Below are 144179 nucleotides of genomic sequence, written 5' to 3'. Positions count from 1 at the left end.
AGTAAGCATTACATCTGAATGTCTTCCAGCTGTTAGTCCGTTGCTGGGGCCTATCAGACATCAACAAGATGGTGTCTTGCTGCAACCACCAGCTTCTGAGATATTACTCCCGCACTAGGGAACTGTTAGCTCTCTTGGTAGATGCACTGGCTGTTCCATGGACCTTTCAACTGATTTATGTCCCTTCCAATTTCCATGATTCCTTGGGTCCTTCGCAAGTTCAAGCTGCAAAGAGGCACTCTGATCCTAGAGGCTCCAGATTTCCCCCGGAGGGTGTGGTATGTAGATCTTCTGGGCCTCTTCATAGACTCTCTACTGCGCCTTCCACTGCAGCTGGACATTCTTTCTTAGAGGCCCTGCTTCCATCCAGATCTATCGCATCTCACTTTGACGGGGTGGCTCTTGAGATGTCCATCTTAAGAGCGACAAGGATTCTCCAGGAGAGTTGCTAGGACCATACTGAAAGCACGGAAACCGCCTTCAGCTCGTATCTATCATCGTGTTTGGTGTACCAATTTTTCGTGGTGTTCAACTAGGGGTATTAAGCTTAGGTCTTTCCGCCTTTCCCGTATCCTTTCTTTTTTGCAGACAGGTCTGAATTTGCGCCTTCGGCTCTCACCCTTGAAGGTCCAGGTTTTGGCCTTGTCTGTCCTTCTTGAGGTGCGCACTTTTTCGAGGGAGTCCTCCATGTACAGCCACTGTTTGTTGCTCCTGTGGCTCCCTGGGATCTTTCATTAGTTCTCTGAGCTCTCCGGTCGACACCATTTGAGCTGTTGCGGTCAGTCGACTTGCGTTGGATCACGTGGAAAACGTTTTTTTTTATTAGCCATCTCGTCAGCTCGGAGAGGAGACATGTCTTACCTGTTGAGTCTTTTTTCGACTCCATAGGGGACCCAGGGCGCTCACCCTGATGCACTTGTTTGCCGAGGGGGTGCTTCCTTGGTGACTGGTCTGGCTGTACTTCCATGATATGTGTGGTTCTGTATGTATGTATGCCGGCCTTCCTCCTTCTCCTCTGCCTTGCTCCTGCCGTGGTCTTGCAAACTAAACTGAGGTTTAGTTTGTAAAACCACAGTGTTGAAGGACTATGGAATCGAAGGGAGACTTCACAGGTAAGACATAAGTCTCCTTATTGCATACTCCATTATTTACCTAGCTGAGCCCCAGTTATCTTTGTTAAATATAAATTACTATCTTCCCATTGCTACTACTCCAACATCCCTCATACTGGCCTATGGGCCAAATGTAATAGCCCAGGATTCATGGGTGCCGGGAAGGGGGCACCACTGTGGAGGGGCTGCCTCCAGAGGATCAGGGGCTATGCTTTATAGCAATAGGCTGCATGACCCCTGCACTGCACAGAGGAGGTGGTGTAATGTGCTGTCTTTAACCACTTGCCTGGCATGGTCGTATCAGATACAACCATGCCAGGCTGGGCATTACCTGACATGGTTGTATCTGATACGACCAGTCAGAAACGCCCACTAGGCAGCTGAGGGAAGCTAATCTTTCTGCAGCCGTCTATATCAGAGGGACTTCCTGGTCCCTTTACACCCGTGGCTCCCCCTCTAGTGTGTCCTGATCACTGCTGGCCACAGTGATCGGGCACCTGGCATCACCCCCCTCCCAGCATGGCTGACATCCATAGTAGCAGCAGGCGCAGCTCCTGTAGCTGCGGCTCCTGCTGAGTCCCGATCACTGTGGCCACCAGTGATTGGGATGCTGGCATCACCCCCCGCGGCTGCCGGGCAGCCAATACCTCAATTACTGTAAGCAGCAGCCGCGGCTCCTGGAAGCTAGTCGCGGCTCCTGCTGTGTCTCGATGTGTCAGGAGACTCCAGCCGGCGACATCCCCCTCTCCACGTGGCTGCAAGGGCAGCCATCACCTCCATAGAAAGCAGCAGCCGCGACTACTGGAAGCCGCTGTGACCACACGCCAGCACCTCACCTCCCCCATTCGGCTACTCTCTCACATGCAGCTATCTCCTCCTGGCCAGGGGCAACCCCACCTCCTCATTCCTTCCGGCCAGGAGCAGCTCCACCTCTTCTGCCTGATCACTGCTGGGCACAGTGTTCGGGCAGTAAAGACACTATACGTGTGTGTGTATGTATGAAAAAAAATATATATATGTGTGTGTGTGTGTGTAATATACATACACACACGGGATGGCCACTGACCATCGATATTTTGCAAACTATCGAAACTATCGATGGTCTAAAAATTATGGTTTTGCCCTGCTGACAGGCACCGATGCTACACATCGATGGCAGCCCCCAACCGACGTTAAGGCAACATTGGTGGCTGCATTCTCAAATAATCAATTACCTTTTTTATCGATGGTTTCACCATTGACCATCGATGGTACACCTATCAATAGCTACCGTTACAGTATACCTTAAAAATTGCATTTTTTATGGTATACTGTGTTAACCAAAACGATTTTATTAATTTATTATTAATTTTTTAAGTTTTAAACACGATGTTCTTGACCTAATTCAATCATAAAATAAACAACAATTTCTGAGCGGTTTTTGGAAAAATAATTTGCCAGTTAAGTGGTTAAGATATAGAAGACAGCACATTGCACCCCCTCCGTGTAGTACAGTGTAGTGGCCAATCAGCCTATTGCTTTAACTCCCACCCCCTTACCGTCAGTGGCTGCTGCTCCAGACCCTGCCTCCTGCTGCTCCAGCGCCAATCTGCGAAGCAACAGTCAAGTTTGAGGGAGGTGGCAGGGGCATCCAAAATTAAATTATATAGCGCCCTTCCCAACCAAAAATAGTTCCGATGCCCCTTGGGGCATTGATGTGATTCTGGTAAACTTTAATGCAAAACTAATTGTCCCAACAAATCTAAAGCTAGTTGCAATCTAACCAGTGCCCCCAAGCGTGGGCTTCTACGTTTGGGCTAATATGTACATTTAATATTATCCATATTATATAGAGAGCGATTATAATAGACCCAGCATCACCTCAGTCTCTGACACCTGCTGTTTTCCTCTCTCCACTGTGCCGCGTATTTGTCGTGACACATCCATTGTGTATCAGTCTGGAACCCCTCCTTCCTGTCACATTGTCTATACAATGATCAGCCATAACATTAGAACCACCTGCCTAATATTGTGTAGCTCCCCCTCTTGCTACCATAACAGCTCTGACCCAACAAAGAATGGATTTTTGCAAGACCTCTGAAGTTGTTCTGTGGTATTTGGCACCGAGACGTTGGCAGCAGATCCTTTAAGTCCTGTAAGTCGTGAGGTTGTTCCTCGATGGCTTGGACTTGTTTTTCCAGCACATCCCTGAGATGCTCGAATGGATTAAGAGCTGGAGAATTTGGAAGACTAATCAACTTTGTCATGTTTCTAAAACCATTCCGGAACAATTTTTGCATTGTGACAGGGCGTATTATCCTGCTGAAACAGGCCACCGCCATCGGGTAATACCGTTGCCATGAAAGGGTTTACTTGTTACAATGTAAAGGTAGGTGGTACATGTCAAAGTAACATCCACCTAAATGCCAGGACCCAAGGTTTTCCAGCAGAACATTGCCCAGAACATCACACTGCCTACACTGGCTTGCCTTCTTCCCATATGTAAACTATGCACATGATGTAAATAGAATATGTGATAAATCAGCCCAGACCACCGTCTTCCATTGATCCATTGGCCATTTCTGCTGTTCACGTATCCATTGTAGGTGCTTTCGACGGTGGATAGGGGACAACATTAGCACTCTGACCAGTCTGAGGTTACGCAGCAAGCTGCAATGCACAGTGTATTCTGACACCTTTCTGTCATACCCAGCATTAACTTTTTGAGCAATTTGTGCTACAGTAGCTCTTCTGTGGGATAGGAAGATACAGGCTAGCCTTCGCTCCCCACGTGCATCAATGAGCCCTGGGCACCCATGGACCTTGTCGTCACTTTACTGCTTGTTCTTCCTTAGACCCAGGACAGGATTATAGGGAGGGCGACAGGGGCGGTCATCCCGGGGCCCCCACACAGTGTCCCCGACCCCAATTTTTTTTCTTTCTTTAATCTGAGCTGTCTGCTGCTGCCTGTGATTAAGCCCCACCCCTAATATTGGCTCAGCCAACTTCTGCTAGCTAGTATACCTTTCCCTGCCTCTGAAGCAGTAAGTAATGTATACTATGTCTGTGTGTGTGTCTAGAAATATATATATATAATCACAAAATATGCAAATGCCATGCGCTATCACTTTAAGCCGTCTGCGGGGCCTGACTGACGCAAAACGCACACACCCTCGGCGTTCTACAGCTGGCGTGGAGCTCCGTTGGTAACCGAGTGCGGCATGTGAGCGGGCTTACAGCACAGTGTGGGGACTGAGGAGACTCGTGGTCGAGACAGAGTTTGCCATTGTGGTGCAGTATTATCATATGGTATCCAGCCCACAGAGTTTTATGATCTGGTACGAGTACTACAATTTCGTTACTGGGAGCTATATGTTTTACTCCATGTAAATAAATTGATTCATGCACTATAGAGCCCCCCTTTTTCTCTTTTATACATATATATATATATATATATATATATATATATAGGCCCCCACACGTTTGTTGCCCAGGGGCCCTCACAGACCTTCAATCGGCCCTGCATGGACCACTTTTGTTAGCTACTAACCACTGCATACCAGGAACACCCCACAAGACCTGCTGTTTTGGAGATGCTCTGACCAGTTATCTATCCATCACAATTTGGCTCTTGTCAAAGTCATTCAGATCCTTATGCTTACCCATTTATCCTGCTTCCAACACATAAACTTCAAGCACTTATTGTCCACTTGCTGTCTGATATACCCCACCCCTTGACAGGTGCCATTGTAATGAGATAATAAATGTTATTCACTTTGCCTGGCAGTGGTATTAATGTTATGCTGCCTCTGGGAGGTAATGTGAGTTCAGCTCAGAGTAGAGGCAGGAGATTCATTTGTGTGAACCCAATCTAATGGTGCGTACACATGGCACGATCAGTCAGCGTTAACAATATCGCTGACTGATCTCCCTGCACCTTCCCGGTGTGCTGGATGATGGATAGCGATCATCCAGCACACCACCAATGACTGTTCAGCGACCTCCCTATGTAAGTGCATGCACGGCCGATGGACGATATCGTTATTGTCCATACGTGCCTGCGCATCGCTGGTTGTTTGAGGGTTGGAAGGCACCAAAAAATGAACTATATTGTGCATTTTTATCATACCATGTGTACGCACCATAAGCAGTAAAGTGTTGACCGGAGAAGCAGAAATCTTCAAAGGGAATTCACCGAACTGGACATGTACAATGATGAAAGTGGGAGACCAAACTGCACTGAGTTGTTCAAACAACTTAAGATGCCAATCAAGATTGACCTGGCCAATGGAATATGTCCCATAAGTAAGACAAAAATTATTGAGATTAAGTTTAAGTTTGGCGAAAGTACCATTAAAAAGAGGAGTGTCGGGGTCTGTACCAGCCTGTCCCCCACCGCAAAACAGACATTGTGTAAATCGTCACACAAATGAAGCCTGCTTAACAAGAGGAGCAATGAGAGGGGGAGGGGGGTTTGCACAATCATAAAAATAAAATTATTATATAGATACACAGATTAAGTTGAATATGCGGTCATGTTCAATATTGGCAGAGTTTGAGGGCAAAAGCTACTATTCATGGGTGACCAAGGTTCACTCCTGCATAAGAGGATATGGAAGGAGTGGAGGTTCAGAGACGAGGTGTCTTTTGAGGTGAAAGTAAGAAGACATTACAGACCAATTTAGCGTGGAGATGGACCTCCGAAGTGGGATGACCATGGAGTCCAGGTTTTGAGAAAATTGTCGGAATTATTAAGTATATTATTAATGTGCTCCATTTTCTAAACGTCTATATACTACTGATTATGGCAGAATGTTGAGGGTCCAGAGTGATTTTTCCTGTGAAATGCAATAAGGCACTCAGAGCCTAGTATGTGCCAGGTGACTTTTTGGGTGGATTGCTTGTGCCCCGGACAGGTAATCTCATAAGGAAGCACAGACGGTGTAATGGTTAGCATTACTGCCTCACAGCAATGAGGTCATGGGTTCAATTCCCACCATGGCCCTAACTGTGTGGAGTTTGTATATTCTCCCTGTGCTTGCGTGGGTTTCCTCCGGGTACTCTGGTTTCCTCCCACACTCCAAAAATATACTGGTCAGCTAATTGGTTCTCCACAAAAATTAACCCTAGTGTGTGTGAGCATGTGGTAGGGAATATAGAGTGTAAGCTCAACTGGGGCAGGGACTGATGTGAATGGCCAAATATTCTCTCTGTAAAGCACTGCGGAATATGTGTGCACTATATAAATAACTGGTAATAATAATAATAAGGAAGTGACAGCAAGTCAGGGATTGAAGCTTTAGGAATTCTGCAAATTAGATTATGTATTGCTGACACACAGGTTTTATCTTTGGACAATTCCACCACACATTGGACAGAGTGCCCTCCTGCCCTCAATGCAAAGTTTGAAGTTTCAGGGAACAGTACTTATAATCTTCCTGGAACAAGGTCTTCAAATATTTTATTTTATCCTAACATTTATAAGGGGAAATGCAGGCTTCAATTAGATTCCGGCGTGGCCGTCCCTGTGTTTTTTTTTGTTTTTGTTTTTGTTTTTTAAAGCTGCAATATTTTAAAAGTCAACCCCTGGTTGTTGTTGTTTTTTATATCTCTAATTGAGGCCCACTAATCTATGTTCATGGGCTGTTATAAGGCAATAGGCAGATGAAATGAAACATTTTGAAGGTGATCTGCTGAAGCTCTAAATGTGTCCGGCCAAACCGACCAATCGTGGTATTATAGCAAGGGTGGTGTTATAAATTGGGTGACGTAACGTAATGAAGTTAATACACACATTTTAATATCCAAATAACATATTGCGGTTTTATGCTCCGAAACCTGTGGTTTTCCCAGATCACTTTGTGACCCTGATCTGAACCAGCAGGTAGAAAGCTCATTTCTCCCGTCTCTGTTTTCTGCTGATTGAAAAGATCTTGGGCAGTGCCATCCTCATCAGCTGAAATACAGTGCCACTAATTACATATGACTTTAAGGCTGCAGTTGTATTCGCTGCTGATAGAGCTCTGATGCAAATCTTGTGTAAAAGGATTGAAAGCCGCTTCTTAGAGATTGCTCGTCACATTTAATAAGGATTACTTGCTTTTCATCCAAGGCTCACCAGATGTCCACATGTCCCACATAATAGATTAATGTGAGACCTCAGTTATAGTTTAAAAAAGAATGATGATGTTTGTTATTGTTTTTCTCCTTAAAATGATCTACTAGTGGAGGGCAGATTTAAATGACCGCTTGCTTCAATTATTTTTCTCTATACATAGTGACACAAATAAAGCATACTTGCCGACATTCAGCTCCCTCCTTCTGGGAGAGAGCTGAATGTCTGCGTGCAGCGGGGGGCGTGGCTGGGTATTTAAGAAGCATTGGGGGCGGAGCCGCACAATTGCTTCATCCTGGCCCCGCCCCCTCTTCACAATGCCGAAAATATTGGCATTGCGAAGCAGGGGGCGGGGCCCCGATGACTCGATTCAGCGCGAATCGCGTCACAGCCCCCCCCACCCTGCTGTGGGAGTTTCTATGAGGTAGAAGGGGGGCAGGCGGCAGCCGGGAGGCTTGCCTGTCTTTCCCGGGGGTCAGGAGTGGCACCCGATATTCGGGAGGCTCCCGCCCAAACCGGGAGGGTAGGCAAGCCTGAAATAAAGCTATATGTAATGCTACAGTAGGAGAAAGCCACACTGTTTGGAATATAATATTCTCCTTTAAGAAAAATACAGTAATGCTGATTTGCTAACATTCAATGTAGGTCCAAATTTACATACAGCATAGCAACAAATCAGCAAACCACTTTCCATCAATCTAGTGTGAAGGCTCATACACTCTGGACGATATTGGTGAAAGATTTCCCTTGAACTCTCTGTAGTGCAGGACAAATGATATTGGGTGTACACACTGATACATATCTTTCAGTGACGTCATCCTGCCACATCTCTGAACAGACTATTCTTGACGATATCGTCAGATTGGCCTGCATGTACGGACGACAAAAGACATCGTTAATGACCCACAGGAGTGCGCATCGTTGGTCGTTCACTGCATACACACTGCACGATATATTGTTGAATGATATCGTTATCGTCCATATCGTTCATAAAAATTGTCTAGTGTGTATGCGGCTTGAGTAAGATAATGTTATCAAATCTCTGGATGTTTAGTGCAAGTTGGTATTAAATGAGATTGTGTGGAGATGAGTGTTTTAACATTTACTGTAATTTCTCCAATTCCCACTGTCTCCCCTCATGTCACCAGTACCACACCAATCGTAGATGCACAGAACGACAGCCTTTAATATTGGTGGCCAATAATGCTGATGCCTTACAATAACCACTTGCACTGTTCTTACCAGCAGCTGTAACATTGGCGTATTTATAATGGGTGCAGGGTGCGCGGTGCACTTAATGCCACGCCTCACATCCTGCACCCATATAATTATTATACGTGCCTCTCCTGAGTCCTGCGTCGGCTGGTGCTGCAGACTGAAATCACCAAGGAAAAGGTGCAGCGGCCATATTTTCTTCAGGAACATAGCATGGGCACCATGTTCCCGAGACCTGGGCATATGCAGTAGACTCTGGCACACAGCCAGAGTCTACTGCACTGGCGGAGTTGAGGGGGCCGCATGGAGGTCAGTTTATGATGCTAATAAAAGAGGCTGGCCAGCATGTAAGCAGACTGTAGCTAGATGGATTAGAAACACAATTTAGCAAGCATATGGAGTTCCAGCTAAGATTTTGTCACTTTCTACTTGCTTGGTTGGGACTTCGTGGACAGCGCAGCTTAATCTTCCGCAGAGCCATTATGTAGAGCATACATTCAGCAAATGTTATAGATTTCATGAGTTTACATCCAGGGCAGTGGTCAAAGTGGAAATTTTGAAGTAGGGGTATGGAAATATCAGTAGAGCTTTACTTAGGCAGACCCAAATCTTGAGCCAAATATAATAAATAAATATATACCCCCGCCTCAAAATAATGACACAGTGGCCTGGGCCGAATACCCAGGGTCATTTACCAGGGGCATAGGCTCTCTGCCCACCTAACAAGCACCATAGGCCTGACTGCACCCACGGGCCTAGTGCCTGACAACAGAGCCGTAACTAGACATTTTGGTACCCTGTGCCACAAATCACTTTGGTGGCCCCCCTGTCGTAAACCGGGACAGTGCATGCCGCAGGCGCGTGGGCCAACAAAGGGGTGTGGTCTCGTAGGGAAAGGGCATGGCCACACTATAGTACACCCAATTCACATTATTGTGCCGCTCTCAGGCTGTGCTCAGCTATGTGCTCTTTCTGTATTTGTTACATGTCTCAGAATGTGATGGGTAGCCCCGGTAGTGTATAGAGGCCTAGGGGGAATATGGGCCCAGTGTAGCCACATTATGCCCCAGAAAATATGCAACGGCAGCTACCAGGCCCATAGGTGGATTGGGTGTGAAAACCAGCCCGGGAAATTTCTTTGAGCAGCCCTAAAGAGTGGTGCAGTTTGTTGAGGGGCAGGGTTCGGTGACATGGCAGGATGCTCACTAAAGAGCTTTCTAAAAAAATATATACAGTATATAATATATAGTGTCCAGAAAGAAGTGCACTCACCAGTCTTGTAAGGATCGAAACGTCGATGGCTGACTGTGTTTGATCTTATTGCATTAAAAGAAGACTTTATTCACTTCAAGACTGGTGAGTGCACTTCTTTCTGGACACTATATTAATCCCTAGACAATAGGGCATTGATGTGGCAACCCAGCTAACTGAATATAATGGAGTGAGTGTGGACACTAGTGACTGTGTGTGTGTGTGTATATGTGTATATATATATATATATATATATATATATATTATTAGAAATATTACATATTTGTACAAGTTAATATATAAATACCTGTTTCTGGTGACTCCTCTGTTTTCACCACTTGCTGCTGGCCCTGTGTCGCGGCTGCTGACTGGGGTGTGTCACTGTCCCCTCCCCTCACAGAAGCAGCACTCACACCTCCCCTCACAGCAGCACCAACCTCTCCTCACAGCAGCACTCACTGCACCTCACACCATACCTCCTCTCCCCTCACAGCAGCAATCACCTCTCCTCACAACAGCACTCATCTCTCTTCACACCTCACCTTCCCTCACAACAGCACTCACCTCTTCTCACATCTCACTTCCCTCCCCTTACAGCAGCACACCTCCCCTCACACCTCAACTCTCCTCACAGCAGACTCTCCTCTCCTCACACCTCACCACTCCTCTCGTCTCCCTTCCCCTCAGAGTCCACTCCCCAACGGCATTTTGAACTTGGCGCCGGCCGCCACTGATTGGCTGCTGGTTTGAGCCGTCATTGGCTTGTGGCCGGCTTCAAATTTAAACAGATGCCCCCAGCTGGTTGTTGACCGGCGCTGGGACAGTGAGAGTCTCAGCGCCAGCCTCCGAAGTGAAGTGACGGTATGACATACAGGCACACTTCGAGCACTGATCCAGGGATGCTCATTTTGGAATCTATTGCATTCACCCAAAGCTGAGCAACCCCTCACCTAGGGGCAGCTTTGGAAAATCCCCATGGTCACCAGTGTCCCCCAGATGCACGAAGGAGAAAGTAGGCTTTTGGTACATCCATTATGTTGTTTGTGGGTGAGAATGGTGTGACTTCTGTCCTTATTCTTGTTCAACCTATCCTTGGGGCGTTTAAGTTAAAACTGAGGAGGGGTTGGAGGGGAGGAGTTTTATGCTACAAAAAGTTGCCAGCTCCTACACCCTCAATATACCCCATGGTCAGCAGTGTCCCCCAGGTGGACTCGGAGAAAGAAATTTAATGGTAGGTACCAGAAATCTTATTTTTGTTCAGATAAACCAATTCAAGATCAAATCAGTGTATCGTACCATGTCTTTCAATCTCAAATTTGATTTTAGCTGTGTACTCTTAGTAAATCAGAATCTGTGGTTCTAGCATGCACTCCTAAAATCTTGTGAATAGCTTTAGGGTGCCACCTTAAATTACTAACATTTTACTTTGATTAATTTGATTTATTTTGAAATCTGTCTTTGTTACACTTCTAGGTTTTCGAAATTTCTCAAGTCGTGCACAGATCTCTCTTTGTAGCGGGTAAGTTGCTGTTATCTGAATCAAATACGGATTGACCAATTCATTAATTCTTATTGAGCTGAATTCCGGTAATTTTTCTACTCTGCATTTTTCCTGCTGAATCTTTGAATTACTGGAGGTGTATGTTTTGCCCTAACTCACATTTTATTATGTAACTGTTTATTTAATAGTGTCTCATAATATGGCTGCATTCATTTGCAGCTAACTGGTTTTTCATTAGCATTTCATGACATGTCTGTATTTATTAGGATTCCAGAAACATTTTAGCATCACAGCAAATGTGTATGATCTGACAGAAGATCTGTACATCTGTGGTATGATAGATTAAATTTTTTTATTTGTGAAAGATAAACCAGTTTCGTGGGAGTTTTAACATTTTGTACATTTTTGTAAAAGGGTAGGGTGTGGGAAACTTCAGCAAAAGTTGAATCGTAGTGGACAAATGGGTGGCTCTGCAAAGCACGTTATTTAATTTAACATTTTGAGCATAAAGATTTAAATTAATAATCCATGAACAGAAATTATGTTGTAAACTATATTTTTTGTGAATATTTATTGCTTTCTTATAGTGAACTGTTTTTTGTCACGACCCTGTCTAGTTGTCACCTTTTTGCCTTGAGACTTACCCCTGTCAGCTTCCCCATGGATCTGTGTGTGTAATTTGCCTGGAGAATTTGCTCTGATTATTGCACCTGGCCTCTCCTCTGTCTGTGAGCACTGCTAGCCCTGATTGGAATCACAGGTGTGGTTCTGATTCTCAGAGCTGCAGAGATAAATACATCCTCTGCATGTTGTGCCTTCCACCACTCAGAATGCTACTACCAGACCACCTGTCCGTATCCACCAATTGCTGCCAGACCCATGGTATATATATCCTCTCCTGATAGCATTCTGGGCCTGAACATCTCGTCTTCCCGTGGTGTATGGTTCATGCATTCAAGTCTGTCCCTGTAACCTGCTACAGCAATCCCTGGCGCTATCCAGAAAACCTGTTTCAGCTGTACCTGGCAATCCAGTAAATCTGCTGGCAGCAACCCCCGGTGCTTCCAGAAAACCTGTTACAGCCAAGCCTGGCAATCCAGTAAGCCTGCTGACAGCAACCTCTGGTGCATCCCGAAAACCTGCTACAGTAATACCTGGCATCCAGACGTCCTGTTACAGAATACCTGGCCTGTGCTCTGCTGCTAGTCCTACTCCTGGTTGGTCCCTGGCACTCTGTAAACCTGCATCGTGTTACCCTGCCTTGCTTCCTGCTGTGGATCAACTCCTGCCCCTGTTACCTACCTATTCCCTCCCTGAGCCTGCAAATTCCCAAACCTACCCATTCCTTCCTGAAACCTGTTATTTCCAATTATCCTGTCCAGCCTGCAAATTCCCAAACCTACCCATTCCTTCCTGAAACCTGTTATTTCCAATTATCCTGTCCAGCCTGCAAATTCCCAAACCTACCCATTCCTTCCTGAAACCTGTTATTTCCAATTATCCTGTCCAGCCTGCACCTGAGTTCTAGCCTTTGTCATAGTAATTCCAGATTACCCTGTTTAGCCCTCATCTCAGCATTACCTGACTTCCCTTCAGCCATTGTCACATTCCAGTCCTGAGTCAAGTTCCAAGCTCATCAGTTCAGTCCACGTTGTTCCAGTCCAGAGTCAAGTTCTTAGTTCATCAGTTCAATTCAACAAGTCTTCCTGCCGGTCCCAGTCCGGTCCCTCCAGTTCCTGTCATTTATCATCAAAGGCAGTTTTCACTGCTACCCAAGTCTTGTAAATAGAGCTATTTACATTCTCTGTGATTCCAGTCATGCCGGCCTCCGTTGAAACCCGATCATCACCTGAGACAGGTAACTCGCAGACACCAATCATGACAGAATGTTCAGGCCCAACGATGGTGGCGGATCAAGCACCTATTAAGGGACTAGATGCTTTCCGTAACCTGGTCACCCGCTTGGTTTCACAGGAGGCCGTACAGCATCAAGTGCTACAGCTTTTGAAAATCCTGAATAACCGGCTAGATGTTACCCAAACCTTACCTGAACCCCTAACTACCTTCCATCGACTGCTGGAACAGCTTCAGGCTCTACTCAGCAAAATTTTTCAGATCATTCCTGAATTTCTTAGAGCTGCCTCTGTCTCGACTTAAACCTCTGCCTTGGAATCCCTAAGAAACAAGGATTCTTCTGAACCAAGTAATGTCAGACATCGAAGTTACCCACGCCCCAAGCTCTCTGTGGCCGAACGCCAGCGGCGCAAAGATTTACAGCTCTGTCTCTATTGTGGGAGTTCTGACCACTTCATTAAAGACTGTTTCCTTTGCAACTCCAGCAGTGCTTCCAAGTGTCAACGTCTCAGTGCCCGTTCCGGCTCCAGCCCGGATTCTGCCCGTTCCGGCACCAGCCCGGATTCTGCCCGTTCCGGCTCCAGCCCGGATTCTGCCCGTTCCGGTCCCAGCCCGGATTCTGCCCGTTCCGGTCCCAGCCCGGATTCTGCCCGTTCCGGTCCCAGCCCGGATTCTGCCCGTTCCGGTCCCAGCCCGGATTCTGCCCGTTCCGGTCCCAGCCCGGATTCTGCTTGTCCCAGTAGGGGACTCCAGTCAGCAGCCCCAGGAGGGGTCTCAAGTCTCGTACCCCAGGAGGGGGTCTCAAGTCTCGTACCCCAGGAGGGGGTCTCAAGTCTCGTGCCCCAGGAAGGGGTTTCAAATCTCGCATCCCGTTCCGGTCCCAGCCCGGATTCTGCCCGTTCCGGTCCCAGCCCGGATTCTGCTTGTCCCAGTAGGGGACTCCAGTCAGCAGCCCCAGGAGGGGTCTCAAGTCTCGTACCCCAGGAGGGGGTCTCAAGTCTCGTGCCCCAGGAAGGGGTTTCAAATCTCGCATCCCGGTCCCAGCCCGGATTCCGTCCGTTCCGGTCCCAGCCCGGATTCTGCTTGTCCCAGCAGGGGACTCCAGTCAGCAGCCCCAGGAGGGGTCTCCAGTCTCGCGCCCCAGGAGGGGGTCTCCAGTCTCGCGCCCCAGGAGGGGGTCTCCAGTCTCGCGCCCCAGGAGGGGGTCTCCAGTCTCGCGCCCCAGGAGGGGGTCTCAAGTCTCGCGCCCCAGGAGGGGGTCTCAAGTCTCGCGCCCCAGGAGGGGGTCTCAAGTCTCGCGCCCCAGGAGGGGGTCTCAAGTCTCGCGCCCCAGGAGGGGGTCTCAAGTCTCGCGCCCCAGGAGGGGGTCTCAAGTCTCGCGCCCCAGGAGGGGGTCTCAAGTCTCGAGACAGGTAACTCGCAGACACCAATCATGATATTTTTTGTTTTCAATGATTTTTGGCATTTTGTTGAGTATATGATTATAGGTACCCATCACAAAGCACAGATTTGTGGAAAGCATTTTTAGGACAAGGGAAGCGGAAAAGCAGAAACAGTAGAATATCCTTTAAGTTCCTACAGGGAATTTGTAGTTCAGTACAGTCTTATATATAATTTTTTTATCTATATGTTCTTTTTTTATTTATGTTTGTGCAATGAGACTCTGCATCTTTTTATTTATTGGTAAAAAGGGGGAAATGGGGGTTCAGTGCCGAAAGAGGTGAACAGAGCCTTAGAGTAATAGGGCTGATGGGGAAAAAAGAGAAATAGAACCAGTCCCTTACCATTTAGGAGAGCTTTCTTATAATTGGGACAGTTATTCCTAAGAAAAAAAAGATTTTTGGGGGACCCGTAATTTTAGTGGACCGATCAATTATGGCGAGCTGTGCACAAAATAGGGATAAGCAATCTTGAATTTATAATAATTTTATTGATATTAACAAAACAACATGTATAAATATATATACCAACAAGGAACTGATTAATCTCAAAGCAAAATACTAGTCGCTCACAAGTATAACAACTAATACAGTCCCAAGAAAAAAAAAAATATGCTGGATACTTGGGTAAAAAGAAGCAGTCCAAAAAGCAGTGACCATTTGCAAAAACACAAAAACTGGAAAACCTGGTACTGTTACAGGCTCCACGCTGTTGTATCCTCAAGAGCGCTACAGATTCTATGCATGCTAATGTCAATCTTAGATAGTCTCCTAAGCATCTGTCTATAGTGGCAAGCTGTATCTTAGTTTTATTGGGTCTGTAATTATTACAGTACCAGGTTTTCAGGTCTTAACAATACCAATGATCGCTATATCTTGGAATAGAATCTCAAGTATCATACAATAATAACTGAATCTTCATTTAAAGATACACTGACCATTTGCAAAAACACAAAAATTGGAAAACCTGGTACTGTTACAAACCAGCCAAATGTGATACTGTGTTATAACTGTATATACTTAAGATATATGCCGTAATCACACAATTGGTAATAACTGATAAATATGAAGTTCTAGTCTAAGTTGATGTCACCATATTAGATGTTCAAGACGTTATGTTTTGAAACTTCCTTGTATCTTTTTTGATATCTGTTGAATAGCATGTGGAATCACTAAAAGATGTCATTTGTTCATGCAGAATAAATCTGATGTTATCAGAAGTTTAAATTACTATCTGCCAGATAAAGATTTATGGTTGATATTACTGCATTCATTATATGATACATGCATATAGGCACATTCATATCATCATTACTCTGAACCTGCATGTCGCTTACATTATTGGTATTGGCTTAATACTAAAATTGTCTTTTTGCATGTGCTATATGTATTGCATGTCTATGGGTAGAGCAATACCTGACGCTATTATGCTATCAGACTAAGGCTATTGATTTGTCATCCAGGTTTTTTGGCTATACGTTTCTGGTTACCTGTGAAAATTAAGTTATTATATACATTTTATTATCTAACCGTATGTGCCTTTATCAATATTGTGCTAGCACCTGCATTTGAGCAGAGTTGTTAGTTAATTAATATTTTCGCCCAATTACCAAGGACTATTTCTCTGAGATATGTTCCCATTATCAATATATGATTATATTACTGTCCATTTGAGAAAGACAATATATAAAGGTCTTTTTCCTTGTTTTTTCTTCATGTTTTTTCCTTATGTGTGTTTTCTACGTGTTTACATCAATACATTTTTTAATGCATATCTAATAAATAACTATTTTAAATTCAAACTAAACTAAAAGAGGTTTTTCCTTTTTTGTTTTTCTCACTTGTCAAAACCTACCCTTATAATCTCTTCTTCTCACCCAGCTCCAGTTTCTGTGGGTCAAAGTTCTAAACAAGGCCCTCAACTGCCCAAGCCCTACCAAGAAGTTTGTGATGTTTTTTGTGAACAAGCCGCTGATAAACTACCTCCTCACCGGCCGTGGGATTGTGCCATTGAAATGATGCCTGGAAAGGTTCTACCACGTGGTCGTGTCTATCTACTCTCAGTCCCAGAAACTGCGGCCATGTCTGATTATAGCAGAGAAAACTTGGCCAAAGGGTTCATTCGGCATCTACGTTTCCCGTTGGAGCGGGTTTTTTCTTTGTGGAAAAAAACGACTTAGGCCTTTTATCGACTACCGTGGATTAAATGAGATCACTGTGAAGAATCTATATACTCTTCCTTTCATTTCTGAACTCTTCGATAAGGTGCTTTGTGCCACCATCTTTACCAAACAAGATCTTCGAGGGGCCTACAACCTGATTTAGATAAAGGAAGGCGACGAATGGAAGACTGCATTCAATACTCGCGACGACCACTCTGAGTATTTAGTGATGCCTTTTGGCCTTAGCAACGCCCCAGCAGTCTTTCAGGGTTATGTGAATGAGATTTTTTGGGATAATCTTTACCACTGTAATGGTCTATCTGGACGATATTTTTATACTTTCAAGGGAAATCCAGTCTTACCATCTCCCGTCTTCGAGCCCATCACTTTTTTGGAAAGATTTCTAAGTGTATCTTTGAAAAGCCTTCTGTGCCATTTCTTGGTCATATAATTTCATATAATCCTTACAGATGGATCCAGAAAAGGTGAATGCCATTCAGGATTGGCCGCAATCTAATTCTTTGAAAGCTGTTAAACGGTTCCTCAGTTTTTCAAACTACTATCGAAGGTTTATCCACAACTTCACCACCATAGTGGCCCTCATTACAGCACTCACAGAGAAAGGGGCTAATCCTTCTCGTTGGTCGCCATCCGCTGTAGCCGCCTTCCAGACTCTAACAGGCTTTCTCTTCTGCTCCTATCCTGTGAATAAACCCTTTACAGTTGAAGTAGATGCCTCCTCACTTGGCGTGGGAGCCATGTTATCTCAAATAGCCAAGGATGAATGGAATCATCCCTGCGGATATTTCTCCCGCAAGTTTTCTCATGCGGAAAGAAAGTACGCTATTGGTGACCAGGAATTATTGGCCATGAAACTTGCACTCGAGGAATGGAGACATCTTTTGGAAGGAGCCAAGTTCCCGGTGACTATTTTTACAGATCACAAAAATCTGCTATATTTAAAGACGGCTCAACATCTTAATCCCAGGCAGGTCTGCTGGGCTCTCTTCTTCTCCAGGTTTAATTTCAAGGTCCTATTTCATCCAGGAGTACAGAATAGGAAAGCTAACGTGCTCTCTTTTTGCCTATGGAAGAAGAGGAAAATCAACATATAAAAACATTCTATTCTCAGTCTTCTAATGTTTGCACACCCTCAAGTTAGTTCTGTTCCTCCTCCTCCTTGCAAAGTTTTTGTGACTCCCAATCTTCAGAAAAAATTACTTACTTGGTCCCATGCCTCTCTATTTGCAGGTCATTCTGGCATTCTTAAAACCTCTAAACTACTTCAACGTTCCTACTGGTGGCCGACCATGAAAGAGGATGCCAGTAATTTTATTGTCTCCTGTGCAAAGTGCGCTCAGCACAAATTCCTTTCTTCCAAGGGTCATAATGCGATTTGGGTAGTGGTGGACCGATTTTCTAAAATGGCTCACTTCATACTTCCTGGTAGGTCTCCCTTTGGCACCACAATTAGCCAAAGTCTGTCTTTGTGAAATATTTTGTCTGTATGGCCTACCTAAAGAAATCGTGTTGCTTTACAATTTGTAGCAAGATTCGGCCAAATCTTGTTTTCTTCCTGTGAGATAAAACTGAAGTTTTTCTCAGCCTATCATCTACAGACTAATGGGACACAGAAAGAAAGAATGAATCAAGAACTGGAGACTTTCATCAGACCATTTGTATCTTCTCAAGATGATTGGTTTGATCTGCTGCCGTGGGTAGAATTTGCTCATAATTATAGTTACACACATTCACAAATTCTACTGCTTTCTTCGCTGTTTTTGGAAAGCATCCTCATGTCCAAGCTTTACCTTCCCAGCTGAGGGTATCTAATAAGTTTCATATTTCCTTGCTTCGACCTTTAGTTCTCAATCAATTCCATCACACTCCACCTACAACTCCACTGGTTCGTTCTTCGCGTGGGATTTAGTTTGAGGTGGAATGCATTCTTGATTCCAGACAGAATTTGGGTCATCTTCAGTATTTGATTGACTGGAAGGGCTACAGCTCAGAAGAATGAGCGTGGATAAAAGCCTCTGATGTTCATGCTCCGCAGCTTATTCGTGCTTTTCACAAAACATTTCCTACTAGGCCTTCAAGGTGTTCGGAGTCCACCCTAAAAGGAGGGAGTACTGTCAGGATTCAGCCTGGCATCGGCCGTTACTCACCACGGCATCCGCTTCCCCTGACTAGCTGCGCGGTCAGAAGCCAGGTGCGGTGGCGGGTGACACGCTGAGTATTATCCCCGGGGCCCTATTGACTTCCACGCAATCCTCCATATTGGAGATCGCGGTGGTGGTCCTGGGCGCAGCCATATTGTCTATCTCACCTGACCAGACACTCCACTAATGGTAGCCTGGTCACCTCTCAGCTGACTCTCTCCTCCAATTGATAGCTACCTAAGGGTATAAAGCAGGACTCCAGGAAACAGGAAGTTGCCTGAACAACTTCTCTTCTCCAGTAGCTGCTAGCTTCGGATCGCTGTTCCAGGCTCCACGCTATTGTATCCTCAAGTCTCTGTGATATTCTCCATTGATATTCAGCATCGGTCACTACCAATATTCTTCACGAATATTCAACATCGGTCACTACCTATACTCTCCAGTGGATTTCTACATGTGTCACTACTGTTATTCTTCAGTGTTATTCTACATGGGTGATTACCGATATTCTCCATTGATAATCTCCAGCCCATCAATTGTCTTTCTTATCTCCCAGTCAGTTGCTAATTCCTGGGTCCCTGATCAGAGGGCCACAACCTGCTCATTGGTTGCAGCTAAACCCATATCCCAATTAGAGGGTCACTGCTGAAAACCACCAATGAGTTATACTCCGCGCCTCTGGTCAGGTCTTGTCAACACCCAGAATTAGCTGATGAGGAAGTCGTATGTACTTCCTCCTTGTCTACTACTGCCTACCAACCTAGTCATCCTGACTCCCAGTCCTCTAACTGGAAACCTCAAGGGAAAAAAAGGGAGGGCTGGGCTGCACATCCTATAATAAGAGGTGCTACCATGTTGAGACCCGTAATTCTAATGCAGAGAAAAGGGTGGATGCAGATGCACACTCTTAGCACTAAGAATACTAAATAACAAAATAGTTTATTATATATATCAATTAACATGGTTTTCTATTGAGGTTCTTAATACATGTTTGGCCAAAGATATTTGCCCACCTACCATGTCACGGTGACCTCATCAGGTGGGTCCCTAACATCCCTAATACTGAAACATTATATAAATTTATCTAGGACTTGCCTATAATAGTGCCCATTACACATGTGTATTGCAATTCACAGGACCCATACTAATTATAATCACCTGGGGCAGGTAGGAGGAGTGCTAGCCCAGGGGAAGGGGTCTCACCTTCAAGTGTACCTGAAATACACACATACATAGGAATAAAAAGGTGGGGCTGGGCTGCAGGTTTTCAAGGGCCAAGTCGTGACAGTTTCTTTTAATTGACTGTTATTCCTCTCTCTTCAGTAGGCGTTCATAATGTTCAATCTGCGGCAAGGTATCAGTCTCGTTGTATATATAATTTAAAAAAAATACAAGGTGAAGTTTACTCAATGGGAGTAGGAGCGGCAATTATCTTAGCGTAGCAAATCTGGAAAAATTCGCCTTGTGCCTTATTTAAAAATTTAAATAAAATCTTTCTGCAGAGAACATTTATGCCATTAGAGATGAGGAAATATAACTGCCATCTAATTTTCATTAGTAGAGTGGAAGCATCTTTTAGAATAGACAATTTTTTCTGTCCATGTTTATATGGCAGTCAAGAATCTGGTATACCTCCAAGCGGTACAACATTTCTAACCACAACAAACACGCTGAATACTTTTCTTGAATCTTCTGGTTTGTTGACTTTTTTTCATCGTAGGTTCAGAAAAAATGAAAGAGGAAAATATTTCTTGTTCATTTCACAATAACAACTCTCAGGAAGAACTTACCCACATTGTTGACGCATCCGGTCTTTTTAAACCCATTCAGGTTATTCACTAGTGGCTAAGCAACAGGTTGTTTAATTCCTTGTCTTCAAGCTTTAATTACAAGCTGACATTCTGATCTGATCTGAATTTTTCTTAACTCAGATGATTTGCTCATGTTCCCCCCGTAACTTATTAAAGTTCCTCAATCTATTCCTACTGCCCTGGCCTTGGACTATATATTTACCATGATTTCTGCCTCATTACGCTCTATAATCCTGCCTACTGAGAATGGGCCTGGGAGCTACAACCTATGAAAAACGTTGTATGTATAAATGTAAAGTCACAGTGTTAGAGCTAGATAATGGAAGGAGCATGGTCTCCCAACAGCACAACTGAAGTGATGTGCACATCCCTTCTAACTGATATGGGATGATTTTGGTCTCAAACTTTATATAAAAGATGTTGTTGTTTTTTTAATTTGTACATGGATATTTTTGTTACTTTGGGCAAAAAAATAGGTATGGTTCTTCGCAGGCTTGCATACCCTCCCGATTTGGCCGGGAGCCTCCCGATTTTCGGGTTCCGCTCCCGGCCCCCCGGAAAGACAGGCAAGCCTCCCGAAAGCCGGCATCCCTCCCTACCCCCCGCAGAGTTAATATCAAAAACCCCGCAGCGGGGGGGCCCGGTGACGCGATTCGCACTGAATTGCGTCATCGTGGCCCCGCCCCCTGCTTCACAATGCCGAAAATAACGGCATTGTGAAGAGGGGTGAGGCCACGATGACACAATCACGCGGCTCCGCCCCCAAATGTGATGTCATGGCCGGGCACGCCCCCCCGCTGTTAGCCGACAATGGTCAGCTCCCTCCCGGAAGGAGGGAACTGATTGTCGGCAAGTATGGTTCTTCGTACTGATATTTCAAAATACAAAGCATGAGAAACAAAACTAAAAATAATTGTTATTTCACAGAGCAACTGTTTTTATATTAGCCACCTCTGGGTTTTTTTTTTTCAAATGTACATGATAGGCACTTTATTGCTGTTCCCCAAATTCATAGCATATACCTGCAAACCCCATATATATTCCATAAAATTGTGAAGTAAGTATCAACACAAATACAGCTGATAGTTGTATGGTCTGGACAAGTGACCAGGACAGTACAAACCACTGTTTTTCCAGCCATTTTGATGCAAAGGATCTGATTGTCATTTTACTTTGAGACTATAAACCTCTTCATCTGTGCTTGTCTTGCACCACTTAACTGCTGCTTTCCCTTACCAGGTCTGGTCATATACTGAGCCCCTGGTACAGTCCCACCATGATAGGGTATCCAGCGAGGGTGTTAACTCTTCACCTCACAGAGAGGCTGTTGAGATTTGCCCAGCACCCACTCTGCTCAGGAGCAAGCACAGTGAGGAGCTCCTGAACATGCGTGTCGCCATCTTTGAAAATGTCCGCGTAGCCGGCAGTGGAATTATGTTTAGTAGACTCTGGTCACATGAGCAAAGCTAACCAACATCAGGAAGCTGTTTGTTACTGTAGGTGGGCTATATAAACACCTCTGTTCTTTTGTTGCAGTGCCAGATCTTCATCTCTTCTATTTGGGTGCAGATCCTTGGCTCCCTAGATTTTCCTTAGATTAGTCTGTTCCTGCAGTCTCATGCAAATTCAGACCTGCGGACTCCTGTCAGTGAAATCCATCTAATTTTGAGGCAATTCTTAGTGGAAACTGGTGGTTGGGGAGTGCATTAGACTGCACGCCTCTGAGGTAGTAATGACAAACCTAGGTAGGCCATCTCAGGACCTACTACCTTCTGGTGCTTCATGATAGTGAGATCTGGCTTACATGTATCCGACAGGAAACCAGACTATGAAATTTGATCCTGTGCAATTATTGTGGGGAGGTTGTAAAATAGAAACTCAGACACAAATAATGCACTTTCTGCAATATTTATCTTCATGTATGGATGCCCTCCAAGTTACTTTGACAAACTAGACTATATCACCTTCCATAGTTGCACTTGTTGCTTCTGGGTTGGGTATGAGATCCGGGCGGTCGGGATGCTGCTGGTAAGAATACCGACAGCGGCATCCCGACACCTATAAGGACAGAAGGCAAATCTAACCCTTACCCTACCTCTCCCTCCCCGGGGGCCTAAGCCTATCTCCCCCCCTAGTGCCTAAACCTCATCTTACCCTCCCCGCACCCTAAACCTCACCTCCCCCTCCCCGCACCCTAAACCTACCACTCCCTCCCCAGTGCCTAAACCTAACATCTCCCCCTAGTGCCTAAACTAACATCTCCCTCCCTGCACCCTAAACCTAACCTGTCCCCCTAGTGCCTAACACTATCCCTCTACATAATGCCTAACCTTGCACCCTAGCCCTCCCCCTAAACACCCGATAATTAAATTTGGGATGCTGGCGGTCGGGATTCTGGTGCAGATATTTAGCCCATCAGCATCCTGAACGCTGGGATGCTGACTACATCTGTTGCTTCTATGGCTTAGCTGGCAACCTCTAATCAATTCTGTTAGGAAATTTCCCTGTTGATAGGACAAAGGTGGCTTCACCTCTTTGGTAAAGAACCGATCCCATTTTACAGGATTATACCAACCTTTTAGTTACATTCCATACAATATTTGATGAGACAGGCCATGCTTCCTCTTCTGCTACTTACACACTCACAGTCTCCAGCAGGGTTCCCAGACTTTGTCATCTATTTTCATACTCTGTCATCGGAACTACAATGGAATTATGATGCACTTGTCGCTGTCTTTTGGCAGGCCATGTCTGTCAGGATGAAGGATGAATTGGCTACCTATGAGTTGGTCAACACCGTCAACGAACTGAGGGCCTGATTCAGAGCCGCTCGTAAGCGGCCACTCGCTCGCTCCGAGTGATGTTCGCACATCTGCGCATGCGTATGGGTCGTAATGCGCATGCGCCAACCAGTCATTGCGGTCGGAAATTGTGCACTCGCAAAACAGCGAGGGCCTGCTAATTTGAGTGACAGAATGAGGCATTTGTGGGTGGTAACAGGGGAAGGTGCTTGAAAACGGAGTGGAGATCCGAACGCAGGTGTGCCAAACGGTCAAAACGGGTGTGTAATGGGTGTGCATAATTAACAAAGCAGCGTCATCGACCACGTCACTTGGTTGTCTTTTAGCCTGAACTGCTCGCAGTGATTGCGGGAAGTAAAACCTACCACAAGCACTGCGAGCAGTTCAGACGCCTTTCGATGTACTCGATTAATCTAATAAATAGCGGAGATGACGTATGATGCGAATGGCCAGGGGGCATCTTTACAAAATAGCGAGCGTATGTTTTGTTCGCTCGCTCAGACATAGAGGCGTCAACAGACCGCAAAGAGCGAGCGCTCAATTTAAATAGCCGGCCCCTTTTCTGACCGACCATTCACAAATAGCGTCAGGCTCTGAATCGGGCCCTGATTTCCTTGTGTAATAAGGTGGATCTATGACTTCGAGAGAGGGTGCAGGAAAGTAGTAGAGTAGACAGACCTATAGTTAGACTTGCTCCCCACTTTCAGGCCTCACTCCGATTACCGAGGAGTCTGTGCAGCAGGGTTGCTCCCACTGGACTCCTGAGGAATAAGAATGAGAGATGCTTTTATTGTGTGGGTTCTGATCATCTACGAGTATGTTGTCCTAAATGCTCATGAAATGTCCGGTTCTAATTGGCATAGGAGAGGCCAAACTAGGAACAAATGCTCACTCTCCTATCTGGCCTAAATTTCAAAACTGCTCCATCCTGGTCACCGTAGAGTACCCCGCTAGTTCTGTTTTACTTCCCACACTGCTGGATTCTGGCACTGCTGGCAATTTAATTTCTGACATGCTAGTGTCCAAGCTGGCTAATCCTACCACAATTGCTACATCAGCCATCTTTCTGATGGCCATTGATGGTAGCAAGATTCAAGAATGCACCACTTGATTACATACTCTGTCCATGTAGCTGAGGATTGGAATTTTACATACAGAACAGATCTTTTTTGGTAATTACAATTGCCTAAAGTCATCTTATATTAGGCTTATTTGATTGCATTCTACTTAGTTGGACTTGCTTACTCCATAAATCCTCTTGTGGGGCCCTTGTTGTTTTAAGCAATCCTTATGGAGGTGCTTCCATTATGGACAACATCTTCAGATTCTCTAAATAAAGTCTGACATTCCATCTCTGTATCAAGAATTTTTGCAAGCCACAGGATGAAGTTATACCTCCTCACCACATCTGGGATTGTCCCATAGATTGGGCTCCTGGTAGGACACCTCCCAGTGAGCGGGTCTATGCGCTTTCTCTTCCAGGCAGATTACATTAAGGAGACTTTACAAAGTGGCTTCATACATCCTTCCCCCACTCCCACTGGTGCCAGTTTCCTCTTTGTAAGAAGGATGGGTGACTTTGCCCCTATATCAATTACAGAGGTTAGAACGCAACCATCCTAAAGAACTTTTAACTTCTTCTTCTCTCATTACTGTTATTTGATCAGATTAAAGAAGCTTCCATCATGAAAGAAGACCTAAGCGGGGCATACAATTTCTTCTGGATATGTAATGGTGATGAATGGAAGACTGCTTTTAACACACGCAACGGCCATTACAAATATCTAGTCATAATTTTAGTCTTTGTAATGTCACAGCTGTGTTCCAAAAACTTGTGAACAAGATTTTCAGAGATTTGTTATACATCTCCATAGTCTATTTTGATGACATGACATTCTCATCTTTTCAATGTAAGAAATCTTTGGAATGCTACAAGTCGATAAAATGCACTTGCCAATTCCTAACATAGAAAAATGTGTCAGAGTTTGGCTTTCCCCACCTAATATACATCTAGCTGCTTCTATGAAATTTGCTCTTCATTATATAGGTCCGTTCAGCATCCTGCAAGTTATCAATCCTGTCCCTTACAAGCCCCAATTGCCACCTTCCCTATGGATTTCCATATTTCTCTATTTAAATCATTCCTTTTAAATTGATTCTCCACCCCAAATAGAGTTTCTTACAAAATCCAGACTCATCATGAAGAAGAGTTTGAAATCAAGCAAAGCCTTGACTTGAGCATCTCTAGAAGGAAGATTAATTAGTTCTTGGGTCGGCTCTGCTAATGTCCATGATCCTGTTTTGGTCAAGAAGTTTAATTGTCAGTTTCCCAAAAGACCTTGTAAAGGGTGTCCAGAGGTCACCTTTAAGAGGGGAAGTACTATCACGTGCTGCTGGATCGCAGCTCTTCCTTGCTAAGTCTGGTAGAGCACTGGGTCCCTGGAGCAGTGTCGCCATTGCTAGGGTGTCCAACAGGGGGAAGTTAGCTGTTTGCCTCTCGCACAGCCTGCAGTGATTCATCCAACAATAGCTCTGCTCAAAATCAGAGCACAGAGAGGGCAGCTGAAGATTCCGATTGCCATCTTGGGAGATGACCATGCAGCTTGCAGTGGAATTTCAGGATTTATGCTACCCATAATCACCACTTAGAGGTAACTCATTGCTGTTACCATGGAGATTTCCAAAAACAACTTGGAAATCTCTATTACTGGGTAATTCAAGTCTAATGTATGCATAAAAACATTGTGATATGTAAAGTAGCGCTTTGTTTTTAAGAATGTCCCCCTTTCTCGAAAACGAGCAGTTATTAAGTTGGTATACCCACTTACCAAGCATCTGCCCAATGTGCCGGGCTTGACAGCTCAACTGGGTGGGTATTTAAATCACCGCTGGGTCCCTGCAGCATGTCTACGGGCGAATTGACGGGTCACCCGTACACATCAGTAGATGACCGATGTATCTTTCAGATATATAGCGCCCATCTGCTGTGCTGCACGGCAGATTGAATATGTCTGTGAACTACGTCGTTCACAGACATATCAGCTGTACACACCCGGCGATGCACTATAGATATCGCACATTCAGTGGAACGGCCGATATATCTATCAGTGTGTACCTAGCTTAATGTAACTACTGTATTTGGATTAAGTGAACAATTGCTATTGTTTGTCTTTTGTCGCCATGTTTACTTGACAGTGTCATTAACCCTGATTAGGAAAAGCAATGCTTCTAAAATCTGTTTTTCCTTTTGTTTGTTTTTGAGTTTGGATGAGGGATGTGTTCCCCTCTCTCATTACTCACACACAGAGACACTTCCTCATTCTCATGTGTGCTGCGCACAGTATAGAGGCTGTCCCAAGTCCCATCTGTCTAGTGTTTCACTCTGATTTCTGTTTAACCCTGGGCTACAATAAAACTAGTGGAGTGGGTCCCACCCAGAAAGGAGCCTATTGAGCTTCTGAGAAAGGCAAAACTAAAAAGGAGGAAAAAAAAAACACCTTTCTGCAAAGTGGAATCCATTCTCAGCAAGGTCCTGTGCGAGCCGGCTGCTTTCCTTATCTGCGGTGTGGACTTGGCTGTTAAAAAAGAAACTTTGCAGGCCATAGAGGTGGAACTTAAGCTGATAACTTTTTACTGGTGTACGCTGGAATTAGAGGAGAATCAGGATCTTGGGAAGCTGTGATATTTCTAGTCCACTGGAGACATAACAGCTGCAGTACAGAACTCACCCCCCTGGGCAGGCCCAAGGTAAGACGCTTACTTGTGTGGATAATTACTGAATTCCATTGAAAGGGAAGGCTCTAAGATTCCATGCTTGTTAATGGGAAAATAGAAAAATGATGTGCAGGTGCTATGAAGATAATTATATGGTGTGACCAATATAAACTATTTTGGATTCTATATATAATATCCACCTTCCTTCAAGCTGCCAAGACTTTGATGACCAGTGTTCTTCATGGTTTTGTGGCTCGTTCTAGTGGTTAGAGACCATTTTGAGTATAAGCAGGGGTTTTTGGGGTGGCACTCAGGGGTACCTTTTTTTGTCTGCTCATTAATTCTTCTAACTAGTTTCAGAAACAGGAATAAATCGGTGAAATAATTTCAAAAATGAATAATATAAGTTTCTGAACACTTATCCAGAGTGTCGAATATTGTATCAACTTGTAACTTTAGCTGAGTACCGGTAGCTATTTTTTTACAGAAGAAAAGGACAGAGTATAACAACATAATATAGTGGAGGTCACCAGCGCTCTGACCTATGGGGTGGTAATAAAGGCTACATAGAAAGTCATACACAGCAGTGCTCTTTAATAATAAGTGAATCACTATGATCTGTAACTATACATTTAAAAAAATTAAATCCTTTAAACACATAACATTTCTGACCTAGAAAGTTTCTTGGCTTCTGAAGTAACTTTAATTTTATCCTAGAGCCCTGCCAGTAGCTAGTCGATAGCTAGTCACATCTGTTCTGTTGTGATTTAATAATGGTTTATATAAATCTTTTGCCCAATACTTGTTTAAAAACTATGATGTTTATGGTCTATTACATTTTTTTTCTTTTTTTGTAAAGTACAGAAATAGCTGGAAAAACTACTTACTGCATTGAATAATGTGATGTGCAACATTTGTACATCTGTGTGCAAATTACTCTGAATCTGTATACAAAGTGCTACGATGTAGCGACCGTAGATTTTCCTCCAGCAAGTACCGTTGTGCTTCATCTGCGAATTTGTATAAGTTTAAAACTAATTCCTGTGCTGTTAATATCGCAGCCCAGCGTCACGTTGAAGGGTTTTAAAACTAGGGAGTAAAAAGCGCAAGCCCATATAAAAAAGGGTAATCTAGAGATAAAAAGCAGAAAATAGAAGTTGGTAGGTAGAGGGATCTCCCAAACTCCCAGAAGGTACAAATCTAATGGTATATTACTAAGATCACTAAAAGGGTAAAGTAAAAAGTGCAGGTTATTATTTATGTATTTATTTATTTATAAACCACAATAAATATTTCTAAAAAAAAAACAAAAAAAAAAAACCGTATTGGCAAAATAAAAATAATCGGTGCGTTTAGCTCTTTTCTGGTTGTGACTAGTAAGGAGTCTCTGTGGATGTATTGAAGGCTCCTAATTGGCCAGTGTTGGCAACTGTTACTGGGTAGTACAGCAGCAGAGATACAACAGTCTTTTGTTTGGTGTATCCACAGAAATGTGAGTACACAGTTTTTGGAGGGGCCCTCCTAGTTTTTCTTGGTTTTAGCAGGCAAGATTCAGTGCTTCCTGGAGGTTCCAACATTGTCGCAGGGCAGCTAAGGCTCTTTTGGTTTTCTTATCAATGGGAGACAGTCTGCAGCTTTTTCTGGTCTCTGCGTCTTAGGTTCTGCAATTTAGGCACTGCGGCATTGCCATCTTGCTTCGTGGGTACGTGTGCGGCTAGGAATAGCTGTAAATAGTCCTTCTCACACGGGCTCCCAATAGTGGACAGCAGCCGATGGAAATATCTATCTCTAACTGTGGGCCTGATTCAGAGCCGCTCGTAAGCGGCCGCTCGTTCGTTCCGAGCGATGTTTGCCCAACTGCGCATGCGTACGGATCGTAATACGCATGCGCGAACCAGTCAGTACAGCCGAAAATCGTTTGTTCGCTAAATAGCGAATGTCTGCTTTTTTGAGTGACAGGAGGAGGTGTATGTGGGTGGTAACAGGGGAAGGTGCTTGAAAATGGGGAGTGGAGATCAGAACGCAGGCGTGCTTAAAGGTCAAAACGGGCGTTTTATGGGTGTGCATAATTAATACAGCAGCGTCATTGACCACATCACGGGGTTATTTTATAGTCAGAACTGCTCGCATGATTGCGGTAGGAAACACCAACCACAAAAATAGCGAGCAGCTCATACGCTGGTCGATGTACTCGATTAATCTAATAAATAGCGGACATGACGTAGGATGCTAGCGGCCAGGAGGCGTAGTTTCCAAAAAAACGACCGCAAGTTTTGTTCGCTCGTTCAGACATAGAGGCGTGAACAGACCGCAAAGAGCGAACGGTTCATTTGAATAGCCACCCTTATTTTCAGAACGAACGACCGCAAATAGCGTCCGGCTCTGAATCAGGCCCTGTGTCTTCTATCAGTCAAGGACACGCTGCACTCCGTAATTCTGTGTGCGGCTGTGGACAGTGACACTGAACTAGGTGGGTCTGTGTGCTGTCTGATGTCCCTTGTTCCACTAACCTCTCCAACATGTTTTGCCTGGATAACCAGGCTTCCCCAGGGATTGTGAATCCAACCACACACAGAACTAATGAGTGCAGTGTGTTCTTTGCTGTACCAGCACTGTTTTCTTGTGGTTTTCTTTTTGTATTTTTTAAATCAAAATAAAGTTGTTGTTGTTTTGTTACTAGTACTGTTTTTATGACTATTTATTGTGGTTTAAAAATTAATACCATTAATTTCTACCTAATTGGAGTGATATTTCTGTTATCACCTGCACTTATTACACCTTTTTTACTTTACCTTTTCTGTGCTGGTAGTAATACACCATTACACTTTGAGTGTTGTTTACTGTGTTTGCAATGACAATAAGACACAAAATTTGAAGAAAAAGTTGCTACGCTAGCCCACTTGGCACGGCTTATCTTGCGCCGTATGGTGTATTGAGGCTAGGTGTATGAGGATACATCTGTATACTGTATATTATAGAGGATATATACAGTGGTGCATGTGCAGGCTTCTGGTGTTACAAAGAAAGGACTCGTTAGCTTTTTTTTTTGCGCAAAATGACTAGTGAGTTCTCCGATTTCTTGACGTTATTGGACTTCGTTAAACAACACATCTAGGCAATTAATACCTCTGAGTGTTGGCTAAGTTTGGGGGAGGAAGGGGGGTTATGTATGCGTAGCTGTTTAATTGAAATAGGCATTTCAGAAGTAAAGGACAATAATGGCTTTAAAAGAGAATAGTCTGGCAACCTTGGATGCTTCCTTAATTAAACCTATAGATAACTTAGGGCCTGATGCAGCAAGGAATGCAGTTGCTAATAAGAACGAAATCGGCTGATTGTTGCGTACTGCATATGCGATCGGGACTGAGATCGCAATGGCTATGCAGACCCATCGCAGAGTGATTGACAGGAAGTGCCGTTTGTGGGTTGTGACTGGGGGTGGTCGGCCAAATGCAGGCGCGCCAGCGCATTTGAATGCTGTTGTAGGGGCTTGCATACATTTATCCACTGTGATGCCTTACGCAGCCTAAGGTCTGATAGCGTGCATGGAAGTTAACAAATTCTGAGGGAGGTCAGGGCTTATGCAAGTGTGCGTGAGGCTGCGATGGTACTCAATTGTATCGATGTTTTCGCAGTCCTGCTAAACATTACTGATGTTTGTAATGCAGTGGTTCTCAAACTCGGCCCTCAGGACCCCGCATAGGCAGTTGCGTAACTAGGGTATTTGGAGCCCAGGGCTAGTTAAAAAAGTAACCCCCCCACTCCAAGTAGGTGTGCATTCTGAAAATGTGGCCATGGTCACATGCCACACAGGGCATGGCCACTGGAGAATGGAGGCGTGGCAACATGACACACCACTGTTTCTTGTCACTCTGGGAACATTCTTTTCCATTCCATATGCATCTTAATGCCCCAAGTAGTAGTGCCCCTCTTGCAATGCCCACTGTAGTAGTGCCCCTTATGCTTTGTCCCCAGTAGCAGTGCCCCTTATGCGGTGCCCCCTGTAGGAGTGCCCCTACACAGTGCCCCTGTAGTGCCCCTTATACAGTGCCCACAGTAATACACGCTTATACAGTCCCCCTTATGCAGTGCCTCCAGTAGTGCCACTTAAACAGTGCCCCCAGTAGTACCACTTACAGTGCCCCCAGTAATGCCCCTTATACAGTGCTGCTAGTAGTGGTCCCCCTATGCAGTGCCCTCAGTAGTGCCCCCCCTATGCAGTGCCCCCAGCAATGGTCCCTATATGCAGTGCCCCTTATACAGTGCCCCAATAGTAGTTCCCACCCCCCCTTATGCAGTGGAGTGGTCCCCCCTATTCAGTGCTCCTAGTAGTGCCCCTTATACATTGCTCCAAGTAGTGGTCGCCCCTATTCAGTGCCCCTTATACAGTGCCTCCAGTAGTAGCCCTCCCTATGCAGTGCCCCCAGTAGTGGTCCTCCCTATGTAGTGCCCCCAGTAGTGGTCCCCCCTATGCAGTGCCCCTTATATAGTGGCCCCAGTAGTAGTCCTCCCTATGCAGTGTCCCCAGTTCTGCCTATGCCATGCCCCTAGTAGTAGTCCACCCTATGCAGTGCCCCCAGTAGTGGTCCCCCCTATGTAGTGCTCCCAGTAGTAGTCCCCCCTATGCAATGCCCCTTATATAGAGGCCCCAGTAGTAGTCCTCCCTATGCAGTGTCCCCAGTTCTGCATATGCCGTACCCCTAGTAGTAGTCCCCCCTATGCAGTGCCCCTAGTAGTCCCCCTATGCATTGCCCCTTATATTGTGCCCGCAGCAGTGCCCCTTATATAGAGCCCCAGTCCCCCTATGCAGTGCCCCTAGTGGTCCCCTCAATGCAGTGCTCCCAGTAGTGAACCTTATATTGTGCCACCAGTAGTAAGCCACTATACGGTGCTCCAAGTATAGTGCCCCTTATATAGTTCCCCCGGTAGTAGTCCCCCAATGCAATGCCCCTTATATAGTGCCCCTAGTAGTAGTCCTCCCTATGCAGTGCCCCTTATAATGCCCCCAGTAGTAGTCCCCCCTAGGCTGTGCCCCCAGTAGTGGTCATTAAAAACGGGGGAGTGGAAGTGGAAACGCAGGCGTGCTTGAGCATCTCAACGGCGTTTTAGAGGTGTGCATAATTAGAAGACAGCATCATAGTACACGTCACCTGGCTTGTTTTTACACTGAAGTGCTCGCAGTGCTTGTGGTAGGGGTATGGTCAACCTCAAGCACTGCGATAGCATCCGATGTACCGATGCTTGCATACACTTCCTGGACCTGACGTGCACAAGTGGGCATCTTAAAACAGGCTGGTGGGTGTCTACATACACTATGTGATCGCTCTCTAAGAAATACTGGGCGTGCTAATGCATTGCTGCGCGATAGCACTGCCTACGCAATTTGCATACACAGTGTGTGAGCGATCGCATCTAGCGAGCGGCTCTGAATCATGCCCTGTGTTCAACACTGCTTTGGCGCCTATATGTATGTGTTATTGACTTTGTACTAAAAGCAGAAATATATAGGTTGTACTTTTTATTTTTTTCTTCAAACTACCAGCATAGGTGACCATGTCCTATTAAAAGTACTTTTTTTGACTGATTCAACTGGGATTCTAGACTCTAGAATCCCAGTTGAATCAGTCAACAAAAGTACTTTGAAATAATTTACAGTGGCGATTGTTCTGATTATGGGGTATATTTACTAAAGTGAGAGTTTTTAAAATGGAGATGTTGCCCATAGCAACCAATCAGATTCTAGCGATTATCTTCTACAAGGTGCTAGTTAAATGTTAAGTAGAATCTTGTTGCTATGGGCAACATCTCTATTTAAAAAAACTCTAACTTTAGTAAATATACCCCTATTTCTAGATGACATAATGAATAAGGGCATTTGTGTTTGATTTAGGGATTTTTAATTATTACATCATATTTTATTTCTTAGCTATAATAAAGAGTTTTCAAGACCATATTCTGTAAGAATTTGCATTACACGTGCAAATAAGGGGCCTGATTCAGAGCCGCTCGCGAGCACACAGCACTCGCAAGAGGCTCGATATTTCCCCACTGTGCATTCGCCGCCTCTGGCATGCGCGAGCCCCGTTCAGCGACTGAAGCTCAATTGCTATGGGGCTCGTTACAGGACGGGGTGGCTGTCGATGGTGAGTGACAGCTCATCCCGTTTTGTAGGCGGTTAGGGGGGTGGCTGCACAAACACAGGTGTTGCCTTAGGAACGCCTGGCGTTTGTGGGCGGCCCTACTGACAACACCACTGATGTCAGTAGTGGACTTCCTGCTCTATTAGAGAAGGAAGTCCACTCTGCCTTGTGGTAGCCGAGACCGTCGCAAGGCCAATTGTCGCGACTGCCTCCTGTCCGCTCTAACAAACTGTGGGAGGTCTCCCAAAGCTTTGCGAGCAGCCAGAGGAAAAAAAATAAATACGCCCACAGACCCTGCGAGCTGCCTGCGGCAGCGAGCGGCTTTGACTCAGGCCCAATATGTTTAAGTTCATGATCTGACTCTTTAATAACAGAGCTGGCAGCAAGATGTCCTATAAGTTAATTTGCCATTTGTAGTGTCTGGAACCATCTAAAACCCCTGAACTTGAGAGCATGCATTGCAGTATTCATTTACTTGATGTTCTGTAGATGAAAAGCAATAGTTGATTTGTTTTCCCCTTGTCTACATATTAATGTGTTAAAGTGTCTTGATATGTTATAGGGTACATGAGTCATTTATATGCTGATATATGCTGATAGCTGCCTGTAAATTAGATGATTAGAATTGTATTGTAAAGGAATGATATCATCACCTACTATAAATTGGAATTAGTGAGATAATTTCCATTCAGTAGGAACATTGTTGTATAATATACTTCTGAGTAATGAGAATGGTATGTATCTCTCAGCTTGGAACTTCATGTAAAGTGTACAAGAACTTGAACCTTTTGCGACTTGTAATATGTTTATATAAAGTACAACTATTAATTTTTCTGCAAACATTATTGATGGGTGTGCAGCAGGTGTGAGGAGTGGATATGCTCCTACAATTGCAGGGTATATGCAATAGGTAATGACTATATTTAAGGTCAAACATCTTATCCATGAATCCATCTAATTAGAACAGCAGGTGATAATTATCCCAAGTTCAACAGGAAATTGTGCAGTGTAAGGTAAAGGCCCCCATACACCTACCGACGGATCGCCGAATCCTGCGATGGGATGGGAAATGCCGTCCGGCGGCCATCGATGTTTTGCAATCCATCTGAGGATCGGTGAAATTCCACATGTTAAATGTTACCGATTTGTAAATCACAATCATATTTTGATTGTGATCGGCAAATCTGTGAAATCCAACATGGTGGATCTCATCGATCCTCCGACCAGGCATCTGGGAATCGCAACATCGTGGCGATCCACCACTAGTGTATGAGCCCCTTAAGGCAGCTGGTTACACAAGCCAAGGCAGACATACAATTAAGCTGGCCATACACCTAGAGCAGTGGTTCCCAAACTTTTTTGAATCACGGCACCCTAGAGTAACAGTATTGTTTTCACGGCACCCCTAAGCCAAAAGTTTGTTGTTGAGAAATTCAGAAAAAAATGTAGTGAAGTAGTAAAGAGAAGTAAATTGTGCTTATCTGTCATCCTTAGGTTCATTTATGTGGTAGGGGAGATGTTTGCGCTTCTGTTTGTCCACATACTTACATTATATTGACCATAAATAATTGATTTGGTGTTGGACCACCAACCTGATGCACCCCTGCAAGTGTCCCAAGGCTCCCCAGGGTACCACGGCGCACAGTTTGGGAACCACTGATCTAGAGTAATCTTTCCAACCAGCCATTTAGTTGACTGGAACAAAAATCTAATAAAGTATGGAAGCGATCAACAAATGTATTTACGTTTGTTCTGGTTTGTATATTTTTTTGTTGCCCTTTCTTCCAATTACAATATTTCTCTTGAACAATTCTTATATTCTACTGATGAGGCCTTCGCTTTTCCAGTTCATACTATCCTGGAAGTCTCTGAGTATTTATATCATGAGTAAACAAACTCGGATCCATTGTGTATATAAGACTGTGTATTATTTCAGCTGCAGCTCCTCTAATATCTATTTAATGGGATATTTGAGTTAAAGAATCAACATTTAAGAGTACAATAATGGCATAGAAACATCTTCTAAAAAAAAAAAAAAAAAAATAGTTAAAAACGTTCATAAATCTATATGTAAATGTTCCCATAAGTGTACTTGTTGTATTCCCCTTTGGTGTGCTGCTTAGTGCCAGATATTGTGCTGTCTGATGTTTCAGTCACATGAGTGCCCTTCCGTGGGATTACAGGAAGTCTGCCATGCACAGGAAAAGTATTTTCCACTAATTTGTAAACCATGACATGATCTGAAGCAATGTGCACACTGCATATACTACAGAGCTCTATTTTACAATTGCTGAAGCTGCACTCCCCATGATGGGAAACATAAATAAATGGTAAACACATGCTTACTAATTCTCAGTGTATTTGATCTTATGTAATGACTATGTAATATTTGCCAGAGGCTAAAATATTAACCTACACCAGTCTAGCAGCCCAAACCTTAAAGCGAATAATAATAATAAACCTTTGTCGTATTTTGGAACAGGTTTAACTTTGGAGGATCCACCCAATACTGAATTTTTACTTTTATTTAGAACGCTAGTTTCACTTGCACATTCTCAAAGATAATAAGTAAAAATAAGAAATCCAGTTTAACAGGGTATAGCTATCATTGGTGGAGGGGCGTGTGGGGGTAATCTCGTGTAGAAAGAAGAACAAGCGACTGTGTTCAGTTGCTGGTACATTTACAGAATTTCAACAATAACTGTTTGTATAGATGGACAGGTGGATTTAAAAAGAGGTTTTGCTGTGTCTCAAAATGGTCAGCCTGTGTACCCCAATCACAATGAAAATAGGTGAGGGCTAATATGAAGGATACTAGTAATGGGTTTGAGCCTGTATACCACCTATACTTTCTTAATAAGAACAGAGGTGTTGTAGGGTGAGTGAGGGTTTTTCCAATGGGCTGCCATCAGACACCCTGCTGCTTTGAGAATACGCTTAATGAGTTTCCAAATTAATTTAGTGGTATCGGGTATAGGCCATGGGAGGCGATGACAGGAGAGACTAGAGGGGAGACAGACCTGGGTAAATAAAATTAGAATTTCTTATTGCCACATATTGCAGCAGTTTGAGTAAATTATTTTGTGGGCCTATTTCCCAAAACCCCTTTTTGGGACAGCGATATATACAGGAGCATGTCCTGGCAAAGAGGTTTGCAGTAAAGTGATAGCTGTCACTATCACGGGTGGTGATCAGAAATCAAAAGGTTGACAGTGTATAGATTGACACCAAATGGTTGACATGGATGTAAGTCGACAGACACAAAAGGTCGACATGTGAATAGTCAACACAAAAATCTTCACCCTAACAATCCCCTTAATGTCTAACCCTAATCATCCTTCCTAGTGCCTAACCCTAACCTTCCCTCCTAGTGGCTAACCCTAACCCTCCGGTATGTGTCTAACCTTCCCTCCTAGTGCCTAACCCTCCGGTATGTGTCTAACCTTCCCTCCTAGTGCCTAACCCTAACCCTCCGTTATGTGTCTAACTGTCCCTCCTAGTGGCTAACCCAAACGCTCCGGTATGTGTCTAACCATCCATCCTAGTGCCTGACCTTAACTGTCCCTCCTAGTGCCTAACCCTATAAAACAATAACAAGTCGACCATTTTTGTATTAATTTTTAGTACTTGTCGACTTTTTGTACCTGTCGACCTACATCCATGTCAAACTTTGGTACCCGTTGACCTTTTGTCCATGTCGGCCTATTGACTGTCGAACCATCTGGTGTCGACCTATTGCTTGTTGTCCTTTTTATTGTCTAGCTTTCAGATCTGCTCTGTTAGGCTTTTTTTTTTTTTAATCCCTAATCCTTAAACCACGCAGAAATAGCTGATTCCACATGGTTGCAACATTAATAAATAGACCTCTAGAAGGACCTAACTAATCATTATTAAATTGTGGAATGTTGCGGGGGAAAATGTCCAGGTACAAATCTTCGACATCTGGAAATAAAGGCTAGTGACTATTGTGCATGAGATAGAAATCCATTTCTACCGAACACGACCCCGCACTAGAAATGACGTCATGAAGTAAAGTCCGCTTCATATATGCTAGCCAAGTTCTGTCATTCAGGTTTGTGGAGATGAGCGTTCATTCCCCATAAAGCCAACAATCAAAATGTAAAACAAAATGAAAATAAAAAATATATTTATCCTTTTTTCATATAAATATGTTTTTGTTTATTTTTATCTCCCCATGGTAAAAACCAATTATCCAGAAAATTTCATTTTGTAATAGGGCCAGGCATCAAACAACAATACATTTTAAGTGTTTTCCTTTTTATTTACCTTTTTTTTTTTTCAGGAGAAATGTCGTGTTAAATTAAAGAAAAAAAAATACTTATTTATTACAGTTTCTAAAATAAACTTTTATTTATTATTTGGTATATTTTGACTGTTGCCCAATGCAGTTTGTCATATGATTGTGTTTTTGTTTTCATTTGAACAAATTGGGTAAAAGCTTGTCAAACAAATCTTGCTCTGGGTCACATCAACAAAATATTATTTGCATTTGCCGGTTCATGTTTATGGACAGTGAACTGTATTTGAGCATAGGTCCAATGATCCAAGCTTGGACTCTATTCGACTCGGAACCCCAAAGTTCGGGTGTGTTCGTTTAACAAAGAGTCACTATGAATATAAAGAAAGTGGTGCTCCAGAGGGTGGGGCTGCTGCACAGTTCAAAATTCAAATAGGGGCGTCCCACCAACTGCCAGTGAGTCCCAGTCAGCGATGTTTGGCTTTGTTTGAAGTGACTCCCCTATTTGAATTTTGAACTGCGCTGCAGCCCCACCCTCTGGAGCACCACTGCCAACTTTCTTTATATTCATAATGACTCTTTGTTAAACGAACACACCCGAACTTTGGGGTTCCGAGTCGAATAGAGTCCAAGCTTGGATCATTTTTGGAGTTCAGAGTAGAACTGAGTCTCGCTCTGGGTCTGCTGTAAATTTTGGGCTGCATGTAAACGGGTCCAAATTACATGATTTTAGTTGTTTTCATCGATTTTAAAGAAATCCAAAACCGAAAAGAACCAAAACAGTTGAGGGTGGTTTTGCCAAAACCAAATACCATAACATTTTGAGGGTGGTTTTACCAATACACGGGGATCTGCCCACATATCTACTAACAAATGATGCTTCAGACTTTGGTATACATATTCTGTTCACAATTTATGGCCAACTTCTACAGAAGATGTTTATTAGCAGGATGCTTAAACGTTGCTCTACAGCTGGTTTGTACGGTCTATGAGCCGGGGTTGAACGTCTAATGGAGCGTACACACGGTCAGATTTGTCAGACTTGTCAGATTTGTCAGATGAACGATTGAACGATTAAACGATCTGAACGATTTGAACGATTTGACCAAAGTTTTGAACGATTTGAACGATTTGAACGATTGAACGATTTTTGACTGCATTAAAATGAATGGAATCGTCCAAGTCTGACTGCAAACCCATCAGATGTCAGATATCGTTATCTGACAAACGGGAACGCGCATCGTTGATCGTCCATCGTTCAGGCATGTCAGATATGAACGATTTTCCTTCAGATATGAACGACTGAACGATTTTTAAATCGTTATCGTCCATATCTGAAGAAAAAATCTGATCGTGTGTATGCACCATAAGACTTTTTTTTTTTTTTTAATTTCTGTGTCCCACACCTACCTAGACTATCATCTATAGACTTTCTTGCACGTCATCGTGAGACTTTAGAAGTCTGCTCGCAAGCAAATAGTTTATAACATTAGTGCCTGTTCATGTAAACGTTTGGACAATGATGTGCTAAGGAATGTTAACTGAATTCTCCTCAAGTTTATCTCAAAGTACTGTAGTGCATAGTATGTAATATGCCAGAACATGCCCTTATGATATATACCAGATGAGATGCCCCCTGTTTGTTCGGGTACGTTGTGTTCTATATAACTCCTACATGGTATTGCCCTTAGACCTGGGGCCGACACTAATACTAGATGTCACTCATTCAGTGTTTTGAATGCCACCACAGTGCCTGTGCCCCCCACACATAGAGCCAGGTGCTGACATGAAGTAGAAGCAGCTTCTTACATGTGTAGCTGTCAGCTGCTGCTCCTCCATGCCAGTGTTACTCTGGAGTGTTGCACCTGGCTAGGAGGATGCACCACACTTCTTGTCCCAGGAGTAGAGTATGATGCTCCTACCCTCTTACAGTAACTGCACTGCTAAGGTAGACATAGCATGGGGGAGTGCAATGCGTTTGGGTGGGCTGCCACTTCTAACATGATAGGTGGGGGCTACTTAGGGTGCCTCGAAGGCTAGTGCCAGGACTGTCCACCAAGAACTCTATTTTTAGTTTTACATTATATTATCCTTTTAAGGATTTGTTCCTACAAATGTTTGCCCTTGACAATGTCACCGTTTTGCAATAATACCAACTGTGCAGGACAACTGTTGTTCTGAATAGAAGATGTAATTCATGATCTATTATCATTATCTGGCCTTATGTTTAATATTTATAATATTAGGTATTTAAAATCCATACAATTCATTGACATCATTTTCATTGAACATGTTATGCGCCTTTGCCATATAGGAAATGCTTTTATGCACTTGTAGTAATTTGTCCCTAAAAATTATATTTATATTCCTGTACTTCAAACTGAACTTGTGCAATTCCAGCTAACCTGACGCTAAACACTACAGGTGTACACCATGGAAGGAATTAATATGGCACCTATGGAGGCTTGGCCAATGGACACTAGTGCAATTACAGGTTTTAATGGAGAATAATAAAAGTTTTCATTGGCATCTACAACTCCATTTTGAAGGAACAACGAACTGTCTGCCTTTTCGAAAATCAATTAACTACAAGGAGACATACAATGGACTGTGACATTTGGAAACAATTTTGGAAATGAAAACAAGGATTGTTCCATGGGAAAGAGACTTTTTATTTCTCTGAAACAAAACACAACTAAATGGCAGGAGTGTTTATATGAATGAATCAGCTCAGACAGTTCTGCTTTTAATTAGTTGGATTTATTTTGGGAAGACCAGTACAAAGAAAACATTTTATTGATGGTCATGACATAGTAAACTGTATTTTTGAGTGAATATCATTAGAAAAAAACAGGCTTAGAACAGCAATAATATATAACAAATGGTCCCAAACACTATAAATTCCGGTTGACCCCTCTGGAGGTCCCCACTCTGATTTTCGGGGCATACGCAGGTTCAGAACACAAAGGACAATTCTGTCAATGATAAGTTATAAATGTATTGTTACATCATCAAGTAAAAAGTGGCAGGGTTATAGGTGGTCTTGCTCCGGGTGCAATTGCTCCATTGATATCACCATTTTGGTATGCAAATTCATGCTCTAATAAAATGGGTACATTGTGCAAATATAGGCACAAATGGCAGCAGCACTCTAGTGGGTGCTGCCTGACGCTACCATGCTCCAGTTGGGTTGGGTCTGGAAATTCCAGACTGCGTCTCTCCCCCTCTGAGGCCTCTGCTCTGGATATGTGAGTCCATGTGGAACCTTTTTGATGTTGAATATTTAAACTCGCTACATTGTATTACTATTGACTTTTGTATACTTCAGCTACTACTGTATATTATGTTTGGAGATAGTATGAATACCCCTAAATTGCTAGAGAGAAATAATCGCTATCCAGACAATAACTGTGGTTCCAAAGCACAAAAATTCTTATTGCATTCAAAAAGTAGGGTACACTCTTTGATCTAGCACAATTAGCGCGAAGACAATTAAATACAGAAAATAAGATACAGCCCAATACATACACGTGCGCATTGTCCCAGCATACAGTCATCAGTCCAGAAGCCTATGGCCATCCAAGGAGAATGGCTGTACGTTGGGATCAGCAAGCAGGCTATATACTTTACAGATCACAGATAACAACAATGTAGACAGACAAACATAATTCCATTAGTTCTTGGTCTTTGTAGTATGCTGTAGTTCATAGTACAGTTCATATGGTTGTCACTAGGGGTATGTCCCAATTCTCCAACAATGTCTTGAGATTACATTGTCTTTCTCGAACTGGTTTAAGACACTGCATACAGAGTATACATTCTAACCAATAATTTCCTATGATCCATAACCATCGAACGCAAGATGCTATTCCCTCGCTGATAGACTCGAATATCTGGAAATAAACAAGGTGTCAGTATAGTACCAAGCATGCCATGTCTACCATGTTATATACCTTAAATATCATATATACACACTTTATACCATAATGATTGTCTAACAAAACCTTTTCTTAATGATAGGGAACCTTTTTCTATATGTGCTTGCATAAGTAATAGTGAGATATTTACAGGAATTCAGCAGTGTGTGTTGTGTGTCTGAATGCAGCGCAAACGCTGTGGTGTGTGCATGTGTCGTGTATCATGCAAACGTGCTGTATGTATTTTATTCATTAATGTGTGTCTGAATATGTGTCATGGATCTATATATATATGTGTGTGTGTGTGTGTGTATGTATATGTATATATATATATATATATCTATATATATCTTTATCCAATAACTGTTTTTTATATTCTAGCCGTCTGAAGATAATTACAAAAGGTCATATAAAATGAAGTTTGCCCTGCTCACAGGTGGCGCAAGCCTTGGCAAGAAGTCTGATAATTTTAACAAAGGCTTTCCTATGCTTATTTAGAATACAATTGTTAGTTCTTCTTGACCACATCAGCATTGGACACAAGGCAAATAATTGCTAACAATATTCAAACTTCTGACAATTGTTTCTAACGCTACATTCAGAACACTTCAATTGTGCATATCCGTGTCTGTGTTACATTTCAATTGCCACAGACATACTGTATCTGTATGCAGAGTTTCTCAATTTATGTGCAAAACACTCACAGTATCTTTGTGTATTTTTAATTACTTTTCTCAAACATACTCCTGCTTCTCATACACTTGGCTAAACCTTGAATGATAGATAGATATAGATATATATATATATATATATATATATATATATATATATACGCATTTGTGTGCATCGGCTTGCTTCCAGTGCAGAGTAGCATCCGATTTTACTCTTTATCAGCCCATAAACGACTAGATCGTCAAATAATAATTAGAAATGATCATAACTAATTATTTGACTTCGACAATAGCTACAGATAATATAACAATTTACTGGTACTGTGCTTGTTCCTAAAGGATTAAGCTTATTGAATGGTATATATTACTGCCATTTATGTGGATTTGGGACTTTTGTGTGTTCCATATTGACCATTTCAACAGGTGCATATACTGTAAATAACAGGAATTATTACAACTGCTATCTTAGGTCACTATGCTATTTTTATCTTGTTCAGTCATAGGTGTTTGACAGGAATTTAGCAATAAGTGTTATTGTATATTTTTGATAAATTAATAGTTTTTGACTGATATTATTACTAGTATTGATATGTACCCAACCTCCTGATGTTTTTTTAATGGCCCGATATATAATATACTTTGTGTGTGTATATGTGTGTATGTGTAATATACACTGTATATATACATACATACATTAATTAGCTGAAGTACCTGGCGTTGCCTGGGTTTAAATCTTTCATTTTTTAAGTTTTATTATGTCATGTTGTCCAAATCCATCCAGTGGAAGGCCCAAAACAGGCTTCCTGGGTAAAATTTTTGCTTGGTGCGCTCCGCCGTGAGGTCCCCAACCACTCTATTAGGCAACCAAGACCAATTGCCAACCCTCTGTGAAGTTTTCATCCTAATCCATCTAGTGGAAGGCCCAGAACAGGCTCCCCGGGTCAAAGTTCTGCCCAGCATACACCAACGGGAGGTCCAACCAGGACCTTAACCTCCTAGTATGTCTAATGGGATCCAATGTTACCACTGAAGTTTTAGTCCTAATTCATCCAGTAGAAGGCTCAGAACAGGTTTGAAATGGTTTGGATCATTATCAGGCAGTAAAGAAAAAGGGGTTGTAGAGCACTGTATAATATGCACTATAAAATCTTAAATATTAAAAATCTTAAATTCCTCTTGTTATTCCATCTTGAGGAAATTGAGGAGCATTCTAAATATGCCACAACCCTCTCCCAGGGTCTGGAATCTCTCATCAAGTGAAGAGAGGCCTGCATCCACAATAATGGGAGGTTTGAAGTGAAAGGCCCAGAACAGGGTCCCAGGTTCAAAGTTCTGTCCAGCATACACCAGGACCCTAACCCCACTAAAACCTGTCCAGGATCCAACTGGACCACCTCGCGTTGGTTTCATCCCAATCGGTGCAGGAGTGTTCGAATGCATAACCGGACAAACAAACAGACCAATTAATTTTATATATTCTATATATTTGCAATATTGCAGTGCATATTATGCAGGTTATACAGTGCTCTACAGCCCTTTTTCTTTACTGCCTGATAATGATCCAAAGCATTTCATTCAGATTATTATTAGGTGTTGCAGTCCTCTTCAAGCCACACAACCTGCAATGCAGGGACAGCCCTCCCCAATTTGATGCCCTAGGTAAGATTTTAGCTGGTGTCATGCTTTGACCTTCGTCTAATGCAGAAAATTCAAGAGTTCCATAATTGTCTTGTTTTTTGGGGGGGAAAATGTGGGAACTTTTGCATTTCCACTGGAAGTTCCCTGCCAGCAAAATCTGGCTGCACGACATGGGTTAAAGCAGTGCTCAAAGTTTGGTTTCTCTAGCCGATCTTTTTTTCTTTTTTTGCCATTTTGGGGAAATTGAGGAGCATTCCAAATATGCTATGAACTTCTCCCAGGGTCTGGAATCTCTCAATAAGTGAAGAGAGGGCAGCATCCACTGGTACTAGTGGTTTTCATTTTCTTTAGTGCATCACCAATTGGCTCATCTGGAGCCTCATATCCAAAGTGCAGTTTTAGTGGTCTTCTACTGTTCTCAGTACTGCCTCCACGATTATCTACTCTCGCACCTCTTTTGCAGTTAACTGTGCAATGAAAAATCTGCTGTTTCTATAGCAAGTGAGGGTATCTCTGGCTTTCTTCAGTAAGTGGACAGTCACCTCTAGGTGCAGAGAGGCTGAATGCATCAGATTTCACATGATGAATGTTGTAGAGGATGTTCTACCTTACTACTGTGCCAAATGGAAAGCGATCGGATCCAATCTCCTCGGCCAAAGATTGGCTTCAACTTTAACCACATGGTCTGCAGTAGTTTCCCTTACCTTGAGAAGAGCCTCACTGACTTGCCCAGCCTGGTATCTTACTGTCTCAATCAGTGGCGGAACTCCCGGAGACAATGGAGTCATTTGCCGCCGGGTGTCAGCCCTGAAGGGGGCACCTGGCTCCATTGTCCCCGGGAGCTGCATGGAGAAGGAGCGCCGCTGATCGGCGCTCCACCTCCATTGGCGTAACTACGGAGGGTGCAAGGGGTGCGGTAGCCGGAGGACGGAGCTCCCTCCGTCTTCCGGGTCCCGCAGTGTACTATGGGAGTGACGTCATAACGTCACTCCCATAGTGCCGAGGAGCGGACACCGGGGACGGAGCTCAGGAGTGAGCTCCGTCTTCCGGGTCCCGCAGTGCACTATGGGAGTGATGTAATGACATCACTCCCATAGTGCCGAGGAGCAGACACCAGGGATGGACAGCAGCAGCACTGGAGCGGGGATAAAGGTAAGTGTTTTTTTGTTTTTTGTGTATGTGTGTGCGCGCGCGGTGGGGGCCATCACTACTGGGGGCAACTTCAGGGGCTCACTACTGGGGGCAACTTCAGGGGCTCACTACTGGGGGCAACTTCAGGGGCTCACTACTGGGGGCAACTACAGGGGCTCACTACTGGGGGCAACTACAGGGGCTCACTACTGGGGGCAACTACAGGGGCCTACTACTGGGGGCAACTACAGGGGCTCACTACTGGGGGTAACTACAGGGGCCTCACTACTGGGGGTAACTACAGGGGACTCACTACTGGGGGCAACTACAGGGTGCTCACTACTGGGGGCAACTACAGGGGCAACTACAGGGTGCTCACTACTGGGGGCAACTACAGGATCCTCACTACTGGGGGGGGTAACTACAGGGGCCTCACCCCCCCGGGTAACTACAGGGGCCTCACTACTGGGGGTAACTACAGGGGCCTCACTACTGGGGGCAACTACAGGGGCCCACTACTGGGGGTAACTACAGGGGCCTCACTACTGGGGGTAACTACAGGGGACTCACTACTGGGGGCAACCACAGGGGAAACTACAGGATGCTCACTACTGGGGGCAACTACAGGGGCCTCACTACTGGAGGTAACTACAGGGGCCTCACTACTGGGGGTAACTACAGGGGCCTCACTACTGGGGGCAACTACAGGGGGCTCACTACTGGGGCAACTACAGGGTGCTCACTACTGGGGGCAACTACAGGGTGCTCACTACTGGGGGCAACTACCGGGGGCTCACTACTGGGGGCAACTACAAGGGGCCTCACTACTGGGGGCAACTACCGGGGGCTCACTACTGGATGTACTGCATAAGGGGACCATTACTGGGGAGCACTACATAGGCGGACCACTACTGGGGGCATTATATAAAAGGAACTGCATAAGGGGGGCGGCGGCAGCTGGGGCTGGCATAGGTGCTGGGGGGTGGTACATTTTAGTTTGGGGGGGGGCACCAACATTTATCTTGCCTCCGGGCACCTGGGATGAAGTTACGCCACTGGTCTCAATGCAATTCTGCTTTTCCGCCTTGCTGCTGACCATGATTTCAAAGTGGTTTTGATGTGTCTCAGGAGGATAGCCCATCTATGGGTGGTGGCTGAGAAGAGTGAGTATAATTTTAATCAATATCTAAAGTAGTCAATGGCATCTGGTGAGGTATTAGCAGCAGCCTAGCCTGAACATCTTTCTTTTTCTTTCCCTTCATGTTGGCACAGTTGTCATAGGACTGCTCTTTGTTCTGTTGGATCCACTGCCATCTTAATTTGTGGTGTATCTTCCAGTGACACAATTCTGACAATGACAGAGAGTAGTTCCCTATGACTCAGATGAGGGGTGCAATCTAAAGTGATGGAGAAATAGTTGGATGTTTTGATATCTTTCATCATTGTTTCCAGTATTTTTGCACTGACTGAGTCTATCAGTTCATTTTGGTTTCTTTTGCCCAGATAATGTGTGTGATTTGCAACTCCACTTTCTGAAGACAGAAACAGGAGCACTTGATGGTGAATGGCTGCACTGTGTTGAGAAGGAGACAGGAGCACTTGATGGTGAATGGCTTTACTGGGTTGAGAAGGAGACAGGAGCACTTGATGGTGAATGGCTGTACTGTGTTGAGAAGGAGACTGGAGCACTTGATGGTGAACAGAGACAATTCATTGAATCACATTTCTCCATCTGACTCTGGAATCTATGGCTGCAACTGTGCGTCTGGGAACACAGCCACATTCATGGATACACCCGCAACACTCCAATAACACGCCAATGAGATGGACATTCATTTCGAGCCAACTCCCAGGAACGCCCATCACATTTCTGATACCATCTGTCCTGATTGCTGCAGCATCCTCATGCATACACTTTGTTTCACACATGCACCGTCAGGGTGTTAACTATGGCCCTCATTCAGAGCCGGATGCTCTGAGCAGAGCGCTCGCTCTGAATGAGGGCCGTCCTCCATAAAAATGGAGCGTCCTCCTGGACGCTCGTATAGCTGTGGGTCACCACCCACAGCCTATACGAGCGTGCAGGTTGATGGTCGCGATGGTCTTGACCATCGCGACCATCGCCACTGCGAGCCGGAGCCTGCGGTTGAGTTTCTCAACCGCAAGGCCCGGAGTGATTTTGGCTCTATCAGAGCCAAAATCACTCCCACTGACATCACTAGTGATGTCAGTGGGCCGGCTTCTGACAGTAGGCGTTCCCTTGGGAACGCCCCCGTCTGGGAGGCATGCCCCCGGCACGCCCACCAAAGGGGGCGTGCTGTCAATCAACATCGACAGCACGCCCCCTTTGATCAGACACAACGAGCGAAGGAAAATCCTTCGCTCGTCGTGTCTCGCGCATGCGCACCATCGACCCACTTGCGAGCGGACAGCCGCTCGCGAGTGGGTCTGAATCAGGCCCTATGTTTGCACTTGCGCAGTTGCTAAATATCGCTCAACTATGTGGACATCGGCAATGTTATGCCGCTCAGAATCATGCCCTAACTGTGGGCTAAAATAGCGAAATCAGCCTGTACCCCAGAAAAGTGGGGACAATCATTGGATAACAGTATAAAAGGATATTCATATATTCTCCTACTATTTTATTCAGCTCTATAAAGTGAAGTAGTGAAAAGTTTTACATTCTTAAACCATGATGTTTTTATACGGTTTTCCAAAGTAACATACAGTATAATAATAATAATAATAATAATAATAATAATAATAATGTGAGAGTGACTCATTCTTACTGTATTACTGTACTGTGTATATTACTTTGTAAAAATGAAATTTTGACCAGATAATATATGCTGTGCTATACATAATACATTACAACTCACATAGCCGGCATCCAAGTTGTTACTAGTTGTACAAGAGCCTCAGGCTCAGGCTAAGTGGCTGTAGAAAAAAACAAGAGCTGATTACTATACATAACATATTAATTCACATAGCAGGCATCCATCTAAAGCTGGGTACACGCTAGGACGACGGATCGGACTTCTGGCGGATCCACCATCCTATCTGATGATTGGTAAGTGCATACACACTTACCAATCATCGGCCCAATGTGTTGCGGCTGACCTAAATACTGGCTAGGATTTACATGTGCCCACCCAGTTGAGCTGTCAGTCACCGGCGGCCTCTGCATCAAGTGTACTGTGTTGAGAAGGAGACAGGACCACTTGATGGCTGCCCTCCCGTACGCACAGCACAATGCACCAATATACTGTAACCGCAGATATATTGGGCATCGTCTGTGCTGCACAGCCAACGCGATATGTCAGTGAACAACATCGTTCAGACACATAGTCTTAACTCACCGGCCAACACACACAATATATCAGCCGTTCAATTAAACGGCTGATATATTGGCCGGTGTGTACCCAGCATAACCTGTAATTGTACAAGAGGCTCAGACTGAGTGGCTGCAGGCAAGTCCAGAGCTGATTGATTCAGCTCAGGAGGCTTCTGACAGTAGCTGAAATTGTTGTCCGTTATCGTCAACTTGTCACTCAGTGTGAGTGATTAATTGATGATGATTGATTCTTCCAGAATGTAATCTAGTTGCTAAAACAAAGACGCCACCGCCATGGGCTCAGAACTGGCAGGGGTAGGTTGGAAGGCTCCTCTCCTGTGTGTATTGCAGTGAGCACACATCTGTAAATTTGCAGCTCCACCATTTTGTGAGTGACAGCAATCTCACTAATGAGAGTGCTAACTCTGCAGTTAACCACAGGGTGTGATGGCATACTATATCTGTATTGCGCAAGGAACATGTCCGTTAAGGCTCCAACCATATCAATCGGAATTTTATTGCTTTTTAAAGTTTGATTGGTAGATAATAAGTTTTTGGAAAATTTAGATCCTTTGTAAGAAGCCTTAATAGGACATGTTTAACTAAGTTTTGTTGTCTGTGGCTTAGCTTATTGTAAAGAGAAAACCTTTAGAATTCTATGCCCTTTCACATGCCACCTCCTTGCCCACCAGCTTATCTCTTACATGCCAACCATTTTCTCTCCAGCTTGCTCACAATCTTTTTTATCACATGACACACCCTGCCCACCATCTTTTCTTTCAAAAGCCACCCACGACCACCAGCTTCTCTCACATGCCAGCCTGTAGCCTACCTTTTTTTCTAGTACTACTGGATATATTAATTTGTTACAGAACCGGTTCACTATACTACTGTCAATTTACGCATCGCCTCAATTCAGAAAAAAATATAACCAAACAAGTAAATAAGTTCTTTTAACTTGATTTCAGCCTTATTCTCTTAAACTGTTACTATTACTATCTATGGCTATCTATGTCTCCATAACTTATTATAGGGGCTGCATCATCCCATAGTATTGTAACGTACATCAAAACAGATTTTTTTAAAAAGTAACTATGCCGGGGAAGAGTAAATTAAAAAAAGTATAAGTTATAACTTTACTGCTGGGTTCAGACCTGCCTTGCCAACACCACGTGCATTTATCGAGCTGCGCATGTACAAGTGATGGACAGGGGCACAGATTAAGGGGGGATGCTATTTTCACTGGCTAGTTGGAGGAGCCCGGGTCAGAGACCGACCCCAATGCCCTGCCCACTACCGCTAGCCGCGCCTGTATAGTAATGCAGCAGTGCATCGTGCAGTGAGACAGTGGAGACTGCTTCTGCAGCAGTCTCCTCTTAGTACCCAATGTGCCACCGCTGTGGCTGCACTGCTACAGTATACAGGCATGGCCAGCAGTAGTGGGCAGAGAGGTGAAGTGTTACAGATGGGGGCGATGGCACTGATCGCCTCCCTTCCCCTGGAGCTGCCCACCTGTGCTGAGCAAGCCGCACTGCAAAGATCCCTAGAACATTTTTTATATTGTAGCCTATAGGTACAATGAACAACATCATCACAAGTTTGCTTTTCATAGCTTGACAAATTCGAAAAGAGTACAGCCCACAAAAAAATTGGGACATGGGATCCTTCGTTACTTTACTGAACGTTAGAGCTATCTTTGCTATCTCGTACAGTATGTCTCCTAGACACAGGATATTTTGTCATGTAGGGCCTGCTTCTGCATTATTTAAGGGGCCATAAAACTTGATGAATAGGCCACTACATAACAACAAATCCCTAGCTTTCTTTTGCCTATGATCAAATGTTCTGACCGTGTCACTCAGTTCCAATTGTGCTATATTGTTTCAGCAGTTCTAATATTCAGAAGTCATCCACTTATAACTAGATTTGTCTACTTTGTACCATTTCAGTACTGTTGCAATTACTTGATAGTGTGACTATACTGCCTTGATAGATCTGGCAGTAGTTATAGTAACTAATATTCAGAGCCTTAACTAGACGTTTTGGTGCCCTGTGCGAGAAAGAGCATCAACGCCACCACCCCCCACCCAAATTTCTGCCATGCTTTAGGATATTGCTCTCCCTACCCCCACCCTGCCTCTCTCAGATCATGCAGCTGTCACATGGCCAGTAAATTAAAATTAATCTGCCATGGGAAAGGTTTATAGATCCGCTATATACATCTATTATACATCAAATTTTCAATTGTTTTCGATACACTTCATGGTATGAGACTCTTATATTGCTTAATGACCCTCCGATTGTTTTTGACCCTCTGGGTTAATATTAGAAAGATATATGATCCTATTTTTGTTGGAAGGGGGAGAGGGAGGCCCAGCCGGCCGCATCCTGGAAGATGTTATATGTATATAAATCGTGTTATTGTACGATTGATTTATATATATTATATGTAATATCAGTTTATATTATGATATGTCTTTCTATGCTCTGATGAATGAAGAAAGTTTGAAAAAAAAAATTAATCTGCCAGGTCACCTAAGTCTGTACCCCCCTCCCCCCCCGCTCTGTCTGGCCCAGCTCCCTGCGATGTCTGGCACGTATCCTGTCCTCCCCACCTTCCATCCTCCTACCGTACTATGCCCCGTCCTGTCCGCCACCCCCCTTTTGCTCTTTCTGGTCCTCTGCTCTCATACTTACCACGTTCCCGGCTCTTCTCTTAGGTCTGTCCTGTCTTCCTTACAGTCAGAGCAGTTGGGGTGTGTGCACCTGTTCCAACAGGTCCGAGTCCTCACCCTAGGAACTGTGGTGGGAGAGATGTCCCTGACTTCTCTCCTCTCCCAGCAGACACTGCAGGATCTGTTCATGAGGCAGAATCTGCAATAGTGACAAACCGGCCGCCGCATACTGCACTTTTATGGCAGCAGGCACCCAGCATATATTGATTGTGGTGGACGGCCAGTTCCGCCCTCAAGACTGTGGCGCTCTGTGCGGTGGCACCGGTGGCACCACCCTAGTTACGGCCCTGCTAATATTTATCCACATAAATGTTATAACATTGCAACAGGATTGAGATGGGATGCAGTCCAGATGTCCTCATACAGTCACTATGTTGACAGTGACTTTGTAGACACGAGAAAGCCAGGGCGGGGATCCCAAATGGTTAAAATGCTACTTGCATGTTTTAGCCATGCAGGCATTATAACTTCTTCTAAAGCAGCATGGTTAAAGTTATAATGTCCACACAGTAAAAATGCTGTAAGTAGCTATATAACCATGTTGGGGTCCCGGCTTTCTTGTGTCTACAGTCACTGTTGACATAGTAACTGTAGACAATCCATACCAATGTTATTGAGATTATCAGAAATTGGGTTTGTAGCCGCATTAGCAGAAAGCCACAGGCGTGACTGTGGTAAAAGCCACAAGGATGGCCGCAACTGCGTCTGACTCTGAATCAGAACCAATATGGTAATTTACACCTATTTTGCATTTATTTAAGCAGCTAAGCCTTGAATATCTAATGTCATGTATATTTGTTGTATTATTGTCAGATTACCTTGTGTGAATACTTATGATAATTTAGGGTGTCTTGATATTAAGATGACAAAACTTCATGTGTAGGGGGGGTTGGGTTAGAGGCACACATGGGGAGGTTAGTAGCTATGTAGGTGGCAGAGACACACATGGTCGAGGTGGTTGGGTTAGAGCAGGGGTAGCCAACCTCTGTCCTCGAGAGCTACTAACAGTTCACATTTTCCAGACCACCTAGCTGGTGCACAGGTCGTATTCATTACTCACGAACACATTTGAAAAGATCCACAGGCGGAGCTAATTATTTCACTTGCGATTCTGTGAGGAGACCTGGAAAACATGCACTGTTGGTAGCTCTTGAGGACCAAGGTTGGCTACCTCTGTGTTAGAGGCACACATGGACAGGTTAGGAGCTATATAGGTAGTAGAGGCAGACATGGTGGAAAGGGTTGGTTAAGAGCCACACATGGGGAGGGTAGGAGCAGAGGTACATATGATATAGGTGGCAAAAGCACACATGGTGGAGGGGAGTTAGAGGCACGCATGGGGAAGGTAGAAGCAGAAGCATAGCTGAGGAATATCTGAGTGTCGTCTGTCTAGCCCAGTCAGTGGAAGCAGTGAGGAGGAGAAGGGGGCAGCTGTAGGAGACCTGAGGTGGGGCAACATGTAGAGGAGTCAAGACTCAGGTGATGAAGCTGTGCTACCACTGAAGTTCCCTACAAGAGTGGGGGAGGGGATCACACAAACACATGCTCCCATCTAAAGCCTGATTCTAATGATCAAAGGCTGACAGAGGGGCCCGCTGGCCCTGATGATCTTATAACTGCGTCCTACTCACAGGCAGACATCTGCTGTGAGTGAGGAGCAGGTTGCAGCCGCGATAACGGATACATCTGTTAGTTTGGGCCCTTACACTGGTACTCCCTGTACCCCCCTTATGCCCCTCAGCTCCGCCTGCCTTGCCAATCAGTATTGTTGCTCATCCGGCTGACTTACTTAAAATCTGTCCAGCTCCCTTAGCTCCACCCACCACCAGCCTCATCAGTCAGCCCAGCCACTCTGCCCCGCCGGCTGACTGACTTAGTAATATCTGCCTAGCCCCACAATTGACATTTTAGCTGGCCACCTGTTACTTAAGGAGTTCTAGCCCCATAGTGCACACTCACGGCTGCTTGTCATAATAGTATTGCATGTAAATAAAAAAAAGTCACCTGAAACTCTGTCCCATAGGCGCATTAGCCCATTGAGAATCTACCCAGTGAATCCAAATGCCAATCCGCACCTGGTGAGGGCAGACAGGAGAAGAAGGTTGGGGAACAGATGGGATGGGGAGAAAGATGCAGTCCTGGCCAACCTGTGGCTTTCCAGCTCAAACTACAAGTCCCAGCATGCTTTACCAGCTGATCGGTAGGAGGGTATGCTGTGATTTGTAGTTTCATAAATCTGGAGTGCCACAAGATGGCCAGGCCTGGAATGTGACACAGAGGATGAAAGAGAGTGACAGGGGTCAGAGGCACACAAATGGAGTGGATGAGGGTCAGAGGCACTCATAGGCAGAGAAGGAGGTACATAGGCACACATGGGGAGTGTAGTGTCAGGTAAAGACACACATGGGGGGGTTAGAAGGGGGCAGAGGCACACATGGGATGTGGAGTGGAAGGCAGAGGCATTCATGGAAGTGTGAGGCAGAATCACCAGGGATGCCAAAAGGGGGGAGAGCAGGTTCTCTTGGCCCGGGTCTGTTGGAGGGCCCAGCATGGGCCCGGGTTCTGTAGCCCTGCCCACGTAACAAATGCATCAGCCAGGGCAGGGAGAGAGAGGAGAGTGAGACTGCTCTTGCAGCAGCCTTTCAGCCCAGCATACGCTGCTGTGCACTGAGCTGGGGAGAGAGGCTCCTGCAGCTGCAGTCAGTGCTCTCTTCCTTTGTAATGTGCAGGGGAGGAGTGCTCACACTCCGCCTCTCACCCCCACTGGGTCTGACATCGGCACCACCCTGTACGGCGTGCGGGCGTGCACAGACAATTTTTTTATGCTTTGTAAGGAGGGGCCCTGGCCACACCTCCACAAGTTGGCCATGCCCCCTCCCAGCTGTGCCTTCGGCAGCAGTTAGAATCATCCATGCGGTGGGGTGTGAAGGGAAGGGGTGGTGGCAGAGGCACACATACTAAGCTACATAGTATAGAGACAAATACAGAGTACAGATAGGGGAGAGCGACAGGGACAGACATCAAGGTGGTAGGGAGGGAACATAGCTGCAGACACAGGGAGTGAGATCACTGTACTACTGTACTTACTGTGCTGTGTCTGCAGCATTCTGCCTGCGCTGTGTGTGTGCTTGACAAAGCACCAGACCTCCAGGCTCCAGCATCGATTACATCATCTAACAGCGCTAGCTCGTGTTCTGCTACTGCTGGCGGGAGAGTTCATTAATGAATGACTCATCACACACAGGTTAGCTCTGAGATGATTTATTAATATAACTCTCCGGCCAGCACTAACAGCTTGCGCTGCTTTGTGTTGGTGTAAAGGTTTATCAATTAACTCTGCCGGCAGCCGGGCCCGGTACAGGAGTACTGGCTGTCCCCCCATGATGGCGGCCCTGAAAATACCAAACATTATGAACTTAACACACTGATGGCTGTTGGCCTAGGTGTGCATTGCACGGGCCTGGATGGTGCCTTAGAGTGCCTTGGTGTCTCTAGTTAATTTCACTAGTTGTCGTAAAAATGTGTCTACTTTTGACGGTATAAAGTATTTGGGCTCCCCATTTGCTATTGGTGATCGCACTGCTACCACGGGCAACATGCTGATCATTCGGGCCCATAGGCAGCTGTTTATTGTGTATATTTCTTTATGCATCTCCACTTATGTGCTGTCTGAGATTATACCTTTTTTATTTTACATGTTTGTCTTGCTAAATGTTCATTTCTTGTTTCTAATATATACCTTGACCCCTGTATTGGCAACATACTAAGTTTGTCTTGTTTGTATGTATATGATTTTATTGTTTGTGTAAAACTATAACTGCTTTCATAATACACTCGTTTTTTTAAAAAGCAACTTTTTGATGATCTTTAGGACATATTACACTGCGCAACAGTGAAAATGTTTCTGACGTAAAAATAGTTACTTCAGTTCTAATTGATTTCAGCATGCAAAGACTGAATATGACATTTAAAACTCTGTTAGCTCTTGGTTCCGAGATATAGCCCATTGATGATGATGTAGGGGTGTTTTGTTAAATACTAGGGAATTTTGGCACCTAGAAAATATATAGGTTGGCAAACCTACAGGAATGCTGAGTCATTGTAGGCCATGTTTTGTTTATTGTCTGCATATACTGTAGCTTGCATCCAGTGAAGGTTATGAGTGATGTTCCTTTTATTTGTTTGAGTTTTGTGGTTATAATTTACGTTAATAGCCAGGATGCCACATATACGTTAACATTGTTTACAGTTTTTGTTATATGTGTAGCGATGTGACATTTCCCACCCAGAAATGCCAAATTACTCTGATCGTGAAGACAGCCTATGCGTCAACTTCTTAAAGATGAAATCTTCGATCAAGTCTTCCAGGTTGATGAGAAAGCTGCTTTGGAAATGTCACGATCCTGACTTGCTACATTCATATTCTACAGTAATTCATCATGAGACATACCTTGTCACCTGTCCTGCAGGTCAGGTTTTCTGGTCGTGGTTGGAGAACAGATGCACTAACGTCGCCATGTTGGAGCATGTCAGCTGATTGCATTCAGAGTGTTCCTGGCCTCAGCTGACACCTGCAATTCCTTTGTAAGCCTTCACTGGCCATCAGTCCAGTGCCAGAGCAACAAGTATTTTCCCTGAGAGATATCCTGCTATCCAAGCTCTTGTTTGCAACAAGCTATTCTGCAATTCCTGGTTCCAGAGTGTAATTCTTCAGAATCCTGTATAGCTGAGTTCCTCTTCTGTTATGCCTGCTGTGTACCACCCTGCTTCAGCTATAGTGATTGTATACAGACCTCAGCCATAGATCTCTGTCTTCAGTAACTTGCTGAGCTCACTAAGGGCCTGATTCAGCGTGCAATACTGAACGCAGATACCCGATGGTCAGGAAAATGTTCAGGTGCCGGACCCGTACCGCGCATATGCAGTTTGGGTCTGCGTGATCGTAGTGATTGACAGTCTGCTGCTGTTTTCTGGGTGGGTAGGGGGTGGCAACACCCTCTCTTTCCCAAAATGGAGGCGTGCCACCACGGTGGAAAGGGAGGGAAGAGGCCAGGATCTTTGTCAGGTGACGGAGATTTCCTGGCCTCTTTCCCTCATCTGCCATGGCTGGCTTGCGTGACAACATGGTCATTGGGCCGAGAATGCAGCTCGGATCATTAATGCGTGCAGGAGGCTGTATTAACATATTAGCAAGGACAAAATTGCAAAGCTGTTGTGTGCTGCTTTGCAAATCTGTCCTATGCTGAATCACTCCCTAAGTTTCCAGTCTGCAATACCTACAGCCTTAGCAAATGCCTGAGTCCCTGACTGCTAAACCTCACTCCAGGCTGAATATCTACCAGAGGATTTATCTGTGTCTTCAACCTGCAGGATCCTGATTTCAGTGTTCATCACAGTGTTCCTAGCAAGTACTGCTGCAGTACATTTCCTAATCTGCTGCAGAGATCCTGATCCCTGGTGTGCTGTTAACCCCTGAATCTCCTGCAAGTTACATATGATTCAGTGAGTTCTCTACTTCCAGCCATTGTATCAGTATCAAGCAGTACAGACTCCTTCTACCTGTATCCTCAGTACTTTCCAGACTAGGCAATATCCAGTCTGGGAAAAGTCTAACACAGTTCTTGCTGGTTGACCTACTGAAGCTCTCTATCCTATCTCCCTGCGTGCCTCAAGCATCCATCAATTGGTTCCCTTCAAGACCCAGCTATTCCATCCAGTGCCTTCAGTCACCAGCAGCCACATCTTGCTTACCAGTCAAACACACAAGTGCATCTCATACACTTTACATTCCTGTCCAAGTCCATGAGGAGAAACTTCTTAAGACAACCCATCTTAAGTCAACAGCCTCAGACTCCATTCCAACCCAAGACTCAAATCAGGTTCCACAAACGAAATTCAAGCACAAGCGTGACAGGAAGTCTTCAAAGGTGTCGTGCGTCTTGGGTAACAGAAGAGCCGGAAAGTATGTTGAGATTTTGAACAACCTTCTAGAAAAGTATCATTAATTAGGCTGTAGCATATGACTCAAAATCCACATTCTCAACTCTCATCTGTACTTCTTCCCTGATAAGTGAGTGAGTGATGAGCACAGTGAACGGTTCCACCAAGACATTTCAGCAATGGAAGGTAGATTTCAGGGTGGGTGGAACGCTTCTATGCTTGCGGACTACTGTTAGTCAGTGACAAGGGAAGCCCCAGAAGAGGAGTACATGCAACAGGCAAAGAGAAATCTCATGAATAGGTCACTGTTTAAGATGGTAATTTCGGTTCTGTCTGTTCAAAATAAAAATTACGTCAAAGCAGCATGCACCCCAGGACTGCTACTGAGAAGCTCCATCCCTTTCAATACTGATCGAATTGAAACAACTGTTTATGTTGTATCAAGAAAATATCAGGTTATTTTAAATTAGTTTTTCACTATGACTACATTACTGAAGTACATATAGCGCAAGTAGTGTAGCTCAAAAACTAGTGCAACATTATGAATTCATATTCCTTTTTCTTGACCTCAAGTTAGTAACATGACTATTTTTAGAAAGTAAACAAATTGAAAGTATTTCTTTATTGTACAGTGTAATCATTCAGATCGGAACAATAAGTCACTAGTGTGTACACTCGAAATCAGATGTTATCAAGGTTGTTTCATTGCTTAGAAAGTCATAAAGTAGGTCAGATTGTGAGCGACATCATTCAGGTGTGTATCTAGTGTAGCTTTACCTTGGCCTTACTATAGGGGCTTATCCATTAGCAGATAAAATTAACGATATATCGTTCAATCGTTCATTATATCTGCTAATCGTTAGGCCCTGAATGATGACAGATGCGCACTCCCGCGGCCGATAAATCGCATCTATCATCTCTCCAACATGTTGGCCAATTATCGCATATAGCTGTACGATATTAGCAATATTGTGCAGTTTATATGCTGTGAACAACGAAAGATATGAGCAGCAGCTACAGAGAAAAAAAAATCCACTCCCTGAATGATGTCATGCGATATCGTTCATTGTTTGCCAAAATCTGTCATGTACATGATAGATATCGTTCAGCACAGCCACCGAATTTTCAAGGGATATCTTTTGTCTTTCATCGCTCAGAAATACATCTGCTAATGGATAGGCCCCTTATTTCTGCTAACCATTCAGTTTTTGTGGAGCAGTCCTGCTTCTTGTAGGCAAGGAGGTACAAGGCACCACAATATGGGAGAAGTGGCAATGTTAGATTGTAGGCATGTCTAATCTGATTATAAGTGTATCTGATACAGCACAGTTAATAAAAGCTGCATGTAGGGAACCAGTCTTCTGGCACCAATTGTATATTACTGGAGGAGACTGACTAATTAGTCGCCGTGATTCATCTATTCTGGTTTTACTTTTTAATATTCAGCCTATTCTGCAAAATATGCAAATAGAATCATACTTGTCTACTTTTGAAAACTAGTTTTAGGGAGTATATAGTTTGTAGTAGTATGTGCCACACTGAGCGCCGTTGAGGGGGCGTATCATGCTTCAACCGATGGGAGTGTCTAGCTCCACTTATGGTCGTATCTATGCTTAAATGCTTTTTGTGAGCGATTTCTATATAAGTAACAATATATTTTAGGAAATTTTGTAAGTGTTGATACTAAGGGGTAAATTTACTAAAGTGAGAGTTTTAGAAGAGATGTTGCCATAGCAACCAATCAGATTCTATTTAAAATTTGACTAGCACCTTCTACAAGATAATAGCTAGAATCTGATTGGTTGCTATGGGCAACATCTTTTCTAAAACTCACTTCTAGAAAGTCTCACTTTAGTAAATTTACCCCCAACACTGTTGCATGCAATACTCGATTTCTTGCTTGCAACTATTTGCTGTAATATTTCTTTGTTTTCACTCAGCACAATATATATGATAAATGTGATGCCTATGCAATAAATTCCAAATACAATTTGACCTTGTGTGATTTCGACCCTAAGCGCATATTTCTTGCCGGGTCGACTGAGAATATGTTGCCGAGGAATTGTGTTTGGGATCCTGATAGTATTTAAACAGGCTGCCTATAGTCCACTACAAATTGGTGTATTAACCAGCTACATAAAATATACTTATCTTTAGATCAAGCTTATAGAGCAGTGGTTCTCAAACTCAGTCCTCTGGACCCCACACAGTTCACGTTTTCCAGGTCACCCAGCAGGTGCACAGGTGTATTCATTACTCACTGACACATTTTGAAAGATCCACAGGTGGAGATAATTATTTCACTTGTGTTTTTGTGAGAAGACCCGGAAAAAATGTACTGTTTGGGATCCTGAGGAACAAGTTTGATAATATGTGTTTCTAGATATATATTGTTCAACTACTTTCAAACCTATATTTCCCCTAATTAAAATTTGTTTATCACATATTTATTATTATTTTTCTATTAAAAACTATTTATATAGCGCAGCATATTCTGTTTGCTTTACATTTGGGAACATATGATAAGAATTACAGACTAACTTTAATCATCTCTTGGTAAAATACAAAAACAGATTTGAAACTTATTGTTCTATTGTCCTTTTTGTAGCAGGAGACACTGAGATAAGAAGACCCTGATCACAGGGGTTAAGCAAGCTGTATTCTCTACAGCCAGGGGTCCAACAAGGAGTTGCTGAGAATTGACAGCAGAGGCTGCAGAGCCCGCACAGCAGTCATAGTGATTGCTGCAAACCACTGTCCTTGCTGGCCCCCAAGCTGCAGTGAAGAATCCAAGTAATCCGGGGGCTTTGATCTAGGGGCAGTAGATGATTAAAGTTTGAAACAGAATGCGGGAGGGTAGGCAACTATGAATAGAATACATGTTAGTGGTATAATATTTGGAAGTTACAGGCATTCCTGGATATAGAGAGATCGTTCCCACTTTAGAGAACCTCTCCCATCATTCTTATGCCTGCCATAGATTTTGTATAATCTTAATATTCATACAACAATAATTATGTTATAGCACAGTCCTACAAGATATAACATGTTGTGACAATCTAATTGTAATGATAATAGAATTGAATACTTTATATAAGCAATTTGCAAAAGGTACTCCGTTATTGTCCATGGTTGCAGGTTGTTTTATATGTGTAATTGGTAAGTGTTACGTGGTGTGCTTACAGGAAGTGCCTTCTAGTATGTGCAGTGATGAAGCAGAACAGGTACATTGTTATTGGTGATTTTGGAAGTAGTGCTGAGTAACGTTTGAGGCAGTGCAGCTACAGGTTTATGAAGGTTTATGGATAAAGACCAGTGCTTGTGGGTGTAATAAAAAAAACAAGGGGAGTGCATGGAGTGTAATGTGTGCCTGCAGGGGGGCCCCCTCCAAGCCACACGGCGCCTGTGCCTACTCTACCCCCCATCCCCCGCAGCCACAAGGCGCCTGTGACTAGACGGTCCCGCACCCCCCTCCAGCCCCATACGGAGCCTCTCTTGTGTCCTGGCCGGCAGAGCTGCTCCTGGGTTTCCTCCTCAGCATCATGGACATGTATCACATGACGCTGATGAGGGGACTTGGGAGCCGCTCTGAGTCTATGCTATATGCAGCAGCACTAACAATGCTACTGCATGCAATAGAACAGCCGCCGCTTCTGAGCCCGGCCACCCTCCGGGAACAGGTGCCGCTGGACACCTGTTCTCGGCAGGGTCACATCGACCCTGTGTGGGGGCCCAGGGACAACCGCCCCTGTCGCCCCCCCCCTTAATCCGGCCCTGTGTGCCTGTTTGACATAACTGTGTTGCAATATTATTTCAGAATGTGGATGACACTCTATGAATAGAGGTTATTGGTGTGTGTAAAGTGGTCTCTGTAATATGAGGGTTTAGCTGAAGGTCTTTCTGTAATAATGTAAACTGAAGGAGAACAAAGCATAATGTGTGTCATTTAGATGTGTATAAGGTTAGGGCCCATCTTGTCCGTCAGCATCCAAAAGTGGGAGGACAATGCTTGGCAAGCCACCGCGGCCATATTTCGTTGTTCTGCGCATGCGCAGTAGACTCCAGGCACACTCTAGTGCCCGGAGTCTACTAATGCTCCGGTGGCTGGCCAGCCGCGTCAGTCGGGCCCCTCCTCTCTTTAGACGCCCCTGGTGAGGAGGGTTGAACTGGAGAGCACCTACAGTATGTACAGTACTAGTAAATATATGTGGTGGGTATCTCTGGGTTTATTCTTTATTGCAGTGTCTGCATGTTAGTAATAGAGATGTGCGCCGACACCCGAGTTTTGGTTTTGGATCTTGATCTGAATCTGGTTTTGGATTTTTTTTCCTTGGTGTTTTGTTTTTCGGTTTTGGTTTTGGATCTGTATTTTTTCAAAAAAATTATATAAACAGCTAAAACCACATCATTTGGGCTTGGTTTTGTTCCTACAGTAATATTAACCTTAATAACAATAATTTTCAGCCATTTTTAGGCATTTTTAACCACCTCACAGCTCACAATATTGATTTCACTATTTTTCACCAATATAGGCCAAAGGCTGCAGCGAGCTGGCTGGCTAAAGTAAGCGACAGAGCAGCGGCACAAACGCACGGCAGTTTAAAAAAATATAGGACATTTATGAAACATTACCACACAGCAGTGGCAGATAGGATGGCAGTTTAATAAACTATAATAATGTCAGTCGGCAATGCCCCAAATTGTGCCAAATGTAAAGGAAAGAGGTGCAAGATGGAATTGTTGTCCCTCCCACCCACTCTTATGTGGGATATTAAAAAGGACATGCACAGTTTAACAAACCAAGCACTTTAGCCAGTAGAACTGACACTTTCGTGGCTGAACACCTTGGTTTGTTTGGGCCCCAATAAACATTTTTTGGAAAGACTACCTTCAATTATTAAGGAGGAGGTTCATGATGAGGGTGTTGGTGGTGGAGATTACATGTGCTGGTCCAAACTGCTAGTAGCTGATACTGGACTGCTTGTTATTAATTTACAAATTATAATTTTGTTAAACAAATTGCATGAACTCGCTGCAAATGACGTAACAGGGAGGAGGTGCCTAAATGGTTAACGTCCCTTCCTCTGCCAACTTTGGATTTACAAATGGAACAGATGCCTTCACAACTGTTGTCAGAATTTAGATTAAAATAATTTCACACCCAAGACGTGGCCTTTCTGGCTTTCTTTGTAGCATGCGCAAGAACTGCTGCCACTGGTGGCTGATTTACGCAAACCACATCCTCATCATCAACATCCACATTAGCATCAGATAGGGCACAAATTTCCCCTTCATCCTCCTTTTGCACTTCCTTCACACTATCATCCTCATTTTTTATTATTTCACCATCTAATACTAGTACAGCCGTCATGGCGTCAGTGATCCGCTGTGAAACTGAGTGACAGCTGTTATACTTACTTAGTCTATCAAAGGACTGTTTAATAGTCAATTGTTTTTTTTAAATTACTACTAGTAGTAGTCTTCTTGGTCCCTTTCTGGGATGAAGATCCACCCCCAGCAGCAGCAGCAGGCGTAGCACTCAAGGATCCTTCTGAGGAATCACAGATAGGAGAGGAGTCAGTCATGCTTATGAAATTGGATGCAGGACTACTTCCGATGACAAATGAGGATGTTGATGATAATGCAGGTGTTGGTGGTGGAGATTGCAGGCGCTTGGATCCAGATAGAAGGGAGCAGCTAGGTGACACTTAACTGATTGTTGATCGGTTTTATGTCCCCAAAGTTTTGGAATTTGAAATATCCTTTCCAATTTGATGAGTGTGCTGCAAGTGACGTAACAGGGAGGTGGTTCCAAGATGGTTAAGGTCCTTACCTATACTCACTGTTACTTGGCAATGGTTACAAATGGTTTGGCAAAGGTTGTCCGGATTTGGGTGGAAATAATTCCACACATGAGAAGTGGATTTTTTGGTCCTTTGCCCAGGCATGGCAACAATGGGATTTTTCCCACCATGGACAACAACTGTTGCCTGATTTACCGTTTATGCACAAACATCCTCACCATCAACATCCTCATCATCATCATCAACATACTCGTCATCCTTGTTGTTATTGCCAACTACATAAATTTCCTCCTCATCCTCCTCGTGAAATTCCACAGAAGCATCCTTGATTTCTACATCAGAAGGCACACAAATGGTGGAAGGAGGATCCTATTCAAGTACAGTTAGAAAGGTCAGGCTCACACATGGCAACTGCGGACACACTTGGACTCTCCTCTGGGATTTCTGATTTTTCCGAGCACACATTTGGTTCCGTTGTCTTACTCGTCTTAACAATTTAATTTTTTTTTGTACCTCTCCTACAAGCAGAGGGGCTTAAATTATCACTAGAACCATTAGTCATAATGCAGGCCAATGCCTTCTCCTTTCCTTGCCACTTTGTGCAGTGAATGGCATATTGCTAATTTTTGGTTTCTTTATAGCTGACTTAGCTTTAAATTTTTTTTGCTTTAACAGGGTAAAAGTAGATTTTTTTTGGCCTGACTTTTTGGCCTGACTTTTTGGCCTGACTTAAGCACTGGTACATCAGCGTTCATAGATGACGTTGGCGGCCTTGCATCGTCATCATGACTGCTGTCGTCAGCTACAAGACTGGTATTTGGATCCTGCTCTCTGGTCATGTGACTGTCCTCCATGCTCACTATGCACACAACCACACACAAAAAAAATTGTTGGTTTTATTTTTATTATTTTGGCCAGCAGCCCCTCAACAGACAGCAGCACAGCACCCCTGTGCAGCTACGCCGATGACAGTGACAACCAGGTGTGGCTGAGACGCACACAAAAAAAATTGTTTTTTTTGTTTTTTTTTAACACTGGGGTGAACCCCTGAAAAGAGGCAGCAGCCCCTTAACAGACAGCAGCACAGCACCCCTGCACTGATGACAAGTGTGGCTAACACTAAATTTTTTTTATTTTTTTCACACTGGGGGTGGGTGAAGAGCACCCCTGAAGGACAGAGCACCCCCTGGACAACACAGCACTACAGCCAGCCAGCTCCTATGGACAGGACAACAACAGACAGCCAGCCCCTATGGACAGGACAACAGTAGCCAGCCCCTATGCACAGCGTCAGCGTGCAATTAACAATAACACAACAGCACAGCTCCCAGCTCCCTCCCTCTTCACTCTCCACAGCCGGAATGAAAAATGGCGGCGAATCGCGGGACCTTTATAGAATCCAAAACCCACGAGAATCCGACAGCGGGATGATGACGTTTTGCCTCGTTTTCAGATCCGAGTCAGGCGGGAAAACCCGAGCCGACTCGTATCTGCCTCAGATCGCCATAATTCGGGTGGGTTCGGTTCTCAGGGAACCAAACCCGCTCATCTCTAGTTAGTAACAATGTGTGTCCCATCACTAATGCTGGGCATACACGGCAAGATAAAATGTCTGTCAGACCGACAGATATTTTATCTGGCCGGCTGCCAGCCGCAGATGTCCGCGGCATACACTGTGAGAGAAATCTCACAGTGTATAGCCCGACATCTGCGCTCCGCCCCCGGGGGAGGAGACATTTCCCTGTTCCTTCTGTAGGAAGGAACACAGGAAATGTCGGTCTGTCGGCCGCGCTGGGCATACACTGCCCGATGCGGCCGACAGTTACCGGGTAAATATCACATCGGACGGGCATGCTGGACAATCCAGCATGCCCGACCGAGCACTATTTAACCCTCGTGGCCCCCCCCCACGCTACAATTATCGCGGCGATCCGCCGATATCAGGCGGATCGTCCCGATAATTGCAGCGTGTATGGCCAGCATAAGGGGAAGCCGTTACTTTTATGACCAGAAGTTATTCCTTGTACAGCAGCTAAATGCTTACTGGCTGAGTAAATTGTGAAACAATGCACCACCCTGGGCAAATATAATACATGTATTTTGTGCATAGGTCTTTTACATGCTACGTTTTAGATATAATAATGCAATTTCTTTTTGCAAGTCCTCCAATGTCTATATAGCAATTACCTCCCTGCCATGTTATATGGGCCAGCAGGAGCAAGTCATCGATCCCATTGTCCCCATGTATAATAATCCTGACTTCACTCCAGGGGTGTCTCCCAACTCACTCATTCCCTGTCAGGCAAGCAGTGCTGCCTTTCCATTGTTTTCTGAAATTAAGTCCGTCATTTCCAGCCACAATAGGAACCTGCCAACTAGCCAAAAGTCTACCCCCCCTCAATTAATGATTATTAACAGTATGTGAATTCCATCGTATGGAATATACAGTATGACTAGCATACTTAACAATTCTTGTAAATCATTTGATCGTGTTTGTAGACCCTGTCTATTGTTACATAATTATTATTATTATTGTTTATTTATATGGCGCCACAAGTGTTCCACAGCGCCTTACAATCCCATTCTCCGTTTGTTTAGTCATAGGGAATTCTAACTGTTTCCACTAGAAATGTGCGCGAACCCCTCAATTTTGGTTTTGGTTCTGATTCATCATCGTTTTGGTAAAACTACCCACAAGTGTTTTAAAAATCAATAAAACAGCTAAAATCATGTAAATTGGACCTGCTTACATGCAATCCATAACCAGAGTTCGGATTTTAAATCCGAGTTCTGAACTGACAGCAGAACCAAGCCGGGACTCTGTTCGACTTGAAATTCCAAAGTGCTTCTGAACGCGGACTCAATTCGACTCGGAACTCCTACGTTCGGGTGTGATCGTATTTCAGGAAAACCAAACTGCACATAGGGTCTGATTCAGAGCCGGACGCTATTTGCGGTCGTTCATTCAGAAAAAAGGGGGGCTATTCAAATGAACCGTTCGCTCTTTGTGGTCTGTTCACGCCTCTAGGTCTGAACGAGCGAACAAAACTTGCGGTCGTTTTTTGGATAACTACGCCCCCTGGCCGCTCGCATCCTACGTCATGTCCGCTATTTATTAGATTAATCGAGTACATCGACCAGCGTATGAACTGCTCGCTATTCTTGTGGTTGGTTTTTCCTACCGCAATCTTGCGAGCAGTTCTGACTATAAAACAACCCAGTGACGTGGTCAATGACGCTGCTGTATTAATTATGCACACCCATAAAACGCCCGTTTTGACCTTTAAGCACGCCTGCGTTTGGATCTCCACTCCCCATTTTCAAGCACCTTCCCATGTTACCACCCACATACGCCTCCTCGTGTCACTCAAAATAGCAGGCATTCGCTATTTAGCGAACAAACGATTTTCGGCCGCACTGACTGGTTCGCGCATGCGTATTACGATCCGTACGCATGCGCAGTTGGGCAAACATCGCTCGGAACGAACGAGCGGCCGCTTACAATCAGGCCCATAGTTTCCACTGAGCCATCTGCATGGTACTCTGCACCGGGGTTCCTAACCCTTACCTCCCCCCTTCCCCTAGCCTAACCCTAAACTTCTGGTTTGTCTAACCCTAAGTCTCCCCCAGGAGCCCCTAACCCTCTCCCCCCATGGCTGTCCGCACCCGACTTACCTTCAATCGGTAAGCCAGGTGTCGGGCTCCCGGCGTAGGTAAAATGACAGGCGTCGGGATTTCGATGCCTGTCATTTAGCCCTTGCTGGGATTAGACAGTCGGGAAACCGGCGGTCGGGATTCTGTCCGTCGGCTTCCCCTCTGCACCCTCTCCTCTTCCTCTTCGTTGCTCATTTTCACCTTCCTTTTCATTTCCTCTCTTCCATTCCAAACCGTATTCTACACCATCACTTCTCCTCTCCTCCATCACTCTTTAATGTAAAAATGGTCAATGCTTCGGATGTTGTTTTCCTTATTCAGAAATCTTCTGTTGGAAATGGTTTCAGAACTGTATATGTTATACTTATATCTGCTCATAGACCTTTTTACAGTAAACATTTGAAATACTAAAAAAAATATACAATCTACAAGAGCGTGTATATAGCAAATGGTTATACTTAGGATATAGGTTATATTTGCTAAATACTCTTGTTGTCTATTTTGCACATTTTACTCCCAAAACAAAAAGTAACTGAAAGTATGTTTTGGCCATTAACAACCACTCTACTCAGTTGTGATAACTATAGACTACAGACTTCAGGGTCTATTCACTAAGCCTTGCAGAGAGACAGAGAGGAGAAAGATAAGTACTAACCAATCAGCTCCTATCTGTCACTTTACAGGCTGTGTTTGAAAAATGTCAGGAGCTGGTTGGTTGGTTGGTACTTTATCTCTGTCTACCTTATCTCCAAGGATTAGTGAATAGACCCATTTTTTTTAATGTAGATATAAAATATGTTTACGGTTTTGTAAAATAAGTAAATATTACAGCTAACACAAAAAATAAGAATACACAACTTTTATGGTTTCCACTTTGATTAATTTATTTTGTTAAAATGTATTGGTGTTATTCCTTTGCTCTATTTATATGCCAGGATAAGATACATAACACTTTACTTCTTGTCAGCCAGGAGGATTATGGTCGTCCTGCTGCTGAGGACAAAATTGTTCTCCACATATGGCTCCTGTTTATCTAAAACTACAGAGCAGGATAGTATTTGATCATAACCACCAAGGTGAAAAACTGGTATTTTAAAAGCCAATTCTCCTTCAACTTTGTGTTATATTAATCAAGAATAAAACATTATCTGCCATTTCATTTGTCTATACATTTTTCTGGCAGCCTTTTTTTTTTATGTCATTGTTGTTCCATGGAGTAGACAGATTCAGCAAGTATTCTAGTTGTTTAAGTAGAAATATCATAGGTCTCAATTGGCTGAATGAGAGGGTAATGTCAAACATCAGTTGTCATTTTTACACCACTAAATAAACCAGTAGCTGATGTGATGTGAAGACATTTTTATTTTGACGAACTCAAATGTATCAATTTTCTTTTGCTTTTGAGAGTAACGTTAGAGAATTGTCACATTAGCAGTAATATGATTTAACACTGGGAATATCATTTATTTGTCTTCCTCAGTCCATTTAACAACATCTGGGACTTTTGTATATTGGATGAAGCCCTCTTGTATGACAGAATAAATCAGACAGAAGCCAAACAGCAATGAACCTGGCTGGCCTGTGAGACTGGGAGCTGGCTCAAAGCTTGGCATGAAACGACCTGCCATTCTGCATGTTGGCGCACACACAGAGCCAAAGGCAAGCGTTTGGGAAGAACAGGTAAGCTTGTATGTACGTGTTGCTTGGGGTTTTGCTATCTGGGACCAGAACAATAGTCCTGTTTAGTGTCTCTTAAACTATATGTTTGCCAATGACATCATTTAAACTTCTGTTTAGAAATCTGTCAGTGCTTTTGTTTAGAAGTACAGACATTTTTATGACTATAATGTACACATTATGGGCTATATTTACTAAAGTGAGAGTTTTTAGAAGTAGAGATGTTGCTCAGATTCTAGCTATTATCTTCTTGTTAAATGCTAGTTAACTGTTAAGTAGAATCTTTGGTTGCTTTGGGCAACATCTCAACTTCTAAAAACTCTCACTTTAGTAAATATACACCTTTGATGCTCCAAGCGTAAGCCGCGTATCCTCTAGCAGATACCGGCACAACAGTACGATTACGACATCATAATCGTACCGTCGATCCCCTTCCCCCTGCACTGCCTACACTGAACGATTGATCCATCAGTGTAGGTACATCAGTCATCTCTAAAGATGGGCAATCTGTCGTTACCGGCAGATTGACCAGCATGTTCAGTAGATGATTTGATGTCGGAAACGACCAGCGGGAGCGCGCATCGCTGGTCGTTTCCGACATAATAGTGCCCGATTTGTGCATGATTACTGAGCGATTGCACGATCACGATGTCCTAATCGTGCAGTCGCTCAGTAACATCGCGTAGTGGGTACGCGGCTTCAGAATTTGTGTTATCAGTATATAACATTTCTGTGTATTTCCAAGAATTTACATGGAATTCTCTTTTTTTTTTGTGCTATTTATTTACTTATTGCCCAGGAATTCTTATCTGAGCTGTCTAAGAATGCTTTAGTTTATAATCTGGAACAAAAATGCTAGTATAGTGTTATGCTTATGCAATTTCCTTAATGATGTGTGTAGGCACCTTTAGAGCATCAACCTCTCATATCACAATGTGAAAGTGCTTACAAAACTGTGTAGTAGTAGCAGTAGCTATGTTGTGTACCTGAACCAACGTTCATGTAAATACAACCTATTATCTCACAAAGAACCAGGGACATTACTAAGGTAGGAAGACTTTGTAATGTATAATTACACATGTATAATTCTGCCAACAAAATATTTGCCTCTAATGGGATTCATTTTACAACACGCCCCCTCCATATTTTTTTATTTATTTAAAAGCCCAATTGCCATGCGCACTGTGAAAGGGGGCAAATTTGCCCTCCCTCAGCCAGGGGGTAGATCCACAGGGGCAGGAACACTTGCAGGGGGAGAGAGGAGGATGCTCCCTGGATCCACCTCAGCGTGTGCTGGCCTGGAGAGAGAGACTGCTGCCAGTAGACAGCAGCAGTCTTCTCTCTCTCCCTGCCCAATGTGCTACTAACCTAGGTGCCCCTGCTGCTTCAGGCCCATGTAAGTAGTACCCGCTCCCCCATCCTTCCTTTTAGCACCCCTGTGCAAAGAAAAAGAGGACCTTGCTAAGTACTGAGTCCGTGTACAGGGGCATCTAGCATGCAACACAGGGAATAAAATAACTTTGAGTAGCTACATCATTCATTATATACATTATAACCTTTAGTATTTGCTTCCAGCACAGCTCCTTCTAATGTTGTGCTAATTTACTGACCATTTATTTGACAGGTAAAATGAAGACACTATTACTGTTAGTCACATTTATGCTGGTACTGGATTCTGCATACTCAGTAAGTACAAGCTTTTGTAATGTTTCATAATCTTGTTACACTACAACTTCTAAGGTTCTAAGGGCCTGATTCAGAGCCGCTCGTAAGCGGCCGCTCGTTCACTCCGAGCGATGTTTGCCCAACTGCGCATGTGTACGGATCGTAATATGCATGCGCGAACCAGTCAGTGCGGCCGAAAATCGTTTGTTCGCTAAATAGCGAATGCCTGCTATTTTGAGTGACAGAATGAGGCGTATGTGGGTGGTAACAGGAGAAGGTGTTTGAAAATGGGGAGTGGAGATCCGAACGCAGGCGTGCTTAAAGGTCAAAACGGGCGTTTTATGGGTGTGCATAATTAATACAGCAGCGTCATTGACCACGTCACTGGGTTATTTTATAGCCAGAACTGCTCGCAAGATTGTGGTAGCAAAAACCAACCACAAGAATAGCGAGCAGTTCATACGCTGGTCGATGTACTCGATTAATGTAATAAATAGCGGACATGACGTAGGATGCGAGCGGCCAGGGGGCGTATTTTTTCAAAAAACGACCGCAAGTTTTGTTCGCTCGTTCAGACATAGAGGCGTGAACAGACCGCAAAGAGCGAACGGTTCATTTGAATAGCCACCCCTATTTTCTGGACGAACTACCGCAAATAGCGTCCGGCTCTGAATCGGGCCCTAAGGTCAGTGTGAGAAGTGTGTTATACAGCTATTTTACATATGAATAAAATTGTTACATGGAAACTGAGCATTAAAACACTGCCCAGGGGAGTATGGAGAAGAACATAGGGGTTGATTTATTAAAATGTGGCGATAAGTCGGAATCTCTATTGTAATTTAAAATTAAAGTAAGGCAACAGTGGTTAAGTGATACTCAGCTGCCTCAGTGATAATGGCCCAGAGCTTTAAGAGTTAACTGAAGGGATATGTCTGAAGGAATATGTGCATTGTGTTACCCTGCTAACCGGATAACAAATGAGAAGTGGAACTGAAACCCTACACTGGGGGCATATTACTAAGCAATGGGGCTTCAAAACCATCTTTCAACATTGATTGCAAAACGCGCCAGTCTTTGCATTCAGTATTATTGCCGTTTTAAATGCCCTGGGCAAAACCTGAGGCTTGGGTTTTGTATTGGGATAGCTATTGCACTGCTATCACCTGTGGTGACCCCTAGATATATAGGGTAAAATGCTATCACCAGTGGAAACCCCTGTTTATGATAGCCACATTTTAATAAATATTTCTTAATTCCTTGGCACCTAGTTTATTTACCATGGGCAGCATTTTTCTTGGTTTGAGAAACGCCATTTAGAAGCACAGACATATAGAAACCCCTTCTGTTCTTACATTTATCCCAGGAACTAATTGGGACATTCTGAATCTCTCGCAGGTTTACATCCCCTAAATACAAAATTTATTCTAACCATGATCAGAGGTGCAGGTCAGAACTCCTCTATATTTCAGGGTTACTCTTATGCTTGGTGCTTGCTGCATTCTGTGGGCCTAAGACAGGGGTGGGGAACCTTTTTTCTGCCGAGGGCCATTTTGATATCTAGAACATTATTTTCGGGGTCTGGTGCAGGTCACGCCCCCTCCATGTGACATCACACAGGGGTGGGGTCATAATCGCCGGTGAATACAGCAATGCCCGGAGCATCCAGAGGATGCTCCGGGGAGCTGTAAGGGCAGCAGTGTGACCGTCTGAAGCATCCTAAGGATGCTCCAGGCGGCGCTGCTGCATAGATTCTGGCTGCAGGGTGCCATTCTAGGCACCCTCTAGCCAGATGAGGCTAGCAGAAAACAGCTCAGAGGGCCAGACCAAATGATTCCGACGTCCCCGGGCCTGAGGTTCCCCATCCCTGGCCTAAGACAATGAAACTTTGTAAATTACAAAGAAATGTATTGGCACACACACATGCCAGACTCTTCTCTGTGCTTCCAATGTAGTTTTGCTAAATAATACCTACTGTTTCTACATCCTTAAGTGTAATTATGCTTTAGTTCAGTAAGTCAGGTAATTGCTGTCAGATAGCATGCCAAGCATGAGATCATTTTGCCTGTGGACTAAATATATATATTCCCACAAGTGTTTTAACTGTAGGAATTAATCTGTGGGTGTGTGCGCGGTACAGTAGCTGCTCATATACAGTTATTGTCTGCCCTTAGTGTGTGGTGTGTTTTATTTTATCTCCTGTCAAATGTGTGGAGAGAGCAGTTTTTATATGAATGATTTACTGTTACACTGAATTCTATCCAATAGCATAAATCTTACAGAGACATCTCAGAGAGTGCATTAATCACCTATCTAAACTGATGCCTATATTAGGAGCATAGAAAGCTACAACTTTATTTTTATATGAAGAGTCTAAGCAGTAACCAGGTAAATCAATGTGTCTGCTGTAGCATAAAGTCGGTATGTACAAAACCGTTGTCCTATGAGTTATGTCAGTGTCAAGTTATATTATTAATATTGGTAGTGTCCAGCAAGCATGGTCTATATGGTTATTTGAGTAAGATCTGTCCTGACACCAAATGAAAAGCAGGACAGGGCTGAATAGACTGTTCTCAGTCATATCAATATTAGTTTATCCAATGTAATGTTATAAGGGAAGGAGTTATCAGACTGCTAAAGGCAGGTTACTATATAGCATCAGACATATAGGGCCTGAGGCTGATGCTGGCACGTCCGCGTGTGCTTCTTTTGCTGGTGTTGCAACTGCAACTTTATGCTAATACCGGTACAAGCTCTTCCCTGGTGTACATCCGTGCGTCTGTATGTGCAAGGACTGGGACGCCCACTGTCAGCGTCTTTATACTCTGACATTCCACTTGGTGCACCAGCCCTATGCTAGGTGCAGGTTCTCCGTTAGGTATGAGGGCCTGATTTAGAGATGGACGCTGTATCTTTGAATGCAGCAGCTGTGGAAATTATGCTAATACTGCAGGCGGCGTCTTGTGTAAAAAGAAGCCTACTGCTGGCATCTCAGATCCGAAAGCTGCATCTGGAGACGCTGCGTCAGATATAGATCGCAACCATCAGTTGCAGAATTGGCTAAGGCTACTCAGTATGGCTTCCTCATCTCCGCTGCCAGTAAATCTGCATCACTAGATACAGACACTGGCCTCGGCACTCATAGAAAACGGGGACAACACGCGCTGCCCAGTGCTGCCCCTGCTCCAGCCCCCAAGGCTGCGGTTTAGGTGGCACTGTGTGCAATGATACTGGACCCATTCTGCACATGTGCAATGTGGGTCATGTGCATGCGAAGTCTACCCACCATTGCAATTGTACGCAAACCATCGAGGTTTGAATGTAAGTCTGGATCAGGTCCATAGACCAATAACAAGCTTAGACAGAAATCCATGCCATATACATTTGTAAGTTCATTTTGTCCCTTGTACTACAGTCAGGTCCATAAATATTGCAACATTGACAGAATTTTCAGATTTTGGCCTCTATTCACCACCACAATGGTTTTGAAATTAAACAAACAAGATGTGCTTTAACTGCAGACTTTCAGATTTAATTTGAGGGTAATTACATCCAAATCGGGTGAACGGTGTAGGAATTACAACAGTTTCAATATGTGCCTTCAACTTTTTAGGGGGCCAAAAGTAATGGGACTATCAACTCAAAAGCTATTTCATGGACAGGTGTGGGCTATTCCCTCGTTATTTCATTATCAATTAAGCAGGTAAAAGGTCTGGAGTTGATTCTAGGTGTGACATTTGCATTTAGAATTAGTTGCTGTCAACTCTCAATATGAGATCCAAAGAGCTGTCACTATCAGTGAAGCAAGCCATCATTAGGCTGAAAAATCAAAACAAACCCATCAGAGAGATGGCAAAAACATTAGGTGTGGCCAAATCAACTGTTTGGAACATTCTTGAAAAGAAAAAATGCACCGGAGAGCTCAGCAACACCAAAAGACCCGGAAGACCACGGAAAACAACTGTGGTGGATGACAAAAGAATTATTTCACTGGTGAAGAAAAACCCCTTCACAACAGTTGGCCAAATCAAGAACACTCTCCAGGAGGTAGATGTATATGTGTCAAAGTCAACAATCAAGAGGAGACTTCACAAGAGTGAATATAGAGGGTTCACCACAAGATGCAAACCATTGGTGAGCCACAAAAACAGGAAGACCAGATTACAGTTTGCCAAACAACATCTAAAAAAGCCATTACAGTTCTGGAACAACATCCTATTGACAGATGAGACAAAGATCAACTTGTACCAGAGTGATTGGAAGAGAAGAGAAGGAAAGGAACTGCTCATGATCCAAAACATACCACCTCATCAGTGAAGCATAGTGGTGGTAGTGTCATGGTGTGGGCATGTATGGCTGCCATTGGAACTGGTTCCCTTGTATTTATTGGTGATGTGACTGCTGACAAAAGCAGCAGAATGAATTCTGAAGTGTTTCGTGCAATATTATATGCTCATATTCAGTCAAATGCTTCAGAACTCATTGGACAGCGCTTCACAGTGCAGATGGACAATGAACCAAAGCATACTGCAAAAGCAACCAAAGAGTTTTTTAAGGCTAAAAAGTGGAATGTTATGCAATGGCCAAGTCAATCCCCTGACCTGAATCCGATTGAGCATGCATTTCACTTGATGAAGACAAAACTGAAGGGAAAATGCCCCAAGAACAAGCAGGAACTGAAAACATTTGCAGTAGAGGCCTGGCAGAGCATCACCAGGGATGAAACCCAGCGTCTGGTGATGTCTATGCGTTCCAGACTTCAGGCTGTAATTGCCTGCATAGGATTTGCAACAAAGTTTTAAAAAGTGAAAGTTAGATTGAGGATTGTTTAGTTTGTCCCATTACTTTTGGCCCCTTAAAAAGTGGGAGGCACATATAGAAACCGTTGTAATTCCTACACCGTTCACCTGATTTGGATGTAATTACCCTCAAATTAAATCTGAAAGTCTGCAGTTAAATCACATCTTGTTTGTTTCATTTTAAAGCCATTGTGGTGGTGAATAGAGGACAAAATATGAAAATTCTGTCAATGTCCCAATATTTATGGACCTGACTGTATATATATGTCTGCAGTGTGGCATATACTGTGAATTTGCATTGTGTAGTTGACCCCCGATTGTATGATTATCTTGTGTCTGTACATTACAGTGTTACATTCAGTGATCTACTACGTATTTGCACATTTGTATCTACCGGGAAGGGATAGGGTGTCCTCAAAAAGATAAGTGTACCGGATAGCAAGATTTCTGTGGCCAGCCCTGCCTGCCACAGGCAGTCTTGTACTTATTCACTGAAATAGTCTATGCTGCTGCTGATTATTAATAGATTACCCTCAGGGGCTGGCTGGCAACTTTTAGCCTGGGGGGCAAGTACAGAGCACTGGCCCATAGGTGACGGCCCATCCTTAAATGGTGTCCCCAGCTCCAGTAGCCCCCATTTGTTTATCCATCCTCAGCAGACCCCTTGTGTCCCCAGACAATCCAAACAGCCCCCTTCTGTGTCCCCAACCCCAGCAGACCCCCTTCTGTGTCCCCAGCAGCACCCTTCTAAGTCCGCAGCCAGCCCCAGCAGACCCCCTTCTGTGTCCCCAGCCCCAGCAGCCCCCCTTCTATGTGCCCAACCAGCCCCAGGCGCAACCCTTCTATGTGCCCAGCCAGCCCACCTTCAGTTTCCCCAGCCAGCCCCAGCTGCCCCCTTCAATATCCCCACTGCCAGCCAGCGCCAGTCTTTTATGTCCTCACTCCCCAGCCAGCCCCCTTCTATGTCCCCCACTCCCCAGCCAGCCCCAGCCTTTTATGTCCCCCACTCCCCAGCCAGCCCCAGCCTTCTATGTCCCCCACTCCCCTGCCAGCCCCAGCCTTTTATGCCTCCACTCCCCAGCCAGCCCCCTTCTATTTCCCCCACTCCCCAGCCAGCCCCAGCCTTCTATGTCCTCCACTCCCCAGCCAGCACCAGCCCCCAGCCTTTTCTGTTCCCACTCCCCAGCCAGGATCCTTTGAATGTCCCCACTCCCCAGCCAACCCCCTCCTCCTCTTACCTTGTTCCGCACGCGGCTCCTCTGCTCTGTCCTGTCTCTAGAGCGGCGCGGCGTGACGTCAGGGCGTCACGCACGCCAGTGCTTTCACAAAAAAAAAACTTTATTGCACAGTAGCTGCACGGCCAGGAGTTGGGTGTGTCGGCAGCTGTGAGTGCCGCTCCGCCCACACCACGCGCCCTGTCTGGAAGCCTTGAATGCTTCCATTCTCTCCCCCCCCCCCCCACAGAGAGCAGTCTTCAGGTGCGATACGGCCGCCTATGTGCAGCAGTATCACAGTCTTGTTTTACTACATTTTTGTGGAGGAGGCGGCCCAGGACGCTAGGTGACGGTGCGGCCCGGGGGGCACATGGCACCCTGCCCCCCGGCCCAGCCCGCCTCTGGTTACCCTATTCCTAACTATTTAAAAACTAGGTGCGGAGGCCAGGGCTGTCTAACCAGCAAAGCAATGCATTGGGGCCCCTACCTACCCAGTCATGGCAATATTCACTGTCAAGAGAGTTAAACCTTTAGCGTTATTGGTACTTTCAACAAAATCAATGCTTAAGCATAAGAAAAAATATTATAAAGCGAGGATTATGGTCTCCACCTCCCTCCTTCTATTCTCCAGCTCGCAGTGCAGTTCCTGCTCTGCACTGGCGTTGTGATTAAAGTATGGGGGGGCCTGGGTGACGTGCCCTCTGTGCCCCCTCCTTTAATACAGCTCTGTGACTGCAGGCTGTGGGTGGCACGTAGAGAATGCTGTCTGGCCGCTCTGATTGTGTGTAATTCACAATCAGAGTGGCCAGGGATCATCTTTCTCTGCCTGTCTCTCTATTGGCTGCCCTACGCACAGAGCGAGTGGCTGCACACTCCATGTAGATGCCCCCCTAACCTGCTTAAAGACCCCTACAATCATGGGGCCCTGGGCAGCTGCTCAGTGAGCCATACATTAAGATGGCCCTGGGGGAGTTATCTACTTAAATGAGTAGCTGCAGATTGATGCAAAGGTCTCCTCTCTACAACAATATAATAACAATGTAACAACCTTTGTCTAGCACTGTAATATTTTGTAAAAATTTAATTCCCTAATTCTATATTATGGGCGCTGAGTCAGAGATAGACGCAGTGTCGATTTTCAGTCTGCGCATGCATCCGAGTCGCACTGTGCATGCGTTCTGACGGTTACCACCGCGGCGCGCAGAACTAATTTGGACATAGAGGTGTGTCAAGCTCAGTGCGGGCGTATCACCACCAGCAGCTGTGCTTTTTTCTGCAGAGGCCATGTTTTGACAGCAACCCATAGGGCTGCCCAATTGTCGATGGTGCGACTTATTACGCACGGCAGCAGATTTCAGTTGCAGCCAGTGAGCATCTCTGTAGGAATCCCATTGGCTGCGACATTTCTAAATCTTTTAACACTATTTAACCTGGAGTGGAGGTCCTGTATATTGAAGGAATCCTTGTTGTCTAACAGTTATTGTAAATGATATAGAAAAGAACTCTACTCCTAAGGCCTCAAGAGTGTGTTTAGGAGGTTGGTGCATTCAGCTAGGTCCCTTCCTTACAAAGCAATGTTTGGTGCAAACGGATGGTGTGCAGCATTGCTTTCATTCTGATACCCTTGTAGTTGGCTGCTTACTCCACTCCTAATAAGTTGATGCATGACAAGATTAAGCCATCATATAGGAAGTGCCACAGCTGGTATTTTCATTGGGGCAATAAACCTGGTAGAATAATGGCCAGGGCACTCGGGGCACAAAGGCTTGTATCCTTCATACACTCAATCAAAGACAAGGGGCATGACCTTGAGTCACAACACTGATTTTGCCTCCACATTTTGTTCCTATCACATCTAGCTATATAATTTGTACGTCCCTAATGCATCACACTGATACCTCCATTAAACACCAGGCCATTCGCTCCTGCTTCTCCAGGAGGAGGACAGATGTAGTCTAGAGAAGCTATTAACCTTATATGAACTGGAGGATGCCACTAAATTCACTCCCTTTGGTAAAAGTCCCGGCATGCATGGCTTCACTATCAGCTACTATAAAGCTTTCCAATAATAATTTGCCCTGCTCCTGCTGGAGGCCTTTAATTCCATTTCTGGCCCACCCTATTCTCATGCCAATCCTTAGAAGCCCTCATCACAGTCATTCCTACAGAAATCAACTGTGCCAGAGCTATCAGTAAAATGTAGATATGAAACTATTTGACAAACTCCATTAGTCAAAACTTACTTACAGTGACCAAGTTGGCTTTGTGACCAGTCAAAAGGCTAGCGACAAGACCACTAAGGTACTGGCACTTATCATATCTCACAAACTGACACCTCTGCTATGCTTTTAGGTTTCTTTCCAACCATCATATCCCAGATCTTCAAATCTCCATAATTGAAAAACATACCCCAAATCTGCAAGACCCCTACTCACTCATTAAAAATCAAATTTTTGTACCCACTTTGTCCAAGTTCAGCCACAATTGTGTAGCCACTTGGTGCTGAGGTGGAGCAATACATTACTCAGTATACGTACACCTTAGTATATCATTTACTAGACTGGAAATGGTTTGGGTACGTGATTCCGGTGCTGATAATCCCGGCAGCGTAATCCTGATGGTGAAAATCCCGACGCAAGCAGTTAAGCATTCCAACCCTTCCCCCAACCATACCCCACCCCTCCTGCATTCTAACCCTAACCTTCCCCTTGAGCAGCCTAACCCTAATCCCCCTCCCCCTCTCAGCCTAACCCTCCACCTAGTGCATAACCCTAAGCCTCCCCCTAACCCTAATACTTACTGACAGGATCACAGCCGTTGGGATTCTGGAGTCAGGATTCAGACCACCAGCATTGTGTGCGTTGGGATGGTAACTACATCCCCTATAAAAGGTGCTGCTTTTTTCCATACATAACAGTTACACTTGTGTCCCTTGTAATATTCTGGTTGTAAAGAAAAATACTACAATAATCTTTTTACTACTGATAAACTTTTGTTTTACAGGCAAGTAAGGTTAAAAGACAAAGTGATTTCTGGGACAACTGGAGTGACTGGGGAGATTGCAGTCGTACCTGTGGCGGGGGTGTAAGTTTTAGAGAGCGTCAATGTTACTCTCGCAGGTAAGTGGCCACAATTGCAAACATGCATTTTTCTTGTTTCACTACTTCTACCCTCTTATATGCAAGGACAAACTTTTGTATTTCCACTAAAACCTATGATCAAGGCCAGGATCAGAGGGAAGACAACTTATTGAGGCCCCAGTTGCTAAAAACTGGATTTGGCACAGTGACATCACTAGGGGGGTGTGGATCGCACCGGGTTCCACCCTCCGAAAGGGTGACTCCAAAATGCTGGCTCCTCCTCAGTGAAAGGAAGCCGAGTTCTTCACATCTACAGCACAGTACAGCGCCTGGCTCCTAATCACTGTGCAGGCAGTGACTGAGTCACTCTCTGGGGGCAGCCTGGCATATCCTGTGATATGGGGGTGTGCCACGAGGCTGCTGTTCCTATCAACGGCAGCAGCCTGTCTCTCCTCAGTCCAGCACATGCTGTGTGTTGAGTTGCGGTGGGTCCAGGGAGGCTGCTGCTGCTGATAAGCAGTAGCAGTCTCCTCCGGCTGTGCGAAGGGTAAGCTAATCACACTGATCCCGCCCCCACCTCCCCTGGTGGAGCTTCACGGCACAGCAAATAGTGTTTTTTTCTGTATTTTCTTTGTGACCCTCACCCCCCCCCCCCCCCAAAGTACGTGGGTCTAGCCCAGCTCTCTGCAGTACATCCCCCTCTGACAGCATCTCTTGTTTTTCCTCGCATGACACAGAAATGCGCAAGAAACTCAGCGATGTTCAGGCTATTGCAGTAGACCGATATGTGCACAGCTGAGTGATAGGATGTTTAGAAGTATATCATTCCTATTTAAATTGCCACCAAAGGTTCTTTCAGATTTACATACCATAGTAATTAGACTATTTTTTTTTTTTTATGATTTACTGAAAGTCAGCATAATGTGATGATTTGTGAAGTTACCAATGTAAAGTTTATATTGTCTACAGTATGTTCTCTGGTTCAGTGGAGGCAGAAGTTATCTAGGGCATCTTGCATAATTAGCTTGTCGTTTGCCTTACTTTCTTGTAAATGAAAAAAATTTTCTTGAATTTCTATTTTACATGATGCCTGAAAATGTTCACTTTTGGGTTGACTTCATCTGATTTCTTCTCTCTTTACTTTATAACCAAGATTAGAGTTATTTACAAACAAAAGTACTTGTATTTATACATTGAGATGTATAGAGCCATGGAAATAATTACCATCTGCAACAAATTAGAAAACGGAATGATTGCGGATTCCTTTATTAAAAGCAATACATAGATGAATTCAGTATAGAGCAATCTGATATAGAGAACCCAGTGTCGTTTTTATATATTTTTTCCTTGAGCATTGAACATAAGGGTTATATACCTTTACAAAGAAATATTGACATACATAGTACTTGCTTTAGCATACTTTGTAACACATAAAGACATGCTGTACATGTAGCTTGTGCCGCAAATTCTAAGACGTATGATGAAAAGAATAACAAAACCAATATGTCAAGAACAAATGACCTGTGTGTTGTCTACTTCTCACTTATTATAGACACTTGGCACAAAATTTTACAATTGTCCATCGATGGTTCTGCCATCAATGGCTTCTAACCATCATCGGGAAACCATTAATGGTTGGACCTTCGATAGTTTGTGGACACACATCCGCCAATGATCCCAGCCACCAATGTACACCATTGATGGTAAAACCATCTAATATCACCAACAAACCTTTGATGGTTGATAACCAACCCTAGTATAGGGTTGGTGTCTTTGTTACAGGTTTTCACAGTCATCTCACTATTCGGTCTTTATAAGAAAAAGCCTTTGTTCAATTTTACCCTAATCTAATTAACCCCTACCATTTAATTAACACTCACTTTAGTCATTGGACACTTGCATTCATAGTTCTACTAGTCACATGTTCTGAGGAGGAAAAAAGTACATTCAGGGTTTATTAGGTAGAGCCCCAGTAACTTGGACTTTAGCTCCTCAAACATCTTTTATTGAATTTTCAAATACACAAACTAATACCTCTGGGCGATCAATGCCATTATTAGGGGCATGAGCGCCCTGTGAACATACATATGTTATACTGCAGATTTCAGTATATCGGGTCACCGACAGAGATGGAATTTGATTAAAAAACAACCACTTACATTTTATGTTTGTGACCTAAGCTGTACAGACATCTAGCGATGGGATAGTCCAGAAAATGTTGTGTTCTGCATTGTTAGAAGTCTGCTGTACAGAGATTACTGATAGCTCTAGTCTGTACAGTTGACTTCAAACTGCGCTACAGTGTTTTCTCCACCAGACAATTATGTTATTGTTGAACTTCTGAGATAATACCTGGTAATGTGCCTATGGTACATACATAAACATTACACCCTAATGTACTGTACCTGCACACCTTAAATATTTTCTTAACTGGAAGATTAAAATCCACTGATAACAGTGCTGTAATATTTTCATGCTCCACATGAAACACTGTGACCGGTGTTATGATGACACCCTATAAGGCCACCAGTCCTGTGACTTTTTTATTTTTTTGTAATGGATGGAATGTCTGTGGTCTTTTGTCGTATAATGTATATAAGCCATGTATCTATATGTCAGATTTGATTTAGAGGAATGCTTTTCATTGCTGGATATATATATATTTTTTAAATATTCTTTGTCTATTCTTGACTTGACTTTGCCAGAAAACAAATGTTTATCTCCATTCACCTGCAGCATTAGTCATCATTATAATCTCCTACCTATAAACAATTTACTAATCAACATTGGTCATCCTTATACTGGATTAAACCACAAACAAGGAAATTCAACAATAAACATTTAATCCAGTGTGTGTAGGTCATAATATAAAACAAATATACACCCTTGAAATACATATAGGACATAATTCAGAGGTGCGCACAGTGTGGATGCTGCACGCAGTTGGCCGATGTTTTAAGTCTGAGTCGTACTGTCATGTGTCCTGATGGTTACTGCCGGGAGACGCAGAAAGAATTTGGATGCAGGAACTGTGGATTTCAATGGGCTTTCCAAGGAGGTAATGGGGGAAGGGGGTTAGCCAGACTGAAGCCTGTCACTGATACAGGACGCCATGGTCAGATGGAGGCATTACAGCTGCCATAGGGCTGGTGCGAGATTTAACAGTGCATCTAAAGTTTGCTGAGATGCTGAGAGTCGTTCGTAGCATTAACATTCTGACTGTCCAAATTCAGAACTTATCGACTTTCTGAATGTCAACTAGCTCACAGAATATCGTTTTACTCACCTAAGAAGCAATATTTCAGGGTTGGGAACGGGATCCAGACAGATTTCCATATTATAACCTTTACCCAAACTCTCCCCTCCCACAGCCTAACCCTCCCCCTAGTGCCTAACTCTCCCCTCCTGCAGCATAACCCAAACCCTCCCCCTAGTGCCTAACCCCCTCCTGCAGCCTAACCCTAACCCTCCCCCTAGTGCCACACCCTCTCCCTAACCCTTCTCTCCCACAGCCCAACCCTAGCCCTCTTCTCCCATAGCCTAACCCTCCTCTCTCACAGCCTAACCCTCCCCCTAGTGTCTAACCCACCCCTAACCCTCCTCTCCCACAGCCTAACCCTAACCCTCCCCCTGACCCTCCTCTCACACAGCCTAACCCTCCCCATAACTCTAATACTTACCTCTGCAATCTGCTGGTATTCTCACAGCTGGGATGCCGCTGTCTGCATTGTAACTATCAGGATGCTGACTACATCCCATACTTCATGGTAGAGCTGTTCTTTGTTCTTTCCTGTCTTATTTAGCTTCACATAATATTTGAGCTGAGTGAAAGGGTTTCTGTGCTTCCTGCATTTTTTTTTTTTTTTACAAAGTGCGCATACTTGAACATGTTAGGACTATATAGTGACTTACAGCATTTCTGAATCAGCATAAGTTCACAAATAGAAAGACCAAACTAGCTCAGTGATTGCCCATTGATTCTGTAGTTGTAACAGAACTATATAACCCTCATTTTCTTTAATGACTGAATTGTTTCAAAATATATAATTATTTTTACTGTGAATTTGTTATCTCTGGTTCTATACAATTTATTTTAACTCTCTTGAGTTGCTCCAGTGAGACATTCCTTCACTAATTCCTATGGTGCTCGCTACTAAATTGTATATAGTTATTTGTGACTGACTCCTTTCTATAGACTTTGGTTTGGATTTCATCCTTTGACATAAACAGTTATATCCAGAAAATTCACTTCTGTCAGGCTTATATTGAAAAATAGTTGGATAGTATAATTATTCACATTTAATGCTGAACAAAAATTCCTTAAATCTTCAACATTGCTCCTCCCAAAAAAAGACATCATCAATGAATCGGAACCACAGGACAAGGTCCAACCCCAGCTCTAATTGGGGACTAATGGTTTTAAGCCTCTAAAATGCCATAAAAGATTGGTGTAGCTGGGGGCAAGCCAAGTCCCCATTGCTGTTCCAATTTGTTGAAGGCAAAAACTCCACATTTTTTCACTGATATCTATTTGGTTAAGGAAAGATTCAACAATGGTAAAATTTACCAAATTTTTAATTTGTCTCAATTTACATTACAAAAATTCCTATATCTTTAATATAAGAGGGGTTCTTTGACACTAATGATTGTAAGTGGAAATCAATAAATACAGGCAGATTGATGACAATTCTATTGATTCAAGCAATGATTAGGCAGTCAGGGTTTTTTGGGGAGATTTTTGTGAAATCACAGGTGCTGACAATTCTCTTATGTCTATGAAATCAAACTCCCCTTTAGTAATAATTTCATCCTTTAATACTTGAGTGATAAGGTCGTTTATTGTATTTTCTTTATGACATCCGTGGGGTCAGTCCTAAGATTTTTTGTTTGTTTGTTTGTTTTTTTGATCCCTTACATATCCTTTTATTTCTGCCTTACAGTCATCTATGCCCATGAGGACCCCTCACCAAAAAACAATTTTATAACTACATTTATTTCTTGTTTTAAATTAATAAGAGGTAGTTTTTATTTCTTAGTTAGGTTCATAAATGTCCTTCTTATATTTTCTCTCTTTTCTAGAAGTCCCAAATCTTCCAAAACTAATTTGTGGAAGGTCTCTGTAACTTTTCCCTTAAGTTGAGATGAATAGAAATGTGATTTATTTTTTAAAATTTATGATTTCCTTCTTTTTTTGTATTCTACTTTATCCACTTGAAGTGCAGAAAAAAGTTACTGTCAAATTTTTTGAAGGGCCACAAAAATACTAAAAGGATGAATTTCTGTTATAAAACCTGGCATCTGCTATATGTCTTCTTGCTCAGGATTTACTTGCACTTGAATATTGCTGATGTTTGCTTGTCTTTTTTTCTGTTATTGTTGGATGCCTTAATAAACTTTTGATAAAAAAAAGATTAATTTCTGTAGAGGGGGAACATTTTAAACCTATGTTTAATAAAAATATTTTGTCCTTAGTAACTACTTTTGAACTTAAAATGTATATTATCTCCAATATCTATTTTTTATTCTTAATTTGTAAATTATTTTTGACAATGATGTTGTGGTTATTTTTTGTTTGTTTAGATTTCCTCCTATATGTAGTTTTATTTCCCATTTTCCTCCTTCTTTTTCTATGATGTCTTACAAGCAATCCCTCCTGGGTGAAAATCTTGTTCTCCCAAAACAAAAAGGTTTTCTTAGTTCTATTAGAGTATCTATTTGGTAGGAAAACTCTAAAACCTTGGTTTGTTGGATTAAACCCCATCTTTATAAGATATCTCCTCCATTCATTATTTTCTCCCATTCATTTCTGTACTCCTTATTCCTGCCTGGTTTGTAGTCCCAATTTTTTTTTTTTTTTTCATAAACTGGAAACATATTTTCCATTTATGTTAATTTTTGATTTTAGAACTCCAATCCCCCACTGAATTTATACATACATCTTCGTTGTCCATTTCATTAGAAAATATTTTTAAAGGTGTGATGTAGTAAGTGGAAAAAAACTTTTATTGGTGACTATTTCTTCATTTTTGTGATTTTTTTTTTCCATTCTCTGTCTAATATCTGAATATCTCTGTTTCCTGCATTTTACTTTGTTTCATACAAAGTGTACATATTTGAACATGTTAGGACTATATAGCGATGAACAGTCTGTCCTTACAGCATTGCTGAATCAGCAGAAGTTCACAATCACAAAGACCAAACTAGCTCAGTGATTGCCCCGTTGATTTTGTAGTTGTAACAAAGCTATATAACCCTGATCTTAACAACTGAATTGTTTCAAAATGGTCCATTCACAATTTGCAAAGTTAGTAATTTTTATGTTTGAAGTAGACAGAGAAACAATTCCTATAAACAAGTAGACTTTTTTGTTTTATTTCCACCAACACGTGTAAGTGCACACAATCACAGGCAGGTAGGTATAGACTGGCCACAGTATTATCTGGTGGGCTCTGAGCTAATTAAGGCCTAATGAAAACCTTCAACTACCCAGATCTATCCTTTGTCAGCAGACACAGCTTGAACATGCCTATGGTTTTACACAAATTAAATCCCTGTCATGGGCCTAAGGCACCCCATTCCAGGACTGTAGGCAAGTGCTGTGTTGTGGAGTTTCTATGAGTAGAACATGCAACTAGAAGTTGCTTTGTGGTGGCTGTCTAAAAGTCCTTTATGTTGTCTGGGAAAACACTGATCTTGTGTGTGATTTTGGAAATGCAGAGCATAGCACATAAATAGACTATGGGCTAGACTTACTGTTGCGTGGTTTGTGGGCGTTTCTCAGTACTTGGAGATCACCCTGGTCTGCACACTTCAACACCACCCAATAGTTTTTATCACTTTTGTTGGCATGCAGTTCCAAACTGTAATCTATCAGCCCCCATTTCCTCTCCGCCCCCCAACCCCCACCTTCCTGAGCTTTATCTGCTTTATGGATTTGTAGAATTTTGCTTGTGCTGCTTTTTATGGAGTTCCTTATTGACTTGACTATGCATGACTTGCCGCTGTCTTGTCGCAGTGCAATGTAAACCCCCCCCCCCAGGGCTTTTTTGTCGTCAGTATCCAATCCTCCTGACCATTTACTTGAAAAGCTAATAAAATGTATCATAACAAAACACATATCAGACGAATATGATTTACTTATGGAAAAATGGAGGTCCTAGTACAAGCCCTGGAGCCGGAGACCTCACTGCGAATGCGATTACTGAGCCTTTTATCGCCATACCCATGAATTCCGTAATAATATTTTTCCTGCTGACTATACCAACGAATTTAATGTCATTAAAAAAAAAAAAAAGCATTTTTGCCTTGAATGACAAGAATACAGCCACGTCTTCTGCTGGAAAGAAAGTGTTCAGTCGTGGGTGTCTGCAGTGTGATGGCCAGCTGGAGGGCAGGGAGGGAATCCATTCTGTTTAGGAGCTGCAGAACGCATTTTCCCTCTCCCCATGACCATCGGTCCTATCTGAAAATTCTACATTTTATGCTTGTGCCACCCCGACCATGCAAGATTGTCGGTACGCACCAGACGATTTAATGACACATGGAATGATCACTTGTTCTGCCCTTTATTAATATGCATTGCACCGCATGCAATATCATGTGATTGGCCGTGCAGTTCAGGCAATCACATAATGTCGCTGACGACACGCGGGAGTCCGCAATAGTGTGTACACCCTAGACAATGTGAATAATTTGTTGTTCCAATTTGTCTAAAATCGTCTACTTTATCGTCTAGTATGTACCCAGCTTTAGTGCGAGGAAACTGATATTCCTCTGACGATCCCTCAAACCATTTGTGCTGATATGCACATTGGAGTGCATTCCACTATTTATACATTACCCCTGGAAGTCTATTCATTACACAACCCCGTTACTGTACGTTGATGTTTGGAATAGGAAACTGCATAGTCCTCTAGATGACAACTCCCTCAGTACCTCTGTAATTTAAAATGCTCTCCAGATGGTACATGACCCCCGTCATATTACACAAATACTATAAAAATATATTTGCATCTTGCTGGAGGTGTAATGTGGCCCCCGGCTTTATCTAGCATAACTGGTGGGAGTGCTCCAAAAGGTTCCATATGGAAAACGTCATAGCTTTATCAAAGAAGATTTTGAGGATGGTCTGCTCACTGACCCCGGTTTCTGGTTATTGTCTTTCTCCAACATTCTAATCTCCACGTGAACAACATATTCCTGTTAGATGGCGATCCCCCTTGCCTCACTCCATTACAGACGGGTTCAGTCACAATGATTTCTTCATGTCAGTGGGTGACCTGAGCGTGTCATGGGTGGATAGGTTTTTGGCTAAGAGGTTTAGATTGTTGGAATTACAGGAGTCTCCTTGTATTCTACACAACTTTTGTCTTAGTTCTGTATCTCTTACCTCTCAGCTCCAGGAGTTTGCCTGGGATTGGCCTCCCTGCTTACCTTTCCTCCATCCGTCTATACCGTGTAAGGGTGGGCAATAAGCGTTCCCCCAAGCTGTTGTAGAACTACACATCCCAGCACGCCCTGCCACAGTTTTTCTATTTGATCATGCTAAAACTGTTGCAAGGCATGCTGGGATGTGTAGTTCAACAGCAGCTGGAGGGCCACTTATTGCCCACCACATTCCATATACCATTTGCTGTGAATCTTTCCCCCTGTCCACACGGGGGTCCCTCTACATTGCATTCCCCTCCTTACTCTACCTACATCTATTATGATATGTTTTCAATGCTAGGTCTTATTTTATACAGATTTGCCTGCAAATAACATGCAACCTATGTATGGTGTAATGTGCTAATCCTCTGTTTTGCGTAAGCCATTGATCTGTTTTCTACTCTGTTGAAACTATATATTTATTTGTGTGCAATATTAACTCGCAGACTAGAGTCATATTGCTGTTTTAGTTATTGTCTTCTGGAATTCTGCAGTGTGCTGCCCTCTGCTGGTTATCTGTGTATAGCAATGTACATGGTAACAGTGTCAGATACATATAGATAAAAAGAGCAAAGAAAGACTGATGATGTGGCTATATACACATAGCTGTTTTATTATTTGTATTTATAATTATTATTTATTTATTTTTTAACTTACTTGTCCCAGCTTGGGAAAAGCTTCGATGGGTCTGACAAAAAAGGTCATTTGTGCTGGAGCGATGTGTGTTTGTTGTTGGTATTTAGTAACATCATTTAAGACTTTTGTGAAATATCCATATGTCAGCAACCTATTACTAAATCTCACATGTGATCCCACCCTACCCCTGCTCCCAGACTTGGCACATACATTACACATGTTGGGGCATGTCCTGTGCAATGCCACAGGTTGGTTTGCAGGACGACAAATCCTTTTAACAGATGAGAATAGCAGATGGTTTTCTGCACAATGACAGATATTGTATTGCCACAATACCTAAAGGAGTTCATCAGTGTTCAACCCCCATCCTTCCAAATATGTCTTATGGAATGCTGTACATTTGTCAGCTCTGTATTATTTATATCCTTTTAAAAATGTTTATATGTCCTTATAGAGTGTTTCTGTTAATTCAGCGTAAGTCCCAGGAAGACAAGTAAAGCACATACATTTAATAATATACTAGCGTTTGCCTGCAGCTTCGCTCGCATGAATGTCTGTTATTGCTCAGCGGAACTCATTTTAGAAAGACATTAGTTGCATCTAATATTGTGATGTATATTTTATATTGTAGACATTGATCACAAAATGTCTTTGCAAACAATATTAGCAGTTTTTCCTTCAGGGATTAACACACAAAATGCTTGTTGCTACTAACTCATGAGCAAGGCACGTAAAGCTGCCCATTGATGTGCCATCTACTGGATTGACATGTATACTGCAACTCATACATTCCTCTTCTCCCGGGAGTCGCGAGAGGCTCCTGATTTTTCGGGTAACCTCTCGCACCCCTGAAAGAGTAGGCATATCTTCCGCAACCCGCCCACTTCCTAGTTAAGTGGGTAGGATGGGGAGCTTCTAGGACAAATTTGCGGGTCCGTATGCAGGGGGCAGAGCTAAATGACGCAAATCGCGTAATTTAGCCTCGCATCACGGGCTTTGCAGAAAAGGGGCGGGGCCTATTGTCAGGTGTAACCTGGTCCTGCCCCCCAAAGCCGAGATGACCGGGCTGCTCCCGGGAAAAGATAAATCAAGAGTCGGTAAGTGCTGCAACTTTATGAGCATATAAGCGGCCTGATTAGTGCTTAATATATAGTTGGGTTTTTCTGTGAAATAAATCTTCTGTTTGCGATCAGGGTGTGCAATATATGTATATATAGTATAATTGTATGTGTGTGTATATATATATAATTATATATATGTATATATATATATATATATGTGTGTGTGTATGTATGTATATATATATATATTAGGGGTGAGCGGGTTCGGATTTCTGAAATCCGAACCCCCCCGAGCCCCCCCGATCCGAGTCCGATCCGAATCAGGCTCGACTTTTCCCGCCTGACTCGGATCTGAAATCGAGGCAAAACGTCATCATCCCGCCTTCCGAGTCTCGCGGGTTTTGGATCCTATATAAGGTACCCACGTCGGCGCCATTTTCTCACTCGGCTGTGGACAGTGAAGAGGGAGGGTGGGAGTTAGGGCTGTGTAGTGTAGTGTAGTGTAGTGCTGCTGTTGTCCACTACTTCAAAGTCCATAGGGGCTGGCTGTGTTGTGCTGTGCTGCTGTTGTTAATAGGGGCTGTGTCCACTACTTCAAAGTCCATAGGGGCTGGCTGGACTGTGTTGTGCAGTCAGTTCTCCATAGGGGCTGTGTCCACTCCAAAGTCCTGTGCAGTGTCCCAGTCCTAAAGGAGCGCTGCAGTGTTGTCCAGGGGGTGCTCTGTCCATCAGGGGTGCTCCCCCCAAGTGCTAAAAAAATAATATATTTTCTGTGTTTGTGAATTGTGTGCGCAGTAGCCGCACGTGCATCAACAAAGTAGTGCCAAGCGTGCGCCTGTGTCATAAGTAAAGGGCCGGCTGGCTTGACCGTTAAGGGTGCTGTAACCCCCGAAAGTACACTCCAGTCCAAACCAAAAAAAAAATTATTTTCTGTGTTTGTGAATTGTGTGCGCAGTAGCCGCACATGCATCAACAAAGTAGTGCCAAGCGTGCGCCTGTGTCATAAGTAAAGGGCCGGCTGGCTTGACCGTTAAGGGTGCTGTAACCCCCGAAAGTACACTCCAGTCCAAACCAAAAAAAAAATTATTTTCTGTGTTTGTGAATTGTGTGCGCAGTAGCCGCACGTGCATCAACAAAGTAGTGCCAAGCGTGCGCCTGTGTCATAAGTAAAGGGCCAGCTGGCTTGACCGTTAAGGGTGCTGTAACCCCCGAAAGTACACTCCAGTCCAAACCAAAAAAAAAATTATTTTCTGTGTTTGTGAATTGTGTGCGCAGTAGCCGCACGTGCATCAACAAAGTAGTGCCAAGCGTGCGCCTGTGTCATAAGTAAAGGGCCGGCTGGCTTGACCGTTAAGGGTGCTGTAACCCCCGAAAGTACACTCCAGTCCAAACCAAAAAAAAAATTATTTTCTGTGTTTGTGAATTGTGTGCGCAGTAGCCGCACGTGCATCAACAAAGTAGTGCCAAGCGTGCGCCTGTGTCATAAGTAAAGGGCCGGCTGGCTTGACCGTTAAGGGTGCTGTAACCCCCGAAAGTACACTCCAGTCCAAACCAAAAAAAAAATTATTTTCTGTGTTTGTGAATTGTGTGCGCAGTAGCCGCACGTGCATCAACAAAGTAGTGCCAAGCGTGCGCCTGTGTCATAAGTAAAGGGCCGGCTGGCTTGACCGTTAAGGGTGCTGTAACCCCCGAAAGTACACTCCAGTCCAAACCAAAAAAAAAATTATTTTCTGTGTTTGTGAATTGTGTGCGCAGTAGCCGCACGTGCATCAACAAAGTAGTGCCAAGCGTGCGCCTGTGTCATAAGTAAAGGGCCGGCTGGCTTGACCGTTAAGGGTGCTGTAACCCCCGAAAGTACACTCCAGTCCAAACCAAAAAAAAAATTATTTTCTGTGTTTGTGAATTGTGTGCACTGTGGCTGCACGTGCATCAACAAAGGAGCAGCGCCAAGCGTGCGCCTGTGTCCCATAAGTAAAGAGCCGGCTGGCTCATTTCTTAAAGGGTGGTGTAACCCACAAAGTGCACTACTCTCCAGCAAAAATAAAATAATATTTTCTGTGTTTGTGTGCGCTTTAGCCGCACGTATATATATCAATATAACATAAATGGAGGACCAAACTTTCTCCGATAAAAATAAAATAGGGAAAGATCAAGAACCACTTCCTCCTAGTGCTGTTGCTGCTGCTGGGAGTTGTTCATCATCCCAGAGAGGAAGTAGGAACATCACTACTTTTACTAAACAATTGACCCTCCAACAGTCCCTAGCGATGAGGATGAAGTACGACAGCAGTCATCCTGAAGCAAAACGTATAACTGAGGCCTTGACTGCTATGTTGGTGTTAGACGTGCGTCCGGTATCCGACATTAGTGCAGTGGGATTTAGACAATTGATGGAGGTAGTGTGTCCTCGGTTCCAAATCCCGTCTAGATTCCACCTGCATCCTCAAAGCAGCAGCGACAAGCGTGCGTCTGTCTGTTAAAGGGTGGTGACACCCTCAAAGTGTGCTACACAAACAATTAAAATATTGTTCTTTTTTTTTCTGTCTTTATGAATTGTGTGGGCTGTAGCCGCACCTGCATCCTTAAAGCAGCAGTGACAAGCGTGCGTCTGTCTGTTAAAGGGTGGTGACACCCTCAAAGTGTGCTACACAAACAATTAAAATATTGTTCTTTTTTTTTCTGTCTTTGTGAATTGTGTGGGCTGTAGCCGCACCTGCATCCTTAAAGCAGCAGCGACAAGCGTGCGTCTGTCTGTTAAAGGGTGGTGACACCCTCAAAGTGTGCTACACAAACAATTAAAATATTGTTCTATTTTTTTTGGTCTTTGTGAAATGTGTGGGCTGTAGCCGCACCTGCATCCTTAAAGCAGCAGCGACAAGTGTGCGTCTGTCTGTTAAAGGGTGGTGACACCCTCAAAGTGTGCTACACAAACAATTAAAATATTGTTCTTTTTTTTTCTGTCTTTGTGAATTGTGTGGGCTGTAGCCGCACCTGCATCCTTAAAGCAGCAGCGACAAGCGTGCGTCTGTCTGTTAAAGGGTGGTGACACCTCAAAGTGTTCTACACAAACAATTAAAATATTGTTCTTTTTTTTTTGGTCTTTGTGAAATGTGTGGGCTGTAGCCGCACCTGCATCCTTAAAGCAGCAGCGACAAGCGTGCGTCTGTCTGTTAAAGGGTGGTGACACCTCAAAGTGTTCTACACAAACAATTAAAATATTCTTCTTCTTTTTTCTGTCTTTGTGAATTGTATGGGCTGTAGCCGCACTTGCATCCTCAAAGCAGCAGCGACAAGCGTGCTTCTGTCTGTTAAAGGGTGGTGTAACCCTCAAAGTGTGCTCCACAAACAATAAAAATATTCTTTTTTTTTTCTGTCTTTGTGAATTGTGTGGGCTGTAGCCGCACTTGAATCCTCAAAGCAGCAGCGACAAGCGTGCGTCTGTCTGTTAAAGGATTACATCGGTGACAGCATCCAAGTAGGCATGTCAGACAGTCCGTACCTGTACTGGCAGGAAAAAGAAGCAATTTGGAGGTCCCTGTACAAACTGGCTCTATTTTACCTGAGTTGCCCCCCCTCCAGTGTGTACTCCGAAAGAGTGTTTAGTGCAGCCGGGAACCTTGTCAGCGAAAGGCGTAGGAGGTTGCTTCCACAAAATGTGGAGAAGATGATGTTCATAAAATTAATTATCAACTCTTCCAGGGAGACCAGCCTCCAGAACGTACAGAGGGACCTGTGGTTCCAGCAGGGACGAATTAATACTCTGTGAGGATGAGGATGTACACACTGAAGAGGGTGAGGAATCGGTGGATGAGGAGGATGAGGATGACATCTTGCCTCCGTAGAGCCAGTTTGTGCAGGGACAGATAAATTGCCAGCTTGTTTTGTGGGGGCCCAAACGAACCAATCATTTCAGCCACAGTTGTGTGGCAGACCCTGGCGCTGAAATGATTGGTTTGTTAAAGTGTGCATGTCCTGTTTATACAACATAAGGGTGGGTGGGAGGGCCCAAGGACAATTCCATCTTGCACCTCTTTTTTTTCTTTGCATTATGTACAGTTTGGGGCCTAGTTTTTCAATGCCATCCTGTCTGCCACTGCAGTTTCACGCCTAGATGGGTCACGTGTTTGTGCCGCCCACTTGTGTCGCTTAGCATAGTCATCCAGCTACCTCGGTGCAACCTTTTGGACATAAAAACACTATTGTGAGGTGTGAGGTATTCAGAATAGACTGGAAATGAGTGGAAATTAAGGTTATTGAGGTTAATAATAGCATAGGAGCAGAAAAACCTACAAATTCTGTGATTTTAGCTGTTTTTATGCTTTTTTTCAAAAAAATACAGATCCAAAACACAAAACCCAGAACCCAAAACACGCAAGGGTGGTTTTGGCAAAACAAATCCAGATCCAAAACACGAAGAAAGATCCAGATCCAAAACCAAAACACAAAACACGAAAAGTGGCCGGTGCACACCCCTAATATATATATATATATATATATAATGTGTGTGTGTGTGTGTGTGTGTGTGTGTGTGTGTGTATATGTGTGCAAAAATGAATCAAAGCTCTTGATTCTGCATCAAAACATAAATCTAAACATGTCACCTTTAAAACACCAAAAGTCAGAAACAATAGAGATTGTATTCCTTTGAGTTCTGGGGTTTTCTTTTTCTAAAAACATTTTTTTTAATGAAGAATTACATATTCATGAAAAACAGATATATCTAACTTGCTGTAGTATTTCTTATAACCAGGGATCCGGACAAGTAGGCGGGTACTACTTGCCTGCGCAGCCTGGAGAGGCCCGGTGGGAGCCCTGGTAAGGGTATATGTTTGGGAAGCCGGCAGACGCAATGCCCACCACCGGCTTCCCGACTGCTTAATCCCGGTGAGGGTTAAATGACAGGGGTCTAAATCTAGACGCCTGTCATTTTACTGACGCCGGGAGACTGGCGCCCGGCATCCCGATTAAAGGGATGCCAGGCGCGGACAGCTGCGCGGGGGGGGAGGGTTAGGTTTAGGGCTCCCAGAGGGGACTTAGGGTTAGGCACCCCCCGGGAGGTTAGGGTCAGGCTAGGGGAAGGGGGGGTTAGGGTTAGGCACCCCCCGGGGGATTTAGGATTAGGCTAGGGGAAGGGGGTTTAGGTTTAGGCACTTAGAGGGGGATTAGGGTTAGGCACAGGGGAGGAGGTTAGGGTTAGGCACCCTAAAGAAGGTTTAGGGTTAGGGGGGGAATTAGGTTAGTTTATTCTCACCTTTAGGACGATCGGGATTTCCTCCTCTTTCGGGCTGCCGCTGCCGGGATGCGGCTGGCGGTAAATCATGCCAAATGCCGCCTGGTAAGTAGCACACCTGGCAGGGAGAGAGAGAAGACTGCTCAGTTGCAGCAGGTACTCTCCCCAGCCCAGCACACGCTGCTATGTGCAGGGACGTGGAGGGTCCTGGGAAGCTGCTACGGATGAGCAGCAGTCCTCTCTCTCCATGTAAGTGTTCCAGGAGAATGGGTCACCCTTCCTTCCCCCTAGATCTGCATTCTGGAAAAGGGGGATGAATCTGCCCCTCTTCCCAACTGGTACCACCATGCATTGAACATTTTTTTTCTTTAAACAAAAATGGGAGGGGGGCATAGCCATGCCTCCTCAATTCAAATGGCCTAAAGCTATTCAATCATGAGATTGTGTGATGGGGCCAATGTAAGCGGCATCTAGTGGCGTATTTGCGTAACAAGGGACCAGATGCAGACATTGATTTTAAAATAAACAAGATGTATTGGAGGGCAGGTCTCCCTTAAGTCTGGTTAGGTGTGAAGAAAGGATGTAGTACTGTAGGTATCTTTTCAATATATTTACTATAAAGGTGAAATTAGCCTTTAAGGGGGAGATAAAGTGGAGTGGAGATACCAACCAATCAGCTTCTAACTGCCATTTTACAGACTGTTTGTGGGTGAGATTTAACAAAGCTTGGAGAGAGATAAAGTACCTAACAATCAGCTCCTAACTGTCATTTTACAGGCTGTTTTTGAAACCTGACAGGAGCTGATTGGTTGGTACTTTATCTTTCTCCAAGGTTTGATTCATCTCTTCCTAAGTCCTGTACAATTCCTGATGGAAATGTCTACTCTTTAGTATGGGACTTTTGTTACCATACTATGGAAATGTTTGAAGTTCTTAGAAGGAAAGGTGAAATGACATTTTATGTCTCTGACCATACATTTTGTAATATTAAACATAAGACCAAGTTGACATTGTATTGTCTGTGCAATATTTCATTTGTAGGCAGAGTTCTAAATGCAGTTTGGATTCTTCTTCTTTCTTAGGGCAGATGGGGGATCGAACTGTATTGGACCAACCAGAAACTATCGCTCATGCAACGTGCAGGTGAGAACTCCTTTACATAGGATACTTTCCGTAATACAATATATATATATAGTACTCATGTTTCTGCGATGTTATTCAAATGCAGAACTCTCTAAGGTGTTGTCATTACCACAAGTACTATCCCTGCTGAAGTGGTCTGTGCTTGGCTTGTCTATTGCTTTGCTGACCTTTTTCCATTCTGTGTATGTTCTGTTGCTTAAAGTTTATATAGTTTTTGTTTTATGTTTAAGTGTATACCCTGGTGCTATTTTCTCCATTGTCCTACTTAAGAAAACCATTCCATTAAAGTGTAGCTGCCATGCGTAGTGGAAGGCGCCATTCAGATCAATCCAACCTATCAGTTCACTAGGGACCAGTGCTCCATAAGTGTTTGTTCACACAGCATGATGTGGTGATTGATTAACCATGACTGCCTCCAAGTATGTTTTAAAGAGGGTGTCCCCCTTTATATATAGGGGCCTATTTATTATGCAGGTACCGCAGCAGATACCAGAGATAATGCCAATATACCAGCTAACACGATATTTAGCCGGGGTGAGCCATTGTAGGCTATAGACCACCTTTTTCCATCCCTCGCTGATCCCTGTCCGCCAGCCTATACCAGGTGACTGCACATGAACAGTAGACAAGCTTGGTCTGATCCCGGCAGTAAAGTGAGAGCATAAGCTATAACTTTACTATTTACACTTCGTCGGGACAGGTTCTTATTGGAGCCACTGTCCCGACAAGAAAAGCTCGATAAACAGAACAGAAATAAATTATTATTGTCGCGATATACTGGTGGGTTGGAACGGGTATGAAGTCCCGGCAGCTGAATAGCCGGTTCATATCCCGACGCTGGCAGCCCGAAGGGAGAAGACCCCAACAGGGCAGGTAAGCACCCTACCCCTACCCCCCCCTTAACCCTTCCTTAGTGGTGCCTATCTTTAACCTCCCCCCTAGTGCCTAAGCCTAACCCCACCTTACCGCACTCTAAACCTAACCCTCCCGAGGGGGTTCCTAACACTAATATCCCCCTGGTGGTGCCTAACCCTAACCCTACCCTCTAGGGGTGCCTAACCCTAACTTCCCCCCAAAAAAACCTAACCCTAACCGTGCTATGCTCCCTAAACCTAACCCCCCCTCCCAGCTGCAAATGCTTACCTCATTCGGGCTGGCGTTCTTCAACGTTCCGGCATCAGGATTAAGATAGGCATCAGTATTTCAACGTCTATTTTAAGTCCCTTGTAGGGTTCCAGATGTCTGTATTAAGACCTCATAACTACATCCCGGTGGGTTTATGTGGTTACAGCTGTTTAATTCTATTGTTGACGATTATTAATTCCAGGGCCCAAACAGGTTGCACACTAGCACCACCTAGCATTCAACCTCAAGAAGATACATAGTCTGAATGAGTATGTCTCCGCATTGTTTGGTGGTTACAAGTGGTACTATTGCAGTTCTTGTTTTTAACTTTCTTCTTGTCCTTTGAACAATATATCTTGACCCTGGCTCACTAATCATGAGATCTACCAACAGAGTACATACCACTAATCTAGACTTTTTCACCAAGGTATTTTAATAGTTTTCAAAATGTTGGTACTCCTAAGAGCGGCTAAGACAGCTGACTTGGTTTATTTTTAATCAGTTCTTGTCACTTTGAAATGTATTACAGCCTGTGTATGTAATTTCTAGCACATTCTTTATTGTTTAATATTAATTGTGATGTTTTCTTCAATCCCATAGGACTGCCCTGAAGGCTCCCGAGATTTCCGTGCTGAGCAGTGTTCAGAGTACGATGGGATGGAGTTCCAGGGAAAAAGATACAAGTGGCTACCTTATTATGGAGGTAAGGGAAAGATACAAGTGGCTACCTTATTATGGAGGTAAGGAAAAGATACAAGTGGCTACCTTATTATGGAGGTAAGGAAAAGATACAAGTAGAACCTTATTATGGAGGTAAGGGAAAGATACAAGTGGCTACCTTATTATGGAGGTAAGGAAAAGATACAAGTGGCTACCTTATTATGGAGGTAAGGGAAAGAAACAAGTGGCTACCTTATTAAGGAGGTAAGGAAAAGATACAAGTGGCTACCTTATTATGGAGGTAAGGAAAAGATACAAGTGGCTACCTTATTATGGAGGTAAGGAAAAGATACAAATGACTACCTTATTATGGAGGTAAGGAAAAGATACAAGTGGCTACCTTATTATGGAGGTAAGGAAAAGATACAAGTGACTACACACAAAGGTGCCTATTAATTATCACTAATGGGCCTGTCACGTGGAAACACTAGTTTCCTCATGGTTTAAGTAACGGTGCCCATTTATTATTAGGGGCCCAATGGGGCCACCTAGTATTCAGCAAACTCCGAAACTGAAAGTTTCTGGAGTTTGCCTGCGGGAACCAATGTCATCTAAAGATGGTGTTGGTTCCCGTCCCCCGCATGTACAATCTCAGGCCACGCATGCACAATTGGCTAGCACCTCCATGGTAAGTAACACTGCAACTTCGGTAACCGTGTTACTGACCGCGTGGACAGCTGCTTTTTGGAGCAGCTGTCCCTGCACCGGAGCAATGCTGAATTACTCCGGTAATTATGTTTCCACCGCAGCGACTTCCAGCAAGTTGGATACTTAATTATAGGTGGGCCAGATAGCCTCCGATGAGGAATAGGTCCAAAAAACGGAGAAAAGGAAAACATTTTAAAATGCCCATTGGACTTGACAAAAATGTCCCTGAGATACAGTTTGCAGAAGAAATTTTGAGATATAAGAAGCCAAACACACAGGTTACTATAATTGCACTCTAATACAGATCAGGTCTTGTATTATTTGTGTGTCTTGTTTTGCATGGGTTAGTGCATGAAGATGCCTGCGACAGTGGGGGTGCATAAGTTCTCTCCCTCTGACGGAAGGAGCAGGATGGCTCAGGTTGTCCATCGCTGAGTGAAGGTTTGGCACAGTACTGCGTCTTGTATTGTGCCCAAATGTAAGATGACTGGGCAACACAAATATTGTCATACAAACATCAATGCAGTTAGAAAATGGCTTGAAATAAAGATAGCCCTGATGTCTTCTCAGTGCCATTGCAGGGCATCTCCACACCCTGTGCCAACCTCCTGCTGCCCCCCACACATGTGACATCAGGATGCTGGCCACTATGCGTGTCCCAGGGTATGTTGGGCGCCTCTCCAAGCAGTAGAGTGCCCTTCCATGCACCCCACAATCCAGGACAGGTGCCACTGGGTCAGCAGCTGTGCTGCCAATTCAGCTTTGCACCCTAGGCGGCGGCACCCATTGCACTGCCCTAGCTACGACCCTGTGTCTCCTTACTCAGTCTTATGACTTCGTTTAGAAATTTAGAAGAAAACAGTAAAGTTGAATTGAGTACATGGTATGGTCTGAAAGTGACATTAGCAGGACATTGAAGTGATGGACAACAATGACCACAATAGGGTCTGCATGGGGGCATTTCCCAGAAGTGTAGGTGGTGTACACTTTTTGTATGAGGGTCAAATACAAAATAATTATCTGCTTTACATCTACATTTTTGTAACTTAGTAAATGCCCCTTTGTTACTTGACATGAGAGGACATTGGTGGTCTCATCTACTATGTCATCTCACTTTTTACACATCAGCCACAACTTGAAGAAAATAAAACGTGGCCAGGCAACCTCCTTTCCTGTGGTATCCACTGATGTTATACACATAATCCACTTACTGTAATGAGAGCAGTATTGGTAATCGTAATATTATATCTAGTAATAAACAAACAGCACAAACTATTCTTCCAGATATCTGTAGTTTAGGGTTCTTAGAGAAGACTAGAATGAGTTTGCTGCCTGGTATAATGTTATCTAATAATAACATGACATGTAAATGTTTTTTTTCCCCTCCAAGCATCCAATAAGTGCGAGTTGAATTGCATACCCAAAGGAGAGAATTTTTACTACAGACACAAGATGGCTGTGCTGGACGGGACACCCTGTGAGCCAGGCAGGAGAGACATCTGTGTAGAGGGTGTCTGCAAGGTAGGATACATAAAGTTCTAGTGAAATAAGTAGTGTTCTTGCAATAAATGCCCATAGAGATGGGTCTTCCAGCATGTTCCAATGTCACCCTGAGGACAGATGACACAGACCCCTGCACATATGTACATGCAAATAAAGAACATGGGTGAAGCCATTCTAAATCATTGGTAGAGTTCATCCATGTAGGTCTTGTATATTCCTGTCAGATATAAAAGAGCAACAATTTGGAGGGAATGTCCTACCAAAGTAGGCACCGTTGGGATTTAGGGAGAGACCAACAGGGATGTATTCTGAGTTTACATTACCCAAACATGAGTAGTTGCATTACATCGCCATCCTAGGCTGCAACACCTGTTCATTTCTTCCATGATTTTGATTGCTTGCCACCTGTAATCTATACCTTCTCAGTAACATTATCTGTTAATTGAACGATATCGTAATCGTTCAATAATCGTTTGCAGATCGTTAAAAAAAAATATCTAAAACGACCAGCGCTGCACGCTCCCGCAGGACATTTAGACATCTATCGTCGGACAAATATGTTGTACAACCTGACGGTAACGTTCGGTTCAGCCAGGGGCGCCGAGAGGGGGGGGAGCGGGTACAGATTACCCGGGCCCGGGCTTTCTGATGGGCCCGGCGGGGGCCTGGCGGTGGCCCGGGTCCGGCGCCGCCCACCTGCCCTCACAGCAGCCCAGCACACAGCGTGTGCTGAGCTGCAGTTGGAGACTGCTCGTGGCTGCTGAGGAGCAGCCACAGCAGTCTCCTATGCCTGTGTGGGGGAGCGATCACACTGATCGCGCCCCCCAGGTTTTGCGCCGGGCTGATGGGGCTCTGAGCGCCCCCCCTCCCCAGCGTGCAGCGGCGCTGCAAATCTTTTTTTTTTTTTATTCTATCGGCAAGGGGGCATGGCCACGCCTCCCACTATTAGGCCACGCCCCCTATTACCGGGGCCCGCCACGGCTCTTGGCGGGCCTGGGTTCAGCATGTTTGCAGATGATGGATGAGCCTACACTGAATGACTGCTCGGTCAGTGTAGGCACATCACAGACAGACAAACGACTGCACAGTTACAATGTCGTAATCGTGCAGACGTTTGCCTGTCTTCTAGTGGATGTGTGCATTTAGTCTGTGATGGAGGAGCTAATCTCTAGATCTTCAGGTCAGACTTAATTCTAGGGCTTTGTGCCTGGGACGTAGCGGCACCTCTGAGCTCTGCTGTTCCGTGTTTCCTCCTGTTATCACACATACCTAGTAGAAATGTAATCCTCCTATACAGTATTTGTGGAATGGGAAGGTAATTAAGAGCATTTCCATAAACAGAGATGTACAGCAGGCTCACATATTTTGCAGTCTGTAAATGTTCTTTAGTGACTAAGAGCCGTATTCAATATGAGCTGAGCCGCGATACTTTTTTGCGGCCCGGACTTTTCGCCTGTTTTGCAGGCGGAAAAGTATTGCGCGCGTGCCCGCTTTACCCCGTATTCAATTTGAAAGTACGCGAAAACGGCACCCGGCGAAACTGAAACAGGTGGAAAGTGCTGTCAGAGCATCTTTTGGGGGGTGTCAGGCTGATTTCCCAAAATCTGACCTGGGGGTTCACTATGGTACCCCGGCTTGCTGAAGGTATTTGGGGTTTTTAAACGAACTCAGTAGTTGCTAAATAGCGTTTTTCTATACGTGGTGCAGAATAGTATTCAGGAGTATTTTTCCCAGAAAATAACTATTCCCAGCAAATTTTGGGTACTTGAAAATGGGGGTCAGCATATTTAAAAGTTGCTAAAGTGAAGTTGAAAAAATCGTGAAAAATCCACCTGCCACAAACACCTGCAATCAAAAAAACACTTGGGGCATACTTGGGGACCCCCCCAGATTCAAGTTCGCTAGTTTTTAACTTTGTCCCCCAATTATTATTTTTTTCGCCTCCTTTTTCAAAGTCATTTTTTGGGGTGTCCTTAAGTGTTTTTTTTACATTTTTAGAGACAGTTTATCTTTGGGGGACTGTCTGAAGGCTGCAGGGGGGTTCCCACAACGTTGCACCCCAAAACCCCAATGCTGCACTTTTTTCCGCCTGCTATTCATAGGCGAAACTTTTTCGCCTGGTACATTGCATTGACTTTCCGCCTAGGCAGAAAGTCTTTCAAATTGAATACGGGGTAAAACCAAAACAGGCGAAAATTACGTCACCCGCAAAAAAGTTTTGGCAAAAACAAGCGAAAACGGCTTTTCGCTCCAAATTGAATACGGGCCTATGGATGTGGGATAACTTTTCAGTTCTCATGTCTCACTTTAAAACTTTCTTTCCTTTTTTAATGATGACTTTTGCTAACAGTGAATTATTTGCTCTGTCCATTTTTTTTTCATAACAATGTATGTAATGGGCTTTCTGATGAGATAGGCTGTTGGCTGTGATAACGTACTGGATTCATCCAAAAGAGAGGACCGGTGCTTGGTGTGTGGAGGTAATGGCAATGCCTGCTACGAGGTGAAGGGGTCGTACGATTCGGCTACAGTATCCAAAGGTATGATTATACTTCTAAGATTAATTAGAGATTGACATTATGAGTTACTTATTTAGTCCGCTTGTTATAGGGCTATTGCCCTTGAACCTGCCGCACCAACACCCATGTTCCTGATAAGGGGCTGTTATTGAGAGATATGCAGTGGTAGCAATTATCAATTATTCCCACTGTGGCATGTCACTGAAACCTATAGGTAGAATGTACTACAACAAGGTTAGTGTGATGAATGGCAGTCAAAAGATAGACAATGAAAAGGTCGACAGTGTCTAGGTAGACACCAACTGGTAGACAGACAATAGGTCGACAGGGACAAAAGGTTTACAGGAAAAAAAATGTTAACACACAAAAAGGTCGACATGGGTGAAGGTCGAACGGTACAAAAGGTCAACACATTATTATTTGTTTGTTAGAGTTAGGCACATACTGGAGGGTTAACATCGACAGGTACAAAAGGTCGATATGGTCAAAAGGTAGACACTTGGATTGGTCAACACAAAAAAATGGTTGACACATTGAATGAGTCTGTATACGTTGCACAAAGGAGCTCGACATGAAAGAAAGCCAAGGCCGCTTCGTCGGTTTTGGTATAAAAGATCTACAACAAAACGATAGACAATGTCTAGACAGACAACAGATGTTAGACAGGCAATAGATCGACAGAGACAAAATGCTGACACAGAAAAGATTGACATGGATGAAGGTCGGGAAGGGTATGAATTTCAAATCCCGACAGCGGCTGGCCGACAAAGGAGGAAATCCCGATCGTCCCTAGGGAAGTATAACTAACCTATTTTTCCCCCTAACCCTAACCCTCCTTTAGGGTGCTTAAACCTAACCCCCCACTTCCCCGCCACCTAAACCTAAGTCCCCCGGGAGGGTGCCTAACCCTAACCTCCCCCGGGGGTGCCTAACCCTAACCCTCCCACCCCCTAGCCAAACGCTAACCTCCCGGAGGGGTGCCTAACCCTAAGTCCCCCCGGGAGCCCTAAACCTAACCCCCCCCCCCCGCAGCTGTCCGCTGCGGCGCCCGGCATCCGCTCGATCGGGATGCCGGGCGCCGGTCTCCCAGCGTCGGTAAAATGACAGATGACAGGTGTCTAGATTTAGACGCATGTCATTCGTCCCTCGTCGGGATTAAATTGTCTGGAAGCCGGCGGTTGGCATTCTGTCCACAGGCTTCCTAAACATATACCGAAGGTCGACAGGATCAAAGGTTAACACAAAAAATGTCGACACATAAATGGCCGACACTATTTGGTTTTTGTTTCTAGCCCTGATCTTCATCCTAACTCTAGGCACTAGGAGGAGGGTAGGGCTAATCTGTGGGGGAGATAGGGTTAGGCAAGGGCGGGGGTTAGGGGTAGCATACTTATCTTCAGGCGCCAGAATCCCGACCGCCGACATCCCGGCGGTAAGTATTAGGGTTAGGGGGAGGCTTAGGCACAAGGGGGAGGGTTAGGATTACACTGCATGGGGGAGGTTTAGGGCTAAACTGTGGGGATGAGGGATAGGATTAGGCTGCAGGGTGGGGAGGGTTAGGATAGGGGAAGGTTAGGGTTAGCATACTTAACTTCAGGAGTCGGGATTCTGACTATCAAGATGCCGCTGTCAGTATTCTGACCACCGGCATCCCGACCAACGGGATCCCGTAACCAACCCGTATGAGGACACATCTGTATTTCCTGTTAGAACCTTGATGATGATCTTTCTGTGGTACAACTTTGTGCGTGCGTGCGTGCGTGTAACTGTTCTGTGTATTTATCCATACTAAGAAATAACATTGATTGTCACAAAAGCTTTAATTTGTAATTAAAAGAGTGGTACACTTTCTCTGTTGCAATAAATCAGATATTAAAATTAGGCATGAATCCTTTTGAAGCTGAAAAGGAGCTCATGTGGCACCTCCTGTGGGGTGGTCTCTGTGGGGGCTTTTAAAAACTGGATTACTGAAAATGCATTGATGACATTGCAATGACTAAGGGGTGGTATATTCAATTAGTGGCTATGACTGGGAGTTGTCTGGCATCTCACAACCAAAAGATTGAAGACTTTCCCTTGGCTCCGACAGAGGTGTTCAGGAAATCAGCGATGCTGGGTTATCATAATTAGCAGTGATGTGCGCAACCACTCATCGCCCCTTATTTAATACCCCCTTTACAGTTTATTGATATAAAATAGATACTCCAACATTTTAACACGTAATATAGTAGCTGGTTTGTTTCTTGAAACTCGCAGACTTTGCACGAATGGGTACTCCAGAGAATTCTCCAATCCATTTAAAAATGCCTATTCGCGGTACTTGCAGCGGAGGTTTTCTAATCGACTGACAAATGACATGTGATAGATGTGCATGAATAAGTGGGGAGACCATCCTGGAACCCCCCAAAACTGATAATTTCCTTTGCAGGACTGTATAGAAGGCTGTTTGTGGGCATTAGGAAGGTACTGTAGGTTTTTAAATGCTGTGAAATGGCTGATTTGTGCTTTTAAAAAAAAAATTTTTTTTTTTTTTTAAAGTAAACTATTTTAGTTTAATCTCAAACTAATTTACCAAAAAAGTAGGAAAAAGGTGATATTGGGGTACTTTGAGGGCACCTTGAAAACATGTAAAAAAAACAAAAAAGATAAAAAATATATATATATTTAAATTAAAACATTTTTGTAATTAAATGTGGGGTGTCTAAACTGTTTTTGTGATAAAAAAAAATAGCAACATTTATAGGGACTAGAATTCTAGGAACACTTACACTGGTCAGGCAGACAGAATTATTAAAGTATAAATTTACTTACTGACTGTCACACTACTGTGACACAGTCAGAATTGGGAGGACGGTACTGGCTTCTGTTCTTGACTTCTGTCTGTGTAGGGCTGCAGGCTGCTGCTGTCAAGAGCGCCGAGAGGGGGGGAAAGCGGGTAATAATTACCCAGGCCCGGGCTTGCTGGAGGGGCCCGGGCCCGGTGTAGCACCCACCCTCCCTCTTACATCACAGCAGCCCAGCACATGCTGCTGTGTGCTGGGCTGCACTGGGAAACTGTTCGCGGCGGCTAAGCAGCAGCCGCAGCAGTCTCCTATGCCTGTGGGGGGAGCGATCACACTGATCGCGCCCCCCACTGGCTATGCGCTCAGCTGAGGGGCTCACAGTGCCCCCCTCCCCAGCGCGAAGCGGCGCTGCAAAAATGTCCCCCCCACTAAGGGTGTGTGGTTACGCCTCCTGCAATTAGGCCACTCCCCCTTCACCCAGGCCCACCGCACGGCTGTTGGGGCGCCTGGCTGCTGTGTGTGCATGGAAGGCTGGAGGCGTGCCGCAGATGGGCTGGAGGCGGAACAGTCAGTGGTGACTGACAGCTCCACAAAGGCTTATGGGAGGAGCTGCTGCGGGTGGACATGCACAGCAGCTCCCCAGTCAGCCATGTTTTTGTTTAACTAGTAACACTGCCCGATTGGAGCTGAGCTCCGATCGTGGCAGCCAGGCCGGCTGAGCACAGTAAATAAGTGGGTGGGAATCCGGGCTGGGCCGCATAAAATATGTATTTGGGCCCACACTGTCGGGCCGCATTAAATGTTTCACATGCCTGTTTTAGAAGATAATAGCTAGAATCTGATTGGCTGCTATGAGCAACATCTCCACTTCTAAATACTCTCACTTTAGTTAATTTACCCCCTTGTAAATTTACCCCCCTTGTCTCAGTTCTTACCTGCACTGTAAGTCAGCGGTGCTCATTAAACTAGAGTGTTACACTAAATAAGTTTAATGTCTAGTGTATCCCGTTTTACCATATCACACATAGGGGGTTATGTTATTGGTTTCTGGGATTATAGAGCCAGCATTATTTTGTTGAGTTTGGCGCTAAATTTAAAGCGGCAATCTGTCATAAGGCTTGTTTTGCCCTATAACTGATTGCTGCTTTACATTAGTGGGAAACACACCAAAATCATTCTGGTTCCATAATCTCAGAACCCATTTCCTAACCCCCACAGTATGCACATAGATTGATTGCTGTCTAATATTTGTATTGTTGTACATGGTAACAAGCATTGTGGTGAGTTATCACCGGTACAGAGCAGGCTGCTGTGTTCTTTTTTACACATTCCATTAGTATTAGTCCTTTATGTCTCCCTGTCTGTGTTATTCTCACATTTGGATTTCTGTGTTAGGAACAAATGATCTGATCTGCCATTGCTATTGTTTGTGTCATTCATCTCCCAGGGTACAGTCAGCTCTTCACCATTCCAACTGGAGCTACCAATATCCAAATTAAGGAAGTTGCACCTACAAGGAATTTCTTAGGTAAATTGAGAACAGTGACCATGCAAAATGCAAATTGTATCATTATAGGAAAACTATATTCATATTTAAGGCATGAAAGTATACATTTTGTTCAGTATTATCATAGCAGAGTTTTGTCAACTAGATCTCCCATTCCATCACACACTGCTGTAGCAACTCTTGCATGCTTAGCTCTGCTGATACAGCAGGCATAACTGATATAATGCAATGCTTTATAATTTTAGCTTTTTGCCCTGTAAGTATTAATCTAGTAATTAGCTGTTTGTAAAGAGCATTAATAGGACCTAGACCAAGTCCTGGCTTCTGATCTGTCCGAGAATGACACGTAACTGAGAAGCACTACCCTCCTAAGCAATATCTGTTTCCTCTAGAAGATAAACTTGACAGAATGCTCGGCATATTTAGTTATATAGAAGTACAACAGTTAGTTTGGTATATGTTTTAGCTTCATAATACACAAACTTTTTAAGTATAGTAATGTCCAAACGTGTCCTTGTAGTATCTTAGGAGCATAGAATAGACACGACATGTCTTCTTGTATGCTTGTCAGTGACATTGGCGAGCATTCTAAACAATTTGTTGAAAAAAATGACCCAGCACATCTGCTCGGTTTTGTTTTTGACATCTGTGACTGGCGTCCATCTTTGCAGCTATAAAGAATGTACGTGGGGAATATTACCTGAATGGGCATTGGACCATTGAATACGGCCGTGCCCTGCATGTGGCCAGCACCATCCTTCATTACTATCGAGGCTCTGAGGGTGATCTAGCACCTGAGGTCATGACAGCCAGGGGACCAACTACTGAACCTCTAGTTATTGAGGTAGGTCATTTTCTTTTATATTTAGAATCAGACTGGGGAACAAGAGCTCCACAAAAATGCCATATTGTATATACAGATCTCATAAATATAGTTTACTTTTTTTTTTTTTTATTCTCATATATACTGATCCTATATGAGTTAAATTCCGGTCCCTCTGAAGCTGTAATGCCGGCATCCCAGGAAATATTTTGTTAAATCATTGTAATTGTTGCTTTGAAACTCAGCTGATTGGACAAGAGGCCAACCGTGGGGTACAGTATGAGTACTACCTGCCCAACCAGGGGGAGACGGATGACTATCAGTGGAGTTACGGCTCTTGGAGTGAGTGCAGTGCGGAGTGTGGGGGAGGTAAGAGCACATACTCGCTGGTCTGTTTCTACAGGAATCCTATGATAAGACTGCATTAATGTCTTTCATATCCTGACTTCCCACTCTGACAGGCTACCAGTCCCGCTTGGTGTTCTGCACCATAGATAATGAAGCCTATCCAGATATTATGTGCAGGGATACAAAAGCTCCGCCAAGCAACAGAACGTGCAGCACTCAGCCATGCCCACAGACAAAGAGGTAAGACTCTCTTGTTTATGCTGATTTATTATTCTTACATAATTGGTTCATACTCTAGCAGTATTGTCCAAGAAACATTTAGCTACAGTATCACCTGTATTCAGTATACAGTACAGCCAATTATGTATGCATGTATTTCACTCTCTACCTGATCCTTGTTCTCTTTGGATCTTGATCAAATGTTCCCTTTCTCATTGGTGGTTTTCAATAACGTGATCCTTGTCTCCTGCGGTGCTGACCAATCAAACCCTGCTCCATTGGATCCCTTACAGTTCTAGAGCTACTAAACCCTCTGAGAATCCTTCTCACAGTTTTAATCTAACAATTCTTTTCTTTATTCCCTCAGGGTCCTGACCATTCTGATCCTCTTTTTCCCGGTGTCCCCACAATGTGATCCTTCTTCCTTTGTGATCCATTGTAATTATTCTCCTGCGGATCCCGTGATCTTTCTTACTTCTGGTTTGTGACACTTCTGATCTTTTTCCCCCTTCTGTGCAGTACGATGTAATCTTTCTTATCTTGGAGTCCTTCTATCACATTTGGGGTACAGGCCTTCTGTTCTCCTACTTTCTCTCTACTATGAGCTGAATCTTATACTGCAATCTGACATTTCTGATGTGCATATAGCTGTAATTATAATACAAAAACTGCATGTCTATTCATACATGTTTATTCTGTGCAAAAGGATGTCTTACATATATCAGCCGACAATGTGGAGCCGTATAGTGAACACAAAAATGACCAGGTAAATAGGAGAGTAATGTTCATTTTTCTGGTTCTGCTTTGGATTAACAAACTGGCTTATGTAATGTCTATTGAAGGAAAATACTAAAATCTAAGGCTTCTGGGTGGTTGGACGCTTTGCTTTAGCTTCTAAGGCTATAGGGAAATAGGGATATATGTACCAACAATTCCCGGATACTCGGTATCCTGGTACCGTACATAAAAAGATTGTAACATATTCACAAATGTTGGTTTTTGTTTTTTTTAATTGCTTATTATAAACAAAATCGATATTAAAGAATTTTGTATTCTTGATCAGCAACAATGAAAGCTTTAGACACTATTTCGATGTCGCACGCAGCTGAGTAACAGACTCAAAGTTGCGTTTGGATGCGCGGCCTCAGAAGTGTCATGAAAATGTATTGGGCGTGACTGCGAGGTGGCAGGAAGGTGGCTATGCAGACGGCCAGATATATGTTCCTTCTTATGGTGTTTTATGACGAGTGACGCAATCGTGGCGCTAAAGTGGTTGCGAACTCAGTTGCACAGGGTCTCGCATTGAGGCCATACCCTGATGCACAATCTGCACTTAGCATGAGGCTGGTGCAAGTCTCTATGGTGCGACCGAGGCGGTATTTGAGCATGTACAGACGCTGACAGCGGGTGTCTCAGAAGTGGACGCAGTTTTGATTTATTTATTTTTTTCACAACTGGCCGATGGTTTGTCTACTGCGCATGTATCTGAGTCGCACTGCGCAGGTGCCGCTATGGTCCTGTGATGGCGGTCGCAGTGAAGATTTATTTGTGAAGTGACTGACAGACAGGGACCATTTGCGGGAGATAACAGGGAAGTGATGACTAAAACTCAGGCATGTTGCGACCGTTTTGGGGGACAGGTCGCAGGCAGCGACAGCGTCTTCTGCCCCAGCTTCTTACTTGTGACGGACAACCCCATGGTTGCTCAGAAGTCCGATGTTGCGACCGATGTTCATCCGACGTCTTTGTATGCAAGTGGCAGATCTGAGAAGCCGCCAGTGTCATAACTTCTCAGATCCACTACGAACAAAGACACTGCAGCAACGGCTTTGCGTCCACATCCATTTTAGGCCCTCAGTCGTTGCACATTCAGCCCCACGCTTGTACTCCAGGGAAGCGCTTGTAGCTGTATTTGCATAAAGTCACAGGTGCAATACTGGCAAAAGACGCAGACACGGGCGCAACGGTGTCCAACTCAGAATATGGTCCAAAATTCTTATCAAGAAAATATGTAAAGTTTCCAGTTTGGATTTTATTTCTATAATACAGTCGTCTAGTCTACACTTTAAGGGACATATTTATTATCAATGGTGGTGTGCCCCCGATATTAAGATTCCTTATCACTACAATTCATAGCTATAAGGAATCTATGATCATGGAATGTATGACACCTGAGTCGCTGGGACAGGGGCTCCGAAACGTGATCAGTAAGAAGTAGTGTTGGCATATGTGATCACTTTCTGCTTCTGCCTCCCTCCATGCAACGTCATCCATCAGCACATGTGCAAGCGGACGTCACTGGGGAGGGATTCTATGGATCCCTCTCCCAAAGAAATCTGTGGAATGTAGTCCATAGGCTACAGTGGTTAACGCAGGGGCGTATTAAAAGAGGAGGGAGGCCGGCAGCACACTGACTGCAGCAGTAGACTCTGGGCTGCCATTTTCCTGGTGATTTACCCACTGCACATGTGCAAAACACTGGGAAAATGGCAGCGATGGCCATTTTCCAGGAGTTTAGTGCAGCGCTGCTACAGCCGACGCAGGACTTTGGAGAGGTAAGTATTAAAAAATATGGGTGCAGGGTGTGTGGTGTGAGCCCCCCTGGACTGAAGATAGCATTAGCTCCTGAATGCTTGCACGGACAGCAAATCTGTGAAAGAGCATGCTGGGATATGTTGTCCCACAGAAGCTGGAGTGCCGCTGGTTGCCTAGCCCTGTGCTAATGTGCTGAGATGTGGAAAATCTAATCATCAAACTCAGTGCAGGATTATCAAAATGTGATTGTTTGCTTTGGCTACAATTGGGTGCATTTTCTATTGCTGATCATGGAGATGGGGCCTGGTGCAACTGATTCATTACAAAGTCTTTGGTGGAACGGGATAAACCTTCTGTATTGTGTTTGGTACTCACTGATCAGAGCATTTTGCAGCAACGGGAGCATCTTTAAGAGACAAAATAGTGTTCATAATGTTGCTCATTCACAAAACAAAGGTTTTATTTTATTGATTAGTAAAAACAAAGTCAGATAGTTGCTATTCTCTGCACACATCCCATGTGTTTTCAGTGCATGCAACCTGAGCGTTATAAACAATTCCACATTTAGAAGGGAAACCATTCTAATTGTCCATCCCTTAGTATCTCCACCTGCTGATACCTGCCCATATTGCCAGGTTTTGTATTGGAGATCTTCTTAACACATGTACATGGAATGCTCAACTTTGTTGCCACATGCTCTGTGTCAGAAGTTTTGGTGCTGCCAACTCATTTATGGGGCCCTTGTCATTTTCATGTGACTTCTAGCTGGAGGGTTGGTGAGTGGGGGCCATGCTCAGCCACATGCGGTGGAGGCACTCAGACCCGATCAGTGTACTGCGTTTCATATGAAGGAAGATCATCTCAGCAGACGGTGAATGATGCAGAGTGCACAACATTCACAGAGAAGCCGGCCACCCAGCAGGTCTGCAATTTGAAGGCATGCGCTAAATGGAACACAGGACCCTGGACACAGGTAAATTGCACTATGTCAATGTTATCACCATAGAAACTCTGTCATGGTTTACTTAGTAAAATTGACAAAGTGTGTTCTGGCCCAGGTGAACCTTATCCATGGCTGCACTGAGTGGTTCATGTTGCCACAAATTAGCCGGGGTATGAAGGGCTTTACTGGTTGTCCAAGCCGCAATCTCTGGATGACGAGCTTGATAGAATGACAGAGGGTTTGGTTGCATCCCGTCTCTACAAGGACACCTGTTCCATTTGCCTTTGAAAGTGTGTGCTGATTTTTCATACAGTGACTTAAGAAGATAAACTAGTTGTACATATTATTAGTGCAGCCAGATGCTTGGAAACTACCCATTGGAAATGCCCAAGCGCAACCTCTCTGCAACTGGTTCTCACCCACAATTAGGCATCTGGCAGAAATGGAAAAGTAACATCACAGCATACATCAATAATAAGGGATACATTTACTGAAGTGAGTTTTTGAAACTCACTTCTAAAAACTCTCACTTTAGTAAATTTACCCCTAAGTCTCACAAAATTCACCCACAATTAGGTACTTATGGTACTGCTTCAGTTCCACTCCCAGGTACTACCTCAACCCAAGGACTGTCAAACCTTCTGGTGTAAGGCTATATATTTATATAAACATTCCCATTAATATTTTCACAATTTGCAAATCTCTTTGTAGGACAAAAATCTAAAAACATGCAGAATGCCCACTAGACCACCAGAGGGCCTCCCTTCCCCGCCTCCTCCACTTACCACACTTGTCTTACCCCGCCATAAACCTAGTATGCACTCTTGCTGTGACACTACCGTTGCATGTGCAAGACACTGAAAGTACATAGAAAAGTGGTCTGAAAAAGGTAATAGCTGCCAAAGTGTATCATTATTGGAGTCCACTGCAACCAACAAGTAGAATACACAACAATGAATCAAAGTTACTAGACACTTGCAGCTCTGTCAGGATGATCACAAGATAGTTCCCTTTTCACAATAAAGAAGTTGTTTCTCTTGATGTTGTTAAGCCAAGGCATACACAAGTAATCCTGTTGTCCCTTCCTAAGGGGCATATTCAATTGGATGAGAGAATAGCAAAAAAAAACGCACCTGCGAGGTTTTTCCTGCAGGCGCGAGTTTTCTGCTATTCAATTAGGTGCATGTTTTTTTGTTTGATGCGCGCCGGGAGGTTTTTATTCTCGCACCTCCAGAGTAAGCGTGATTTATCCTAAAAACGTTAATTTTAAGAAAACTCAGTGGTACTTGCTCTGGCACCCCAGCGGCACCCCCCCTTAGGACTAATAAAGCAATTGGAAGTTTCCAATTAGCTTAATTAGTCCATAATTACTTACCTTCTGCAGCATTGTCTTCTGCATCCAACGTGGGGAGCCGGCTCTTCTGCAGCAGGGTGAGTGTGTGTGGTGTTTGTAAGTGTGTATGAGTGAGTGTGTGTGACCCCCACTGCCAGTGTGCCCCCCTAGTGTCCGTGTGGCCCCCAGAATGGGCGCTGGGAGAACTACATCTCCCAGCAGCCCTTGCACCTCCCACCAGCCCCTGGATCTTCTCAAGAGCCCCCAGGACTCCCAGCAGCCCCCTCTCCAGTAAGAAGATAGAGGGGAGGCCACCGATAGTCAGAAACTTCCAGTTGCTTAATTAGTCCTAATGGGGGGTGCCATCAGGGGTGCCAGAACAAGTCCCATAGATTTTTCCTAAAATTAACGATTTTAGGAAAAATCACGCTTGCTCTGGAGGTGTGAGAATAAAAACCTCCCGGCGCCCCCCCCCCCCCCCCCCAAAAAAACCACGCACCTAAGTGAATAGCAAAAACCCGCACCTGCAGGAAAAACCTCACAGGTGCAGGGTTTTTTTTGCTATTCTCACACTCAATTGAATATGCCCCATAGTGTAGTACATGTGAATGAAATGTTTGATTATTTTGATGTATTACACTGTGTGTTGCCCTCTTTCCTTTTTTTGAGTGTGAAATGTCGACATGGATGTTATGTCTACATGACACGTTGGCATGGTCATAATGTCGACATTATGCATGCTGACCCTAACCACAGCCTAAACCTAACCCTAGACCTGTAATGTCGACATTGTGAATGTCAACTTGTTCACTGTCAACATAGCACCAATGTCGACATTCAAACCATATCAACATTCTAGTGTCGACATACTGAATGTTGACATAACGACTACTACGTAATGGATAGTGATAACTGCTCATGGAAAAAATGCTTTATTGGTAAAATACTACATTTAAAAAATAAAATTATGTGCAATTATTAAATCTCCCTTTTTTTGGCCATGTGATAAATAGGCCTTAGCATGTAAGGCTGTTATGGTTCTTGTCATGTCTTATTGCTTTATAAAGTATAAATAGAGGGCTTTAAAATAAAAACAAAAGCAATAAATATACTGTAAGTTATTTAATTGCCCTATTTTTTAGACCAAACAAATAATTAAACTTTTTGTTTCAGTGCTCAACTGAGTGTGGAGAAGGAATTCAGAAACGGACAGTAACTTGCAGAACAAACTCGGGGGCCATTGTTCAGGATATCGCCTGCATGCTCCAGATCAAGCCATCTGATAGCCAGCTGTGCTCTGGTGAAAACTGTGTTCAGGAAATCGGCTGGCACATTGGAGAGTGGGGCCTGGTAGGAAATTGTTCATTAAACATGCCATAACAAGGATATCTGGTGCTGAGTTGGCCACTCACTTACTCACTAGCATTAGTTATGAGCTCCATCCATATTTATCTTTATCCACTTAGTATCAGAGCCATCTTAGCAACATTGTAGGCCCTGGCAAAAGCAATGCACTGGGGCCCCTACCCGCCCATTCACGGGAATACAAATATAGACAGTCAATAAAATTAAACCTTTAGATTTATTGGTACTTTCAACAAAATCAATGTTTAAACACAAAAAAAATTATGTAAAGCGAGGATTATGGATTCCACATCCACCTTCACTTCTCCAGCTCGCAGTGCAGTTCCTGCTCTTCATTACAGCTGTGATTAAAGTAATTCACAATCAGAGTGAACGGGGAGCATCTTTTTCCGCCTGCCCCTCAGCTGGCTGCCTATGCACTCCATGTAGATGCCCCTCTGACCCAGCTTGCCCCTGCTTGAGAGGCCTCTAGAATCGTGATGTACACCAAAGATTAAAGGGGCGATTTATCAATCCTTCTGACCAATCGGATATCAATTATTTTATAGAATGTATCAGATAAATGATAGTTACAATCTGATTGGTTGCTATGGTGGACACCTCCTCCACTTGTTCTCTTTAGAAAGTTTGATCAATCTCTCCCTAAATAGCTGTCCATCATTTTGATATTTTGTTAGTGCCTCCGTTGATAGCATTATTTTATTTTAAACGTATGAGGTTGAGCTCAGCAGAGGTTAAAAGGGGCAAGCAATAAATGCCTGGCATGTGCTAATATCAGCTTTATGTTTGCACTTTCCAACTGTCAGTGCTCGAAAAGCTGTAATAATGGCATCAGAAAGCGCCAGGTGATCTGCGCAGACAACGACCGAAACTTCCATGAACCAGAGACGTGTGAATCCTATGAGCCTGAGAAGCCATCTGTTATTGAGAGCTGTAACATGCAGCCCTGTCACCTGCGGCAACGTAAGTTCTATGTTACTATCAGTATGGAAAAGGCCACTGATGCACAGGAGATTATATGTATATTATATGTATGACATCTTCTAGTCTTAACTCATAATTAAAGCTTTTGTTTCCAACAACTACCTATGTAATGACACCCAGATACTAAAGTCCACATGAATCAGGCTGCTACGACATAATAGTAGAGCTGTAATATTTTTATATCAAGAGTCTGTCCATTTTCTACCAATTCCCCCTTGAAAAATACTTCATCTCCCTTAGCTGCAAACAAGAACCAGAGTCCATCCAGCCTCTTCAACAGAGCCCCAGGCATTCCAAATGCCCTAGACATTATGCCTAGGGCTGGCTCTGTCTGTATAGCCCACAATTGCAGCAACGCGTTCTCTCTGAACTTTGCCAACATGCAAAAGTTTGGTAGGATTCTTCTTAAGATGTCTATCTGCTGAGGACAAAGCAGATATGATATGTGAGAACCCTACTGGCTTCACACAAACACGTGCTTCCCCTACCTACTGTCAGTGTTGTCACATTGAAAGGCTGCTTGATGGTCATTGGTCATCACAAGTTAAATATGTAACCACTATGTTCCTGGGATTTACCTCCCAGATGTTAAGCAGGTGGCTTCTTTACCTTTGGGCATTTGGACTTGAAGCTGACAGCAGCATTATGCATCTGGCCAAGACAATTAATAAGGAACTGAGTAAAGTTTTGTGTGTAATCTTTAACCATGGGTGTTCCTATAATGCCTCCTCACCAATTATTCACTCTTCATGGTGACCTTTTGTTTATGTTGATCATTTAACCCTGTTGACCTAAAAACATATCTACAGAATGATGGTCGACCCAATGACCATGTTGACCTTTTTAATGTCGACATTCAGAATATGTCGACATTCTTGTGCCAACCTTTTTATTGTCGACTAATTGACCAGTATCTGTAAAGCACTAGAGATTATGCTGGTGCTATACAAGTGAATGTTAATAATAATACTGTTAGCACTGCTTCATATGATACCCCCATATCCTTTTATTCTAAGCACACATTTTAGGAGAAATACGCCTGGATCTCCTAATTCTCACTTGCTACTTACAATCTTAAGGACCCCATACATCTGCGACGGATTGCCGCGATGTTACGATCCTGCAACCCGACATGTTGGATTTCACAGATTTGCTGTTCAAGTTCAAAATATAATCGTGATTCGCACACTGGTCAAGTTTAACATGCGACGGATCGCGGAATTTCAATGACCGCCGGTCGGCGTTTCCGACTGACAGATCAGCATTTTCGAACTGATCACAGGATTGCGATCACAGGATCGCGCAATCCCCGGTTAGATGTTTGGGGGCCTTTACATACTATTCCTCTACCTTCAGAACTCCTCTCAGTTGCTCCTTCTGATCTCTGCATTGAAAACACAATTATCACCATTTCCCCCATCCACGTGTACGGCTTATACAATTAATCCTATCCCCCTTTGCCATCTTAAATTGATCACATTGTTGCTATTTTTGTAAGGAGTGTAGTAGGCATTACCGCCGGCCAGCCCGGCAAGGGTGAAGATCCTGATCGTCCCTAAGGTAAGTATCGCTAACCTAATTCTACTCCCTAACCCTCCCTTAGGAGGTGCCGAACCCTAACCTCCCCCCCAAGTGCCTAACCCTAATCCCCCCCGTTATGCCGGGCGTCGGTATGCCAGCGTATGGTTAATGACAGGCGTCGAGCTTTCGACGCCTGTCATTAGTACCACGCTGGGATTAGCGAGTCTGGAAGCCGGCGGTCGGCATTTAGACCTCCGGCTTCCAGACTACATCCCTTTTGTAAGGTCCGTCTAATGTAGTGAACAATAAAGATTTTATTTTTTACTCGTAGGACTGTTATTGTTGTATCGTTGTGTTTTTAACTAAACATTGTTTTGTGTATGTAGAGGTCTCAAGTATGCAAGACACCTGGGGCTATGACAACTCCGACCAGTTCTCTCTCACCCGATACAGACAAGAGGTTCCAAGTAAGGAAACATATTTTCTTATACTTTAGTTTAGTTGCTTCAGTACAAACAGTGTATTATAAAGTATTGCACCCTATCTCTCTTATGGTATATAAAGTGATTTTGCATAGTTATGAAATATAATTATGCAGCTATAAATTGTCCAACCCTTTTATTGTTTTATTTTTTTCTGTGTTTATTTTATTCTACCTTCTATGTCCATATTGTATGTATGCTCTGTTTTCCTGCTGTTCTATACTGCAGAGCATCTCACAAATCACCTACAATAATCAGGGGCAGATTCAATTAGCCGCAAGGTTTGAAACCCTGCTTGTGTTGGTGCGCACACAGTAGAGATCCATAAACTCAGATCATAGACCTAGCCAGCCTTAAACTGTTTTATGTATGTGTGAATATTATGAGCATTCTAATAGTAGCTGGAAAGGCTGGAGGTACTACTGCGGATAACCATTACCATTAAAAAAAAAAAAAAAAAAAAAAAAGAATCAAATAAAAAGTTTATCTCTTGGCTGCACACCCTGAAAGGGATAAATTACCAAAATGTGTTTTATTTCAAGCATTAAAATATATTTTTTATTTACTGAATAAGTTTCAATTGAAAACAAGCAAAATTATTTACAACTAGCAGTTGCCCGTAGCTTCGCCCACGGAGAAATCACTTCTGCCAACATTTTTTTTTATTTGAGGTGTTCTAGTTGTATTGTATTGCATAGGGGCCCTGTCGCAGGAGTGACCCACGTGACCAGCAGTGCCTTCACCCACCACTCACACCAATGTCACTGTGTGCCCTGTGCACAGACTGCTATGTAACCTATCCTATTCACCCACCACTCACACCAATGTCACTGTGTATCCTGTGTACAGACTGCTATGTAACCTATCCTATTCACCCACCACTCACACCAATGTCACTGTGTGCCCTGTGTACAGACTGCTATGTAGCCTATCCTACTCACCCACCACTCACACCAATGTCACTGTGTGTCCTGTGCACAGACTGCTATGTAACCCCACCACTCACACCAATGTCACTGTGTGCCCTGTGTACAGACTATCCTATTCACCCACCACTCACACCAATGTCACTGTGTGCCCTGTGTACAGACTGCTATGTAGCCTATCCTACTCACCCACCACTCACACCAATGTCACTGTGTGCCCTGTGCACAGACTGCTATGTAGCCTATTAAAGTGAACGCGGCCCAAAGTACCTCTCCCTCCACCCCATACCGGCCACATGCATGGTGTCACACCTATCTCTTGCATTGATGATGTCAATAAATGTTGTTTTTGTTATTGCTGAGCTTTAACTGGACGGATCGAGATGAAGCAAAGTGCAGGTTATTTCTAGTTGTTTCCACTACAAAATGATGCAGTTTCCATGACAATGGCTTCAGTCATTTTTGGGCCAACTTGGAACAAACAGACACAATATTCTTATTATATTAGTATAGATATTGTATAGCAAAAACAAAAGATATTAATAACTAGTGAATTTAAATTATGGTGGAGTATTGTCTTTAGCCTAAAGATCATTAGCTCTGCTTTTATTTATTGTATATAGGGCTCCTATTCAATAGCCTAGTATAGTTATATTATTGGGAACAATGTTATACATAAAATTCATTGGTCTATTGTTCATATATTTTTTTGCCTGTCTGTCTGTCCGGTTATGCATTCGCACACCTTTGCACCGATTGGGATGAAACCAACGTGAGTTGGTCCAGTTGGATCCTGACCAGGTTTTAGGGGGGTTAGAAACTTTGACCCGGGGAGCCTGTTCTGAGCCTTCCACTGGATGGATTTGGATGAAAACTTCACAGAGTGGTAACATTGGATCCCAGAAGACATACTTGGGGATTTGGGTCTCGGTCAGACCTCCCGTTGGTGAACGCTGGGCAGAACTTTGACCCAGGGAGCCTGTTCTGGGCCTTTCACTGGATGCATTTGGACGACATCACATAATAAAACTTAATAACTTGAGGATTTAAACCCGGGCAACGCCGGGTACTTCAGCTAGGTCAATATAACATTGCTCAGTTTTATAAAAATTATTTAGATATTTAGGGTCCGATTCTGAGTTGTATGCAAAATAGGCGCAAGTCTAATTTACTACCTTATGCTCAGGGGCGCATTTACATCTGCTCATATGCAGCGGGCCCCCTCCTAGCCCCTCATCTTACCTTGTGCTGGCAAACTTGTCCCTCCTCCTCGGCGCCATCTTCCCAGTGATATTCAGAAAGATGTTGCATGCGCACAAGAAAGCAAAGGCTTTTGCTCTGATCGCATTCCCTGGAGCTCCCCCTGGTGCCTCAATTTAGTAGGGGGCATGGCCAGACCTCCACAATTTGGCCATGCCCCTTCAGTACCCAGGCCCGTCCTCTCTCTCTACAGCCCTGCCACCTTGTTGCTGCTAATTGCCACTGCGGACACTTGCTGCGATGCATGCGCACACCACGTTTGACATTTTTGGCGCATTCGCAGTTTGCAGAACATCGCAGCAAATTGACTTTTACATAATTATTAGTGAATGATACAAAGTGACTTCTCATCGGCTCGCCGTGTGTTTTTGTTTGTGGTCTTTTAATTATACCTACAGTGACTTTAATACCTCTGCATTTACAGCCCGTGCCACGCCGAAGCGAAATGAAGATAATTTTATTCCACCAAATGACTGCAGGCAGAGCAGGTAGACTGTGTATTGATATAATTTCCATCATTTATCATCACTTTTCAGTCTTATTGATATCCGCACTCATATACAGTAGATGATACACCCTGGAGGCCCACAGAAGCTGTGCATGCTGGGAACTGTAGCTCTTCAGCAGTTGCAGGGCCTCCTGTTGCCTACCTGTGGTTTAGAGACATTACATTCTCAATGGTCTATTTACTAAGCCTTGGATGGAGATAAGTGAACGGAGATAAAGTCCCAACCAGTCGGCTCCTAACTGTAATTTTTCAAACACAGCCTGTGACATGGCAGTTAGGAGCTAATTGATTGCGCACTCTGGATACTCCCCACGTGCTGGCGACGCGCCTGACAAAAAAGGGTGTGTGGTCTAAATAAAGGGGGTGTGGACTCGCGGGGGATCCCGATAACAACACTCCAGGGGTAGCCTAGCATCGCCGGAGATGCTGGGCTTCCCCCGGAGACTGAGCAGTCTGTACTGTCAGCTCCTCTTCTATGACAGGAGCCGGGTGCTGCAGGAGAACGTCACACTGCACCACTCTGTCACTGCAGAGGGGCCGGCATATTGGTGACACCCGGGTGCCCACACCCCCCTCATGACGCCACTGACAAGACAGTATGTATAAGACTAGAATGCGTATGCCAACATTACCAAAGAATTTCAGCATAGGTCTGTCAAATGCATAAAAGGGTTGGCGGGGCACCCCAATGTAAACTGTGATCAATTGTACAGGGGGATTCCTACAAGAGAAAGCAGGAAACTTTTTGGGGGGGCACTCTTCAATGTAATATGTGTATAAAGTAACAATATTAAAATATAACTTAATGGCTGACCTAGGTATGTCCTTTCCGCGTAGAGACTTTAAAATTATTTTAATTTTATTAATCTAAATATTTGCACAATACACTTACAGGCACTAGATTGCGTGTGTTATGGACAGACACATCAACACAAAAACATCTATTTGTTTGAAAATATTACAATTCATATATTGAACCAGGGATGGAATATTTCAGATGTGTAATATAATACTTCTGCACCTGATAAACTACATCAGCGATGCAATACATCCCGTCTCTCTTTGGATACATATTGCAGTTGATTACCGCGGTATGTACCTAGAATATTGCAAAGGATAGCTCTCCCGGTAAGAACCGTCCTTTGCGATCCCCTGGCAAGAGGGACTTCTGGGTTTAACACCCAGAAGTCCCTCTGGCGTCCTTCTGAAGGTGGCGTTACCCACTGCGATGAAGCATTCCGGTGCTTTGTACATATGGGGTATGCAGTAAAACCCCCGAAAACTGCATTTTGGGGGGTTTTACTTTTAACGCATTTCCCCCTTTAGCACATTCCGCCCAATATAACTATGTCTTAAATGCTTGGAAATGCAATGAGTCAATCTATTTGCATTTGGGAGACCAGATTTATTATTATATTGTCTATTTATAGTTATTTAGTCTACTTAAGTTAGAAGTGTCCTGCACTTTTTTTATTTATACAACTCAAAAGCATCTCATTTTGTTGCAGATATGGCTGCTGCTCTGACGGTGTGACCTATGCCCAGGGGTATAACAATGAAGGATGTCCGAATCAGAGGAACCCAATAGCCGATCCAGTAGTATGTATTGTGTTGCTTAGCTTTGTTACTCATGTGCAACTAGTTACAGAGAGAACACTGTGTGTGTGTGTGTGTGTGTGTGCGCGCGCGTGTGTGTGTGTGTGTGTGTATGTATGTATGTGTGTGTGTATATGTATATATATATATATATATATAATTACACTGTAGCTGAAGTACCCGGCGTTGCCAGAGTTTAAATTTTCAAGTTATCAATGGGTTTGATGTAGCTGTCAACATTTCAAAAATAATTAGCAGTTTAGCAGCTCTTTCACCACACCCATAAGGAGAGTTATGGCCAGTGCACTCCGCTGTGAGTTTCGACCGGGACCCCAACCACTCCATTAGGAACCACAAGCCAATTGCCACCCCTCTGTGACATTTTCATCAAAATCCATTCAGTGGAAGGCCTAGAACAGGCTCACCGGTTCAAAGTTCTGTCCAGCGTACACCAATAAAAGGTCCCACCAGGACCCTAACCCCCCCCTAAAACATGACCAGGATCCAACTGGACCACCGTGCATTGGTTTCATCTCAATCGGTGCAGGTGTTGCCAAATGCATAACCGGTCAGACAAACAAACACACCAATTAATTTTATTTATAAGATTGTAGCTGAAGTACTGGCATTTCCTGGGTTTAAATCTTCAAGTTATTAAGTTAGGCATCTCAAACCAATTGCCACAACTCTGAAGTTTTCATCCAAATCCATCCAGGCCCAGATCAGGCTCTCAGAGTCAAAGTTCTGCCCAGCGTAAACTAACAGGAGGTCTGACCGGGACCCTAACCCCCATAAAACCTAGCCAGGATCCAAGTGGAACACCTCATATTGGTTTCACATCTGTGAAGTTTTCATTCAAATCCATCCAATGGAAGGCTCAGAACAGGCTCCACAGGTCAAAGTTCTGCCCAGCATACCCCAAAGTGAGGTCTGACCGGGACCCTAACCCCCCTAAAACCTGGCCAGGATCCAACTGGATCATCTCGCGTTGGTTTCATCCCAATCGGTGCAGGAGTGTCCAAATGCATAACCAGACAGACAAACAAACAGACCAATGAATTTTAGATAGATAATATGGCCAGGTTTCGTCAGGATGGGTCACACAAGATGGATCACACAAATACATCCCCATACTTTGTTTGTATATGAATAATTTCTAAAAACTTGTCTCTAAGAGCAAAACATTTACTGACTCCATTTTAATTCATACAGACTTTCACTTGAAATTTGCTAAACATTGAACCAATCTATCTACATGGGATGGCAGCCATTTTGTGGGCTGAACTGAATGGATTCTTGAGGAAAATAAAGATTTTGAAGTTGCTAGGAACCAGTTACTCATGTATTGAATATTGGCAATGAAATACCTCAATGTCACTGGTTCCTAGTTGTGTGATAGGGATGCATCATATTATACCAATACATATAAGTTAAGACCATAAAATGGCTGCCTCTCCTGTGTGTAGGATACATGTACTGTTTAATAACAATGTACCAAATTAATCTCCTTTCTCATTGGTGTGTCTCATTTACAAGCTGCATATGTGAACTGCTTCTTTATGTGCAGTCATTTGTCCACCATACGTATGTCAAGGTGCATGTCCAATTCACTTTCCCTGGGGGAAAAAACTGCACCTAAGTTTGCGAATGTGTTGATAAACCTTTAAATCCGCAGGGTGAAAGTCACGACTACTCAAAGGTGACCCTCTCAGTTTGTGGTTCCCAAACTTTTTTGAAACACTGCGTCCTAGAGTATAAGCAATGTTTTCACGGCACCCCTAAGCCAAAAGTTTGTTATTGAGAAATTCAGAAAAGAATTTAGGGTGCTGCGGTGCACAGTTTGGGAACCACTAATTTAGACTTTGAAATTTTCCACTTAAAAAATACTGCTTGGTTTATCCTAATGTATGCCAAATGAATTGACTCATGAGAGTGCTGTAGATTGGTGCTGTCTTTATTATATTAAATTAGGATAACAGAGCAAAGGAATGAGAGAGAGATCACATAGTCTACAGGGCATACCAGACAGAGACCAGGAATGTATTGTTTTAGTTTTTTTTTTTTGTCAATAGCTGTTAGTGAACACCTTCAGTATATTCCTTGTCTCAGCCCACTAGTCAGTTGCCACCACTCCTTGTACACACTAATGATACTGTGTGTGTATTTAGATGCCTTCCGATGAATGCAGAACATCTCAATATGGATGTTGCTTTGACAACCTCAATAGAGCCGCTGGTCCCGTTGGTGAAGGATGTCAAAGTCAACCAAGTTACGGTAGGTTATCCGAGGTTGTTTTGTCTAAATATGCTAATGTATTGGAAACATTTCATTCCAATTCAGTATTAAAAGAATGAACAGAAACAGAAATAGAGGGGAAAGGAAAAAGGAAGCAATTGATAGTGAAAACATAGTGTTTTGTGTCTATAGTTACTAAGTTGTGAACTGTGAATTCTGTTTTGTCTTATTGATATTACATTTTTGACAGGTTATCCTGCTATGTGCAGCCTTCCCAGTGCTCTGGGGCCTTGCACCGATTGGACAACTCGCTGGTACTTTGTGCAGGATGTTGGAAAATGTAATCGGTTTTGGTACGGTGGCTGCCATGGCAACAAGAATAACTTTGCAACTGAAGAAGAATGCATGAGCTCCTGCAAGAAAATCCCAGGGAGGACGACAGGTACCATAGAGTATAGGTACCGCAAGCGAGGAATGAAATGGGACCGTTTGTCACATGAACGTCCAGGGGTTGATGATGGAACACCTTTTGGAATTGAAAAAGGGGAACAACCTCAAGGCATTGTCAGAATCCTTGACCAAGACCCTGAAGGGCGTATTCTGTCAGGACATGGATGGGATGAGAGTAACATGGGTTATGGAGCATCTCAACCAACCATAGAGCAGACCCAGTATGGATCATCGACGGAAGATGGTTCTTTGCCTCGTCACTCCTCCATTTATAAGTAATGCTTCCTTAAAGTAAAAAAAATACTACTGCAGTTACAGATAGGATTGTCTGCACCTGTAACATAGCACACTTGTAGATTTGGGTTGGCATGTTGGTATGCATATTTATATTACCTATAGTTGCCTTATATACTGTACATATAGAGAGATATATATCGGAATTTCCTTGCTGAGGAGAATGGTGCCCTCCCAATTACCTCTCCTTGCAGGGGAGAGGACCATGCAATGTATGTAACGGCTGCACTCAGGACGGCTTGTAATAAAGACTCAGAGTCCCGTTATATATCGACATTTCAGAACTATATTTGACCATTCTTTCATCAGGATTACAGATCCTGATGAAAGAATGGTAAAATATAGTGCTGAAACGTTGATATATAACAGAACTCAGAGTCTTTATTACAAGCCGTCCTGAGTGCAGCCTTTACAAGCATCTTATTTCTTTATATATTAATTATTGGTGTTTATTAAGCATTTTCAACCTTTGGGAATACAGAACAGGAAGGGGGTAAATGACTAAGAAGCGCTTATATAGTATGAATCGACTTTCATTGTGTAAATCTTCAGATTTCCTTGTTAACTAAACTTTGTTTTTTACACAATTGTATGGCATAAATGTCGTCATATTACCTTGTCCGGTCACACTCAAAATAATTCTGATACTTAAATTCAGAAAGATGCCATGTTCTTCTCACATCTACCATGCTTCTATATGTTTTTTTTTTAACATCTTAGAATTATTTTGGACAAGGCAGAATCCTCAGTTATGGAGGCATCAGCTGGACAAACCATCCGTCTGCTCTGCAGAGTGAGCGATTACCCTTTTCCGAGAGTGGAATGGCAGATAGACGGAAGTCCTGTGTCCTCTACAAGGTCAGACATTGGCATACTGTTACTTTCATCCCTCTAGCTAAGGTCACCGGTCACCCTCTGTTGAGCATTTCATACTTCTAAACCATGATTAAACCAAACAGGCCATCTTGCAGAGCTGCTATTTCCTGATAACTTTAGCAATACTTTGTTACAGGATATTTGCTATAGTTTGAAATCCTCAACCACTTTTTTATTCATGCAAAAATACCCACTAGCACTTTTCAGCAAGGTTTCACTTTTTTTTACAGCAGCTGGTATTGCAGTGTATATATGTTTATCATACACCAGACTTTTCTACTTGGAGATTGTTGTATCTACCTGGAGGCTTTATCCGTGGTAGCAAGGCTCATTTCCCATTACTGATGGCAAGGCAGTGGGCTTGTTACACTGTCACCCCACATTTGGTGGGCACACAGATCCACATACCCACAGGGATTCAGAACAAAGGAAAAAAAAATGCTGATCCTTCCAGACCTTCACTGTGGCCTCTGATCCTTCAGTCCAGCAGAAACCATAATACCTCGCCAGTCCTGACACGTCCAGATGGTGCTTACTGTCCTGTCTCCGGTTCCCCTCCCTCAGAGCAGCACTCCTCTTCTGGCTTCTTTATTGAAACCTGATCTTTCAGGGCTGGAGCATACTTTCTCCTGATCACTTCATTGGTGTTTCTTATCTTATAGGGGCTGTCACTAATGTCAGACACCTGCCCATCTCTGCTTCAGACCTTCTGCCAGCAGCCACGCCATGCTGTCTGAAGATACTAGGTTAAAAATATTTATATCCTGAGACTAGCCTAGTCACTAGAGATGGGATGTAGTTATAACACCGACAGTCGGGACGCCGGCGCTTAAAATGCTTGTCATCTGTCAGAATCCCGGCGCTGGCATCCCAACGGTAAGTATTGGGGTTAGGCGTAAGGGTTAGGCACTAGGGGGGGATGGGTAGGGAGAGGGGGAGGGTTAGGATACCTACCAAAGATGTCGGTATCCTAACCATGTCTGGATGCTGGCGTTGGGATTCTGACCGCCGGGATCCCAAATGCCGGCATCCTGTACACAAGTTGTAGTTATAATACCGACCGCCGGAATCCCGACATGTCAGAATCTTGGTGCCGGCATCCCGACCGCCGGGTAAGTATTGGGGTTAGGCACTAGGGGGAGGTTAGGCTTAGGGGGTAGGGTTAGAATGCTTACTGACCGGTGTCGGTATCCTAACCCTTTCGGGATGTCAGCGTCTGGATTCTGACCACCAGGATCACAAGCGCCAGGCATCCCGTACCCAACCCAGAATAATAATGGCATTGTTACTAGACTTAACCACTGCATTGCTTGTCTGCAGATTATCGCTCTCTGGTGGGGGTGGCACATCCCATAGTCTCTGTACACTGGACTGGACCCATAGCCCGGCGGCTATCAGCTTGGGCACGAAACAACACTTAGCTTACCTATGGGAGCAGGCAGCGCTTGTCTCGTGAAACTAAACCAATATAAATGTAGAAGCACTGGTAGGTTAGCTTACATTTGGATATCTTGTCCGTGCTTCTAGATTTCTTTTTGTTTCATGTCACATATTCAGGGTTTAGTTGCCTGATAGCAGCAGACAGGTGATCTGCTGCTATCCCATTTTCCTTACCCAAGGTGGCTATGCCTTTTTTACAGACTGTGTACTGTTACGGTTACAAGCAAATGTTTTTCTGTTGAAACCTGTGGTGCGTTCTCCAGTCATCAGTGTGAAAAACTGACCTGGGGGCTTGGATCTCCCCTTCTCCTCAAAGTCAAAAAGCTCCATTGTAAAGAAGGATTAATCAACAGGGCCCCTTTGGATGTTAGGGTGGTCAAGGGAACCCCCTATCATCAACAGAGCCAAAAGGCCCCTTAGGGGGAAAAGGTCTTCAGTTTCCCTCTGTCGCAATGCTCAGGACATTTTTTTCTCACCAGGGTTGGTCAAAGCTTCCCTCTGGTAAACAGAAGGAGAGAGCCTCAGATGACTTGGGGAGAGAGGGACCCATAAGGGTCTACACCCAAAACCACACAAACATGAAAACCACACAAACATGAAAACCACACACACCCCCCCCCCCCCCATAAAAAGGAGTGCTGAAGTGGCAAATAAAATGCAAGTGCAAAAATAAATAAGCCCCAGCCTTTTAGCCAGGAGTATAATACTGTATCCTTGCCCCGGCCATAATGCTAGGTCAATGGAAAAATGAAATGGTGCTACCTGACAAAAAATAAATGCCATAGTCTGTGCAGTGGTGCTGTCCATCACCAGTGACTTTTGCACCCATGGCTCAGGCAGCACCAGGGGCACATAGCACCTCAGGCTTCCAGCAGCCGGCCTCTTGGCCAGAGGATCAGGTGAAGGCCCATCGCCTGCTGGGGGCACCTTTAAACCACACAGCGTATACCTGATCTTAGCCATAAGGCCGAGAAGCACATAATATACAATGCATAAACCAGGAAATGGGTATCTGAAGGAAAAGGTTCCCAGTGTACTAAATGTTTATTGATCATGCCTGGTACCCACCTTTCTTTAAGACTGGAGAGTTTTGGGTTGGGGGATGAAAGACTTAAAAAATAAAGTGCATCCAAGGTGGGAAAAACTAACCCTTTGTCACACGTGTGACTCTTATTATATATTTTGAATCCTTTATTTTCAGCCAGCAATATCATATTGGCCATAGGTGAATAACAATTTCTGTATTCATAAAGACTGACTAAGCGCATTAATGTTATTTATAATTTAAGTTTTAGATAATATTGCCTACAAATATTATTAGAGTGTTTTCGTATTGGATGAAATTAAATTTGGTTTTATAGCCAGCTACCATAACTAGTGGTGTAGAAGCCAATAACCATCCGACTATCTTTGCTTGTGTTTGGATAGGCACACATACCAATCGGACAACTCCTTAGTGATCAGTCATGTTCGAGCTGAGGATGCTGGTAGCTACATGTGTGTGGTTTCCAACGGCAACCGCAGAGAAACACACACAGTGCAGCTGGAAGTGAATGGTATGTTTATAACCCTTGCCTACAATATACAGTACACCATTGCTATCTGATGGTACCTTTCATTATAATAGATTTGTATACTGCTGTGTGTGACATATAATAGAAATATTTTGGTTGACATTTCCTGAATGTTCAGTGACCAGATCTGACCCACAGGGGGCTCATTCTCTGACTAGGAGACATTTCCTTCTCCCAGTCACTGGGTGTTCCATGGTCAGAGTGCATTATTTGCACTGACAGGACCATACATTTGTTTATTAGACTGTTGCATAGGACTAAATTCAGTAGTAGGGCAGCTCTACATTCCAATTCCCTAATGCAAATGACACCGATCAGAATGTCACCATTTACAATGATTAATGTTAAAATCATTAATGCTGACACCTGCAGAATGTTGACAATGTAATAATGTTAACATTTCCATTAGGATTAGGGAGACCATTATGTAAAAAACACACTGTCAACATTACAGCAGTGTTGACATGGTTTATGTAGACATCATGAACATGTCAACATTACAACCATGTCTTTCGTTGAACTAATGATTTTTGTCGACATAATGTGCTACACCTAGGGTCCATAAAATTAATTAGCCATCAGTATTTTGTATTTTACAAAGGGGTACGAGAAGTCTATGGCAGCTACTAGCTCTATTTTGTTATCATAGTTTATCTAGTGTTCACTATGAATATTGTTTTACGGTACCTTTTCATGCAGATTCATAATCTACTTTTCAAAATAGTATTGACTCACTTCTCACCATGTGAGATAACACCTTACTTTATATGTACCATGGTACACAGTCATTCTTGTCAGGCCCATACTTGTGGTAAGGCCGCATTGATCTGGGGGGTAGGGGAGGTACTCTGCTACATAATTGTTTCCATTTTTATTTTGTACATTGCTCTATTTTAGTCCATGTTTAAGTAGGACATGGAAATAATGATTAGAGTAATTTGTATGCATTTATTGTACTTACATAGAGGTGGGTCTGTGGGGTGGTAACAAACAAAATCTATAGGCTATTGATAAGTGCAAACCAGTTTAGTAGTCATGAAATATTTATCTTGTGACATTATCTTAGGAAGGGAGTCAAGCGGAGGACAAAGATCACATCATGCTGGTCACAAGGGCAGAGGGTTGAATGAAAATATAAGGAGAACGGAGTCTTCTGCTGCTCAGATAGCGAGAGATAACCCGCACAGCAGTCGCACTGTGCCCTCGGGGAGAAGGTAATCTGCTGAATTCCATAATTGAGGCTAAAAAAAAAAACAAAAGTAATTTTTCTTAGGGATTAAAAAGTTGTTGTATGATGCATAAAAAAATTACTTCTACAAATAAAAAAAAAGCATGAAAAATATAAATGTAACTTCAAAAAAGTATTTATTGTTCTTTGCTTAGGACATCTTCGACAGACCCCATGGTATTGGAAGCAAATCTTGGTCATCGAATAAGACTTTCTTGTCATTTGGAAATATCTCCCAGCACCACTGTGGAATGGCAAAAAGATGGGATGCCATTGCCTTCAGTTAGGTATGATCATTCACTAGAGGAGGGTTGTACCAGACTGTAATAGGAAAGAACAAACACAATGCAAGTGATGATGAGCATCACTTGACCTGCCGTATGTTTCCAGGTATAGGAAACAAGCAGATGGTTCTCTTGTCATAAGCCGCGTGAGCTCGGAAGATTCTGGGATCTATATATGCGCCACTACAGCGGGACCCCGCCGAGAATTCAGACAGATTAAACTGAATATCAGAGGTTGGTCTATAATAATGCCACTGACATATAGAAGGTCTAATGAAGATATCTTGTATGATATCATCTAGAAGTATGAATTTCAAGACTAATTGGCTTCTACAACCAACAGAACACTTAATGCAGAAAGTAAGCTAAAGTAATGCTCCTGACATCCCCGGATATAGTATACAGCAAATGCTTGTTAGACACAACATTTACAGTTATCACACTCTGTTATAGGGGAGCTGAAAATCACTGAAGCGCCCAGCGGTGTTGCAGTGCGGGAGGGTGAAGACGCTTCTCTGACATGTGTGGTGAGAGGTGACAATGTCAACGTTCAGTGGTCAAGGTAACAACTTTCTATTTTACCCAAGTGTACATTTTAGGTATGACCAAATCTGCTATTGTTTTTGCATCTATAGATAATGTGTTTAACCAATGGTTTTTTCTTAGAATAATAGACTTATTTGGCTTGTGTCCTAATAAGCGTCACCAGTGCTGGAGCCAAAAGGTTTTTGAGCAGGGCACATGCAGATTCTAAGATAGAACATCATGTTGAAAGAGGAGTGTGCTACTGCGCAGACTCCAGCCTTCCTGTCCTTCCAGGGAGGCTTCATGCTCTGTTCCTAGATGGCCACCAGAATCATTACTGAATATGTGGAGGGGCCATCTGGTCTTGTACTGTGAAGAGTGACATGGTGGGAGACAGTCTCCTACATAGCTCCTATATGAGGGACTTGCATATTACCTTGCATTTACTGCTACTCCAGCATCCTATACCTCTACCCGCAAGCTTTGCTCCATCCACACCAGTGTATCACAGGGAGTATGGCTGTACATCACATATCTATCAATAAACCATCCAACTGGTTAGGCTTGGGGTTTACAAATGTGGTCCCCAAGTCACCTCAACAGTTCAGGTACTAAAGATATCCATGTTTGAGCACAGGTGGTTAAATGAAATTGACTGAGGTACTAATTAAGTCACCTGTGGTCAAGCATGGCTATCTTTTATACCTGAACTGCCTTGAGGACCGCTTTTGGGAACCTCTGAGTTAGGCAACTGGGCTGTCTGTAGTGATAAGGCTTCCGCTGGTGTGTACATACACATTGGCAACACATCCAACTATATTCACTGCTTTTGGGGGCTGAGCTCTATAGACCTCGTCACTGAAAATATGACACGTTACATGACTGATATTTATCCCAATAGGAATGGTGTCCCCGTGCAGCCAGATGGACGTCACACCTATGTGTCTCCTGATGGCAGCTTGATGATAAGGAACACCAAGGCTGCCGATGAGGGGTCCTATACATGTAACGCATATAGCGGCACTCACTCAGTTAGTGCCAGTGCAGAAGTCAGAGTGAACAGGCATAAGCCAGTGGGTAAGTTACATGGAATGTTCGTTCTTCTGCTGCTATATGGGCACTGGGTCATGAGAAGCTCTCTGGTCATTGCCACCCAGCTGATTTGCCTGTACATTATACTTGTCTTGCCCTGGCCCTTTCCGGTAAATGAATGTGGTATAAAAAGGTCACATTGGCAAATAGAGGGAGAGAGATGCCCTATTACTGTATAAAACATGCATCAGCAGTCTGAAAACCACAATTGAACAATTTGAAGATTTATTGCCCGATGTTAGGATCTCCCAATCTAGCAATCTGCACCCATACATGACAGATCTTTTTCAGGGATTTGCAGATCGATTGCAGCAAACACAGATCTGCCAATCTTGAAAGGCCCATCGTTTTACTAGTAACGGTCTGCAAATCTGCTGGTCATGTCCATACACTAGCAATCTACAGCCCCAATCCATCTGTGACATCCAATATGTTGGAAAATCTGTTGTAACAATTCCAACCACTTTTTGGTTGCGATCTGTGAAGCCCATACATTGCCGATTTTATACTCAATCCATTGCAAAATTGCCACAATTGATTGCTGATGTATGGAGGCCTTAACATAAGTGTGACACTACCAGGGGATTTATCACACTGACCTACATGATCCGATCTCACCAGTGTTTTTGACAGTCCCTGCAAAGCACAATCCCGACCGCACTCTTCACACATCTACCCACGTGGGAGGGACTAAGCTCAATGTCTTTCCTTTTAGTAGCAAAGGCCATGTCTAAGTTCACTTAGGCCACTTCTCTTCCTCGGCCCCTCCCTCCCAGCCATTGCCTAGGTGCATTGTGGGCAGTTTAGTCCCCCCCACACACGCCCCACAATTAATTACCAGCCCAGGACCTCTGAGCCTGGTATGGTTTTGGGAAAATGGTGTGGGGTTCTCCCTAATCTTCAATAAGCAGCACCAGGCTGAACCAGCAGGGAGACAGACAGCATGGGGTCCAGCCCCAAACTGGTTAGCCCAGGGCTGAAATTGCTCAGAAAGTGGAGAGCCTAAAAATTAAGAGACGTAGGGATCCAAAGCAAGAAAAAAAAACAAATCTGAAATATGATTGTTTTGATGGCTTGCTCTAGTATGGATCTGCCTATGTGTCTCCAGCACAAGCCTCAAACACAATTGCTAACTTACATAGATGATCAGAAAAATCACCATCGCAAAATATAAAATAAATTACAATCCCTGAACTGTTTTTGTTTCCCAGACCCACATCTTTATTTTTACACTAAACAGCCTAGAGAATTTGAAGACTGACTTAAAAAACTTCCATTTTAGCTGAAATTTGTACTTAAAAAAAACAAAACAAATAGGATTGACCCCTCCATAGCACTTATTGAAAATATGGAATAATAGCAGGTATACTGGTGAAATTTAAAAGGTTTGCAAGCTTTTAAACAAAAAAGTGCAATCATACAATGTATAACAACATTGATTTATTTATCCAAGATCAGTCCTTGTTCATTTTAAAATAAATATAGCGTAACTTTTTTGACTCCAATACTGGGGTCAGAATATACAGAGAAGTATTGAAATATTACCGTTTCTTTCTTTCTTTTTTCCATTCAGCATCCGCAGTTAAAAACATGGAAACCGATAGTGAATGCATTGACAGTCCTGAACTGGCTAATTGTGACCTTATTGTTTATGCCCAACTTTGTGCCAATGAATACTACAGCAGCTTCTGTTGCGCCAGCTGCTCTAAGCACAGCTCATCACACAGACGACACCACGGCTGAGAGACTCTCTGTAAGGTGTCTATAGTGCTTTGATGACGAGAAAGCTGGAGTGACTAAAGGACCTTATTAGATCTGTGAATTATCAAGGACATAATATAAGTTGGGGTTGGATGTTGTGTAGGTCACTGTAAGAATGTAAAAGGCAAATGTATAAAGAATCCAAAATTGTCGCTTTACCTAACCCACCCACCCCAAAATAATTTCAAGGTTAGTTTTTGGTCAGTGTAATATCTCCCTCTCTCCCCCCCCCCAAAAAAAAATGACATGATCTGGATCTGTACAAAAGTGAGACTCACCCGTGGAAAGTTACCCACTTGTCACAGGACAGAAACACATTGATACAGACCCCTAACAGTATAAACTCACCAGTCATGCATGAATTTAGTAGATAGCTAATCTTTTATAATTCCTTTTATTTGTAGGGCACCAATCTTTGCTACAGCATATAAGTTTTAATGGGTCAGTTTTATTTTCAGATCTACAGTACAGTTTTACACCCAAAACTAACTTACAGCAGGGGGTATTATAGCAAGGCTAGGTTAGATGTTTCCTTGGCACCTGTACAACTAAACCCGAGAATTGTATTACAACGTTTAGTATTTCAAACTATACTATATAGGTTAACAAAAATATCATGGTGTGAGTAATGGTTAACGGAACATTCCAAACCTACACCACCATGAACACTTAAATAAACACACAAAACAAACAAGGTAAAAAATAACACAAATACAAGCCAACTGCCAAGGAGTAAAATGGTTTAAAAGCTCAAATTGCAAGGTGTACTTTGCTCCATCAACATTTATCATAGCCTTGCATAAAAATAAAAATAACCAGTTCATGCATACAATATCCAGAAATGTATTACAGTTCTGCTGCCCTAAAATGTTTAAAGAATATTCCAGTAACTGCAGAACTAAGATATGATACACAGAAGCATTCAGTCAACAGAGTCTTGTACTGGCCAGTTGATCATCCTCTAACATAATGTATACGGCACTGGCTAATTGTTATAATAAGAGCTCTATTGGTAAGATGGTAATAAGCTAGAAGCAAACCAAGTATTTAAATAATATGTACCCCTCCTCTCCCCTAGGTGCTTTAGTTGATTACTTGTATGTTCTATAAACAAAAGTAAGAAAACATAAAATAAAAAAGTGTGACGACAGTGGTGTATAAATTAAATAAAGAAAAAGAGGAGATGGAAATACTTATTCACATGTTCTAAGTAGCGACTAAGTGATATTTTAGTGTATGGTGTCACTATGTTAAGTTGAATTCTTTAAGCTTCCAATATGATTTTTTTCCCCCTGCCTTATGATGGAAATGTAGCACGTACAAAAGCTGTTTTAACACCACATGCAGAACAATTTGTTACAAATTTGTAAAGACACAAACTCCCCCCCCCCCCCCCATGTATTATTTACACCAGAAATTGGAGAAATCCCTTGCACATGTATTGTACTATAACCTACAGATGTCAGACTAATCTTACAGTTCACTTCTGTTGCTGCAGAGCTGTTAAGTTTAAATGTGTTTCAAGTAAAAATCAGCAGCAACATACAATAGTGATTGAGATAAACTTGCAGGGGTTCCTTTAAATACCATTTTCTAAGTAGCAGCAAAAAGTTTTTACAATACTCTTTACTTGCTGAAACAATTTTTTAATGTACATTATTCTACTTAGTACCATCCCAACCATCTTGATTTTGGCAGGACAGTCCCTCTTTTTGGACACTTCTCCACCTGCGGGCCGCAGTGTCCCATGGCAAAGGGGGAGGATCGGAGGCCCTCTCTCACATGCCATGCGCATGGCATCTATACAGTGCAGAGTGGGACTGGAGGTATGGCCAGCAGCTTCCGGAGCTCTGAGTATACCCCTTACATGCCGAAAATGGGGGAACGACTATAATATAAACGGATTTAGTGAGGTAAAAATAAACTGCCAGAGAATTGGATGAAATTCCACAATAAGTGAATGAATGGTTCAAAAAAAGAAACAGCAGCAAAGTAACAATAAAAAAAGGACTATACTATAATGTTTAACTCAGAATTGCACGTTCTTTATATGTAAAGTATTGAACAACCCAACAAAAACAGGCCGTGTTGCAGTTCCACAGTTTGACTTAAATGTAGTTTTACATGTACTTATTATATATAAGTTTGTGCATTATATAGTGAAGAGAAACACTATGAGAGAATGTTATAGGTGTAAGCATAAAAGTCTAACTATAAAAATATATATATTTTTAAGGACTAAAAAAAATATGGTTGCGGAATATATTGTTCCCTGTGTGTTGATATGATAAAGAGAATATATTGCTCAATTATAAGTGGTTCTTAGAGAAAATAGTATTTGGTAATATTCATACTGTATATGTGTAAAACTTTGTACAAGCTGATGAAACCGAATATAGCCTGAAGTTAGGGCTTCCAGAAATTTTAATAAAAAACACCCCCAAAACCTGGGACACCCACAAGAAATTTGGTGCACTCATTGTTTTTTGGTGGGGGGGGGGAGAGGTGTATCAAATACTGTAGAACAGATAGAGGAATGGATTTGGTTAGTTCAGTGGCATTTAATTCTTGGGAAAATTCCAGGTAGACAAACCCAAAACAGTTTGAGGAATGTCAAGATATACTATACCCCAGGTACATAGTACGCGATACAGGGAAGGTCCACTCCCTGCATTTCCTACTTAATAGCTGAATAATTAATGATGCAAGGAAGTAATGTAACAGCTATACCAACTTTACTAAATGACGGTACTTTCTGATCACTCCAACATGGAAACGTTTTACTACTGTCCATTGCGAACAAATGCTAGAATAGACCATTAGTAAAAGTTAAGTCGTAGATTTACTGTTTACACAAAACTGGCAATCTTCAAAAACAGTTCAATATAGGTTCTACCAGCTTGTACACACACACGAGTGGTAACCATGGACACTCTTATTTACTGAGATACAACAAATGATTAGTTAAGCATTTTAATTGTTCCCAAAATTTTTTTGAGATACACATACACTATACCTTCCCTCCTATGGGCCGTATTCAATTAGCGGCGAAAAGCCGTTTTCAGCGATAAAGTTTCGGGAGTGACGTCATTTCGCCATCCGATAAGTTTCCTCCATATTCAATGCTGGAGATTTTTCGCTGGTGCGGAAACTCAATGCAATGGAACTGGCGAAAAAGTTTTGCCTATGAATAGGTGTCGCAAAAAAGTGCAGAATTGGGGTTTTGGGGTGCAAACTTTGGAAAACCCCCCCTGGACCCTTGGGACAGTCCCCCAAAAAGTAAACTGCGTACAAAAAAAAAGTTTAAAAAATACTTTAGATCACCCTAAAATACTTTCATTTTGGGGGTGAAAAAGTCTAAAGTTGGGGGACAAATTTAAAAACTAGTGAAATAGACTCCAGGGGGGTTCCCAAGTATGCCTCAGGTGTTTTTTAGTTTGCAGGTGGTAGCGGCAGGTGTTTTTTTTAACGTTTTTTTAAACTTCACTTTAGAATATGCTAGCACCCATTTTCATGTACCCCATTATGCTAGCACCTTATTTTCTGCTATAAAAACTGCTAAATGCTATTCTTCACCACTTGTGCAAATATGCTAATTAGCAGCTATTGAGAGCATTTAAGTACCCCAAATACCTTCAGCAGGGCTATTCAGGGGTATCTATAGTGATTCCTCAATGTTAGTGCGCCTTTTTTTTTTTTTTTTTTTAGGGGTGTCAGGCTGATTTTCCCAAAACTGACAGCACTTTTCGTCTGTTTGCGTTTTGCCGGGTCCCGTTTTTGCTGATTTCTAATTGAATAAGGGGATAAGCGGGGACGAGCGCGATACTTTTTCGCATGGAAAATCAGCGATTTCGGGGAAAAGTCCGGCATGCAAAAAATACGGGACTTTTCGCATCTAATTGAATATATCCCATATTAGATAGTGTATTGACCAATGTGTGTGTGTATCTTTTTCTACTAGTAAATGTCAAAAGAATCATTATTACACAACAGTGCACTAGTCTGTTCAGCAACTTTTTTGAACAGCTACACATTTGATTATTTAATCATCTCTCCACAAACCTTTGATGTTTGCGTCTGAAACCAGGCTTTTATTCCAAAGAAAAGTACAAATACATTTTAATTTCACTTGACCGCATTGCTTTATATAATGCTTCACCTGGACAGCTCTCATCATCAAGACAGATATATATATATATATATATATATATATATATACACACACACACACACACATATATATATATATATATATATATATATATATATATATAATTGCAGTTCTTTAAATTAGAAAAAGTTTAAAGTTTCAGCTCCTATGTAATCCTGCTCACCTACTGTGTGTGTTGCTGATTGGGCAATTTTCAAGAAAACTGACCTCCTAGTGCTGTATGCTTATTATGCTGAGTGACCTATCGTGGCGTCTTCCTGTTGCTGGCGGTCATGGGACCAGACATGTGACTGAAGGGCACTCCGGTGAGCATTTTCCCTCCATCCTTAACCCCCCCCCCCCCCTCCCCCCCAGCGTCTAACCCTAAACCCCCCCCAACCCTAACCTTCCTGGTGGCATCTAACTCTCTGCATCCTGAGAATGTGAACATTTCACATGGCGATATTGAGGTGTCGTAATAGTGAATATGTTGACATTCTGAGGATGCCAACATGGTGCATTCTATGTCAACATTGACTATTAACTAGTGAGGGCTGCAAGCAGGATCACATAGTCAACAGATATGGGGATAAATGTAATAACCTCCGAACTTCCAACGCTGCAGTGTTTTATGAGAGTCTCACCGCATTTTTAAAGTGACATTCCTTTTAAAGGCTAAACCATAAATAAATCCCCGCAGAGTCGAAAGCTATTACATTTAGCCCATAATCTATAACGATACTTTAAGGTGATCTTAACCCGACAGATCGGGGGGCCAGATTAGTGGCCACATCTGAAAGGTTTAGTTCCTCTGGGCTCCTAAGAATCCATCCCTCTAAGCACAGTTATTGAGTGGAATGTCAGCACACATGGAGAGGTTACGCTCATCTTCCACCCACATTTTCTGTAGTCCCAATTGATAACAGATAGATCTCAAAGAGATGTTAGCTGTCCGTTTGGACCCGTAGACAATTATTTCTAAAACAAAATAATGCAACAGCAGGAAGCAGAGTGTGGCATTGCCCATTTATACATTAAGAAGCACTGTATAGGGTATAGGGTTAGCAATGCTGAAGGTCACTCAGGAAAATCATTAGTAGTGTGAGCAGGAAGCTGCACTCGGAGCTCTCCATGGTATAGTAGGAGAGTATTGGGTATATTCTACCATAGCTGTGTAACCCCAACAATCTCCACCAGTATTTCCAAGACTAACTTTAGCATCAAAATAGAATATTGGTAATTTTTTTTATTATATAGTGCACTTCTGGCTAATTAAATATATTTTTATTTAAAGATATTAAGTATGTGCTATATATTTAAGTGTTGGGGAATATATTTATAAGATGATGCAGTCCTGTTTTATTGCATAATGCAGTTTCCCCCTTTTTCCCATCATACTCTCTAACCCTAAATAAACTGACTGTAAATACAATGTGAAATCGTATTGTTTCTGTTACATAAACAGGTGCAAACTAATAAATAGATATATATATATATATCTATCTATATATCACAAAAAATCCCAAACTGCGCTGATAAATTCACATACAGCAGCACCCTTCAGTAAGTCCCCTGTTAGAAGGACTAATTCAAAGATTTACAAATGGATTACTGATGGGGCGCTAAATCGCAACACAATTTATTTTAAAATTTGTAAAACACAATGCAATCTCTCCAAAGGCTTATACATCTTCTTTTTCTTTTGAAGAGACAACTTCACCGTTATTCCTACTCGTTCTCAATTTTGATCAATTAGTCCAAACTATGAGTTCGCATTAAGTCCTCCTCGAGGTTCTAAAAAAGATACCCTCGTACCAAGACACCCAAACACAGGCCCAAGGCCAACGTTAGTAAGAATTAGAAAAATAGAAAGTAAAATAATTCTTTATTAAAATTTAACAGTATGCTAGATGGACAATCTTACACAATTTGGTAATGCACAGCCTTCCAATCTTAGGAAAGGGATATACCTTTCGATCAGCAGATGTTTAAATGTAGTGTCCACCTTTCATTAAAACCCTACGCGTTTCGTCTCTTTATGAGACATCTTCAAGGGTAGATCTCAATATTGATTTATACACATGTACTTAATGTATACCCAAAATTAGGCAATTCTTTGGATCAGAAACTGTAAGACCTCATACTTGATGTCTAAAAAACGGTACCCGTAGTTTATGTCAGACCATCTGGTGGTCAATTTATTGAACCAAAACCGTGCAACTGGGTAGATGCTTATGCTTCTGAATCGGGTGTAGCAGTTGGATTCAGAAGCATAAGCATGCGGCACGATCCAGGTCACCGTGACTCGGATCGCGCCATTTACACTGCAGGGTTTCACGGGTTATTCCCGTGTTAAACCCTGCAGGTTACCTGGGTTGCATTGCCGGGTCACTCGACCCTGTCCCCTTTTACACCAAGGAGCTGCCCGGGTTAACCCTGCAATAACCCGGGACTTAGCTCTGGAGTAAAAGGGGTATGAGTGTATCAGGTGGTCTATGATTATTGTTGCAGCTTATGTGATACAATAACAATGAGTGCCACATTGTTTGCTAGCAGGTTAACAGTCTTGGAACCATAACAATTGGTTGTAACCTATAGCGTTCATGAATGTATTGTTAAATACAAAAGGTATATAAGATAGTAATCAATTGATATGCTGGGTCACATCCGCCTGCTTATATCATCCAAAAGTCTACCAGACACCCATCGCATTAGTAGTTAATTATCATTTTTGTTGTGGTGAACACACTAAAACACATATAGTACATACTTCACAGCGTGCACTGCATGTCTCCTGACACGCATTTCGCTGTATTGTCGCCTGACACGCGTTTCGCTGTATTGCTTAGGAGGGCAATGATACTTATAACCTAATTTTACACTAATAGTGAGGGCAGAAAGGACTGTATGGTCGGATCCTTGTAATATGTCATATTAATCATCTCAGGTGTGGACAGTTAATAACCTGGTTCTACAGACAACCGACAGATACATAGATAGGTGGTGACAACCAAACAATTTTATTAACATCACAGGTTTTTGTTTATTTTTACACCGATTTATTTAAATAAAATTCTATATTTCGCCAATTTTAAGGAGGTAATAAAAGCTAAGTTTTATAACAATTATTGTAAATTAAGGGTCATTAGCAGTATCATATTTACTCTGAGATTTAATGTGTAGTCCAAGAGTGCCCCAATACAGGAATACTTTCTCTTTTAATTTCTTCTTGTTTGATATGAATATATGGCAACCAGGTAGAGAAAAATGCATCCGCTCTACATCAATGGTAAATTCAGTCCAGCCCATTTGAAATATATATGACAGTCTAGGCAACATTAAAGATAGATAGTTCCTGGCTCCACCCACTGAGGCAATATGGTTGCAGCCACTACCTTGACTAATAAAATCGTACTTCTTCAATACCCCCTAGGAGAGTTATCAGGGGAGTATATATTCCACAAAACCCACACGCTGTTCACATTAAATACCAGGTTTAGATCATGATTAATCTAACTTTGAACTAATAACCAGAAGCTATGAACCTTATCACAACATACAATGTGTGAGGTCTGCATCAGACAGCACTTATAGCAATTAGAGTCAGCAGACGCACCAGTAATACACCAGAACCGCAGAGTGTAAAGGCACACATCCACTAAAAGACCTCAACACGACTGAACGATTATGACATGGTAATCGTGCAGTCGTTTGTCAGTCTGTGATGAGCCTGCACTGAACGAGCAGTCGTTCGGTGTAGGCACCTCAATCATCTGCAAACATGCTGAACCTGAGGATATCGTCAGGTTGTTCAACATATTTGTATGATGATAGATGTCTAAACGACCAGCGGGAGCGCACATCACTGGTCGTTTGAAAATTGTTTACAACTTTTTTTTATACGATCTGTAAATGATTGAACGATAATGATATTGTTATCGTTCAATTTAATAGTCTAGTTAATGTGCGCCTTAATATGACCTATGCAAGAATTTATAGTTCATTTTGGCATAGGATGCAGAGATTAATAATTTGTTCAACCGCACGCTTGCTCCTATTATATCTAACTTCCTGCAAAGTAGAACGCCATCTAGCCATGCCGCCAGAGGCAGATTAAGCCTTCGTTGGACCCAGGGCACTTAAGACAGGGGACCCTATGATCCTTCTCTCTATTATACACACACACATACATTGTAAGATCAAATTAAAAAAAAGCTGTATACATTCTTCACACAAACACTAACCTCAAGACCGTTGGCTGTATGGGTTCTGACACTGTCGGCTGATCCAATTCTTCCCTCTTCTGCTGAACTCGATCTGGAGGTCCTCTCCCGTCGTACTCTTTACTGTCACACCAAAGGCTGCACGTTTCTCCATCCAGGACTCTCACTCCACATCCACAAATCAAATATGAATATTTCCCCCAACTCTTTTTTTGTCCCACGTGCTCTCCCCTCCATTCTTTAGCTTTATCTCCTGCTCTTTCCCTTCTTTATCTTTCTTATCTCTCCCCCTCCCCTAAGCCTCTCTGTTCTGGCTGTAACCACCTTGCTGCCCCCCAGCTAACACTCTGTCCTCTCCGTCAAACACCCCACCCACCTTTCCCCTTCTGCTGTCCCTCTGTCCCCTCAGACTGATTTGTCCTTTCCTGAAGTTTTAGATTAAGTGACAAAGCTGCTTAGGCCAGCTCGCAGATGCCAAGAGTGAATCACAGGGGGAGCCCGTCCTCCCTGAAATTCTGGATTGTGGACGAATGGCAAAAGAAAAAAGGAATGTGCTGTACTCAAACAAAGGTGCTTATGAAGAGATTTTCAAGTATTACAAGTTGTAGCAATCAATGGGAGTGCACCGAGGGAAGGGGTCAGTCTGGACGAGGAAGATTGAGGCAAACTGACTAATACCTCTTTCACATCGAGCAGAGAAGACTGGTTATTGCCGGGGCAATCAGGTTCTAGCTCGGTGTGAAAGTGTTGAACCGGGTTGTGCAACCCATTTCCGCTATCCGGATCGCTAGCAGGGTGTTTCTCGTGTCCGACAGTGTGAAAGGTATGACCTGGGTCATGCCTAAAAGGCTGCTGATTGGCCATCTCAGGAGCGCTTGGAGATGACGTCATCTCCAATCGTCCTATGTGAACGGTGACAACCTGGGTCCAATGGGCAGTCTGAACAGGGTAAGTCATATGAAGCCCCATCTTCAACCAGTGTTCAGTATCTGGGTCAGGGCCGGGGCTTCAGTATGAAAGGTGTATTAGTGAACTTCCGAGCTAAATGATTGTTCCAAAGCGAAGTTCACAATTATCCCGGCCCCCCATCCAATCTATAGCATATCTGTAATTAGCAGCTAAAGCTTTGTCCCTGAAACAAGGAAAGTTAACACCCCTGAGTTCCAAAGGTTGTGGCAATTTAAATAGAGATACAGGGGTGTTTATTAGGCCACAATAATGTACTGCCTTGTATACAAGATTGAGATAGCCAGACGTAGTAAAAAGGGTAACATTTATATAGTGTACAGGAGGCGGAGAAAACTGATTATTTTAAGTAAATGGCATCTTCCAAAGTATGACAGAGGTAGATGCCACCATCTTTGGAAGTTTAGTTGCATTTGATGGATGCAGGGCAAAAATGTAGGGAGTATAACAGTAAGTAGAAGCAGAAACTGCCCATTTAAAAGGGAAAGAGGAACCCCAGCCTAGCTCAGCCTCCTTGTGAACTTCCAGTGCCACAGTTTGAGTGGTATGCACAAGGAAGCCAGCAATAGAGTGGAAATCATGTGGCAAGCAGTGAGGGAATTGCATCATGGGCTTTGTGGAAATAGAATAAAAGGCAAAAGCAAATATCTTGGCATCCTAATCACCAATACGGATACCCTGCCAATTCAGGTCCTTAAGTGTTTAATAAGATGGCCAAGGATCAGAGTGGACACCCTCGTTTTCTATGTAGTGAAAAGGGTTTTTGTTCTGCAATTGATTGTGAGACAGGCCATAGGATGATGATACAGTGTCTGAAACACATGCGCAAAGTCCTGCATACTGTATGTTAGGAGACTATGGGGTCTATTTACTAAGCAGTGTTAGGAGACAGAGTGAAAAGTGATAAGAAAGTGATAAGGTGCCAGCCAATCAGCTCCCAACTGTCATTTTTCAAACACAGCCTGTGAGATGACAGTTGGGAGCGGATCAACGAAGGACAAAATAGTAACATAGTCCAATGCGAACAGGGGACAAGGGAATAGTATACAGGTTGAGTCTCCCATATCCAAAATGCTTGGGACCAGGGGTATTTTGGAATAATTACATACCATAAAGAAATATCTTGGGTATAGGACCCAAATATACACCCAGAATGCATTTATGTTCTATATACACCTTATACACACAGCCTGCAGGTCATTTTATACAAAATTTTTAATAATTTTGAGCATCAAAAAAAAGTTTGTGTACATACATGAAATTCATTTATGTTTCATATACACCTTATACACACAGCCTGAATGTTATTGTATACTGTATTTTAATGATTTTGTGCTTTAAAAAAAGTTTGTGTACATTGAACCATCAGAAAGCAAAGGTTTCACATTCTCAGTCATACTAAAAATATTCCGTAATTCGGAATATTTGGATATGGGAGACTCAACCTGTACCCGTGACAGTGATGAGGGTTGTGGGACAGCCGGACAGGGGAGGTAAAAGGCCAGGTGCATCCAAGTTTACAAGAAAGCCAATTAGAGACCAAGTGAATCAAAACTCAGGATTTAACGGGTTCCGGGAGGCAGATAATGCGGTCAGTGTTTCAACTGCTATGATTTTCAAAGTCCTTCATTTTATCATGCAAAACAACAATAGTAGATTATTGGGAGCGTAATTAGATTAGAAATACGCTGTTCCTCTTCTGTTAAGCGTTGGAGTGTGTTGCTGAAGTTGTGCCAACGCGAGTCGATGGTAGACTTGAGAGATGCCATTTTTTGTCACAGAAGAGAAATTTTATCCGAGAGCTCCTGGGCTATGTAAGTTGTGGAGGAGCCATACGCCACCAAATCAGGGTGTGACCCAAAGGTCTGTCATCTGGTGGGGTAGAGGGGGAACTTGCCAGGTTTAGGAACGGGGTTTGCTATTCCTTGTATCTTGCAGCTTGATTACCCCAATGGCCATGAGGTTGTTTGGCCAAAAACTTTTCCATTATGGCTTCTAAATGGAACCAACACCAGTATTGTAAGTACCCCCACTTCCTATACAAAAGCGAACATATGGCTTGTAGTAGAAGATTGTAGATTAGAATACTGTAGGATGGGTTGGCAGATGTGCAGGAAAAACTAAACCAGCCATGAGAGGGTAAGGGAGTACTCCCTTAATAGAGAG

The 144179-nt window shown here is 43.4% G+C and overlaps 1 protein-coding gene across 2 annotated transcripts; it reads left to right on the top strand.

The window, feature by feature from the left end:
• The first annotated feature begins 26782 nt into the window (after window positions 1–26782).
• Window positions 26783–138256, top strand: PAPLN (papilin, proteoglycan like sulfated glycoprotein). Of its 2 annotated transcripts, XM_088471268.1 has the most exons (29): window positions 26783–27149; window positions 67819–68018; window positions 69640–69701; window positions 78694–78809; window positions 95207–95267; window positions 96993–97095; window positions 99151–99281; window positions 101680–101803; window positions 106013–106093; window positions 106744–106916; window positions 107141–107264; window positions 107357–107483; window positions 108169–108228; window positions 110763–110970; window positions 113447–113623; window positions 114445–114601; window positions 116530–116610; window positions 119236–119299; window positions 120828–120918; window positions 123084–123189; window positions 123401–123875; window positions 124615–124752; window positions 127639–127766; window positions 128851–128998; window positions 129168–129299; window positions 129403–129530; window positions 129750–129858; window positions 130723–130898; window positions 132487–138256. In XM_088471268.1, the coding sequence occupies exons 3-29, from the start codon at window positions 69645–69647 to the stop codon at window positions 132654–132656; spliced, it is 3645 nt and encodes a 1214-aa protein (XP_088327394.1). In that variant the 5' UTR covers window positions 26783–27149; window positions 67819–68018; window positions 69640–69644; the 3' UTR covers window positions 132657–138256. The 2 variants fall into 2 exon arrangements, with proteins under 2 accessions (XP_088327394.1, XP_088327395.1); XM_088471269.1 differs by lacking the exon at window positions 108169–108228.
• Window positions 138257–144179: the final 5923 nt, after the last annotated feature.

This window comes from Taudactylus pleione, unplaced genomic scaffold (genome assembly GCF_031769625.1).
Source record: "Taudactylus pleione unplaced genomic scaffold, aTauple2 ptg000113l, whole genome shotgun sequence".
NCBI classification, from domain to species: domain Eukaryota; kingdom Metazoa; phylum Chordata; class Amphibia; order Anura; family Myobatrachidae; genus Taudactylus; species Taudactylus pleione.
The sequence above is the reverse complement of the archived record's forward strand: the minus strand, read 5'-3'. Positions and strand labels throughout refer to the sequence as shown.

Excerpts from the sequence above, each read along its gene's own strand:
- PAPLN (XM_088471268.1), top strand. The coding sequence starts at position 69,645 with ATGAAGACACTATTACTGTTAGTCACATTTATGCTGGTACTGGATTCT. Across the intron at positions 127,767-128,850 it reads AGTGCAGCTGGAAGTGAATG|GAAGGGAGTCAAGCGGAGGA; the intron begins GTATGTTTATAA and ends ACATTATCTTAG. Across the intron at positions 129,859-130,722 it reads GTCAACGTTCAGTGGTCAAG|GAATGGTGTCCCCGTGCAGC; the intron begins GTAACAACTTTC and ends TTATCCCAATAG.